Source organism: Aulonocara sp. 'chitande type north' Nkhata Bay, linkage group LG19 (genome assembly GCF_057382095.1).
Source record: "Aulonocara sp. 'chitande type north' Nkhata Bay isolate Kocher_YH1m ecotype deep benthic linkage group LG19, A_spYH_male_GT1.1, whole genome shotgun sequence".
NCBI lineage: Eukaryota > Metazoa > Chordata > Actinopteri > Cichliformes > Cichlidae > Aulonocara > Aulonocara sp. 'chitande type north' Nkhata Bay.
In genome coordinates, this window is record NC_141362.1 from 9,957,924 (window position 1) to 10,098,332 (window position 140,409).

Below are 140,409 nucleotides of genomic sequence, written 5' to 3' on the forward strand. Positions count from 1 at the left end.
AATTTATAGCAAAAATGTGTTTAGTTTTCATTGATGTGTGCGTGTCATACAATAGTCAAGGGTGAAAATGAAGTTTAGTTTCCAGGTTTTTTTTCTTGCCGTGTCTCATTATGCCAGCAGGTGGCAGTACGTTAGTCGAGTCGTCTGTGCTGCTCCGTCCACGCGCAGAATCGTGTCAGGAGAAAGCGCCAGAGTCCAATTTGGGATTACTTTGTGTATGACTGTGTTTTGGATAAAGCAAGTGTCTTGTAGTGGAAAGAGACAAATTATGAGGGACATTTCTAAAGGGAAAAAATCCCACAAACCTTAAAGTGCACTTGAAAAGCTCACACAAGAAGACTAACCTAGCTTACCTTGAGAAGGTAAGGGAGCACACTCAACCCTCATCCCCAGAAAACAGAAGCTAACCCCAGGCAAGGCAGCGTGATGCATCCCGAGACAACAGGACGGGGATATCTACATAACTGTGTGAGTCAATTGCCTTCAAAAAGTTTATCAATTCACTTGAACCAAAATTACGAACACGCGGTGCTGCAAGAGTTAATAGTCTCATTGGGGCCAAGATATACATTTTATAGTTGCCTGGTATCAATGGTTGTTCATCTGCCTTTATTTATTTATTTTTTATTTATTTATTTATTTAAAGAACCCATAGGTGGGAATGTGAGTTGTCTGTCTCTGCGTGTTAGCCCTGCGACAGACAGGCGACCTGTGCAGGGTGCAGGGTATGGTAGCTGGAATAGCAACATACCCAAGGATAAGCAGAAGAGAATGACTGATATGATGAAACTGGGATTTTGTTACACTTAATTATTGCAAACACAACTAAAACTATAACTGAAACTAATCAAAACTAAACTGAAACTAAGGATTTTCAAAAAAATAAAAACTAAACTAGCAAACAATTGGTAAAAACTAATTAAAACTGATATAAAATTGAAAATCTGAAGTCAACACTAAATCAAAATAAAAACTAATGAAAATTGCAAAACTATTAAAGCCCTGGTAATCGGATTACATTTCAGTCCCTGAATGTCATCTAACCACATTTTAAAGGTTCCGAGTCTGAGCCTCGACATGTTTGGATCTGCTTCAAGGAATCGCAGGCTCCGGAACAGATCCAAAATGGATTCGGATCACAGATTCAGACCGAATCCGGTTCCAGCTCATCCCGCGTGGCTCTATTTGGATCGTTTACAGCTTCTGCATCTCTGACTTCAACCTTCTCTGCTCAGCGTGCGGGCAGCTGAGTGAAAGCTGAGCCACATTTGTCTTTTATCGTTGGAAACTTTGGTGTTTTACTCAATGACTGTCAGACAGCCATCGTTGATCATGAAGTTGATATGAGATCAGATTATAATTGTTGACACAATTTAAGCATTTTTATCCTATAATGGCAGAATTAATGGAATTTGTTAGTGTTAGCAGAAACCGCAGCAGAAACAATTGAATAAAATCTGAGTAGAGGGCGGATCTGGCTGGAGGCTGTTGCTATGGGCAACTAATCTCACAGCTCCATCAGTAAACTGTGGCTGAATCATCGGATTTAAAGTGAAACGTAAAATTAAGATTAAGCTTCATCTGACCAGTCCTAGCTGCTACACGGTTTCCATCAGCCACGCTGCTCACCAAACTCGCTGGTGCTCCAGCTGTGAAACAGAGGAGTTTTTCTTCCTTCGGCTCCAAACTGAAACGCCTCCAGATCCTCTACTCCACGCTGTGATGTCATCAGACGAGCCATCTTCGTCACCACAGCAGCCTGACAGGAAACAAGAAATGATGTCACACAGTGTTAGAGGTCTTGACGCATGCTCGATGAGCCAGGTAAGCGAATCCCAAAAAGTTGATTCTGTCACTTGGAAGAGTGACGAAATGTTTCTCCCACTGAAAACGCCGCGTCCTCATGAACAGAATCAAACCTGATCAGCCTATCAGAGCAGAGCTCCTTCATCGGTCACATGATACGTGTAAAATGCTTGTCATATGAGCATGCTCAGAGGCTCCAGCAGAACACTGATAGCCTCCTTCCTGATTCCTGTTATTGATTATTATCTTGCTTGATTAGCTCTATCTGGGAGTTCAGGTTTAACTGATCCAGCTCACTCAGAGAAAGATGGGAAAAGGTGAACCTGATGATGGCATCACTTTAAATCAACAAACTGAGATTCAGTTTAACTTCGTAAAGCAGTTGTGCGCATCAGCCCAAGGAGGAGGAGCCTTAATCTGTGTCACATGCTCAGTCAAGATCAATACTGATCAGCTTTTGTTCAGTGGTCAATAAAAGCTGTTCTCACTTTCTTTTGAAAGGTCTGTGTGAGCTTTTACTCTCCGCACTCAGATTGTTGATCACTGATGGAGCTGCTCTGTGTGTGTGTGTGTGTGTGTGTGTGTGTGTGTGTGTGTGTGTGTGTGTGTGTGTGATTATTGATTGGATTCTGAACCAGTGTTTTGTTTTTGTCTCTGAAACTAAGTGTAAATAAAGTTTTTTGAAGCTTCACCATTTTGTCAACGATTTCCTGCAGTTTGAGACATTTGTCCTGCAGCTCGGAGGCTCCGCCCACGTGCTGTGATGAGGAAGAGGGTGGAGGCGATGAAGAGTTGTTGAGCAGCAGCTGATCGCTCTGAGCACTGAAAACAGATTTCAGATCGATCAATCACATGATCGATCAACACCTGGCATTCCTGAAATCATCAGTAAACTGACCGCCTCATGTTGATGATGCTCTCCACCGCCATGAAGCCATCCTCATTCAACCTGTCCCACCGCAGCATCATGTTGTGCCAGTCGGCAGCGTTGTCTTTGATCTTTCTCGCACTTCCTGTGATCGCAGCAGACTTCCTGTTTGCTGACGTCACTGAGATGTCACCTGAAAACAGAGTCACGTGATTTTGTTGTTGATGGTTTTAGTGACAGAGCGTGCAGGCGACACAAGACAATCCATAAAACCTGCGTAAACCTCGGTTCTCAACGTGCAGCTCGCCGCCTCACAGCGGCCTCTGTCACTTCCTGTGATCTCACAGCTCAGAACGTGACAACATTTCTAAACTTTTTGTAAAAAAAAAAAGTCATTTAAAAAAACAAAAACAAAAAAAAAAACATACAAATGTCAAAAATTTTAATAAAATGAAGTAAAGCAAATTAAAAACAAACAAATATGAGCGGCTCCTCGTCACTGACCAATCAAAGACATGATGCTACTTTAACATGTGCAGCCTTCAGGAAGTCACCTCATTGCATCATTCAGCTGTCAAAGGTCAACCGTAACTAACCCTAACCCACCATGAAGCCAGTCCAACATATCCAGGATTTCTTGCCTTGTCTGGCTTCACTGACCTCATCCACTGCAGCCAGAGGTCACTTCATCCAGCTAACTCAGGGTTTACCTGACTTTAGCTGGGTCAGGGGGTATTTCACCATGGTAACGCTGCCGGTCTGAAGCGATAATGATTCCTGCTGGTCAATAATCGATATCAAGCTGCCCACCTTTATGGTCCACGTGACTCCAGGCAAAGGTGAAATCCTACAGGGACCTCAGGTGTATACATATGACGTCACTCTTTGTTGTCGTTTTGGTCTCTAAGCTCTGACCCTGAGCGCGTGATCGCTGATTAATAACGGAAAGGCTTCCGCCAGTCAGCTGATACCTTTTGCTGCGCGTGCCATCGATCAGCTGGTTAGTCACGTGTGGATCGATTATCAATCACCCACCTTCCATCTGATCGATCAGCTCCGACCAGCTCCACCCGCTCAGCTTCTTCTTCGGCGGTTTTTCTTCCAGTCGTCTTCTTTGACCGCGGGTGTCTGGTTTCCGGTCTCGGCACTCCTCAGGTAAACTCACCTGTGCGCGAGAAGCAATGTTCTGACTTTAAACTGATTTTCTGCTCTTACACGTGACTGACGATGCAGCCTTTTCAATTCTCTGACATGCGCAATAACGTCTGAAACTTACTGGCCGTGACGTCAGCACTGGGACCGGATGTTGTAAGTAAGTGTCACTGCGCCTGCGCTAACACTGGGACTGCCGTACTTTTACTGACTCTCTTTTTCTGTGGAGATCTTTTAAAATCTGGCGATAATCAATAATATCACGCAGGCGCAGGCAGAGTAAGAAGAACTGTTGGAGCTGACCATAGACACGATCTCAGCTAATCAAAAAGGCGGTGTTGCGGCTGTGATGACGTTAGGGCCGCTGCTCAGGTAGCTCCGTGATCGATTATCGGAGGTGAGAGATGGCGCTGCAGCTTCCGGCCGAGTTGTGGCTGAAGGTGTTCAGCTTTCTGTCCTGGAGGGACAAACTGAGCATGCGCTGCACCTGCTCATACTTCAGACACCTGCTGGATAAGTCCCGCCCCTTGTGGAGGGGCTTCAGCGTGGTGCTGCAGAACCTCTCGCGCTATAACCGCTCGTTCTGGCGTAGCCTGGCTCAGAGGCACGTGGGCAACGTGCTGCTGCGCTCAGGTAAGAGGAAGCACCTGAAGCAGCTGCACGCCTGGCTACCGTCGCTCTGCGGCCTGCGACTGGACGACTGGAGAGAAGGGGGCGTGGATGATCTCAGACTGTTCCGCCAGCTTCAGCGACTGTCCGTCACTTCCTGTTCCATTCCGCTGAGGAACCTGGACTTCCTGTTTCCTCTGAGTCAGCAGCTGACGCAGCTCAGCCTCTGTAACGTGCAGCTCACCTGTTCTGCCTCTCACCTGTTGGCCACCGTTGGTCAGTTGACGTGTCTGACCTCGCTACTGCTGCACCACGACGGCAGCCTAAGGGTCCCGTCCCTCAGCGGTGTCCTCGCTCACCTGAGCGAGCTCACACACCTGTCCTGGACCATGATCACCTACAGGACACTTCCACACGACTTCTTCAGCCCCGCCCACCACACAGGTTGGCACACCTGGATCAGTCGCTCGCTGAGATATGTAATAGTTAGATTATTGATCTTGATGGTTAGGCACTGGTGTGTTCTGCCTTCCTGCTGACCTGCCTCACCTCTGAGATGGAACAGAGACAGGCGAGATCAGACGTCACATGGCTCAGGTGTGTTTTATCGTCCTGCAGGTGACGCCGCATTGCAGCTGCTGGACTTGCAGCTGCTGAATTATGACGCCGTGGTGACACAGGAAACGCTGCAGCCTTTGTCCCGCCTCCGTAGCCTGTCAGTGTTCCACCTGTACTCCGTACCTGGACCCACCTGTCACCTGCAGACGTGGCTGACGTCACTGCCACACCTAACCAACCTCAGCATCCACGGTGAGTGTCTGTTTCCCCCCTTCGTATTTGTCTATCTGAGCATCTCTCTTATGTCTGCATATTCAATAGGAGGCCACCCCCTGGCATCGTACGCTGACTTCCTGCCCACCTCGCTGCTCAGCCTGACGCTGTGTGTGGACCTGCAGCCCAACGACCTGCGGGTGGTCTCCGCCCGGGCACCGCAGCTTGAGCATCTTCACCTGGAGCCCTGGAGCTCGTCATCCGACCTCATCAGACTCCTCCCACAGCTGTTCCCTCATCTGAAAACGCTGCGGATAAGGTGAGCCCGACACGTCACACGCAGTGTCTCTGTTGTAAGTGTCATGATGATTTCCATGGTAACCTGCCGTCGCTGTTTCAGGCACCAGCACGTGTCTGACGATGACTTCCTGCAGCTGCAGCGACTGCGGCGCCTAGACACTCTGGAGGTTCTGGACTCGTACTACAGACCTGACCCGAGCGACCCAAGCCGGGTCATCTTTGAGCCGAGTCCTCGTTTGCTGCGGCTGACTTCTGACCTGCAGAGACTGACCAATCACAGAGTCAGAGTCATCACCAGCTCACATGGAGACCTGCTCAGCTGCCACTGTGTCTGACCAGTCCATGGCTGTGTCCCAATTCAGGGTCTGCACGCTTGAAGTACGCACACTACGCGTACTACGTACGGTGTGTACTATAAGTACGAGAAGTGTGGAAGTGAGAGGCTTGTGAAATGGGACGGTATACGCATAGTCGCGCTGTTCGGGTTGCCTAGCAACCATGAAACTAACCGTGAGAAACGGTACATACAGCTTTGTGTGACAGAAATGAAGGAGAAAAAATGTTTTGTTGGTCATTCATTTTTGTCATGACATCACTTTAGTTGAGTATCTGAGGCTGAGACCACGGGACTGTAAAACATGATTGTTGGGCTTCATTTCTGTGCTGAACAGTCATTTAAGATTAGTTAGTAAATAACAATTAGTTAATGTTGTTCATGAGACTAAAGTCAACTCACTGTGGTAATGTAAATATAATATGGCCAATATTATAGTATTGTCAGATTATTATGAGATATATATATATATATATATATATATATATGGCTTTACAACCAAGTTAACGCTGAAAGTACAGACATCACTAATGTCACTTTGCCGACATGTGGCCAACAGCAATGTTTTAATGTTCTTCATTATTAAACATTCGCACATAAATTCTTGACATCATATTCAGTACTTACTTTTGACAGTTCACTCTTCGGCCGCTCCCTTCTGCCATATTTCGCGGCAAAATTATCCACACCCACCGCCGCACTATGAATTGTGGGATATATGGGACCACGAAGCATGCACCGGGCCGCGCTTGATATTTGGGGAAATCGACGGCGCATTTGGAGTATGCATTTGAAGTACACTTCCAATTGGGACAGCCGTCGCGTGGCGGTGACGTAATCACACTTAAAATGCGTACTTCAAGCGTGCAGACCCTGAATTGGGACACAGCCAGTGAGAGTCTGCCCACCGCGATCAAGATGTAAAACAAAAGGTGGGCCATCGCATCACCTTCAGCTTACTATCCAATTGGCTTTCAGGATCAGCCACCTGGGCCCAACAGAACCATTCATTTATTCTTTCACCTGCGGCTTCCTCACAGATACGATACGAAAGAAAGGACGACATCATCGACATCATCATCACAGGGGGAGGGGACACGGCCGGTTCAAAGCTTCTGTGTAGTCATGGTTACACTCAATGATATGGTGAGGGTCCGGCCGCAGCTGCCGTTATCACTGCTGCATTCTGGGTAACGCTTTGGTAATCAATCACTTTATTGAACCTTTGATTTCAGACACTGAATGTGTTTCGGGACTTTGAATCGGTTGATAAATAAAAAGTTGTTTGTTTGTTTTTTATTTGATTTATTGCAGGGTTTGAACTTTAACCTTTTTCTGAGGTCACATGTCATATTTGAATCTTTTGAATAATGACACGTGTTTTCTTCAAATGTCAAAATAAAACTTCTTCCTGTTTTGATTTATTTTGTCTGGATTTTTTTTTCTGCTTCAAAATCCAAACAAATATTTGAAACAAAAAAAACAACACAAGACTGAAAAACATTAAAAACCAATAATTAACTACTTACAGATTTACTAATCAGACTTATTGATCTTCTGTCTATTAACCTAACCGGAGAGTTAGGGTCGATTCTTTGTTCAACTGGCTTGGCTGTAGCTCAGGTGGCAGAGCAGGTCAGCCACTAATCAGAAGGTTGGTGGTTCGATCCCAGGCTGCCTCCTGGCTGCATGCCAAATATCCTTGGGCAAGATACTAACCCCATGTTTGCCTACTGGTGGTGGTCAGAGGGCCCGGTGGCGCCAGTGTCCGGCAGCCTTGCCTCTGTCAGTGCGCCCCAGGGTGCCTGTGGCTACAACCATCACCAGTGTGTGAATAACTGAATGTAGTGTAAAGTGCTTTGGGGTCCTTAGAGACTTGAGTAAAGCTATACAAATGCAGGCCATTTACCATTCAACTACAAGCAAGCAATTTATTTATATAGCACTTTCAGATCAGCCCCAAGCTGAACACAAAGTGCTGTACACTTGACATGCCAGAAATGATACATTAAACATGTTAAAAAATAAGAAATAACAAAATAAGCTAATTATTAAAATGATATTTAAAATAATAAAATTAGCACAAATAGCAAAAACAATAATAAAATAGTATAAAAATGATGATGAGAATTACATTTAAAACAATAAAATCAGGGTCAGACTGTGTCATGAGCCAAAGAGTAAAAATGGGTTTTAAGACGTGTTGTAAAAGTGGACAGTGAAGGGGCCTCTCTAATGTGCTGGGGCAGAGAAGGCCCCGCCCCCTCTGAGCTTCCTCTTGGACCTGGGTACCTCCAGGAGCAGACCTGAGTTAACTTCAATAATTACTTCCTCCAAACCATCAACGTGTCTTTTAGACCCCATTCCTACAAAACTGCTCAAAGAAGTCCTGCCATTAATTAATTCTTCGATCTTAAATATGATCAACCTATCTCTAATAATCGGCTATGTACCACAGGCCTTCAAGCTGGCTGTAGTTAAACCTTTACTCAAAAAGCCATCTCTAGACCCAGCAGTCTTAGCTAATTATAGGCCAATCTCCAACCTTCCTTTCATATCAAAAATCCTTGAAAGAGTAGTTGTCAAACAGCTAACAGATCATCTGCAGAGGAATGGTTTATTTGAAGAGTTTCAGTCAGGTTTCAGAGCTCAGCACAGCACAGAAACAGCTTTAGTGAAGGTTACAAATGATCTTCTTATGGCCTCTGACAGTGGACTCATCTCTGTGCTTGTCCTGCTAGACCTCAGTGCAGCGTTCGATACTGTTGATCATAATATCCTATTAGAGCGATTAGAACATGCTGTAGGTATTACAAGTACTGCGCTGCAGTGGTTTGTATCATATCTATCTAATAGACTCCAATTCGTGCATGTAAATGGAGAGTCCTCTTCACACACTGAGGTTAATTATGGAGTTCCACAGGGTTCAGTGCTAGGACCAATTCTGTTTACATTATACATGCTTCCCTTAGGCAGTATCATTAGAAGACATAGCATACATTTTCACTGCTATGCAGATGACACCCAGCTCTATCTGTCCATGAAGCCAGATAACACACACCAATTAGTTAAACTGCAGGAATGTCTTAAAGACATAAAGACCTGGATGGCCGCTAACTTTCTGCTTCTTAATTCAGATAAAACTGAGGTTATTGTACTCGGCCCTGAAAAGTTTAGAAATATGGTATCTAATCAGATTCTTACTCTGGATGGCATTACCTTGGCCTCCAGTAACGCGGTGAGGAACCTTGGAGTCATTTTTGACCAGGACATGTCCTTCAACGCACATATTAAACAAATATGTAAGACTGCTTTCTTCCATTTGCGCAACATCTCTAAAATTAGAAATATCCTGTCTCAGAGTGACGCTGAAAAACTAGTTCATGCATTTATTACTTCCAGGCTGGACTACTGTAATTCATTATTATCAGGATGTCCAAAAAACTCACTGAAAAGCCTTCAGCTAATCCAAAATGCTGCAGCAAGAGTCCTGACAGGGACTAGAAAGAGAGAGCATATTTCTCCTGTTTTGGCTTCCCTTCATTGGCTTCCTGTTAAATCCAGAATTGAATTCAAAATCCTGCTCCTCACATACAAGGTCTTAAATAATCAGGCCCCATCTTATCTTAATGACCTTGTAGTACCATATCACCCTATTAGAGCGCTCCGCTCTCGCTCTGCAGGCCTACTTGTTGTTCCTAGAGTATTTAAAAGTAGAATGGGAGGGAGAGCCTTCAGTTTTCAGGCCCCTCTTCTGTGGAACCAGCTTCCAGTTTGGATTCGGGAGACAGACACTATCTCTACTTTTAAGATTAGGCTTAAAACTTTCCTTTTTTCTAAAGCATATAGTTAGGGCTGGACCAGGTGACCCTGAATCCTCCCTTTGTTATGCTGCAATAGATGTAGGCTGCCGGGGGATTCCCATGATGCATTGAGTTTTTCCTTTCCAGTCACCTTTCTCACTCACTATGTATTAATAGACCTCTCTGCATTGAATCATATCTGTTATTAACCTCTGTCTCTCTTCCACAGCATGTCTTTATCCTGTCTTCCTTCTCTCACCCCAACCGGTCGCAGCAGATGGCCGCCCCTCCCTGAGCCTGGTTCTGCCGGAGGTTTCTTCCTGTTAAAAGGGAGTTTTTCCTTCCCACTGTCGCCAAAGTGCTTGCTCATAGGGGGTCATATGATTGTTGGGTTTTTCTCTGTATCTATGAAGCGCCTTGAGGCGACTTTTGTTGTGATTTGGCGCTATATAAATAAAATTGAATTGAATTGAATTGAATTGGGTAAGGACAAAGAAGCTCAGAGAGGTAAGTTGGGGCAAGACCATTTAAACATTTAAAAACAAACATGAGAATTTTAAAATGAACTCTAAGATATACAGGCAGCCAATGGAGTGAAGCCAATACAGGAGAAATCTGCTCTCTCTTTCTAGTCCCTGTCAGGACTCTTGCTGCAGCATTTTGGATTAACTGAAGGCTTTTCAGGGAGTTTTTAGGACCTGATAATAATGAATTACAGTCGTCCAGCCTGGAAATAATAAATGCATGAACTAGTTTTTCAGCGTCACTCTGAGACAGGATATTTCTAACTTTAGAGATGTTGCGCAAATGGAAGAAAGCAGTCTTACATATTTGTTTAATATGTGCGTTGAAGGACATGTCCTGGTCAAAAATGACTCCAAGGTTCCTCACAGCATTACTGGAGGCCAAGGTAATGCCATCCAGAGTAAGAATCTGCTTAGATACTATATTTCTAAGATTTTCAGGGCCGAGTACAATAACCTCAGTTTGATCTGAATTAAGAAGCAGAAAGTTAGCGGCCATCCAGGTCTTTATGTCTTTAAGACATTCCTGCAGTTTAACTAATTGGTGTGTGTTATCTGGCTTCATGGACAGATAGAGCTGGGTGTCATCAGCATAGCAGTGTAAATGTATGCTATGTCTTCTAATGATGCTGCCTAAGGGAAGCATGTATAATGTAAACAGAATTGGTCCTAGCACTGAACCCTGTGGAACTCCATAATTAACTTTAGTGTGCATTTACATGAACAAATTGGAGTCTATTAGATAGATATGATTCAAACCACTGCAGTGCAGTACCTGAGCACCCACAGCGTGCTCTAATAGGATATTATGGGCGACAGTAGGGCCGGGTATCGTCAGTGATTTCTAGAATCGATTCAATCCACAATTCGATTCGGGGAAATTTTGCCTCAGACAGAAATATTACAATTCAGCTCATGCATCAGTACATTTCCATATTTTTATATCTATAAAAAGAACGCTGACAATTGTGAGACTTTATCACAGAAAAACATCTAGGTGATTTTCCTGGCCTGGGATTTTATAAAAATATTCTGCAGTAGATCAAAAACAAAAGAAAACCATGAATCAGCATCTGAACCAAGGGCATAGATTTGGCATGGACGGAAGGGACGTGTCCCCACCAGCGATCCAGCGATTACTGAATTGTCCCCACCAATAATTTGATCTCTTCGAGTAAAGAAAAACAACCCGATAGAAAGAAAAAACGATCTGTCAGCGTCTCATTCACCCAGCGGTGCAGAAAGAGTTAAATTACTTCTCTACTGGAGTCCTACGTCATGTGACAAATATGGCCAATGTGATTGGCTGAGCCTTTCAGGGAGCTCTGTTTAGTTTTAGCAGCGGCAAACCTGCGCTGCGAGGAGGACGGCGGCAAAAAGGAAGAATCTGGATTTAAGAAAGTGTTTTTCAAAGAAACCTGTAAGTCACTTAAAGCAAAGCTCACTCATAAAATGTGTCCGTCATAATAACGTTACAGGCTATGCTAGGTTTTGGCGCACATCAGTCTAAAATTGTATGTAACCATGAATAACGTGTTTTATAAACTAACTGCACAACATGCAGCACTATTAGTTCTCTCAGTCTCAGAGCAGCATTTCTAATTTTGATTGAAACTGTCAGAAAACAGCAGCCTCGAGCAGCCAGGATATAAGTTTACAGAGGCTGTTAAATAATTTCATCCTAATGGCACTGACATATTCATAGGAATAGTCACGATTTTGCAAATATTCCACCTTGTAGTGCAGTTTGCACAAATTGTTGTAAAAACGCACTCACCCTACAAACATTACTGATGAGTCAAGATCTGCACAAAGTGACAGAAACACTGAAGCAGCTCCACATTTTATTCTTATTGTCATGTATGTCCTATTTGTCAGGTGACAGAAGAACCAACACAAAGCTCAGAGAGTAATGGTGACACAAGATCACAGGTGAAATTGGATGATGACTTGTTGGTTCATGACTGTATTTGAAGCACATGTCTGACTGCATGTATGTGGAGTGTCTCACTGTTGTTTATCAGGTGACAGAGGCAGCTCTGCCATGTTGTAGCTCAGAGGTGAAGAGGCGAGGTCACAGGTGACTGGCTGATGATTTGGTGCTATAGATTAACTAGTATTTATTATCATGACAATTGTCAGGCTGCTTTTAGTCATCCCAGTATCCTCAGTTGAGGCTGAAAGAAGCTTCAGTGCTCTCAGAAAACATGGCTAAAGTCAACAATGACTCAAATGAGATTAAACAATGCTGCTGTATGTCCACCAGGAGAGACTGGACAGTATAGATGTAAAACCAATATGCCAGCAATTTATCTCTGTTAACGAGAGGAGAAGGCATATGTTTGGCTGCTTCACATAGTGGACATTGAGTTGTTGTGTGGGACACCAGTAGCATTAATGTCTGTTGCTGTAACAGTAGCTCATGCTTAGAATAGAAAATCCCAGCTCACTGATCTGATCGGGGCAATAATGTGGCTAAAATGTTGCATAATGTTGCTGAGAGATCTTTTACTTTGTGGCAATCTTAGATGGACATAAACCACCAGGTCATTCAGTGTTCCCTTAGTGCTAATGTATCAGAGATGTTGGTGTAATGTAACTGAAGTAATGTTGTTAAGTCCTTGAACTCATATTCGTTTATTGTCATGACTGTATTTCAGGGCTGGACTGGCCATCGGGCATACCGGGCATTTGCCCGGTGGGCCGCTAGTGATTTTTCGTTTTTATGGGCCAATGGGGTTTTCTTCCTTTTCTTTTTTTTTTTTAACGGTATAAATGAACAGTGGTGGATTGGCCAGTTGGTCATGATCAACTCTGGGCTGGACCAATTACAGCCGAGGAGGTCAAACTTTAAAGTCAATGTGAAAAGGAACGCGATTTGTCCCGTACTACTTCAGCTAGAAAGTTGCTAATTCAATCATGAAACTGATCAATGATCAGCTGATCGGCTTTTTTCTCTGCATCAGAAAGAGGAAACCAGCGGAGGTCGCATTAAACAATAGCAGCACGTTTAAGCTTGATCAGCTGTTGTTAGCATTTATTTAATATTAATTTCTAGTATCAGCTGATGTTTGCTGGAGCCACAGCTGTAAAGCTGCTGGTCATGATGTCAGTTTGGATATGTGGTGAGAGGGAAACATGAAGATGAAACCAGGAGATGTCCTTACTGAATCATCAGAGCTGAACAGGTGATGGAGAAACAGGTTTACCTTTTAGGTGACATGAATGAGTTGAAGTTATCAACTGTTTCTGAGAGACAAATAACACCAGGATCCTTTTCTATGTAGCTGACAGCTGGTAACTGTGTAGGGGCGGGTCTAGCAAAGTGTTGCCAGGGGGCTGCCACAAATGATTATTTTGGTAGTCGACTAGTCACCGATTATTTTTGCAATTAGTTGACTAATAAGATCATCATCCGTTGAACGTAAAACGTGCAGCTTATTGCACCAGCAGCATCTGCTCTTATATAGCTATCATTAGCTTACAGCTTTAAGTGTTTAAGGTCTGTGCTAACTAAAAATAAAGACAAGATGATAGTTTATTAAATTTTAATGACATTTGCAGATTGTTTCATTGGAGTTTAATAAACTCAGCCGTCTGCTCCTTGGTATCTAAAATATAACAGGACACCGGAGTAAACTCTCGACCGTCTCACACTTCTGATAATCAGTTGTCCGCTTGACATTTATTCAGCTGTGTAAAAACTATAACTTTAATCTCAGCCAAACCGATTTACTCAGGAACAAATAAAACAGTGAAAAAAGCCAAACAATAACATTTTTAAGTTATCTAAGTGACTTATATATCATGTTTAACCTGAGTAGCGAAAGACAGCGGTGGGTTTGAAGCCGGGAGTCCGGTGTTCTCACGGCTCTAGTGAGCCTAGCCCCCGGCTAGCTATCGAGCTAGTGGGTAACAGACGTCTCCGAAAATGTCGGAGAGCTTTTGAAAATATGTGGTATCTTGATAAACTGAGCAGATATTTGAGGTTTACACATTTTCCCTGAAAATATGTTAAACGTTTATTTTGTGACCCAGAAAGAATAATAAGAGTAATATTAAAACCAACTAGCTGCCACCATTGTTGGAAACTGAGCAGGGCCGCGCTATGAATTCTGGGACACAGCTGCTTCTTCTTCGGGGTTTAATGGCAGCTGGCATCCTTGTACATGCAGTGCTGCCATCTTCTGTTTCAGTCCGTTATTACACTCTTAAATCCTGCTACTTATTCCTGCGTCTTTTGGGATCTAGCTTCAAACGACGCGTCGACTATTAAATTAGTCGTCGACGATTTTGATAGTCGACGTAATCGTGACTAGTCGACTAATCGTGGCAGCCCTAGTTGCCAGGGGGGCAGGTAGGGCATTAACAGGGAGAGGAGGGGGGCACAAAGAAATACTTTTCTTTCTTGTTCTCATTTAAAATGTCTCACTTTTAACAAATAATTATCTGAATCTTTCAACCAACGTTTTCATCTGATGTCAAATGTATAGAAATCCATTATTGTATTCAGTAAATATCAAGTCTAGTTAGTATATACCCTAGTAGGTTATAGTTTTCTTTACTTTGTTAAGGTACCATCTGTGCAGTCTGCAATTCTGTTGAAGAAAGATGTTGAATCTATTTAATTACTGGAGAAAAATAATAGATTTATGTGCATTTGTTGTATACGTGCATTAAATTTAAATCGGTTTTGTTAGTTAAGCATCTTGAGGCAGAGGGTGGGGGAGTGGTTCCCTACTTTTTTTCTTTGCTGGGAGTTGGCAACCCTTTTAGTTATAGGTATATGTAATTATAAATTAGGTGTTACTGTTCAGAATACCAGAATATGGAAGGTGGTGTAGGTTTAAGCTTATTATAAAGGCTTTAAAGGATTTAGGACTTTTCCTATAATACCATGGTGGGCCGGTCACTAGTCAAAATGCCGATATTTTGTCCCAGTCCAGCCCTGTTATTTTCCCCTGTTATATTCCAGCGCCAAAACATCAGAATCAGCGAGCTGTCAGCTTTCAGCCCCAACCGTGTCGTCGGTGAGAAAGACTACATCTCACCGATTCTGATCCGTCGGCGCTTTGTGTTTACGTCTCTGTGCAGAAGCGTGTTACTGCTCTCATTTACTGTTTTAAATGTTTGGTGGTTGTTGAAATTCTGTGAGATTTAACCTGAGATTCTGGCGTTTCAGGAAAAATAAATTTAAAAATCGATTCAGGATTTTAATGAATCGATATCACATTATCCAAGCTAGAATAGATTTTAATCGATAAACAAAACCCACTGCTAGTCGACAGTATCGAATGCTGCACTAAGGTCTAGCAGGACAAGCACAGGGATGAGTCCACTGTCAGAGGCCATAAGAAGATCATTTGTAACCTTCACTAAAGCTGTTTCTGTGCTGTGATGAGCTCTGAAACCTGACTGAAACTCTTCAAATATTTTTTTTCTAAGGGTAAAAATTTTACTTTTGAAGAAAGTCATTATTAATTAAAGGACTGCTCAGCTTAACGGAGCACTGACCGTCAGGCACTGTAATTATTTATTTGGGACTAACACTAAATCAGATTAAAAAGGTCTGAGGAATTAAACTCTGACTAAGGGCCAGTTGGATGATAACAGGACTGGTTTCTGAGCTCAGGTGGAAAAAGCTCAGTCAGGCTTTCAAATGAATCTAAACATGTCTTGATTAATAAGCTAAAGTGGAAAGTTGCTGCCACACCCCCTCCTCTACCATAGTTGTTGCATTTCAGGAGGAAATGTAATGAGATTACAACCAGACCAGCTACAATTTTCTCAACTGTGTCCTGAAGTCACATAATGACATATACAAGTATATGATAAAGCTTTTATTTCTGGTCCGAGGTCAAATTTTCAAAAAACAAACCAAACAAACAAAAAGCTCAAGCTCAGTTTCAGAACAAAAAACATTTAATCTTAAAAGTACAAACAGGTATTTACAGTTTAAAAAAATATTTTTACAAAATAACGTTATGTTCTGCTTGCATGCAGAACTCCCACAACCATCTGCACTCAGGGTTGACGTGGGCCGGGTCTCGCCACCCGTTCACCTGAGACTCCTTACTCTGTGTCACCTTCCTTTTGTTTCTTCTTCTTCTTCTTTTTCTTTGCGCTCTCCACAACCTGCAGGAAGAAGCCATGATGAAAACACGAGTCACACGCACACTGTTGAAAAATGCAGACAAGCCTCTGTGCAGTCGTTTAAGAGTTTCTTCCTGCTGCACAGTTACGTCACAGACGCACTCACCTGTGCTTCTGGGCCCGTGTCCTCCGCCTCCGCCTCTGCCAGCTTCAGCCTCTTCTCCTTTTTCTTCTTTTTCTTCTCTTTCTTTGCCTCCTCTGCAGACGGTGTGCTGGGTGGCGTTTCACCTTCACTCTCCGTCACCTCCCGCTTCCTCTGCAGATCAGAGCTCAAAGGTCAGCATCAGCTCAGACTACACCTGATTTGAGTGATTACTGTTCGAGTTTACCTTTGTTGAAGCATCGCCCGACTCCCCGGTCGCCTGGGAGACACTGTTTAAAAACAAACAAACCAAAACCTTAAACACTTCCTGCTGAACTCAGAAGAGTGACAGCTGGGGTGGACATTGTCACATGACTGTTCTCAGGCGAGCTGCAGATCAGCAGGAAGCTGAGTGAAGGAGCCCAGACCCGAACATTGCTGTCGCAGACTGACTCCCTCGGAGAGCACGCCAGCTCGGCGAGGGATAACTGTCTGCTTCACCTGCCCGACTTTACCTCACGCTACAGAATCATCTTCAGGTGTTCTTACTGTGTCCGAATAAGAAACGTGCACCTGTCCTCCACTTGGACCCCACCCCTGCACGTACCTGTAGTCGACGTACTGGTCCTTCCAGTCGGCCGGCGTGCTGCCATTGGGCTTGCCGTGTTTGTCGAGCAGTCCCTTCTGAATCAGCATCTTCTTATGACTCGCCTGATTAACAAAAACTCGTTAAACACTCGATCGGGTTATTCGCTCACAGCTGATCAGTGTTGTCAGGCGCACCTTTGGTCCCAGGCCCCATTTGCGGGGATACGTGTCCCTCTCCATGATCACCCTCTTGATCTTTGCCACCACGCCATGGTCACATGTGGATATCACTGCTGTGGTCATCAGCGCCACCGCTGCACAAAAACAAACTGGTCAATGACCCCATCGCTAATTGATAACCTCGATCGAGCAGAGGCGGAGCCATCAGTTATGGGTGATAGATAGCAAGTCATCACGGCCCGAAAGCTGCTGCAGCTACTCAACTCATCACGTGGCTTCACCTGACCAGGACGTGACGGCATCACACACTAACTCACCTGTGCAGATGGCCTCGCCCTTTGTTGTTATGACAACGATATCCTGGTTCACCTCGATGCCGTCTTCATACCTGAGCACACCTGGCAGCATGATCTTGGCTCCGTAACAGATGGCGTTCACCTGCAGACAGATGTTTTCAGTGTCACCTGTGCAGGTAAAATTCAGCAGCTCATCAATGACTGTTAATCTCGCTGACAAACAGGTGAAATACGGCGAGCATCTGCCTGACTTTCACCAAACAGGTGACCTCCACTTTAACATTCACAGTTGTTTTCTAAACTGGGAGGATGGCAAGGAAGACTCACGGCGCTGTCCTTCATCACGAGGCGTTTGTGTGACACAAGCAGCTTCTCAAGCGGGAAGATGACTCGGCGCAGGTACGACTCGTCTTTGTTGTGGTCGAACTGCCACTGAGCGTCCAGCACGTCGTGCATCGTCACCAAATTGTCCTGAAACAGAGATCCGGTGAGTGATGTCATCATTAAGTGCTGCGATGTCATGTCGGCGATACTCGGGTTCGGGGTTTGGACACGCCATGTCCACCACCTCTCCATCGCCGTCTCTGTGTCAAAGTTCAATTGACAGACCTGCACTGAGCAGCGGGCCTGGACTCAACACTTTGAAACCACAGTGACATCACACAGGAAGTGACGCTCACCTTCTCTCCCAGGACCCCTGACCGGACCCTCCTCAGTTCCTGCATCTGGCCTCCAACGCCGAGCATCAGCCCCAGGTGGACGCACAGCGTGCGAATGTATGTCCCCGCCTCACAGCTCACCCAGAATATACCTGCAGGAAAGACGTGACCTGTGACATCACTGCGCCCCCACACAGGTGAAGCGATTAAACGCCAAATGATCGTCTCGCTCACCAAGCCTCCTCTCGGGGTCGTACTCAATGAGTTTGCTCTCGTAAATCGTTCGAACTCTCAGCTGACGTTTGACGGCGGCGATCAGTGGCGGCCGCTGGAACAGAGCGCCCGTCAGCGTCTCCAGCCCCTGCAGATATAATCCCAGTCAGTGGAGGTCACATGACTGGCAGCCAGCCAATAAGAGCTTCAGGAAAACTGTATTAGGATGTTTTTAATCAAAAAGGAGCTTTCTTATGATCGATAAGCACGCCAATCAATACTCGAGCAGATCGATGAGCGAGCGCTTGGCGGCAGGAAGTCTTACCCGGGCCAGAACGTGCTCGCTCTCGATGGCGTTGTGCAGCCGAACTATTCCCACGTACTCTTTACCTGCAATAAACACAGAGAGCAGTGAGGCGGCAGCAGTTTACTGGGCCCACGCCTTGGCGAGGGGCAAAGACGGCGAGCCGGACTACAGAGGTGAACCACTTCCTGTCAGCTGATCATAAACTGGTCACAGCAATTGATCGCTGCAAAGGTGTGACCTGCCACACGTGAACCAATCTTCTGTGTGGCATCACAATGATCACCTCCAACAGGAACAGGAAGTGGTAATCATTACCTGCACTTTGTTGGGACTTGACCAACCGGGTGGCTCGGTCGATGCAGACGATCAGGCAGCCTGTGACCTTCGGGTCAAGCGTGCCGCTGTGACCCGTCTTCTCGACTCGAAGGATCCGCCGGATCCACGCCACGACCTCGTGGGATGATGGGTTTGCTGGTTTGTCAAGGTTAATGAAGCCTGACCTGACAGGAAACAGCAAGTAGAATCAGAGGGGCGCTGGGATGGCGTATTGGTGAGGTGTGTCGGCGGGGCGGTACCTGACATAGTCGTGGATGTTCCTCTTCAGTGGGTTGCTGCCGCTCGGTAACGGCGTGTAGTGCGCCGTCCGGATATTCAGCTTATCAAAGTTCTGCAGATAAAAAACACACACAGAACGTCACTTCCTGTTTGAAGAGCAACACAGCACACTGTCAGGCTCTTGGATATGGGTTGCAGTGTCATATGATCAGAACAGGAAGTCGTCTTGGCAGCGGTCGAGTTGCACCGTTCTCTTGGCGAGGTTCTGTCTGTCGTCCGGCAGAACGCCGGGACGCTGCCAGGACCCCAACCGAGAGGCTCCGCCCCCAGAACAGGAGCAGAAGCACCGACTGCGACTCAAAGGCAGCACTCAGCGAATGGATAAACAGGCTCATCACATCACATGACCATCACTTGACAGGAAGTAGTATGGTGACAATAACAGGCAGACTCAGGTGACCTACCTTTAGCAGCAGTGGCCATTGCGACGTGTCCAATGAGGCGACTTTGGACTCTGGGCGGATGAAGAAGTCCCCGCTCTGCTGGACTTCCTGAACAACAAAAACAAGAAGTTTGTTCACACACTTCACAGTGCCAGGCGCTGAAATGGCGACCTCTGACCTTCTGACTCACCCCAAGATCTTCTTCACTGACTCTCTTCACTTTCTTCTTCTTCTTCACTGACGTTGCTGAAAAACCAACAAACCTGACATCAGGGTGACAATGAGCATGCTCAGTCTGCAGGCAGACTTCTGTCTTTGACCTGCTTTAAGATGATCTAACACAAAAGGTGGGAAAAAAAAATCTGGTGCCAAAATGGTGACACGAACTGTAATTATTTCACAGGTTAAATCGGCTCATTCTTCTCTCCCTCGTGCGCAGCTGCACAACCACGTGGCCTCCCTGCCACACGTGGTTGTTAGCATGAAGTGGCTAATACACAGAGCTAACAGGCCTTGCTCAATTGCTCAACTTATCAGTAATCAGGCGATTAATAATCAAGATGTTTAACGCGGCCGCAGATCGATGCAGTGAACTGGACCCGATCGTAATAATCAATTAGTGATCGATCCCAGCAGAGACTGACTGAAAGTGATTCAAACCCAGCTCAGTCGGCACCGAGACCTCCCAGCAGCTCAACCAAACCTGCAGATCGATTAAAATCCGCGGATTGATCCGATCCAGCTCACTGATCAGATCCTACCAACACACGATCCACCTGAACAGTTAAAGTCAGTTTGCGGTTGCACACGTGCTGCACACACGCGGCTTGCACACACGCAGACACACACTGTCACGTGTACCTGAGCTCGAACCGGTCCCCAGATCATCTTAACCTTAAACCCAACAAACAGACTCAGAACATTCACGATCAAAAGGCGTTTTTTTCTGGAAAACGTGTTTTCTGCTTTTTAAACGCAGTTCTGCTCAGTCGAAGAGGCTGCGCGTAGCGAGCGGATGTGCGCAGGCGCGGAGGTTCTGGTTCTGTCCAGTCTCTTACGTGAATTTGATTCTGATTAAAACTAAAAGCTGAAAGTTTGGAAGAGACGAGCCTCGTGCTCACCTTCTGTGTCCGCCATCTTCCGTCGACTGAGCGCGCACCGCGACCCCTTCCTCCTCTTCTCCCCCTGCTCCTCCTTCTTCTTTGGTGTTGGCAGAAGCGGAGGGGTTTACCGCCACCTCGTGGTGTGGAGATCACCAAACGTGTCTTTCATTCCTCGCTTCTTCCAGATTTCAGAAACAGGAGCGACCTGAAGGTCAAAGTTCAGACTGAGTGACTCCCACTGTGACTCCTCCTCAGTGTTACTACATGTCCTGATGGGAAAGTGGACATGTGAGTGAGGCTCCTCCTGTGTGACCAAACTAGGGGTGGGTTTAAAAAATCGATTTCCCGATTCAAATTGAATTTAGTTTGAATAACGCAATACCGATTCATTAAATCCTGAATCAACTTTTTAAAATATAAATGTACAGAGCGTGGATCGTTCACCCGATGACACGAACACGCTGTCGGTGCACTGCATCACTTCAGCAGCATCAGGTAATGTTCATATGTGGATCAGAGTTTTCTTCCGTTTTTGATCTACTTTTTATTAAGTTTTTCCTTTTTCTACATATAAACAAAAAGAGAAGAGAAGGATTACATTTGTTCTTCCTGACCTTTGGTGTCCAGGTGACTTCATCTGTGTTTAGGGCCAAAAAGAAGAGCAGAGGAAGAAGAGCAGGTAATCAATCAATCAATCAATCAATCAATCAATCTTTATTTATAAAGCACTTTTCATACAGCAATGTAGCACAAAATGAATTACATGGTTAAAAGCAGCCCACCCTACCGTGCCCTCCAACTCACTCCCCACACTCTCATTAACATAAACGATCATGGATACATACCCCCCCCCCCACGCACACACACACACGCACACTTAAAGAGTAAACTTGGGCTGGGCACACATGAGCCAGGTGAGGAAACAGTATCACAGGGAGCCATCTGCACCGGGAGCCGGTCACAGACCGCAGCCTCCAGGCCGGGCACACAGCAGGAGGGAGACAAAGAAGCCCCCCCAGCCAGGCTGAGAGGACCCCCAGAGCCCCAGCAGCCACGGTCGATCACAGCCCCGGTGCAGAGAGCGCCCTCCGAGGAAACACTGGAGCTATGACCCAATAAGAGTATATACAGAATAAAAAGATAAAATAAATAAGAATGGGGTTCAATATAAATATAAATAGAGTAAGAAGATAAAAAATGAATAAGAATAAAATCAATAAATATTAGGTAAAGCCTAAATTAATAAATAGAATAACAGGATAGAATAAATAAGCATAAAATAAATAAACGTTAGGTGAAAGCTAAATTAAAAAGGTGGTTTTGAGCCTGTTCTTAAAAACATGTACGTTCTCTGCGGCCCTGAGCTCCTCCGGCAGGCTGTTCCACAGACGAGGACCATACCACTGAAAAGCTGCCTCTCCGTGAGTATGTGTCCTGACTTTGGGAACAATCAAAAGGCCAGTACCAGAGGACCTCAGGGTCCGCGAGGGTTCGTATGGTAAAAGCAGATCTGAGAGATAAGAAGGCCCAAGACCATTAAGACATTTAAAAACCAATAAAAGAACTTTAAAATCGATCCTGAAACACACGGGGAGCCAGTGCAGCGATTCTAAAACCGGTGTAATGTGGGCCCGCCCTCTGGTCTTCGTCAGCACACGAGCTGCAGAGTTTTGTAAAAGTTGTAAAGGTGAAATATTATTTTTGGGGAGACCAGAGAGCAGGGCAGTAATCAATGCGACTGGTAATAAAAGCATGCATCAGCATCTCCGTGTTGGCCCGAGAGAGAATAGGGCGGACTCTGGCTATATTTTTAAAATGAAAAAATCCAATTTTGGTTACATGTTTAATATGTGGGATAAAACCAAGCTCAGAGTCAAAAATAACACCCAGGTTTTTCACTTGTAGCGAAGGACATAGTGAAAATGCCTGTAATTTAGACAAGAGTTTCTCTCTCTGAGCCTCAGGACCGATGATTAAAACTTCAGTTTTGTCCTGGTTAAGCTGTAAAACGTTTTCTGCCATCCAAGATCTTATATCTAGAATACAGTTAAAAAGAGCATCCATTGGTCTGGTGTCATCAGGAGACACGGAGATGTACAGCTGCGTGTCATCAGCGTAACTGTGGAAGTTCACTCCATGCCTCCTGATGACACTGCCGAGAGGGAGCATATACAAATTAAAAAGTACAGGGCCTAGAACCGACTCTTGAGGCACACCACATGTCATTCTATGGATCTTAGAGGAGCATGTATCCATACTCACCATAAAAGTTCTGTCTGAGAGACAGGAAGTGAACCAGTTGTGTACAGCACCAGAGAGGCCCACCATGTGTTTCAGTCTGTTTAAAAGAATAGCGTGGTCTACTGTATCAAAGGCTGCGCTTAGATCCAGTAGCACCAGGACTGAGAGCTTTTGGGCGTCCCAGTTACATCTAAGATCATTTAGAACCTTTAGGAGAGCCGTCTCTGTGCTGTGGTTCACCCTAAATCCAGACTGGAATATCTCCAGGATCTGTCTATCATTCAAAAAGTCATTAATCTGAGTCAAAACACGTTATTCTAAGATTTTACTTAAAAATGGTGAGTTGGATACAGGTCTGTATTAAAATCATTACAATCCAAATTGCTCTTCTTCAGAAGGGGCCTCACCACCGCCGTTTTAAAGGCAGCAGGGAAGACACCCAACTGAAGAGAGCAATTCATCATGTATAAAAGCTCAACCTCAAAAAATATAGTTTTTTTAAAAAAAGTAAAGTGTTTTAAAGAGTGAAGAAGGGATTGGATCTAAAAGACATGTGGTGGGTCTCACTGTGGAGAAAACTTTCTGAAGGTTCTCAGCATTAACCAGGACAAAGCTGTCCAGTGTCTCCTCAGGTACAATCGAGCCCTCAGATGTGTTTACAATCATATCGTGAGAAGATAAAATATCAGATCTGATGGTGCTGACTTTTCCCCTGAAGTGGTCTGCAAACTGCTCACAGAGCGAGTCTGTGGGGGTTCTTTGGGAGCTGTTAAAATCAGGGTTAAATAATTGATCTATGGTGGAAAAGAGGACCTTGGGATTATTTTTGTTATCACTGATTATTTTGGTGAAGTATGAATTTCTTGAAACTTAAACTTGCAGCCACTTCAGAGGTTAGATAGCGCCTCCTCACAGTTCGCACTGAGGTCTTCCGCTGAATAAAACCGGTGATGTTAAAAAACACACAGTAGTGGTCAGAGACAGCCAAGTCAACAACAGAGGACACCCTGGTGGACAGCCCATGGGTGATGACCAGGTCCAGAGTGTGTTGCTGCGTGACGTGTTGCTCCTCTGTTGTTGCTGCGTGACGTGCTGGGTAAAATCCAAACAGTGAAGAATGTTTTAGAATTCTTTTGATGCAGGGTCAGAAGGATTATCTATGTGCAGGTTAAAATCACCGGTTAGAATTATCATGTTATATTTTGAGTGTATGTTTGTTAAAAATTCAGAGAATTCCTTGATAAAAGCAGCGCTGTCTTTAGGTGGTCTGTAAACTGTGACAGATAAAACTGGAGGGCTGCTAAAAACAATAGCATGAAATTCAAAAGTGGTAAAATGATCAAATAAAATGTGTTTGGAGGTGAGTGTGTTGTTGGCTAAAGATGCAGTCCCACCACCTCTCTCACCACTTCTAATAGAAAAAGAGAAATTAAAATTTGGTGGGGAGGCCTCAGTGAGAACAGCTGGTGCATCCGAGCCCAGCCGTTTCAGTTAAAAATAAACAATCAAGTTTATTATCTAAACTTAAATCATTAATAATAAAAGACTTGTTCAACAGAGAGCGGACATTTAAAAGTGCCATACTGACTGAGACTGGTGGATTTTTGACAGTAGAGTTCAATGGATGTTGACATCTTTGAAGAGGCCGGAGGTTATTAATGTTTTTGGAGTTACTGGATTTATGATGATTCTGTTGCTCTCTGTTTGTGATTATGACGGGTATTGTGTTGACTGTGGGAGAGAGGTCCGAGTCCAGAGTTTTGTGTATTACTGTTAAAAGTGGAACAAATATAGGAGCTGGGACCAGAGGGACATCAGTCAGTGGCGGACAGATCAGCAGGTAATGTCGGTTTGGGGTAATGACAGGGCCGTGTGCGGGAGTGCTGTACGCCAAATGCCAAATTGGCGGACAGCAAACGGCGTCCCCAGGTGTTGAGGTGGAGCCCGTCTGCCCCCAAAAGCTGCCTCCTCTCCCAGGAACTCGTCTCAGAGCCTGTTACCTGGAGCTCTGATAGTGAGTTACCTCTGACATGCTGAAAACACACGTGCCGTAATGTGTGTGTGATGCACAGTGTTGGGTGTAAGATCAGATATTCCCATTTTTACAGCTGAGCTGCTGCAGTTTAACATCATTGCTAAGTTCATAGCTAAGTTAATGGTACTGCCTTTATGGAAGAGAGTCCTTGACTGTGTAAATCTGGAGTTTGGGCCCATTGCCATGTTATATGTATTATAAAAGTAATTCATATGTGGATAGGATCCGATTGGCTGTATGTGTCAGTGCGGTGTTCCCAGGCCAGCTGAGAGATTTCATCTCTCTAGCATATCCTGGATCTGCCCTGGGGCCTCATTTCGAAACACCTCCCAGGAGGCACCCAGGTGCAACCAACCTTCTCAACTGGCCACTTTCGATCCAGAGGAATAGCGGCCCAACCTATCTCCACAGAAGAGGCCAGCCACCCTTCAGAGAAAGCTGATTTCTGCTGCTTGTATCCGTAAACTCATTCTTTTGGGCACTACCTAGACCAGGGGTCGGCGAGCCGCATGCGGCTCTTTAGTCTTTATTTTGCAGCTCCGGGTGGTTTGGGAAAATAAATTAGAAGTATTTTGCTGAAGTGTATTTTATTTGTGTTTAGTTCTTTTTTTAACTTGTAGTTCTAAATTGGAAGATAATTGTTATATTGAAATATAAAAATAAAATTATATCTTTATTTTTTCATTGCTCAAAATAAGCGTCACACTCGTGGAAGCCGGTGTACCCGCCGAAACGCCGTGCATTTATCGAGACTTTCAACCCCAGGTAGGCCAGTTATGGATCTTCGGATCCACATTATGTCGGCAGCTGTTCTCCACCGTGAACTATGTTAAAAACAAACACCACTTACGCCTCACACGACAGTCCTACGTAAAGATGAAAGCCCCGATCTGCAGACGCTGTGCGCAGAGGTTCAGGGGCAGAAGTCCCATTGTAAACATACGACGGCAGACCCGACGATGTTTGCATGAACACGTTTTTCAGCATCTCTTTATTGACCACTTTTCACACGCGGTTGCTGTACGCATACAGCCGGCTGTAGCTCTTCAACAGCAGAGAGAGCACAGACTTTAAGGCGGCGAGGCGTGATTGCGGGTCCCGCTCAGGTGCGTCCGCTTCCCATGCAGCAGCACTGCAGACCACGCCCCGCCACACACATTAACCAGGTAATATACATATTTAGGCAGAATTTTGTAAATATCTATTTTTCATTTTTAGCAGCATAGAGCTTTTTTCCAATTACTTTTTAAAAGTCAGGTCAAGGCTCCAAAAGCCCAAAGGCGATACAAGGGTGGAGGCTCACAACAGTTTTTGTTTGCTGGATCATTTTAGTTCAGCGTCTTTCCTTTTGTTATATTTCTTTAAGAGTTCAAAATGTGTTAATTACATAAATGTACTTTTCTCTGTAGCACTTCATGGAGTTCATAAACAACACACCTTAGTTGCTCTGTGGATTCTTTTAAAAAGCAGTTCAAAACTTTTCTGTTCAAACAAGCCTTTTGTTGATCTACGCATTTTATAATCTTTACATTATTTACATTTGATCTTTTACATTGTGTATGTCTATTGTTTATTTTAATATTTGTGTACAGCGCTCTGTGACTGCCTGTCTGTGAAAAGCGCTTAATAAATAAACTTTACTTATTTTAGTTGTTCACACAAAGCATAAAGGTAAAAAAAAACAACGTATACAGTGTTATCTTCATTTTAGATTTAAAAAAGTATTTGCGGCTCCCAGTGTTTTCTTTTGCGTGGAAACCGGGTCCAAATGGCTCTTTGGGTGTTAAAGGTTGCAGACCCCTGACCTAGACTATAGGTGAGGGTAGGGACGTAGAATGACAGGTAAATCAAGAGTCACTCTTTATCTCTTGCTCTTCCTTCCCCTCACTCGTGAACAAGACCCTGAGGTACTTAAACTCCTCCACTTTAGGCAGCAACTTGTCCATGACCTGGACTGAGCGCTCCACCCTTTTCCAATGGAGGATGAAGTCCTCGGATTTGAGGGAGCAGCTCCTACTCAGTACTCAGTTTTTATGACTGTCACGATTTACAAAGGCAGATCATGTGGAGATGAAAATGAAGACCCAAATGCAGACACCTTTATTATGGTGGAACTGAAGAATAAACAAAAGCAAAGAGCGACTACACAGAGCTAACAAAACCTAAACTGGGAATGGTAAACTGTAAATGGCCTGTATTTATATAGCGCTTTACTAGTCCCTAAGGACCCCAAAGCACTTTACATATCCAGTCATCCACCCATTCACACACACATTCACACACTGGTGATGGCAAGCTACATTGTAGCCACAGCCACCCTGGGGCGCACTGACAGAGCCGAGGCTGCCGGACACTGGCGCCGCCGGGCCCTCTGACCACCACCAGTAGGCAACGGGTGAAGTGTCTTGCCCAAGGACACAACAACCAAGACTGTCCAAGCCGGGGCTCGAACCGGCAACCTTCCGGGGTGGCTGTAGCTCAGGTGGCAGGGCAGGTCAGCCACTAATCAGAAGATCGGTGGTTCGATCCCAGGCTGCCTCCTGGATGCCAAATATCCTTGGGCAAGATACTAACCCCATGTTTGCCTACTGGTGGTGGTCAGAGGGCCCGGTGGCGCCAGTGTCCGGCAGCCTTGCCTCTGTCAGTGCGCCCCAGGGCAGCTGTGGCTACAATGTAGCTTGCTATCACCAGTGTGTGAATGTGTGTGTGAATGGGTGGATGACTGAATGTAGTGTAAAGCGCTTTGGGGTCCTTAGGGACTAGAAAAGCGCTATACAAATGCAGGCCATTTACCATTACAGGACAAACTCCCAACTTTTGAGCCACGATCGCCCGGGAAGACTAAACACTACATGAAACTCGAAAACTTGGAACAAGTGGCATTGACGTTCTGTGTGTTTCTGTTTCTTCCGGTTTGCGTTCACACACAAGGAGCAGATCTTTTTGTGGACAACGTACAGTGGGGCAAAAAAGTATTTAGTCAGCCACCGATTGTGCAAGTTCCCCCACTTAAAATGATGACAGAGGTCAGTAATTTGCACCAGAGGTACACTTCAACTGTGAGAGACAGAATGTGAAAAAAAAATCCATGAATTCACATGGTAGGATTTGTAAAGAATTTATTCGTAAATCAGGGTGGAAAATAAGTATTTGGTCACCTCAAACAAGGAAAATCTCTGGCTCTCACAGACCTGTAACGTCTTCTGTAAGAAGCTTTTCTGTCCCCCACTCGTTACCTGTATGAATGGCACCTGTTTGAACTCATCATCTGTATAAAAGACACCTGTCCACAGCCTCAAACAGTCAGACTCCAAACTCCGCCATGGCCAAGACCAAAGAGCTTTCGAAGGACACCAGGAAAAGTATTGTAGACCTGCACCAGACTGGGAAGAGTGAATCTACAATAGGCAAGCAGCTTGGTGTGAAAAAATCAACTGTGGGAGCAATCATCAGAAAATGGAAGACATACAAGACCACTGATAATCTCCCTCGATCTGGGGCTCCACGCAAGATCTCATCCCGTGGGGTCAAAATGATCATGAGAACGGTGAGCAAAGATCCCAGAACCACATGGGGGGACCTGGTGAATGACCTGCAGAGAGCTGGGACCAAAGTAACAAAGGTCACCATCAGTAACACACTACAACGGCAGGGAATCAAATCCCGCAGTGCCAGACGTGTTCCGCTGCTGAAGCCAGTGCATGTCCAGGCCCGTCTGAAGTTTGCCAGAGAGCACATGGATGATACAGCAGAGGATTGGGAGAATGTCATGTGGTCAGATGAAACCAAAGTAGAACTTTTTGGTATAAACTCAACTCGTCGTGTTTGGAGGAAGAAGAATACTGAGTTGCATCCCAAGAACACCATACCTACTGTGAAGCATGGGGGTGGAAACATCATGCTATGGGGCTGTTTTTCTGCCAAGGGGACAGGACGACTGATCCGTGTTAAGGACAGAATGAATGGGGCCATGTATCGTGAGATTTTGAGCCAAAACCTCCTTCCATCAGTGAGAACTTTGAAGATGAAACGAGGCTGGGTCTTCCAACATGACAATGATCCAAAACACACCGCCCGAGCAACAAAGGAGTGGCTCCGTAAGAAGCATTTGAAAGTCCTGGAGTGGCCTAGCCAGTCTCCAGACCTCAACCCCATAGAAAATCTGTGGCGGGAGTTGAAAGTCCGTGTTGCTCGGCGACAGCCCCAAAACATCACTGCTCTCGAGAAGATCTGCATGGAGGAATGGGCCAAAATACCAGCTACTGTGTGTGCAAACCTGGTAAAGACCTATAGTAAACGTTTGACCTCTGTTATTGCCAACAAAGGTTATGTTACAAAGCATTGAGTTGTATTTTTGTTATTGACCAAATACTTATTTTCCACCCTGATTTACGAATAAATTCTTTACAAATCCTACCATGTGGATTCATGGATTTTTTTTTCACATTCTGTCTCTCACAGTTGAAGTGTACCTCTGGTGCAAATTACTGACCCCTGTCATCATTTTAGGTGGGGGAACTTGCACAATCCGTGGCTGACTAAATACTTTTTTGCCCCACTGTAGGTTTTTTTTAATAGTTCTTGTGCTTGGAGACTGTGAGCAGCCACGCTCCTGTTACTTACACCAGGGATGTGCCGTTCGGTCTCCGTAGCTCTGTGGTGCTGCATGTCAGTGAGTGGTCTGATGTTCCCTGTGAGCTGAGGAGGAAGAGTCGCAGATCCTGCGTCAGCAAACCGAAGGAGAAGGGACAGACCCGTCACTGAGCTGCTAGCTGTTAGAGTGAGGCCGTATTAAAAATTCAAATTCAAATTTTATTTGTCACGTACACAGTCATACACAGTACGATATGTAGTGAAATGCTTGGACAACTGCTCGTGACCTAAAGAAAACAAAAAAGGAAAAGGCTATGAATAAGATAGGAAATAAATATGAAAATTAAAAAGGGTAAATTTAACTAGGAAGGAATAAAATATAAATTAAGGTTAAAAATGAAATAACTGTACAACACAAATTAGAATGAAGGGTAAATTTAACTGGGAAGAATAAGATAAAGATAAATATATAAATTAAAGTTGAAAATAAAATAACTGTACAACAAAATACACAATATAGAACTATATAAGAATGTATGAAGGAATCTAAATATAAATAAATATATACACAATAACAGCAGCTGTACAAGTATTAACCGGAAATGAAGAATATAGTGACCAGTGTTGTGCAAAACCAAAGTCCAGAAAGTCCAGTGTGTGTGTAAGAACTGTATGTGTGGGTCAGTACTGTGTGGTGGTGTGATTGAGAGACCGTATCGCCTGCGGGAAGAAGCTCCTCCTCAGTCTCTCTGTGTTGGTCTTCAGGGAGCGGAATCGCTTTCCTGACCTCAACAGAGAGAACAGTCTGTTGTTGGGATGGCTGAGGTCCTTCACGATCTTCCTGGCCTTGGTCCAGCACCGCCTGCTGTAGATTGAGTGCAGGTCAGGGAGCTCGGAGCGGATGGTGCGCTCAGCTGACCGCACAACCCTCTGTAGAGCTCGTCTGTCCTGCATGGTGCTGTTCCCGAACCAGGTTAAGATGTTTCCCGCCAGGATGCTCTCTATGGTGCACGAGTAAAAGTTCCTGAGCACCTTGGAGGTGCTCAGGAACCACGTGCTACCACGTGCTGTTTGTATGTCCGACCCTCTGCTAAATGCAGCAACAGCTGCGATGTTATGTTACCAGCAGACTCCAAACACAGCATCCCCAGGCCTTTTCCAATCTGCCGATTTGAATTATATCTCTTAGTCCTGTACTCTGCTCACCTTCACCCAACACATTACCTACCACACCAGAGACTTTGGGGGGCTCAGATCACAGCCTGGTTCATCTCGAGCCTGTGGGTAAACCAGAGATGGTCTGAGGGACTGCTTCAGCTCCACTGTCTGGGGAGATCTCTGTGCTCGTCATGGGAGGACACTGACAGCATCACAAACAACATTAAGTTCTGTGTGGACAACACTGCGCCCTCTTGAAGGTATGGTGTTTCTCCAATAACAATCCCCGAATCAACCCTAAAATAAAGGAGAAGAAAGAACCATTACATCAAATAAGGTAGGAGCCGAGAGCTGAAGAAGGAAGATCAGGGATGGAGAAAACATCTGCAGGAAGAAGCGTGGCATCAGCTCCAGGCTCCTAAGGTGGTTGTGTTGTGTGGCATCATGGGATACATGTCTGGGGAAGGTGGGGAAAGTACCACGGTGCATCTACGGTGCACATAGAGTCGCAGGTTCTTCCTCCCAGCAGCTGTTTTAACCATGAACTATGTCAATGAGGGACAATAAAGGATATTTATAGTCTATTCTATTCAGTACTTCTCCACTGTGTGAGGCACAGCGACAGATCAGAGTATTCATATCATTTCCTTAAACGTCCTTCATTCCATTGATGTTAGTGCTGTGAAGAATCTCCTGCACGTTTCTGTTAGTTTGTGCATCAGCGAAACAATGCAAACTATTATCACTGAATCATTAAAAAAATAATTAAAAAGAATTTTGTAAAAAACAAACCTCATTAATTCATGTTTATTCACAACAGAACATAATATCGAGCGTTGTTCCGTTCTGTCCGAGGGATGATTCTAGCTGCTCTTTGGTGCAGTTCAGTTGGCGATGTTCTGGCTTTGTAGAGGTCTTTCTTATAAAGCAACAAACTATTTCTCCAGGCTAAATGATGATCCTCTAAATTTGTGACACGTCATTTCCTCTCCAGCTTACGAGTCATCTGCTTTAGGCTACGTGTTTGAGAATTATACCACGGAGTCAGGTACTTCTGATTAGAGACCTTAGTTTTCACAGGAGCTACAGTATCCAGAGTCGTACGTAGTGAGGAGGTAAAATTATTAACAAGATGATCGACCTCTGTTGGAGTAGTGTTCAGATAGCTGTTCTGCTCTGTGTTGGTACATGGCATTGAAGATGATAACAGTGGGTGGATTATATTCTTAAACTTCTCAATTGCCCCTCGGGGATAAATAAAGTCTTCGAATCTAAATTAGTTACAGCACTTTCAGAAAGACATCTACTGTGATGAAGTCTACTCCCCACTGCTGGGTAAATTATTGTAAATGTAAATTATCAGGAAATAATCACCTGTCCCATACAACACACTCTGATCTGGGCAACTAAGGGAACCAAACTGGAAAAATAAAGAACAGGAAGTTGGAAGCAGCACGGTGGCACGGTGGTTAGCACTGTTGCCGCACAGCAAGAAGGTCCTGAGTTCAATTCCACCATCAGGCCGGGGTCTTTCTGTGTGGAGTTTGCATGTTCTCCCCGTGTTTGCGTGGGTTCCCTCCGGGTACTCCGGCTTCCTCCCACCGTCCAAAGACATGCAGCTTGTGGGGATAGGTTGATTGGATAATCCAAATTGTCACTAGGTGTGAATGTGCGAATGAATGTGAGTGTGAATGGTTGTCTGTCCCTGTGTGTTGGCCCTGCGACAGACTGGCGACCTGTCCAGGGTGTACCCTGCCTCTCGCCCTATGACAGCTGGGATGGGCTCCAGCGCCCCCCGCGACCCTGAAAAGGATAAGCGGAAGCGAATGGATGGATGGGAAGTTTGAAATGTTTGAAGGTTGAAAGGGAAATGATTTTGTTTGAGTGCTAGAGCTCGAGGATTAACAGGAACACGTTTGCTTTTGACGAGATTAATCTTAAAGCCAGAGCAAAAAAACAAAAAAAAAAACGAACCTCTACAAAAGAGACACGATTGGTGGGATGCACATAGAAGAAGGTCATGTGCATAAAGAAACAGCTAAACCACTTCCCACAACCTCATTCAACACTGTTCAACACAACAAAGAGATAATTCCACTCAACACAATCAAATGCTTTCTCTGGTTTTAGCGAAACAACTAATTCAGACAGGACAGCAGTGTGTGAACACTGAAAACCAGATGAAGCCCTTTAATGAAGCAGTTTTGTTCCTGTGAGAGAAGTCCAGGAAGAACCATCTCAAAATGAGCTGCTAACACTTTAGCCACGATTATATATAGCAGGTACAGGAAGTAGGGTCTTTTTTCACAAGTAGTAGTAGCATATTTGTCTTTGTTCAAGTCGGTTCAATTGTATTTATATAGCATCAAATGACAACAACATTTGTCTCAAGGTGCTTTATGCTGTAAGGTAAAATCCCTACACTGTAACATCTAACTGGTTCCCAGAACATAGTAAACTAAGGTTGGACAGCTTGTTCATTGCAAGTGCATAGTACTACAAATAACATGAATTTTCTGAGAGATATATTAATTGTTTACCCACTGAAGAAACTCTTCAAGTTCTACTAAATTAAGAAAACAATTGGTGCCAACTTTTTAAAATTTTGTTTACACACAAATTAAATGTGACTAAATCACATGTTTTTTCTTATATTTCCAGTACAAGACCTACTATAAACCCTATAAGTATGATTCAAAAAGAATAATTAACAACACTTCCTGAAGTTAGAATCAGCCCAACTTCTATTTGAAATGCAAAGAAGTATATGAGCCAACATACCAGACACTGTTCTGCTGAACAACAAACTATTCCCACTATAGTAGATCGTTAAAATTAATTATATTAATTGTGTATTTGCTTGTTAAACAATTTTAAACTTTAATAATCTCACAATGAAACTTACTCGGGCGCAGACCAGCTGAATTCAGAAAGTCACGTTTGTTTACAATCACATTGGGTTCAAAGGTGAAAGTGTATGCAATGTATAGGGCTGGGATTTCCAGGGATGGAAGGGGAACGGCTCCAAAACACACTACACACATCCGCTCCTCACTCTCCACTTACAAGTCCTCTTTGACACCTCACTGCCAGACTCAGGAAACAGGAACGGGTCCAGGAGGACAAGGAAACGCAGTTAGAACAGACTAGTACTTCACACTGGACCCAGAGGCAAACCAGGCTGTACTGACAAGAGTTACTCAACAATCCAACCAAGAAGTCCACTGAACCACCATGTTAAATAGTGGCTCAGGCAATCAGGCAGATCTGTGGCAGGTGGATGATTAAACCAGGTGCGTGGGCCAAGGTTGTGGGTGGCTGACACTCTTCCTCGTTGCTTTCGTTTTAGTTAGTGATGGCCCGCTTGAAGCTGACGCTCCGGAGCGTGTGTCGAAAAAAACAACACACTGGTTCAGAAGCACTGTGTCGAGGCTTGCTTCGTTTGGCAAAAGTCACGTGACCAGTGACGTCCGAAGCTTCATTACGCACGTAACTGCTTCGGTACCTGATTCAAACAGATATAAGGAAGTGAATCATCCACGGGATTCGTGGAGTGTGTTGATGGTGACAGATAGCGACGAGGTGATCATTCCACTGACAGATATGGAGCCAGCGAGGAAGAGAGGACGTTCTGGCGTGTGGGAATATTTTGAGTTGATTTTGCTCAATTCATTTTATCTGCCGAAGTGAAAAACTTGAAATGTCCAAAATCATGTTTTCATAATGTAAATATCATTACAGCATATGACTTCAGGAACACTTCCATGTGAATTAAAGCTAATGAAGACTACAAAAATGTATTTGACACTATACGTACATTACATTGCTACACAGTTTAGAAAATCATTTTGTTTATTGTTTTTAGGTGATAGTCTGCAGGACCCAGGAATACCTGCATATCTACCAACTTGCAGTGTAGTTCCTGCACTCCACAGCCTCTTCTGTTCCATGCAAGTGGATTTTCTCCAGGGCAGGAGAAACTATTTCTAAGAAAAGAAACAGACTCAGCCAGCGCACAGTAACACTAATCCTCTTTTTAAATGTAAATAACAAAAGGGCTACCTTACATTGATCATGTTTTTACTTTGCAAGTTCTTGATTAGGGGTGGGTTTTGATTATCGCTTTTCTGATTACAATCCATGCTAAATTGAATAAAGTGATATTGATTCATTAAAATCCCGTGTCGATTTGTAAATTAACGTTATTATGCCTGAAACGCCAGCATCTCAGGTTAAACCTCACAACATGTCGTCAAACACCATGCAGCTAAAACAGTAACTGCGAGCAGGTTTACGGATTCTGCATACAAACGTGAACACAGAGCGCGGACCCGACGCGTCAGAGTCAGATTTTGGTGCGTCGTCGGGTCCGCGCTGTGTTTGCCTCTTTTTTTTCCGCTGGCTTCTGCAGCTGCAGGTTTCATAACTCTCTGTTTACATCTCTAATTAAGTCTCACATGTGTCAGCTTTCTTTTAATAGATACGAAATTATGGATATATACTGTTAAATGATCAGACTTGTAATATTTCTGACTGAGGCAAAACTTTCCAGATTCCAATCAAATTGAATCGGATCCTGTATCGAATCAAAAATGATTCTACAAATCAGTGACGATGCAGCCGTACTCAGCTTCCTAAGCATTTTCCCTTTCCAGTTCACAATCAATCCCACCCCTAGGTCAAAAATATGTATAGGACAATTGGCCTAATCTAATATTTTGTATGAACCTGTCCAGCTGTCCAGTGATTAAACGACAAGTAGATGGAGGCAGGACTTCACAGCAGGGGCATACTCCATAATGTGCTGTGCATTATCATATGTATATTATATATATTGCTCACTTATTGTATTTACCAACATCAAGGAGTTATGAGCAAAGAAAGGCCACACCATAGTGCATGTTTAAATAGGGAAAGTTTATTGATCAAAATGTATTACGCAAATACGCATTACATTTTTTTCAGCCCCCCAATCGAGAAAACAAAACCAATTACATGTTCAAAGCAACGGAACGGTGGCCCAATATCAGAGAGAACTCCACTCTTGAGTGAGCAGTGATAATTGAGCAGTCCGTTTTATTTTGCAGATTCAAGCTGCTCTTCAAAATTTTCACCACCAGATGTCACCGGAGAGGACTGTGTTGAAAAGCTTCGAGTAATGAACCGTTTTTCAATACAAGCTTCAGTGCTTCGGAAAGCTTCATTTGGCCATCACTAGTTTTAGTCACCCACTGCTGTGCTTGGCCCTGGAGTGTCCTCAGGGAGAGAGGAAATTAGGACAGGAGGCTTAATGGAATGCCTCTGTCCTATCACCTCATCCATGAGGGCAAGGGTTACCCTAACCCAGCAGTGGGCTTCCCACTGACCCCCTCTCCTGAGTCTGGATACTTGCAATCCTAAAGGCAGAGGAAATCAAAAATGACAGCAGGCAAGTAAAAACACCACAACAACTCTTAGTAATTGCACATTTATCAACCTGTGTTCTTATGAATTATCTTCTTGATAGCACACATACATACTTTGTTTGTTTGTTTGTTTTTAAGTTGTCCCATTACTTTCTGGCCTGCAAGGGGTTGACTTTCCCCTTCTCCAGAATTTTCCTGTCACACACAACAAATAAGATAAGAGTGGAAACCATGGCAACTATGTTAATCCCTAAATCCTATTTATTATAGAGCCGTTTAGGCTCTATAATAAATAGAGCTTTTCATTCTGATGATCTACAGAATAATTTGGGCAGCAAAGAAAATTTCACTGTCCAAAAACTTGCAGACTTCACTATAGACTGTGCAGTCAGTTTGTGGGATATTTGAATAAATGCAGAGCAAACTGTGGTTGTTTGTATTTACTTACACAAAATGAGATAAAAACAAAATAAAATGACCATTTCATCTGGTGCTATTGACATTTTCAGGCCATTTGTATGACCTCAGATGCCGTCTCTCAATCTAGTTCTTTGTTTTGTCTAAAAACAAAAACCAAATCAAAAATTTAGGAACTAGTTAATCATTTCGGTTATACTTATATCCACACCTGGGTGACTAATTTGTATGTTTTATATATAAAACTCCAAAAGTAACATAAAGAGAATCCAAACACTCGAGTAAAGCAGGCGACCTGTGAGTTGTAAGCTACCTAACCCTAAGTACAGTATAGGGTAAATGTACTTAGTTCAACCACGGAAAAGCAACATTTCCAGCTTACTACGTTTTTCCGATTTAAGACAAATCAAATAAATTGAGTTGAACAGCTTTTTGAATGAATAGTACTGGTAACTTACTTCAGTCTACTTAATATTTGTTAATTAAGCACAATATTAGATTTTACAGTGTACAATAATATTGAGAAAAACCCAACAATCATATGACCCCCTATGAGCAAGCACTTTGGTGACAGTGGGAAGGAAAAACTCCCTTTTAACAGGAAGAAACCTCCAACAGAACCAGGCTCAGGGAGGGGCGGGGCCATCTGCTGTGACCCAGCAGCGTACGTCTATTGCAGCATAACTAATGCTGGGCAGACACTGTGCGATTTTTTTTCAGTCGCGCGATTCAGCTCCTGCTCAAACTGTACGGTTGACTCGAAGGGGTTAGATGTTCATAGGTCACTTGTAGAATTTCTGTTATAACCTTCATTTTTATGGACGCACAGTGTGAGCACTCAGGTCGCATCAGAGCATCGGGTCGTATAGTGTGAGACCCTGCATCGTGACCTATGAACTTCTAACCCCTGTGAGTCAACCTACAGTTTGAGCAGGAGCTGAATCGCGCGACTGAAAAAATCGCACAGTGTCTGCCCAGCATAAGCCCAGCATTAGGGAGGATTCGGGGTCACCTGGTCCAGCCCTAACTATATGCTTTAGCAAAAAGGAAAGTTTGAAGCCTAATCTTAAAAGTAGAGATAGTGTCTGTCTCCTGATTCCAAACTGGAAGCTGGTTCCACAGAAGAGGGGCCTGGAGACGGGTTAATGTAGGAGGCAGGGAACCATGTTCCAGAGAGGAGGCAGTTATTATTAAATATTTAAAAAAAAAAAAAAAAAAATATATATATATATATATATATATATATATATATATATATATATATATATATATATATATAAACTCAATAGGAAACCCATCAGGGCCTGGAGCCTCATGACTTTGCATGGATTTAATTCAAAGGAAAATGTGCTCTAGACTGAGAGGTGCATCAAGCCTATGAAGGAATATGAAGATTTTGAAGGAAAGTCATTCTGACAATGATTTAGACTGATAAAGAGAAGAGTAAACATTTCTACAAATATTTTAATAGCTACTGGTTTAAAAACGAGATTGCCAGAGGAATCAATACTTTGAAGGTTTCAGTTGGTGTGCTAAAAGCCTGCTTGGTTTCTCACCATAATCACAATAATAAACAGCACAGGAAAGCAATATCAGACCATCGAGCAGCTCTGACTGAAGGTTTTATCGTTGTTTCATTGACCTCTCTGATGGCTTTTTGACATTTCTTGAATCAACATCGTGAATTTGAGTTTAAAATTAACTGAGTTTGTTTTTGTGTCACGATGAACCGAGAAAGAAAGGATTCCCACCTAGATAAACTTTGACAGATTCCCGTGATACTGAATAAGATACTGAACTGTTACGGATTAAAAAAAATCAATTGGATTAAAGCAGTGAAGGGATTAAATTGACGATCCGAAAGATCAAGTGGATTGAATCTCCGTGGTAACGAGTTTAATTATCCCACGGGATATTATTGATCAATCTGTGATTTGCTGTGAATGTTTAATTTAAACATCTGACTGATTGCAGGGTGCTTGCGGAAATCGACCGCGATCATTAAAAACTGATCAATACTGCCCAGAGTACTGCTCGGTGATCTTTCGGTTATGGGTCAGCTGTGCAGAATATTGATCAGTGATCAGGGCTGTTCCGGATGTCCTGTGATGGCAGCTCTCTCTCTCTCTCTTTCTCTCTCACTCACTCACACACACACACACACACCGAGCCGCCTGCACGCGCCTCTCTGATCGCTCTCGTTGGTTTGTATCAGCTGATCGGAGCGGGTTCGGCTCTGGGTCCGGCTCCGGGTCGGGATCCCTGTACGGTTCCGATCTAATCCGGCTTCGTCTGGTTTGGGCTCTTTGTTCCGGAACTTTTCGGACTCTTCGGTGAGCTGTTAGCCGTTAGCCTCTCCTAGCTGCAGCGGATCGATTCTTTCCTCGGAACCTTCCACAGCACAGTTCCTGTTTCAACCCGAACCGTTCCCCGGCTGCCCGGCCCGGACTCTCGCTCTGCTCCGGGCCGACAGGCGGCTCGGTTCGGTTAGTGGAGCGGCTGAGCTAACAAGCTAACAGTTATCCTGAGCTAGCTGCTAGTATGCCCGCGATGCTGGAGAGGAACCCAGAGGCTTCGGGCAAGAGGAGAGGCCGAGCCCCGGGAGGAGGGCCCGTCGGCGGAAAGAGTCTGTCCGGTAATGGACCCAGTACCAACAGCTGCTGGGAAGAAGGAAGTTCAGGCTCGAGCAGCGACGACGAGCATGGTGGGTAGCCTCGATCATCGCCGCCGCTGCTGAGACTAATCTGAGTACTGTACTGAGTACTGTGTGTGTGTGTGTGTGTGCGCGCAGGTGGAGGAGGGATGCGGGTCGGACCGCAGTACCAGGCCGTGGTTCCCGACTTTGACCCGGGTAAGATTGCGGCTGGCTCGGGAGCCTCGCAGCGGAGTAGTAGCCTCGAACAATACCAGCTGTAAAGTTCGCGGCGCTGGTTCCGGTCCCCGCGTGCCGGTTCCACCTCCACATGTGTGTCCGGCTCTGGTTCTGGGTTCGTTTGTGTTTCAGGAGCTTTTGTTTCCTTAGCAGAAGCAGCTCGATGCTCCTCCTCACAGTCAGAACATTCAACTTTAGTCACAAACTTCACACACCGACAATATTCAATAATCAGATAACAGTCATCAATAATCGCTGCAGAATCTGACCAGATTCCTGAAAACTGGTCACAGCAACAGCTCTGAGTTAAACTTCATGTTGATCCTCACAGTGATGCTGAGTCTGAACCCTTCTTCACACAACCACCTGAAAAGTCGTACAGGTGAGCAGCTCTGCCTGCACAGGTGTGGCTGGTGGCTCTGAAGGAGCTGCTCCATTTTCAAAGTTAGTTTATTGATAAACTTCTGATCAGCTCCAGCGTTCTACCAGCACCGTTACAGCATGAATCCCTCATCGAGTTATTGAATGTGATGTGAGAACCATTCTAATTAATTAATAATCTCATTAACGTGTGTGTGTGATTCCAGATGTAGCCCGGGCGGCTCATCTCCGGGAGAACCTGGGGATGTTGGTTTGGATCCCCAACAGCTGCCTGAATCAAACACAGTGTAAGAAATGGCTCATTGACCTGAGAACATGGTGCACTGATGAGAGTCTGATGGCGTTTTGTGGGTGTTTTTTTTTTTGTTTTTTTGTTTTTCTCTGTTGCAGTGGACGAGTACATCGCCATCGCCAAAGAGAAGCATGGCTACAACATGGAGCAGGTAATTGTTCACAACTTGGTCACTTTTTTTATTTTAATTCCTCTTGTGCCGCCATATTTAGACGTTGGTTCACGCTGCCATCCTCAGTCAGTAACAGGTGTACTTATGAACACAGTGTTATTTTGGAGGTTCAGTCGCTGCTAATCATGTGGTGCTGCCCCTTTCTCTCTCCTCTTTGGCTTCCTGCTCCTTCTCCACGTTGGACTGCAGTTGGTGAGGGGCTTGGAGAAAAAAACGTATAAATTACATCTTTAACAGGGCGCCTGCTTTAGCAGCGAACATGTGACTATCTGAGCATGTGCACAAACCGATGTCACACTCAGTGACCCGAGTGTCGGATCTGCTTTTCTTTGTTAATTCAAAGTGCTCTGCAGAACTTTGCTTCACTTTCAGGATGGTAAAATAAAGTTCAAGTTCTCTCAGGAATATCAGACAGGTGGACCTGAAGTTCCTGTGTTTTTAAACTCACTGCCTTCACGCCACTATCACATGTTCAGCTGTTAGAGGGCCTGAACACACAGGAAGTGCTCAGCGTTTGCAGGGACCGTATAGATCATCACACCAAATGTCCTTCAGTATTTACAATGTCCACATTTTACCTGTCTCACCTGTCACAGGCGCTGGGCATGCTCTTCTGGCACAAACACAACATCGAGAAGTCTCTAGCCGACCTGCCAAACTTCACTCCGTTCCCCGATGAGTGGACGGTGGAGGACCGCGTGTTGTTCGAGCAGGCCTTCAGCTTCCACGGGAAGAGCTTCCACCGCATTCAGCAGATGGTACCAGTGCTCCCAGTCCTAGTCTCTCTCTGCTCCCAGTGCTCCCAGTCATTTTCCCCCCTTTGACCAGTGCTCGCAGTCGTAGTCTCCCTCTGTGACCAGTGCTCGCAGTCGTAGTCTCCCTCTGTGACCAGTGCTCGCAGTCGTAGTCTCCCTCTGTGACCAGTGCTCTCAGTCGTAGTCTCCCTCTGTGACCAGTGCTCGCAGTCTTAGTCTCCCTCTGTGACCAGTGCTCGCAGTCGTAGTCTCCCTCTGTGACCAGTGCTCCCAGTTTGACCAGTAGCTCCTTGTTGTGTCTGTCTGTAGTTACCTGATAAGTCGATGCCCAGCCTGGTTCGGTTTTATTACTCTTGGAAGAAGAGTCGCAGTAAAACCAGCCTGATGGACCGCCAGACTCGGAAACACAAACGAGAGCGAGACGACAGGTGAGCAGATACCTGCGCAGGTGTGGGTGCTACCCGATTGGCCGATGAGTGTAAATATAAATGTCTGTTTCAGTGACGATGAAGTCGAGGACGGTAATGGAAATCCTCCGAGTGACTCTGAGTTGGACGTAAATAAAGAAGACAAGAAGGAGGTACAAAGTTCAGTGTTTACTTGTTTGTTTGTTTGCTTGTTTGTTTACCTGTTTGTTGCTGTTGTTTACCCGTGTGACTCTTTTCAGGTGAGCTCAGGTTCAGAGAGGTCAGAGGTGAAACCAGTTTCTGGTCTGAAGGTAAGAACACCTTAGCAACCCTCAGACCGTAGCCTGTATGTTCGTACCTGTCTGTTAGATGGGTGACGGCGGCTGCCTCTCTCTCTGTTCACCTGCAGACAGGTGGGAAGGCGTCCCAGCGGATGAAGAAGCGCCCCCCCAGAGGGATGTTTCTGAACCATCAGGACGTTGTTTCTCTGTCGTCCTCAACGCCTCAGGGACTCATCAGACAGCTCGACTCGCAGCTCGTCTCCATCAAGAGACAGGTGAGTCCATGGTCACAGAAACGCTAGAACGGGGAGGTGCAACCATCGCCAGAAATCTACAGAGGGACTGAAAATAGTCAGAGGGCTGGTCAGGTAATGGCGTTTATCGCCAATACAAACAAACCTAACCTAAACAAAAGGTCACCTGTACGAGCTGCAACAGGTAAACGGCTTCACGCCTGATCATCTGCACAGCGTGGATACCTGCACTCACCTTGATCACATTCCTGTTTCTGAGCCTCAGTCTCTGTTTCAGATTCAGACCATCAAACAGACCAACAGCGTGCTGAAGGAGAAACTCAGCTCGGGGCTGGACGAGTTCAGGCTGCCCGAGGTAACCGCGGCAACGCGATAACACAGCAACATGCCAGCGCAATACAGCAACATGGCAGCGCAATACAGCAACGCAGTACAGTAACACATAACCGCAATATAGAAATACACAAATGCAGTTCAAAAACACACAAATGCAGTACAGCACAGTGAGTGTATCCTCACTGATTTTTCTCTGTGATTTCGACGATCGATTCAGATCACTTTATTCAAACTAATAAAGTCACTGAGCGCGCTCACTGAGCATCGAAATCACAGAGAAAATCAGTGAGGATACACTCACAGCAACTGAAAGAGCGCGCTCTTTCAGTTGCTGGTGTTCCTGGATGCTAATGTTTCTTTATGTTTCAGGTGAACCAGAAGTTCAATAACCGTTGGACCACAGAGGAGCAGCTGCTCGCCGTCCAAGGTAACACCTGAAACAAGTCACCTGACAGATGTTCTCATCTTTTTAAAGCATCTGTTTATCAGCGTCAGGGTTGATTGATCAGACATGTAAAATCATAACTGGATAACCTATCAAGGTGCGGACATGTGAACTCGAGCCTTCTATGAAGGCTGCTGTCAGACTTCTCAGTCAGTGATTGGTCGATGACTGTCTCCCTCCCGTCCAATCCTACACAGCCATCAGGAAGTATGGGCGGGACTTCCAAGCCATCTCAGATGTGATTGGTAACAAGTCGGTGGTGCAGGTGAAGAACTTCCTAGTAAACTACAGACGCAGGTTTAACCTGGACGAGGTGCTGCAGGAGTGGGAGGCGGAGCACGGCATGGAGGTGGGGGCAGGAGCGAGCGAGGACGACAGGATGGAGGAGAAGATGGAGGTGTGTCCCACTGAGGAGGATGAGGTCACCGCCAAGCAGACCAAGGAGGTGAGGACACAAATCCCAGCATGCTTGGCAGCACACATACCTGTCTGGGTCATGTGACCTCCGTTTTTTACGGTTCCCGTGTCAGCTCATGCTACTCATGTGACTGATTTTGGTCTCAGTGGATGTGATGATTTTAGAGGCATTAAGGAAGTTGTACTAATGACACTGCATGACTCCAATTACATACACCTGGCCACATCTGCACTCACCTGCTCAGGTGGGACAGTCTCACTGTGTTTTTCTTCTCCTACAGGATTCGTCCCCTCCACTGAATGCCAACAAGCCTTTGGCCTCCTGAGACCTTCTGGCCCTTCCTCTTTAGATTCAGGGCTCTGCCCCTCCAGTTTCAGGCCCCGCCCCACAGGCTTTATAATGTAATTTTTTTTATTGTATAATGTTTTTCTCTTTAATTTTCTCCGTTTTTAGATCAGGTGTGGGGTTTGTTTTATTAACCTGTCATTTACTGCTCGCTCTGGACCAATCAGACCCGTCAGTCCAAATGGGCGGAGCTTTTGTTCCTTATTTTCTGCTTTTCATGCTTTTTTTGGGTTGTTTTTTGTTTTTATTACTTCCTGTTTGGTGTGTTGGGGATAGGGTGTCAGACTGAAGCAGCCATGTTGGATGACCTTGTTCAGGAAGGAGGTGTGTCCTAACCTGATGGCATCTTTTTTGGGTTTTTTTTTTTCTATTATTTTAGGACTTTTTAGAAAGACAATAAAACCAAAGTTGATCAGTAAAGTAATTTGTATGTTTTCTTCTTTGAGACCAAACTGAGTCCTCAGGTGATTTAAGAGAAGTGGCGCCCCCTGCTGTCTGTGTTTGTGTGCTACAGAGACAGACTGACCAGCTGTGTCTACTGATGGAAAATGAGCCAAATAGAAACGAGTCACCATAATAAGTCACAGCAGTCTCCTCAGACAGTGGAAACACTGAGGTTTCTTTTCATTATTATTGTAACAGCAGATCATAAAACATCTCAGGACGCAGAGTTAATTTTCATTAATCTGCAGCATCATAAATGAGTTTTCTAAAATAATCTCAGGATTTAAATCGGCGCGTGTGCCTGAGCCAGTCTGCTCTGCAGCTCAGTGGGGCAGACACAAACTCTATTTATCTGTAAATTAAATCAGAAACTACACTTTAATCATTTTCCTTTTCTTGGTTCAGGCTGCTGCTCTTAAAGCTCACATGGAAATTAAAATAAACACTGCAGCTTTTGTACTGCGTTGCTGTATTGCGGTTATGTGTTACTGTACTCACACTTTGCAAAACTCTGTGATGGGCCAGTTCTGGTCCCCGGGCCTTGTGTTCAATGTTCCCTCTAAGTGGCGCGTGTGCGCAATTGCGCACTGCTGGCACGGTCTCTGCGCACAGAAAATCTGTGTTGCGCACAAAAAAATAAATCTAACCTGAATTGAAATTAAAATTAATACGTTCACAATTCTGTTCTTCAGTGTGAGTCAGTGAGTGACTGGCTGCTCCCGTATGGGATCAGAACGATGCCACCTTATTCCATAGTCCAGCCAATGATGCGATTCACATTCGTATATACGCAGCTAATCAACGTGGTTGTCAGGCTATGACAGCGTCCTTATGTGCCGACACCGGTGTTTTAGCGAGCAAAGCGGCTGATGTGGAGTGAAGCCACGTTAATGACAACGTGTACAACCATTGGAGATGTGAGCAGGACAGACGGAACAATTGACAGAAAAGTGTGGACTTTATACCAGTTTTTAAATTGTGTTGATTGGCCACGTAAAACCAGAGTTATGATAAAAATATCTGCAATGTTTGGTTTTCTTCCAGAATACTGTCGTTGTTTATATTTACTGCGGGAGGAAACGGTAAAAATGGCGTTTTTATAAAAATTGCGACGTTTAGCACAAATCTTGTGTAGTTAGTGTGTAGTGTAGTCAGAACAATGAGGCGACTGCTGAATGTTACAGGTGTTACAGCAGTGATACATCTGCTGTTGTCAGGCCTGCAGGTATCAGGCTGTTGTTCTCCTTCATCCCATAGTGGACAGAAATTATTTTTTGGAGTGGCACAAATAATTTGTGTGGCATCAGATTTGATGCAGAACAGCTGATTGTTCTGTAAATCGTTTGAAATGTTTATTTTAAAAAGCGCCTTGGCTGCATTTTTAGGTAAACAGCTGCAAAAAACTTTGTTTGCATAACTTTTTTGAAGAAGTAACTACAGTGGCTTGCAAAAGTATTCGGCCCCCTTGAACTTTCCCACATTTTGTCACATTACAGCCAAAATCAATTTTATTGGAATTCCACGTGAAAGACCAACACAAAGTGGTGCACACGTGAGAAGTGGAACAAAAATCATACATGATTCCAAACATTTTTTACAAATAAATAACTGCAAAGTGGAGTGTGCGTAATTATTCAGCCCCCTGAGTCAATACTTTGTAGAACCACCTTTTGCTGCAGTTACAGCTGCCAGTCTTTTAGGGTCTGTCTCTACCAGCTTTGCACATCTAGAGACTGAAATCTTTGTTCATTCTTCTTTGCAAAAAAACTCCAGCTCAGTCAGATTAGATGGACAGCGTTTGTGAACAGCAGTTTTCAGATCTTGCCACAGATTTTCGATTGGATTTAGATCTGGACTTTGACTGGGCCAGTCTAACACATGGATATGTTTTGTTTTAAACCATTCCATTGTTGCCCTGGCTTTATGTTTAGGGTCGTTGTCCTGCTGGAAGGTGAGCTCTGTCCCAGTCTCAAGTCTTTTGCAGACTCCAAGAGGTTTTCTTCCAAGACTGCCCTGTATTTGGCTCCATCCATCTTCCCATCAACTCTGACCAACTTCCCTGTCCCTGCTGAAGAGAAGCACCCCCAGAGCATGATGCTGCCACCCCCATATCTGACAGTGGGGATGGTGTGTTCAGAGTCATGTGCAGTGTTAGTTTTCTGCCACACATAGCGTTTTGCATTATGGCCAAAAAGTTCCATTTTGGTCTCATCTGACCAGAGCACCTTCTTCCACATGTTTGCTGTGTCCCCCACATGGCTTGTGGCAAACTGCAAATGGGACTTCTTATGGTTTGCTGTTAACAGTAGGGCTGCCATGATTCGTCGACTAGTCATGATTACGTCGACTATCAAAATCGTCGACGACTGATTTAACAGTCGACGTGTCGTTTGAAGCTTTGTAAGATCCCAAAAGACGCAGGAATAAGCAGTAGGTTTTAAGAGTGTAATAACGGACTGAAACAGAAGATGGTAGCACTGCATGTACAAGGATGCCAGCTGCCATTAAACCCCGAAGAAGAAGCTGTGTCCCAGAATTCATAGCGCGGCCCTGCTCAGTTTCCAACAATGGCGGCAGCTAGTTAGTTTTAATGTTACTCTTATTATTCTTTCTGGGTCACAAAATAAACGTTTAACATATGTTCAGGCGAGAATGTAGCTGTGTAAACCTCAAATACCTGCTCAGTTTATCAAGACACCACATATTTTCAAAAGCGCTCCGACCTTTTCAGAGACGTCTGTTACCCACTAGCTTGATAGCGAGCCGGGGCAAGGCTCACTAGAGCCGTGAGAACACCGGACTCCCGGCTAATCGTTTTCAAACCCACCGCAGTCTTTCACTACTCAGGTTAAACATGATATATAAGATAAGATAAGATAAAACTTTATTAATCCCTCGGGTGGGTTCCTCTGGGAAATTCGGTTTCCAAAAGCACAGCACCGACAGAAGTTACAGAGTTACAGAATATTATATATATATATATATACACACACATATATAAATACAGAGACAAATATAAATAAAATATATGAAGGGGATAAATAGAATAAATAGGAATAAAAATAAAAATACAAGTGAATTGCACATTTCAAGTATTGAGGTCTATTGCACCATTGACTATTTACAAAAAGTATTGCACAAGGTATTGTACAGTGAGGTGAAGAGGCACTACAGCTTAGTTGTTCCCCCCTCCTTTGTCCTCCTGTTTCCCCTCCCTCTCCCCTCCAGAGAGGAGTTAAACAGTTTGATGGCGTGTGGGACAAAGGACTTTTTAAGTCTGTTAGTTCTTGTCTTGGGGAGAAGCAACCTGTCACTGAACAGACTCTTCTGGTTGTTAATGGCCGTGTGCAGAGGATGCCCAGCATTGTTCATAATGTCCAGCAGTTTTTTTAGTGTCCTTTTCTCTGCCACTGTCACCAGAGTGTCCAGCTTCATGCCGACCACAGAGCTAGCCCTCCTGATCAGTTTCTCCAGCCTGGATGAGTCCCTCTTTGCTGTGCTGCTCCCCCAGCACACCACAGCATAGAAAAGTACTCCAGCAACCACTGACTGGTAAAACATCCTCAGGAGCTTCCTGCAGATGTTAAAAGACCTCAGCCTCCTGAGAAAGTACAGTCGGCTTTGGGATTTTTTATACAGGTGCTCTGTGTTGCATGACCAGTCCAGTTTATTGTCCACCCACAGCCCGAGGTACTTGTACTTGTTGACCACCTCCACCTCCTCCCCCTCTATCTGAACCGGCAGTGGACCTTCTCTGGACCTCCCGAAGTCCACAACCAGTTCCTTAGTCTTTGAGGTGTTGAGTTGCAGGTGGTTTGTGTGACTCCATGCGACAAAGTCCCTCACCAGACTTCTGTACTCGTCTTCCTGATCATCCCAGATACACCCCATGATGGCTGTGTCATGTGCAAACTTCTGAATATGGCATAATTCAGAGTTGTAGCAGAAGTCAGAGGTGTACAGGGTGAAGAGAAGAGGGGACAGCACAGTTCCCTGTGGTGCTCCTGTGCTGCTGACCACAGTGTCCGACGTGATGTCCTTCAGCCTGACGTACTGTGGCCTGTCGGTGAGGTAGTCGGCGATCCAAGCCACCAGGCAGGGGTCCACCTCCATCCTGTTCAGTTTTTCCTGAAGCATACAGGGCCGGATGGTATTAAAGGCACTGGAAAAGTCAAGAAACAGTATCCTGACCGTGCCTTTTCCCCCATCCAGGTGTGAGTGGGCTCTGTGTAGGAGGTACAGGATGGCATCCTCCACTCCGACACCCGCCTTGTATGCAAACTGTAGTGGGTCCTGGGCATGTTGTACCTGTGGTCGGAGGAGGTTGAGGAAGAGCCGCTCTAGAGTCTTCATAAGATGTGACGTCAGTGCCACCGGTCGGAAGTCATTCAGCTCATTGGGCCGGTTCCTTTTGGGGACCGGGACGATGCAGGATGTCTTCCATAGGGCGGGCACTCTCTCCAGTCGCAGACTGAGGTTGAAGACTCGTTGTAGCGGCTCCCCAAGTTCAGCAGCACATGCCTTTAGCATCCTAGGACACACCTTGTCTGGGCCTGCTGCCTTTCTGGGGCGAAGCTTCCTCAGTTGTCTCCTGACCTGATCCACTGTGACACGGGGAGATGTTTGGGAGGAGGGGGGTGGAGAAGATGTCTTGCTGCTGAGAGAGGGATTGGAGGAGGGGGGTGTCTTAGTGTCAGGAAGGGGGGGAAGCGAGGGAGGTAGGAGAGTGGGGAGAGGACTCTGTAGTGAAGGTGAGGGTGGGGGGGTTGTGGGCTGGTCAAACCTGTTGAAGAAGTTGTTGAGTTCGTTTGCCTTCTCCACAGTCCCCCCCACTGTGCTTTTCTTGGTGTTGTGGCCTGTGATGGTTTTCACACCATTCCAGACCTCCCTCATATTGTTCCTCTCCAACTTCTGCTCCACCTTCCTCCTGTAGGTGTCCTTTGCTTCCCTCAGGCAGCGTTTCACCTCCTGCTGTGCTGCTTTCATCTCCTCCTTCACTTTGCTCCTGAAAGCCTTCTTCTTCATGTTGAGGACAGCTTTGACTTCCTGTGTTACCCACGGTTTGTTATTAGGATAACACCGTACCGTCTTAGCAGGGGCGACCGTGTCCACACAAAAGTTGAGGTAGTCTGTAAGACTATGTCTTCACCATGTGGGCTCAGAAGCACATCCCAGTCTGTGGTGTCATAGCAGTCTCTGAGAGCATCCTCCTTTTCTGGGGTCCATCTCCGGATGGAGCGCGTTGTGACAGGCTGCCTTTGGACGAGGGGTGTGTATTGTGGCTGTAGGTAAACCAGGTTGTGGTCTGACTTCCCTAGTGGGGGGTGGCTCTGTATGCATCTCTCACATTGGCATACAGTAGGTCAATTGTCCTGTTGCTCCTTGTGGGACAATTCACAAACTGGTGAAAAGCAGCCAGAGTAGAATCCAGTGTGGCATGATTAAAGTCTCCAGATATAATAATGAAAGCCTCGGGGTTTAAGTCACTTAGATAACTTAAAATGTTATTGTTTGTCTTTTTTCAGTGTTTTATTTGTTCCTGAGTAAATCGGTTTGGCTGAGGTTAAAGTTATAGCTTTTACACAGCTGAATAAACGTCAAGCAGACAGCTGATTATCAGAAGTGTGAGATGCTCCAGAATTTACTCCGGTGTCCTGTTATATTTTAGATAGCAAGGAGTTTATTAAACTTCACCAAAACAATCTGCATTTCATTAAAATTTAATAAACTATCATCTTGTCTTTATTTTTAGTTAGCACATACCTTAAACACTTAAAGCTGTAAGCTAATGATAGCTATATAAGAGCAGATGCTGCTGGTGCAATAAGCTGTAGTTTTACGTCCAATGGATGATGATCTGATTAGTCGACTAATCGCAAAAATAATCGGTGACTAGTCGACTATCAAAATAATCGTTTGTGGCAGCCCTAGTTAACAATGGCTTTCTTCTTGCCACTCTTCCATAAAGGCCAAATTTGTGCAGTGCACGACTAATAGTTGTCCTATGGACAGATTCCCCCACCTGAGCTGTAGATCTCTACAGCTCGTCCAGAGTCACCATGGGCCTCTTGGCTGCATTTCTGATCAGCGTTCTCCTTGTTCGGCCTGTGAGTTTAGGTGGACGGCCTTGTCTTGGTAGGTTTACAGTTGTGCCATACTCCTTCCATTTCTGAATGATGACGTGAACAGTGCTCCGTGGGATGTTCAAGGCTTGGGAAATCTTATTGTAGCCTAAGCATGCTTTAAATTTTTCAATAACTTTATCCCTGACCTGTCTGGTGTGTTCTTTGGACTTCATGGTGTTGTTCCTCCTAGAGCAGGGTGATATGACCAAAAATATTTATCACGATATATATTTGAAAATTTGCGATAACGATATAATTGACACTAGACAAAATACTTTACAACTCCACAACTTTATTAGTGCAAAAAACCCCATCAATGTATTTTCACTTAAACAAGCAGCTGTTTTTTATGTGCATTAAAGTTATATAAAAATGTAACAGTGCAAATTCCTTGCTGACAGTTTAACCAAAAGGCATTTCCAGTGGAAACTGGCCGACATATCCTCAGCATAACCATGTATACTGTGTGAATTTTCTGAAGAAACTGCAGTGTAAATTCTTGAATCTGAATGTATGCACTGAAATGAATTAATGACTGAATATTAAGCTAAAAATGTTGAATGAGCTGGAAAATACAGAGTACCTGGAAACAAAAGTGCAGAACTTTTGAAAGTTGATGTTCACAAAGAAGAAGTTGGAAAATAGCTGAAAATGTTTAAAATGTAAATTAGAAAAACCTAAGAAATGAGAAAAGGAAATTTATCTGAATGAATATTAAAATGTCATATTCTTTGAATCACTGAATGACTAAAATGTGGTCCCTCCACTTGGATCCACACAGTTTTATAGGTTTACATCTCTGAGCTTTGAAAGACACGGTGTTGGAAAGAGAACAACGATGGCAACGTTTTGAGGGTAAAATGATGGCTGTAGAGCAAACTCTGTGGACACAGCAGCAGTTGAAAGAGAAGTGTTTAAGATGAATCTTGGCAGAGTGAGAGAGAGCTCGTTAAGCAGGCAGGTGTGAGCCTAGTTGCTATAGTGACTGCACCCAATGGCTCCATACACACGCACACAGACATGCACCTCACTCTGCTGTTTAAAATGAACAGAAAACTCTGCCCAAAACAAATCGTTCCCAAATGAAAAGTACAAGTCGTATTGACAAAATTATTTCACGGTGTGCACCAGCAATGTCCAGTCTACCAAATTCTCAGTTTTCATGCTTGTGGAGTTCGGGGCGATCGTGGCTCAAGAGTTGGGAGTTTGCCTGGTAATCGGAAGGTTGCCGGTTCGAGCCCCAGCTCGGACAGTCTCGGTCGTTGTGTCCTTGGGCAAGACACTTCACCTACCACCTACTGGTGTGGGCCAGAAGGGCCGATGGCGCGATATGGCAGCCTCGCTTCTGTCAGTCTGCCCCAGGGCGGCTGTGGCTACAACTGTAGCTGCCTCCACCAGTGTGTGAATGGGTGGATGACTGGGTGTGTAAAGCGCCTTGGGGTCCCTAGGGGGGAAGAGTAAAAGCGCTATACAAATACAGGCCATTTACCATTTATTATATGGACGTGGTGACAGTGTAAAGACAGCCTGTGCTTCTGATTTTCAGACAAAGTTTCTGAGCCCTTTTAACATTAGAGTCTATGGAAGAGTTGGAGGGAGAAGGCTGTGCATTGGTGACATTTATGAAAGAACCATAACACCTATTACAATAATAAACACATTGGATGAAAGAAGACAGCGATGGCTACGTTTTGAGGGTAAAATCATACCTGTAGAGCAAACGCTGCGGACACAGCAGCAGTTTTAAGAAAAGATTTTACGATTAATTCCCCCCTCCTCTCATTCTAGCAGTTGAGCTGTCTCACTCTAGCCCCAACATTCCGTCCCATACACACCCATTATAAACTCTGAAACGGCTGAAAAAAAGCATGAAACTTAAACTGGAACTGAAGAAAAAGTATAATAGATATTGAAAAGATAAATACAAGTTGAATAGCAGTGTTGGGTAAGTTACTTTAAAATAGTAACTTAGTTACATTACTAGTTACTTCTCTCAAAAGTAACTCAGTTACTTCAAGTTACTCGTTACTTTCAAAGTAACTAGTTACTAGGGAAAGTAACTTTGGTTTTACTCAGAATTCTCTTGTTAATGTGTTTCTTCCATAACTTTGCCAGTCTTCTAGCTTGCTTACTTGCCACAAGTGCACTGTGCCACCTACCAATAGAAAGGATATGATAACGTGCATATTTCCACGAGAGAAATCCCACGCCTGGACCGTCATTGACTGCTGCCATGATTCTAGCCTACGTCACAGCGTCATGTGCGCCTTTTACATCCAACACAAAAACTGCAGTCGTGGTGCTTTCGATTGTACTCAGAACTCAGAAATTCTGCCTTCTGAATAGGAAGATGTAGGTAACACCAGACTGCAGATGAGCTGCATACAGAGCTGGACTGGGAAAGAAAATTGGCCCGGGCATTTTGACTAGAGACTGGCCCACCATTATAGGAAAAATCATAAAGCCTTTGAATGAAAACAAACACTGTTGTGACAGTGATGTACACTGTTTTGATGGTATATATGCATCAATCTATCAATCGTTTGTTGTAAGATTCAGATAATTATTTTTTAAAAGCTAGACATTTTAAATGAGAATAAGAAAGAAAAGTATTTCTTTGTGCCCCCCATTCCCTGTTAATGCCCTACCTGCCCCCCTGGCAACACTTTGCTAGACCCGCCCCTGCACAGTTACCAGCTGTCAGCTACTTAGAAAAGGATCCTGGGGTTATTTGTCTCTCAGAAACAGTTCATAACTTCAACTCATTCATGTCACCTAAAAGGTAAACCTGTTTCTCCATCACCTGTTCAGCTCTGATGATCCAGTAAGGACATCTCCTGGTTTCATCTTCATGTTTCCCTCTCACCAGATAACCAAACCATATCATGACCAGCAGCTTTTTTTACAGCTGTGGCTCCAGCAAACATCAGCTGATACTAGAAATTAATATTAAATAAATTCTAACAACAGCTGATCAAGCTTAAACGTGCTGCTGTTGTTTAGCGCAATATCCGCTGGTTTCCTCTTTCGGCGCAAAGTGGGCGATAAACAAACAAGAGAGAAAAGACGATCAGCTGATCACTGATCAGTTTCATGATTGAAGTAGAAACGGGAGAGGGAGGGGGGAGAATGAGAGAAGAAGAGGCAGCTGTGCAGCGTAAAGACACAGAGTAACTCCAGCTTTGTGCCTTTTTCATTGTAGCTGAATTACGGGACAAACTGTTCCTTTTCACCTCAATAAGAAACGCGTAATATTTTCTCTGAATACCAGACGGGACGGTTGGCAACTCTAATAACTTATGAACAAAATAAAGTTAAACATCATTAACTTCATAGCACCACCCAGCTGTATAGAAACTCCGTCATGCTAGCTAGCACGCAGTACGGAAAAAGTCAGAATAACGAAAATAAACTCCACCTAAACTTGGTTCATATCTGACCCAGAGAGACTGCAGGTCATAACTTCTTACCTGAAGTTCAGTTCACACTTGGACCGGCGGCCACCTCGGGTCTCTTTTCCTTCTGCGTCCCTTTTCCTTCATCCACCTGCTGCCTCCACCACTTGCTAATGTTACTGAATCTGTGGAAACTCCGCGATGCCACCACACGAAGTAACGAGTAACGACCCTATCTAAATCCCAGTAACGAGTAACGCGTTCCTGATTTTGGCATAATAACTAGTTACCGTGCTCGTTACCACAATAATAACGTAGTTACTGTAACGCGTTACTTAATAACGCGTTAGTCCCAACACTGTTGAATAGTCTTGGCTTCGTTTTAAAGTTTGAATGGAGGCCCTACGTCAATGTATGTGGAAGTAGATACAGTTTAAAGAGGAGTAAGTTGAATGAAAATTTAAAGGGTCTCTCCATTGAAATACATGGGAAATTTTTGTTGAAAAAAGTTGAATAACTTTAAAAATATAAATGAGAAAAATACAAGCACACATGTCCAAAAGAAGAGGAATCTAACGGTGTTTGAATGGTTTTTCTAAGTTGAACGGTTTTGAAGGAGATAGTCCAAAAAATGTACGGAATGTGAAAAAATAATAATAAAGAATAGAAGAACAATACTGTGAATGCTTTTCAAGCATTCACACTAAATAGCCACAAAACTTAAAGAGGTTACACACACACAATACGGTAATATTATGTTGAAGCACAGTACGTATCACTCCGCGAGGCTCCTGCCTACGATAGCCGTAATGCTCCGACAATCCATCAAGTGGTGCGGCTTCGTAGCTTAGCAAAGTCGTACTAAAGCATTTGACAGATTTTCGAGCGCCGTGTACATAAAATCGTTTCGAGGTCAGTAAACACAACCAGAGTTCATACATAAGGCACACGGGATTATAAGGGGCACTGTCGACTTTCAGAAAAATCAAAGGATTGATTTTAAGTTTGCCGTATTTTCCAAACAACACGGTAATAACGACGGCCCGCTAGCATGCTCTACCAAAAATAGTGCTTTGTTGTGTATCTGACGGACGAAAGCTAAACCAGTTCCACACCACTGAAGTTGCAGCACTTTTACAAACCAGGTGCACTCTATTTAGTCATTAGCACTCATCAGGCAATGTCTATGGGCAACTGACTGCACTCAGACCAAAGGGGGCTGAATAATTACGCACACCCCACTTTGCAGTTATTTATTAGTAAAAAATGTTTGGAATCATGTATGATTTTCATTCCACTTCTCACGTGTACACCACGTTGTGTTGGTCGTTCACGTGGAATTCCGATGAAATTGATTCATGTTTGTGGCTGTAATGTGACAAAATGTGGGAAAGTTCAAGGGGGCCGAATACTTTTGCAAGCCACTGTATGTAATTAATTGCTGTCCTACCATGGAAGCACAGCATGAGTAGAGGTCTCTTTTTTTCCTCTTGTACTTTCCCATTGTAGTGTACATTTCGGTAACGCTACCGCTCTCCGACTTGTATTCCCATGTAATGTCTGTGTTGTGTGTGTAAGGTCGGGGGGGGGGGGGGGGGGTCCCCATTTCACTGCAGGGCAACCTGCATGTGACGAATAAAGCTTTGATTGATTGATTGAATTGCCAGCAGTATTGGTCATTATTTACTGTATTTGGCAGACAGAGAGTTACAGACTCTCTCCCAGACCTCAGACTCATAATACAAGTCAGAGCTTTATAGAAGAAGAAAAAAGAAGAAAAAATAAAGTTGTGTTTTTAAAATTAGAGTTCAAGTTATTTTTACTTCCAATAGTGTTAACATGCTACAGGTCATGAACAAGATTTTTTTTTTAAAATTTTCATTGTAAGTGGGCTAAAGCAGTTAATTAAAAGTAGTGTAACATAAATATAAATGCTGTATTTTGATTATTTTTAAACCATGTAACTTGAATGGATTTGATGCTGGCGTGACCACAGTGCACATGTCTGCTGTTGCTCACAGTGGTCCAAGGGACGCTCAGGGAGTTTGTGTGCTCGCTCAGACACGTGAAACATTAGAGGAAACATTGCTTGTGTTTGACACCAAACCTCAGTTAATTATTTCACCATTGTTGAAGAAAACTGTCTGAGGCGGGATGGATCCATGCTTTCAAACTCTGACCTTACCATCTGAATGTCGCAGCAGAAATTGAGACTTGGGCATCTTTCTTTGCCTTTAGACAACAATTCTGATGGCAAAAGAGCCAAACGGGACAGGCCAAAAAAAAAAAAAAAGAAAAAAAAAAAAGAAATTGAGACTCATCAGACCAGAAAAGGTTTTTCCATCTTCTGAGCCAGCGTTGTAGTTTCTGTCAAACTGCAGAAGGACCAAAGAGCTTCAACACCAAAGCAGAAGAACTGATTTATGACAACCAACCAGATGAGGAAAATGACCATCAGACAGCAGGACAAGGCTCATCTTAGATATCCTTTAAAGACACCTTATAATAAAGATATATGGTATATGGTAAATGGTAAATGGCCAGAACTAAATCATCCATACGTTTGGAAACATGTTATTTTGGACTGGAAAATAAAAGCTTCTTGATTTAATTTGAAGCTTTATTTGAAATTTTACTTTTCTATTCGCACATTACTTTTGGTCTAAATACTATCACTTTAATTTATATCACCCGATATTTTATTTCATTTTATTCTGACAGTCCAAGTGAGTAATGTTAAAAATACATGAGAGTCTTTTCAAATTCATATGTCTCCTGGGTCATTATTTTAATTTGCTGTGGGGCGATATTCACAGGTGGGCAGACCTGAGCAGGAGAGGTCCTGGAGCCTAGAATAGGAGCTATGTCCACAGGAAGGACAGATGAGAGTTACTGACAGAATCGCTGAATAATCAACTAATCAAAGAAGGATTGGCAGATCAGTCGACCACCAAAATAATCTTTAGTTGCAGTCTCACTATAATTAGAATTAGTAGATGCAATCAATAAGTAGAATTCATAAAACAGAATCTGTAAATATAGCATGTAAAATACAAAATGTGAAATAGAATCGGTAAAATCAGTAAGACGTTTTGACTCTAATATTTTCCAGCACTGACTGCTGACAGTTCAACAGCTTAATAAGAGATCTTTTTTAAGCCATACAGCAGGAGCTGTGAAGAACAGACAAACTGTGGAGACGATTTTCTTTCAGTGGAAACAGTTTGAATGATTTTCCAAAACTGGCTTTACTCTAAAAACACACATTTGTACGCGTGTGTACAAATATGAAAAGTATTAACAGAAAAATATATAAATGAAATGAAATGGGGGGTGGGGCTGTGTTATCGGTGCATGTGTGAGTTCAGGGTGGTTGTGGCCTTTGTGAAGAAAATGTTCTTGAGTCTGTGGGTCTTTGTGCTGATGCACCTGCAGCGCTTCCCTGAGGGAAGCAGGCTGAACAGGTTAAAACCAGGGTGGGAGCTGTCCTTGATGATGTTTGTTGCTCTGCTGAGGCAGCAGGAGGAATAAATGTCCATCAGGGAGGGGAGAGGGCAGCCAATGATGTTCTGTGCTGACTTGACTACACTCTGAAGCCTCACTCTGTCTGCCTTAGTGCAGCTGCTGTCATACAGTATGTTAGCAGGCTCTCAATGGACGAGTGGTAGAAGGTCAGCAGCAGGTTGGAGTTCAGCTTGTACCTCCTGAGGACCCTCAGGAATCGTCTGACATTGTGCTCCATTACAGTGAGTTGAGTGGTGCAGGAACCAGGTGAGGATGAGGATGGGAGCAGGGCTGAAGCAGATGAGTGCTGCTGTTTTGGTGTTTCAAAGCAGGTGAAGAAGCCGTTTATTTCCTCTGCCAGCTGCACACTCAGGTTTTCTGCTTTCACAGTGTAGCCGCTGTGGTGTATTGTCTTGTATGCCCTGCCACACCTCCCGTGTGTTGTTGCTGGACAGCTGGGACTCGATGTTTATTTTGTGGTCTGTCTCGGCTTTTTAAATTCCCCTTTTCAGGTCAGCTCGAGCAGCCCTGTACAGAGCTCTGTCGCCTGACCTGAAGGTGGCGTCATGGACTTTGAGGAGTGATCGGACCTCGCTGGTCATCCAGGGTTTTGGGTTTGTGATATATATGTATTAATGTAATAATAAATAATGTTACCAAATGATAATACAAACTTTACTTCAGTTTCTATTTCTACTCTAATAAATGTACTCAACTTGAATCAGTCTTTGAACATGAGCAGAGAAAAAGAAGGAAAATAAAAATATGTTTCTATTTCCTGTTGCCGCCATTGTGGAGGGAGACTTTGCCTCTAAACAGCAAATGTGTACAGTCAGGGGTTAAAGTGGATTCAGCAGGTGGGGAACTTAAAATCAGCTGTTTTGTCTCAGTGTGGGGAAAATAATCAAACTCACAATCATTTCTATTCCAGCAGATTGTCTTAGTGTGCAGGCTGTGATCAGCTGACCTGCTGCTCTTTCTGGATGTACATACCTGGATTTAGCCAGATGTGAGCAGATGTTTCATCAGTTGGCCATCCTCTACACTGACAGTCTGCTGTTCATGCTGTCTTTGTATTAGACAGCCACTGTGCACCAGTCACACACTGTTCTTTACTTTAAACCATCACAGTACAAATTAACCTGTTTATCCTGCAGAGGATTTTCATGCAGCCTTTAAATAACTGTCTGCCTCAGTTTGATTAGCAGCAGGTTTCACAATGTGAAAAACATAATGTCACATGTATGGATTTAAAAACACGATGATTTACATGTCAGCTGGACCTTTAGCTGCAACACACTGCGAGACAAACTGCACACAAACAGTTTGTGTGTTTGCTGATGTTTATTGAGCTCATAGAAACACTGCATTTCAAATTACCTGACACTTAAAAACGTTACTCCCTTTATGCTCGCTCCTCTTCTGTAGAGCTAGCGAGATGCTGAAGTACCGGCACCTGCACTCACCTGCCCAGGTTATCTCTGAGTATAAACTATAGATGAACCTAAAATAATGAGTCTCTTTTCTGAAAATGTAAGAAGAACAAAGTACAAATATTTGTTTAAAAATGTAGGGAGTTAAAGTAAAAAGGGTTAGAAAAATAAATAGGCTGCTCAAGTAAAGTACAGATGCCTGAAAATTTTACAGGCATCTGTAATCAGAGCATCAGTAATGAGTGCTTACAGAGGAAACAAGTTTGGACTTTCTGGTAAATTAAATGATTATGTTGTTCATAATCGTAAAAATGCAAAGGTCAAAGCCCACATCAGTGGAAGCAAGAATGAGCTGAAAACACTAAACTGAAATTATTTGACTTAATGAACTAAAACATGCTCCTGCCCTGCCCTTTCGTACCTGTTAACATCTCAGCGCCACTGTGAGCTTCTCGTTCACCCCGACAGGCCTGATAAACAAATAAAGAAAACTGTACGTGGCGGAAGCAGCGCCCCCTGCGGCCCGCCGCCGCCCTGCAGGCTCCGGGCAGCTGGGGGATTTCCTGGGCGGAAGCAGCGGAGGGGGTTTCCAGCGTTCAGCCCGTCCTGCTGCTGGATCTCTGAACTGATCCCAGCATCGTCTGCTCACACAAACCACTCAGCCGGAGAACCTGAACCCGAAACCGGACCATGAGGAGTCCGTCCCAGGCCCGGAGGCTCCGACACAGCGGCAGGTTGACGGTTTGAATCCCGCAGAGAGTCCGCGGAGGAACCGCCGAGAAGGAGGTCCCGGGGAGTCCTGAGGAGCTGTGGCCTGCGGAGGAGATTCATGTGAGTCCGAGAGAGCAGAAACAGAATAAAGACACACAGTAGAGACATACCAGAGATGCGGTATTGACAGGAGACTCGGCGTGAGCAGCGGGAACATGTTAGCTGTGTTAGCGGGCTGGAGGAGATGCTACAGCTAGCTGTGTTTACATTAAAATCCCCGTTACCGATCACACCGAGCTAACAGGCTAACGTCGGCTAGCGTCGGCTTTCCGTCTGTTTACACCCGCGCCCACCGGATCAGTAACAAAATCAATAATTCGATCGGTAACTTGATTGATGCCCTGATCAGAGCAGCAGAGCTAAAAACAGTCAGACCTGAAGAATCGAGCACAGACAGGACGAGCCCAGTCTGTTGCTTCTATTGTTCTTATTGATCCGCGGATCAGTTCCTGGTATCGATTATGGCTTGTGTGTCGATAACATGTGATGGGAAGGTTAACAGGACAGGTGTGTGTGAGGTCACGTGAACTTGGAGTTACTGTTTACTATTTGTAAACACCAAAGTACTGTCAGAGTAAGCAGGATAGTAAGGCAGTAAAAGTACTAAGAGTACTCCTCAGACCACCTCCGATGTGGAGTTTCCAGGTGGTTTCTCATTTGAGGACACGCAGGTTATCAGGTTAGTTTCACCTTTAGCTCACCTGTGAGAGAGCAGCTGATCGTCAGCTGACAGAACAAACCATTATTCAGATGAAAACACCTGGACATGCAGGTGACGCTGATGGTCTGAGAAGATTGGGACACTGAGAGAATAAAACCCTGTGATGTTTAACATCTGAATCAAAGGTCTCACCTGTAACCTGACACTGAGCATACCCCGGGGCGGAGCGTGTTTTGTTAGGTGACCCAGGGTGAGCCTGCAGGAGCTCTCAGGTTGACCTCTGATCGTCACCCATAAGTGTCTTAACGGCGGCCTGACGGGATCCCGCTGAGGAAACACCTGGACGAGACAGATGTTAACACCATGTCATCATCATTATTTGGGCATCAGAAAAATCCAGAAAACACCCAGAGGGTCTGACTACATTACCCAGAACGCTCCAGTACAGGTCAGACAGACATGAGAAAAAGCTGCTCAGCAGGGCAGGTGCTGTGCAGCACTATACGTGTCAAAATTTAAGATCATGGGTGTTAGTGATGGTGTGTTTAGCTGAGCAGACGATGATAAGAATCCTCCCTTCACCCCAAGATGGCCGCCCCTCCCTGAGCCGCTTTCCGCTGAAAGTTTCGTCCTGTTAAAAGCTCGTTTTTCTTTCCCTCTGTCGCTAAGTGCTTGCTCACAAAGGGCCATTAAAGCACCTGACATGGCTGCTGTTGTGTTTTTGCTGCTATCTAAATAAATGGTACTGATAGTGGCGATGATGATGATGCTGGTTGTGGTGATAATGATGATGGTGGTGAGCACTGGGTAACTGGGACATGTGTGAAGGTCCTGTTAATGCTGAAGCACATCTGCAGGTTCAGAAACATCTGCTGTCATCCAGATGTTTCTGTTTCAGGGATGATGAATAAACCCAAGTGAGTCCACACCTGCCCCTCCACAGGCACCCCCTGCTGGGCGCAGACTGCTATCATCAGGTTACTGATCCTCCATCAGCTGCTCTGAGGAAAACCCCTGTGATGAAGTGAATTCTTCCAGTTTCTCTTTCTGAGAAGTGCTCAGTCACGACTGCAGTCACCTGCTTCATGTCGCAGCACCCGTTAACCACAGGCATGACATCACACACGTAGGTGTGATGTCACACATCTGGCAGATCCAGATTGCACATCAGTGACGAGCTTTCACTCTAACTCAAGCCTTAGAATGCCACTGACTCATTTGGGGCTTTTATTTTGAAAGGGATGGGTTTGTGTCTGTGTGTGTGTGTGTGTGTGTTGACGATGCAGTGAATGGAAAAGTCCCCAGCATCCCTGACAGGAAGTGTGTGTTTCTGTTTCTGTGTGTGTGTGTGTGTGTGTGTGTGTGTGTGTGTGTGTGTGTGTGTGTGTGGAGGTTAAAGGTCACAGCTGTGTGTGAGGTCATGAAAGCTCTCACTTCAGGTTTTCATGTGTCAGCTGACCCGATGCTTCTGAAATTACCCAGAATTCCTGTGTGAAGTGTGTGGATCCTCTTTCTGGATTTATTCAAATGTTCAAATCTTTCATTTTTTACCAGATTTCACTGTTTGTGTTTTGAAAATGCGTCGGCTCTTTGAATGTTCGTGAGTTGATAACATAACATAAGCTAGGTAAATACTTCTGATCAAAACCCCGCCAGCGCCACCGCCTCACTGAGGAGGCACATCTCATGTCACCTGACGAACTACCGTCTAGGTAGCTCGTCAGGTGTGTGAGGCTGCAGTGGGCGGGTTTCCCGTCAGAGCCGAACAGCAGGAAATGATGGTAAACCACGCGTGCACACCGAGGTTACTGTAACAAATGTCGGAAAGTCTGGTTGTTCCTCATCGTGCGTCCGATCCGTGACCGGGATTCTCGGTCTGCGTGTTTGGCCGTCTGTGCTGTCGGGGCAGCGGTCAAACGTCCAGATGAACAGAGGTGACTGTTGTTGTGATTTGGCACTGTATAAATAAAATAGAATAGAATACTGCAGTACTGTGATACAGCAATAGTGTAATACTGTGGTACTGAAGTACTTTTTTGCAGTGAGTATCAGAACACTGAGGTCATTTCCATTGTGGCTGTTTTTGAAACATCACATGTTTAAGGAAAAACCCCAAACTGCACGTCAGTCAGCTCAGAGCAGCTGACTGGAGTTAAAGCCGGTTATCCAACCGTCAACTTCATGAACTTAGAAAACAGAGTAACAGGTTCATTTTCTGAAATCCTCTTTATGTTTTTAACTGAGAGAGAAATGCATTCATTCCTCAGTTTAATGGTTCAGTATCTGAACCTTTTTCCTTTATTTAACATTTGGACTCACGTCCAGGGCTGCTCAAACATCATGGCGGACGTCTGCTGTGAGGGTTAAAGGTCAGTGTAATATTTAAATGTCTGATCACACTGTACACGAGGAGTTCCAACATGACCAAAATGTGATTCTTCAATCGCAAACGTCCACCTGGTCATCAGGTGACCCATCGAGGGTTCAGGTAGCATCGGCCCTTTTAAAGGATCCACGAAAACACGAAAGGAAAAACTGTGAATGCCGACCGGTCAGAGACGGGGTTCCCGTGACATTCAGCCAGAAGCTACAGGATTCACCCGAGGGTCCACCTGAAGGACCTACCTAAGTCTGAGATGTTCGGAGGAAGACCAACTGATCTTTGGACACTCACTCTGACATATCTGTGAAGGTTCTCAGGTACCAGGTCATGCTAATCTGAGGAGCTTGGAAAGAAAAGCGACTGGGCTTCATGACATCACGAGTGTCCGAGCTGAGGTCGCCGTTTCTCTCGTCATCAATGACCTGCCGCACCGCACCGCAGTACATGGTTAAACCTGACCTGTGACATCACAAAGACTGATGTGGAAGTTCTGAGACCTTCTGGAAAGATCTCAGGCTGGATCGTGAAATCATGTATGAAGGTTTTCAGATTGTTTACTGGTTTTACTGGTCTGAACCAGTGGAGCTGAAACTCCCATGTTTGAGCTCACTGCCTGTTCTCCTTCACCTGTTCTCACCTGTTTTCGCTGCACTTTCTAATTAAATTAACATGTGACCTGTCAACTTTCCTATTTATAGGCCACGCCCCTTCGCCCCTTGCTGGACTCCACTGAGCACGTGCAGACTGGACTCAGTTGTTGGGTTCTAATGTTTCTTTTAATGTTTCCTCAGGTCATGTCCGCGGGGAGGAGTGCTGACGGCAGGGAGGTGCAGATTCCCCTCCAGCAGGTGGCACCCTCCCTTATTTCGCCCCTCTCGGCAGCCCCGCCCTCTCACCGCCCAGCCAATCTGTGGCCTTCCAGTGAGCCCACCGCTCAGCAAGGTAACGAGTTTCAAAAAAAAATCTTTGTTAGGTAGGATTCACACACGGTGGCTGATCTGATTGGCTAAGGTTATTTAAGACCCAGTCAGGCCTTTGAAGCCAGGAGGGTGTGAATCCTCTTTGAGGACAGGTTCGGTAAGGTGTGTCTCTGACCTCAGGTGTGTGTTCAGGTGTGCCCGCAGGCTTCCTGCCTCTTCATGGCGGCTTCAGAGATCACTTTGTAGAAACTCCAGAAGCTAAATACTGCTGCGAGGCGTGCAGGCTGGTCCTGTGTCAGCCCCGCCAGACCGAGTGTGGACACCGTTTCTGTAACAGCTGCATCTGCGACATCCTCAGGTGAGACAGGCCACTCCCACTCAGGGGAAACACTGCGTCGATTTGAGTTCCTGCTCGACCCTGCAGGTGTCAGCGTTTAACTTTTGTGTCCTCTCTCCTGCAGTCGTCCAAACCCGGTGTGTCCGGCTGACATGGAGCCACTGTTCAGAGACAAGGTGGGCAGGAAGTGACATCACAGCAGAGATCACGTTGTTGACTGATCAGTAGGACTGTCAACGTTAACATTTGTTAATCTGTGTTTATGAATAAAGTTTTAACATGATGAAGCCATCTGGAGCGCAGAATGGACCAACTTTGTACAAACTGCCCCAAATACGCTGAGAGAGGCATTTCCGATGGGTTCATTTGGTTAAAATTTTAATCGCGTTAATCCTGGCGACGGATAACGCATGTTAATGTTGACAGCCCCACTGGTCTGTGATTGATTCCCGATCAGTTACTGAGCAATCTGTGATCACTCGTCGGGCTGTGTGATTGATCAGGCTGTGCTTTGTGTTTCAGATCTTCAAAGACGTTTGCTGCCACCGGGAGATCATGTCGCTAAAGGTTTACTGCCGCAGCGAGGCGAACGGCTGTCAGGAGCAGATGAGTCTGCAGCAGATACCTGTGAGCACACGTACCTGAAAATCCCGCTTTCTGATTGGCTGCTCTGCATACAGCAGAAATTCATTTACCTGCCTCACCTGTGTGTCTGCAGGACCACCTGAACGTGTGTCCGTTCTTCGAGGTTCCCTGCCCGCTGGGAAAGTGTAAGGAGAGGATGATGAGGAAGGAGATTCCCGACCACCTGAGCTGGAAATGCAAACACAGAGAAACCACCTGCGAGTTCTGCAGCACGAAGATGCCCCTGACAGACCTGCAGGTGAGTCGCGGGCAGCGTTTGGCTTCTTTTTCTTGCTTTTTGGTGATTTTTGTGAAAAATTAAGTTTTTAAAAACGTTTTTCAGAAACACAAAGATACGGTTTGTCCGGCGTTCCCCGTGATGTGTCCAAACCACTGCTCTTTCGCCTCCCTGCCCCGGAGCGAGGTGCTGACCCAGTTTTTCCCGGATCACTCGCACCCTTCAGCTTTCAGCTTTTCCGATCGCAGTGATCGATCGATCTATTGATTTATTGATGTTGTGCTGTTTCAGCTCTCGGGTCACCAGCATGACTGTCCCAAAGCTCAGGTCAGCTGTCAGTTCCACCGCTACGGCTGCACGTTCAAGGTAGTTTCATCATCATTCTCACTAAACGTGTGGCAGACCTGTGGCTCATGTACCACAGTACTGCAGTTATACACCTGTATTAATACTTCATAATGCATGTACTGCAATATTGCGTGTGCTGTGTTTCAGGGTTTGAACCAGGACATGAGGCAGCACGAGTCCACCTTCGCAGCCGAACACCTGAAGATGATGGCAAACAGGAACCTGTCGTTAGAGAACAAGGTAACCACGGTGGCACGTAAAACACTTCACATCTTCCTCAGAAAGTGCGGCGCGCGCTCACCTGAGCGCTCTCTGCTTCCAGGTGGAAGATGTGAAAGGTGAGCTGATGGAGCGGTACAAGGTGCTTCCTGCGCTCAGCAGCCGACTGTCGGAGCTGGAGAACCAGAACGAGGAGCTGAGGGAGAAGAACCGGCAGATGGAGCAGAAACTCGCCACCATGCAGGTACCGCCATTTCGCTGGTGGTTTTTTCTTGACAGCGTGGGCTCCTCCCACCGTCCACAGACACGCTCATCACGTTAATCTGTGCTCTCTCCACAGAAACTAATGAGCTCTCACTCAGAGAAGTTGCTGGAGGTGGAACTGGAGCTGCATTCTCTCCGTCTGCTCAGAGATGAGGTGGAGAGCCTGCGAGGAACGCTGGAGAGCGTACGGACGAGGCTCGCCGCTCTGGAGCAAGGTGGACGCGGCGGATCCGGATCCACGACACACACACTGGGTTAGAACGGCCTCTCTGTACCGCCGTTGGGGTCTGGGGACGGGCTGTAGTCTCAGACACCAGAGGTTTAGGGCACGCTACGGCTGTTTGTCGATTGATAATCAATAACTCCCGGTGCACGTCTTCTTCTCTGCAGCATCCCTGGAGACTCAGCTGAATCGCCATGACGACATGCTGAGCGTCCACGAGATCCGATTGGCTGACATGGACCTGCGTTTCCAGGTGCTGGAGACGGCGAGCTACAACGGGACTCTAATCTGGAAGATCCGCGACTACAAAAGGCGGAAACAGGACGCGGTGGCAGCGAAGACGCTGTCGCTGTACTCGCAGCCGTTTTACACCGGATACTTCGGTTACAAGATGTGTGCTCGAGTTTACCTGAACGGAGACGGCATGGGCAAGGGGACGCACCTGTCGCTGTTCTTTGTGGTGATGAGGGGCGAGTACGATGCCCTGCTGCCCTGGCCCTTCAAACAAAAGGTACACCTCACTTCCTGTGTGATTAACCGCAGAAGCGTGAACAGCGTGTTCTGATGCGGTCTGTGTCTGTCAGGTGACCCTGATGTTGATGGACCAGGGTCCCTCCAGGAAGCACCTGGGCGACGCCTTCAAACCGGACCCGAACAGCAGCAGTTTCCGCCGTCCGGTGGCCGAGATGAACATCGCGTCCGGCTGCCCGCTGTTCGTGTCGCAGACTGTCCTGGAGACGGGGACCTACATTAAAGATGACACCATCTTCATCAAGGTGAGGGGCGTGTCCTGCGGGTTACAGACCCCACCTATGTATTGATAAATTCAGCGATGAGTGAATTAACCTGTGGTGATTGGTTTGACCGGCAGGTTACCGTGGATACCTCTGACCTTCCTGACCTGTGACCGTGTGACCGGTGCGCACCTGGCAGAGCAAAGGATTATGGGAAGGATCAGAGATGGGAAGATGGAGAAGAAGAGACAGGAAGCAGCCAGTCAAAGTGAACTTTATTGACTGGTGGACTACAAAACTGTGTGTGTGTGTGTGTGTGTGTGTGTGTGTGTGCGTGTGTGCGCGTGTGTGTGTGTGTGCGCGCGGGGGTGGGGGGGTGAATGACTCAGTGTCACCGTGGTGACAGAACTCAGAGCCAACATGGCCGCCACTATGAGGACGTTGTTGCTGCTCGTTACTGATGCTGTGCATCGAGCTTTACTTCCTTTTATTACCCGTTTACAGAGGCATGCTAGGAAATCCACTACAGCCACAGAGGAGTCCGAAAACCTGATCAGACCGGATGAAACTACATAAAGAGCAGACTCCTGTAGAGCCCGGCGGTGCGGACTGGCTGCTCTGTGGCCTTGGTGGGTTTCCGAGCGTCGACAGAATTCGTGCGAGTCGTTCGGTTCATTTGCACACTTTAAAGTTTTGAATGTTTGTGTGAAAATAAAACTGACAGAAAACAAACTTGTTTTATTGTGAAGTTTTTCTGCGGAGACTTCCTGTTTTATCGTCACTGATGAGGTCATCAATAAAGGAACTCTCTGCCTGTGAAATAATAGCGTAGCCACATGATGTCACTTGGCGGTTTTGCTGCGTGTTGCTGCTGTCACTGATGTCTCGGGGTCCACAGTGGCGATTCGATCTTCGACACAGGTGTGGGTCACCAATGTGTGTGAAGACAAACCGAGGCAAAAAGAGGCTCCAGCATCTGTTTCAAGAAACTTTAATATCCTGAGGTAGAAGAAACTTGGTGTGAACAGTCTGTGTGCAAGTGACCTGAGTGATGAGGGTCACTCACACCATGGCTCAGATTGGTTGGTGGGCAGGGTGCAATGTGTGTCGGGGGGGATAACAGTCTGATAACAGTCTTCCCCCAGGGGAAGAAGCTGTTTGTCTGGAGGTGTGCGACCTGACTGAATTGAATTCAGAGGGTCCAACGGGCGGTGGGCAGTTCACTGGTTTACCTGAGACAGGAGGATCTGGCGATGCCATCCAGGGGTGTCAGATGGCAGTCAGTGCTTTTTTGGGTGGTGTTAATGACCCTCTCTGCTGCCTTCCTGTTCTTAGTCGTGGCCCCTGAGCACCAAACACCAGGCAGGAGAGCACGCTCTCCACTGAGGAGCAGCAGCAGGTCCTGGTCCAGGTCTTCATCTGGCTCTTGATGAAGGCGTTCCCACTTTCTCCCTCTTGCATGTGACAAATGAAGGCTTTCTTGAGGTTCTTCTTCCTCAGGACACCGAGGACGTGCTGCCACTGCTGGGCCTCCTTTACCACGGCGATGGTGTTGTAGGTTGGAGGTGAGATCAGGGGAGATGTGGGTGTCCAGAAACCTGAAGGTGGAAACAGATTCTACCCGTCCTCCGTTTATAATGAGGGGGGAAGTGGACCTGTCTGTGCCTCCTGAGGTCCATTATAAGTTCTTTGGTTTTGTTCAGCTTCAGGTTATTCTCTGGATCCCAGGATCAGGGAATCTGAAGGTGGTCCAGTTTGGTGTTGAGCATCTTCCTCTTCTCCAGATAGCTCAGCACTGTGTGAAGGGTGATGGCATCCTCCGTAGGGTCGAGGGAGGGGGTGGACAGTCTGTGATGTGTGAGACACTACCCACTCGAAGCACAAGATGAGTACTACAACTCCAACACACGGATAAATACAGATTGTAGGAGGATGACGAGATTATCCATTTAAATGTCTTCACTGGAAGTGATGCACAAAAACATTAAAAGGCCAGATAAACTGATTTTTTTAGAGGAGGAAAGGAGGACGGCAGGTGGCGCTGCTCACAGGAAACGGCGGCGGCTCGTTGATTTTTTTATTTATTTATTTTTTGAACCATAGAAGAAGAAGAGAGCGTTATCCGCAGAAAAAGAAGCGGCTAAGAGTTTGTGCTTCAGCTCCAGACTTCAGGCTCAAACCGAACCTGAAAGACTCGAAGGACCCCAGAACACCGGCCCGGACCCAGCGGGGCTGCGAGGCCCGACCCGGTAAGTGAAGCTCGGTTCTAGCTGTAGAACCGTAGAGCCCCGGGGAGCCAACAGGCTAACAGATAGCATTAAGGTTACCAGAAAACAGGCTCTTATTTTGAAAGGGCGACAAGAGATTGAGTTACTTTAGAAATGATTTCACGAAAAAAATAAAATAAAAATAAACACAAAAAGCGGCACGGTGTGTGATCTGTGTGTAAAAAAACAACAACAAAAAAAACCCCGTGTGTGTGTGTTTAAATATATAAGTAAAACAACAAAGTAAAAACAAAATACGAATAAATATGTTTAAAAGCTTACAGGAAGGAACAGGCTCTACCTGTCAGACAGGTGTAGCTGTCAGTGAGGCGTTTGTGTGACGCGCTGGCAGCTGATTGGTCTGTAATGCTGTGTGTGTGTGTGTGTGTGTGTGTGTGTGTGTGTGTGTGTGTGCAAACTAAAATAATGTGGAAAAACTTTATCATGAGCTGAGATGATGAAGCTGACGACTGCTGAGATTCTCAGGAAAGTGTTCTCATGCGGAGTTTCCATCTGAGTATCCTTTGTAATATTACTATTCAGAGTAATCTGAATATCCTGAGTATGCTGAGCAGTGCGAGTCAATTTACTTGAAAAAAAGTAACTAAATACTAGTTGCTGATTAATTCACCAGAAATAATCCAGTTAATTTACTGATTACTTATTTTCAAAAGTAATTAGTTACTTCATTACTTAGTTACTTTTTAAAACTTGATACACAACCTGAATACGTAATAACGTCATAGATCTTTCAGCCCAGTTCTATTTTTTCTGTATAATCCATCATATAAAATGTAATCAAATGAAAAAGTGTCTTTTTAAAATTGTTTTAATCGATTTAAACTTTTAACTTTATGCTTCAAGCACAAATTAAATTATTTCAACTGTCTTTGACGGGAAGAAATGTTTAACATTTAAAGCTATGTTCTGCATATTCCAGCGTATAAAATAAAATCACGTTTTGTGTTTGCACTCTTTCAAATAGATGCAAGTAAAACACAGCAGAAAATGAATAAAATCAAAGACTCAGCAGTTCTTAAATCTACTGTCAGCTGTTGAGCAGGAGTGGGGCGGGTGGAGGTTTGCCCACAGCGGTCATGTCAGTGGGAGGATCCAGGGGTTTCTCTGCGAATGTCACATTCCCGTGGCAGAGTGCTCGCTGCTCGCTCAGATTTGAAGTTTCATTTGTCGCTGTAGTTTTCTTCCCACGCAGAGTGAACAGCAGACGCTCATAGGGCTGCTCGATTATGGTAAAAATGATAATCAAGATTATTTTCACTGAAATTGAGATCACGATTATATGACGATATTTATTTAACCCTTTAAGACCTACCATAGAACCAAGTGCGCCAGAGCTTATATTATTGTTTTACATGTTGTAGTGCCATTTGTGGGAGCATTTCAAGTTGCTATACATCAATACAACTGTTATAGCCCATATTTTAATAATATGTATGTATTAAGTCCATAGTAACTACATTAATTGCAAACAAGTGCAATAAACTACAAAAAAATTGAAAATCGTTTTTGTTTTGTTTTTTACATATATTTCTTCTTGGAGAAATTTAAGAGGTTTATCCCTCAAAACTTTAAATACTTTTTAAAAAGTTGCAAAAAATAGTTTACAACAACAGGAAATTTATTTTGAGTGTCTTCATAGTTTTATTTTGGAGATACACCAATTTTTATATACTGCAGGAAAAACAAAAAAACAATCTTATGATGCAAATTTGCAAAGAAAACAGCATGTGCATCAAAATAAACTATTTCCAGCAGTGCAATTCGAGTTCTAAGCATCCCAGAAACTATTCAGAAAAGTCAAACATGGCTTATAAAAACACAAGTATAGGCTTTTGAAGCCTACAAGTAAAAAACTACATTTTCCGCGAAAATGACGTCACTTCCGGTTTTGGGCAGGAAACGCGATAGTTCGCGCTGACGTCTTTTTCACTGTGGGAAGTGTCACGAACAGCTGATCGGATCGGCAAAACGTGTGTCTGGAATATTGTTTTTGTTCCCGCAAGTGCTTTTTATGCAATTTTTGCAAAGCTATATGTGGAAGCAAACCGTGACCGAGGGCAAGCTGATGGCATAAGATGTAAGTACAACTCCTCTGGTTTCATATGCAAAAAAAATTATTGCGCTAGCTTACAGGTTCAGGTTCTACAGGGATTTAAAAATAGTTACACAAAACGGAGTGTGCTGCTCTGACCGGCTTTAAAGGGTTAACAATAACAATGTATTGAATAATGACTTTAAAAAATAATCTAAAACAGTGTGCAAATACTGATAACAGTGCAAATGTTTGCAATATAAGAAATAAATGAAAAATGTAAACATCTATGTTTAGTGAACTTTGCAGTGTTGCTCTGTGGTGCAGCTACTACACCATAGCAAAGTTTATAAACGCGAACCCATAATGTTTCCACACCACTGAAGTTTTTTTCTTTTTACCTCGCTTTTCAACCAACGGCAGTCACTCTCCTCTCCAAATAACTTCTGCTTAGCTTTCCAAGCTTCCCTCGGGTCCTCTTAATTGTTGTGATGCGTGTTCGAAATGCAGAGAGGTGCGCTCGATTTACCACACGGAGCAGCGCGAGAGTAAAGCACGAGGCAGGGAGGGGCTAATAATCGGCTCAGTCATTTTTAATGAACGTTGAAAGCCCAGATCGTAATCGTGATTAAAATTCGATTAATTGAGCAGCCCTAGACGCTCGTCTTTCTGTCACTTTTTACAGAATCCAACTCAAAGTAATGTGATTACTTCCACGCTTTAAACGCTGCATGGTTGTACTCTCTCCATCACGACATGTGATCCATTGTTGATCTGCACACGTCTGTTACCACGGACGCCGCACGCTCATACGTCACTCATGAGACACTCACAAACAAAATCACGGTTTAGTAACGCAGTAACACTGCGTGCTTATGGGAAAGTAACAGTAATCTAATTACTTTTTTGCAATAGCAATCCTTTAGTTTACTGGTTACTTTAAAAAAATATAATCGAATTACAGTAATGCCTTAATTGTAACTAGAGATGGACCGATCCGATATTACGTATCGGTATCGGTCCGATACTGACCTAAATTACTGGATCGGATATCGGAGAAAAATAAAAAATGTAATCCGATCCATTAAATATCACGAAAGCACCTCACAAAACTTGCAACACGCCGTAACTCGCCTCAGAACGTCGGAGCAGTATGCATCACGTGATAGAGCAGCTGTGGCATGCCGGACCTGTCGGTGGTCTGGATAGCATTTGGAGCTTTGCTAGCAACCTGGCATTTCATCTCCGACAAAGTTATCCCCGAGAGAAGTAAAGCAAGTGTGTAAGTCCATCTCTGAATGTTTGTAAAGCATTCCCACGTTAAGCTTAACGAGCGACTGCCTCTCGCTCTCCGGCTGCTACTTCAATCGTGAAACTGCTAATGATCAGCTGATCGGCTTTTCTGTCGTGAGTCTCTCTTGTTTGTTTTTGGTCCACTTTGCGCCAGAAAGAGCAAACCAGCGGCTGAACAACAGCAGCACGTTTAAGCTTGATAAGCTGTTGTTAGAATGTATTTAATATTACTTTCTACACCAGGATCTTTTTCTACGTAGCTGACGGCTGGTAACTGTGCAGGGGCGGATCTAGCAAAGTTTAGCCAGGGGGGCCGATAGGGCATGAACAGGGAAAAGGGGGCACAAAGACATACTTTTCTTTCTTATTCTCATTTAAAATGTCGAGCTTTTAATAAATAATTATCTGACACCCAAAGTTTTAATTTGATGTAAAATGAATAGAAGTCAATTACTGTATATAGTGACTATTAAGTCTAATATATATACCCTAGTAAGCTATAGTACATTTTCCTTTGGGAAGGTACCATCTGTGCAGTCTGCAATTTTGTTGAAGAAAGATGTTGAATCTATTTAATATTTCTTGAAAAATAATTGATTTCTGTGCATTTTTTTTCACACTGCATCAAATTAAGGTTGATTACGTTGATTAAGCATCATGAGGTGGAGCGTGAGGGGTGGTTCCCTATTTTTTATTTATCTATTTTTGTTGTTGCTGGGAGTTGGAACCCTATTAGTTAGGTTGCTTAATATTTACGCTAAGTACTCTTTAAAATACCAGAATAGGGAGGATGGTGTAGGTCTAAGTTTATTAGATTGATCAGTATTGCTGAACTATGAAATATTTTTTTTGTATACAGGTATAACAGAATAGCTTTAGTGTAGTTGTTGTTTTAAACTTGAGTATGAACTTGCAGACTTGCAAAATGCAGCAAGATATTTTAAAAAACAGTTTTGTTGATTAAAAAACACTATATCGGATTCATATCGGTATCGGCAGATATCCAAATTTATGATATCGGTATCGGTATCGGACATAAAAAAGTGGTATCGTGCCATCTCTAATTGTAACGTGTTACTGCCCATTTCTGATCCTGGGTGACCTGAGTAATCTGAGTATCTTCAGTAACTTCAGTAAACTGAGTAATAACCTGAGTAACCTCAGTAAACTGAGTAATAACCTGAGTAACCTCAGTAATCTGAGTAATAACCTGAGTAACCTCAGTAATCTGAGTAACCTCAGTAATCTGAGTAATAACCTGAGTAACCTCAGTAATCTGAGTAACCTCAGTAATCTGAGTAATAACCTGAGTAACCCCAGTACTCTGAGACTTGGCACTGATGTATCACTGAAATGATACAAAAGACTGGCGTGACTGTGCAGCTGTAAGCGGCGTCGTTCATGAAAATTGAGATGCAGCACGATTGGCTGAAATGATACCAAAGCGTGGAGGACAGTGGCGTGCACAAACGCGCTGCCTGCTGAACCTGTGATTGGTTTCTGTGAGGACGTGTTTGCTCTCTGAAGGCCCAGCTGCATGCAGGTCAGTAACTGTGTCTCTCTTGGTGTTCTCAGATGAAATGTTTGTGATGAAGAGTTTCTGTGGACCTGCAACCCTGCAGCTCCGACTGTTTTCCACTAGAACTTTACCCACTCTCACACTTTTCACCAAGGTAACGCCCACACCTGTTCGATACATTAACATCATAGTCTCAGGAGCTTGGAAAGAAAAGCGTCTGGACTTCTGGGTTTGTTCAAAATCACGACCCTTTCAGCTTGTTCGTGGCCAAAAGTGGCCACCAACAGATTAAGTCTGTAATTTTTATTATTTTTATGTTTTTTTTTTTCCAATTTTTTTCTGCATAAAGCTTTTAACTAACTTCAGTTCTTTTCATAAATATAAAATAATTATTACTTTTTAACCCTTTAAACACCAGTTTATTTGCCCACTGCACTAGCTGGAAGACAACCTCAAATCTCACAATTTTATATAATTGCATTGCTACTGAAATTTCTTGTATTATTAATAGTAGAGTCTGGGGCATGTAATTGATTCACATCAACACTGATTATAATGCATTGTTATTTTTGTGCAGGGAGAGCAAAAACATAAAAACTCCCTCTCAAACTGTTCGTGGCCAAAAATGGCCACGCCTTGTTTACATTTACAAAATGCTACAAAATTCATATATATTAAGAAAAAATTCCACTTTTTTTGACTTGAATTTTTTAGATTAGCATCAGTGCTGTTCATGATAATCTAAATTTTATTCAAATTCAGAATTTTAACCCTTTAAATACCAGTTAAATCACATAATTGTAATGAATTAAATAGGAATAAAATCCCCATTTTTTTCTAAATAATACATGCAAACTGATTTATTTTCTAACCATGGTGGAGGTTAGATGCGTAGCAATAATTAAACGTATCAATGAGTTTTATGCATCTTTGTTTTTTTTGTGCAGTGACAGAAAAACAACAAAACTCCCTCTCAGCTTGTTCGTGGCCAAAAATGTCCACCCCCTGTTTATGTTTACAAAATGCTATAAAATTCATATATATTAAAACATTTTTCTACTTTCATTGACTTGATTTTTTTAAAACCAAAATATAATTCAAATTCAGATATTATACCCTTTAAATACCAGTCAGATTATGTATTATTACTACGCTTTGGGGGGAAAATAGCAATAAAGTTCACATTTTTCTGCAGGATCCGTGTCCTCTGTGTGATGAAGCCAAAGAGCAGCTGCAGCCGTTCAGACACCGGGTGAGAAGCTTGTTATAAAACTGTTGTTAATAAAGTTTAAAGTTAATTGAACTGACGTTACTGATTGATCAGTGATGACTGAGAGGCTGATATATGATGTGTTATTGATAGACTGGGATGTGATTGATTGCCATGTTCACAATAGTATTGATAAGAAAGTCTGTATGTTTTCCACGTATTTTACCTGTGTGTGCGTGTGTGTGTGTGTGTGTGTGTGTGCGTGCGTGGGTGCGTGTGTGTGTGTGTGTGTCAGCTGGTCCTGCAGCAGGTGGACATCAGCCTCCCAGAGAACCGGCTGTGGTGGGACAGGTACAGGTGGGACATACCTGTGTTCCACCTGAATGGTCAGTTTGTGATGAAGCACCGTGTGGACACTGCCCTGCTGGACAAACTGCTGCAAGATGCCGAAGGCCAATAACTCACAAATAAGCAATAAACACAAGTGATTAAGAAATATGTGGCTTCACTGTGTCATCTTTACACAGCCAATCAGAGCAGGCCTCACTGTGACATCACTGTGAAACAGATCCTGTTTTTCTCGAGTCACCCGATCCCGTGACCTTATCAATATTTAACCTTCACATAACTGTCAGCCAATCACAGCTCAGCTCCTCCTCGATGTGTTACCTGGTTACAACGGAGACCTCAGGCATGCTCTCAGGCAGGTGAAGTTGTGGCGATGGCGTCGCATAGAGCGGCAGATGTTCAGTTTGCTCTGCAGAGGGCAAAGAGGAAGATCAATGAGCTGCAGCTCCAACTCAAGTAAGAACTGTCTGATCGGTGATCAATAATCTGTCAGACAGGCTGAACTGATCGATCAGTAATTGATAAGTGATAATCTAGTGATTAGGTCCAGAGTTGAACGCCTAACTGTAAAAGTTGAATTCAAGTTAAACCTGTATTGGATCAATAATTCCAGGGACTGGCGGTGCCGCCTTGAGGTTTGGATCATGAAGGAGCCATCTCATTGGCTGTTGGAGCTGCTGACAGGGAGAGAGGGGCTAGCTGTGCTCTGTGTATTGATAAGGGAAACGATTCACGTGGAGAGAATATTGATTACCACGGGAATCCACCGCAGGAATGACCAGTCAGGTTCTTTTACCTGATGGAGGTCACCTCGTTACCTCTGACATTGTTACCGTTAATCAGACTTTACTTCCTGTTTAAAGGTCAGAAAGCACGAGTCACTCTGAGCTGCTCTAAGAAATGAACCAATAACCAGTGTTGGGAAGGTTACTTTTAAAATGTATTCCATTACAGAATACAGAATACATGCCTCAAAATGTATTCAATAACGTATTCCGTTACGTTACTCAATGACAGTAACGTATTCTGAATACTTTGGATTACTTAATATATTATCATGCTTTTTACAACAACGTGAATGTACTATTGCTGTGTGATTTATTACTATTACTGAAGGTCCGCGACTCCGAGCTGTAGTAAAGGGACCTCTGACTAATACGGCGGGGTCCCTGTCGGCTCGTAGCCGAAAAATAGCTTTACTTTGTTGTGTGGGTCAAGTTTGCTTGCGAGAGACAGAGAGAGGCGTTGAAAGACTGCTCCAACGGAACTTATTGTTTTCGGAGGAAAACACGAACACGGTGTACAGTCGAGTCTTAATAGCTTACTTACAACTGGGCTCGTCAGGCACTCTTCTTGGCTGAAGTGGTTATTATTATATTTACATGCTTCCAGCTCCCGTTTTTCCTCGATGACAACTCGTACCTTTCCACTCCCGTTTTTCTCCCTCCTCGCGCTCACAGACCCATAACGTGTATGGCAGTCCATTCTCCCTGCAACACGGACTACACTGCCCATGATGCTACATTCTTTAGAGCTATGCTTGTAGCATTCTGCCTGTTAGCTTAGCACAACAACAAGGACAACAACAACGAAAAGGCGCTCTCTCACCCAGGAAACACACAGTCGCAGAGAGAGAGAGAGCGTCGCCCTGTAACCATGGCAACCGTAACGCTGCCGCCTGGAACAACAGCACGTAGCTGTCAAACAAAACCCAAACAGTCCTGACCCGCGACAAAATGAAACAGGAAAGTACCGCAGTGTAATCCATTTATTTCAACAAAGTAACTGTATTCTGAATACCACCTTTTAAAACGGTAACTGTAACGGAATACAGTTACTCATATTTTGTATTTTAAATACGTAACGGCGGTACATGTATTCCGTTACTCCCCAACACTGCCAATAACATCAATAAATCAGTAGAAAATCCATCAAACCTGTAAATCAGTTTTTATTGCTTCTGCAGGTCACAATATAAATGTTTGAGTTGGTGGACAGTCACCTGGCTTCAGGTGTGTTGGGCAGGTTTTTTTCTCCAGTGCTGAGGTGTGCTGTTCAAATGTGTCTCTATTGAAACAAAAACTAAAGGAAAAAGGGTTCCCTGTCACTCTGGTTCCCTGAGTGATGCTCCCTGTGGCTCTCTGTTTGGCTGCATTTAGCTCCATCCCCCAACCTCAGGCAACTATGACAGCGGTGATTGATAGTGTGTATTTGTGTTTCCAGGGAAACCAGATCACAAAGTCCAGAAGAGACCAGTCAGCCCACAACGACACCCAGCAAAGAGCTCCAGGACTCTCTGGTGGACATGTACACAGGTAATACTACTGTACATACTACAGATACTACACAGGTAATATCACCTATAATAAAAGATGAGTACTAACGTAATTCAATTACTTTACTCGTTACCTGAAAAAACTAAGGGATTACTATTGCAAAAAAGTAATTAGATTACTGTTACTTTCCCATGAGCACGCAGTGTTACTGCGTTACTAAACCGTGATTTTGTTTGTCAGTGTCTCGTGAGTGACGTACGAGCGTGCGGCGTCCGTGGTAACAGACGTGTGCAGATCAACAATGGATAACATGGAGTGATGGAGAAAGTACGACCATGCAGCGTTTAAAGCGTGGAAGTAATCACATTACTTTGAGTTGGATTCTGTAAAAAGTGACAGAAACATGAGCGTCCGCTGTTCACTCTGCGTGGGAAGAAAACTTCTACAGCGACAAATGAAACTTCAAATCTGAGCGAGCAGCGAGCACGCTGCCACGGGAACGTGACATTCACAGAGAAACCCCCGGATCGTCCATAATACTACTGATACTATATATGTACACAGGTAATGCTACTGTAAATACTAGAGATACTACACAGGTCATACTACTTGTAATACCACAGATATTATATGTGAACACAGGTAATATTACTGTAAATCCTACTACTAAGCAGGGTAACCAGTGGTTCAGAGTGTGGCTGGCGGGTCATTGGCGGCCCTCTGCTGCGTGCTGTGTGGTCCCTACCTACCTCTGTGATCAGTTCAGTGAGGCGTGCTCGTTGATCAGACCACGCCCCATCGCTTAGACAGGAAGTTGACGTCCTGTCTGCAACATCTCCTGAGCTTCGTGTTTCACATGCTGATGATTTTGAGTTTTGAATCAATGAGTTTGATGCAAATTTGCTGGTCCCATAAAATAAATCGGCCGAATTCTAGTGAAGCTCAACCCGTCTGAAACACCCGTCTGTCTTTTTAAAAGTGAAATAAAACCAGAAAATGTGCCGAAAAATGACACAAAGATCAATAAATCTGATGATCAATAAGCCTGATGGAAGCAGCCCAAGGTCCCGAGGTGATGTCAGCAAATGTCCACCAGGGGGAGCTGTTCTCCTTCACATCAGAGCCCTGCTGCCGCTCACAGGGACAGAGTCCTGTTCAAAATCAGCTGTCCTCCGAGCTCTGAGAGCGTCCTCCTCGTGGTTGCTGAGCACGCTCAGTAATCTGCTGTGTAAATGTGTCTCGAGGACATGTTATATTTGGACTTTGTGTTTGCGGTGAGACATCGGCTGAGAGGCTCGTGTTAACACAGAGGATGAAACCTGCTGGAGATCAGTGACAGCTGTGATCGCTGGTTACCAAGGCAACACTCATTTCATCTCCATGACTGACAGGAAGTGTTTGACGTGATCGCTTCTCACGTTTCAGCGGGCAGGTCGCTTCAGCAAAAAGAGGCATGTTTAGAGCGAGCGAGTGGGTGACATCACCATGGCAAAATCCAGACTTTCTTTACAGTCTGTGAGCGGCACACCGGGGTCGCTGGCCCTCCATCGGTTATTGATTGATTGATTTATTTATTTAAACCCAAATCGTCTTTGGGATTATCCTCATGCTTTAAAGCGCTGAGAGAGTGTGCTTGAATTATTGAAGGAGAAGAAAAAGAAAAGCTGCAGTTAGTTTTGTTTTTTTTACATCAACACCCCCACCCCCCGCCACCCCCACCCGTGGTGATAATCCGTCGTCTGTCGGCGTCCTCGCTCAGATCAAACTCTGCGTGTGAAACAGTTGTGCAGGAAACAAACACAGTATTCAGTCGCCCGGTGCCTCCATATGCGTCTCTGTTTACTTCTTCTTCTGTGGTGCCAGGAGCCTCACTCACACAGTGACGATGATGATGATGAACAGTCGGCGCTGCTGATTAATGAAAATGAGAAAAGATGTTGCTGAATCTTAGTGTTACTGTCGATCCCCGGACTCTCTGTCCTGGTCGTTGTGTCCTTGGGCAAGACACTTCACCTGCCGCCTACTGGTGTTGGCCAGATGGGCCGATGGCGCGATATGGCAGCCTCGCTTCTGCCCCAGGGCAGCTGTGGCTACAACCGTAGCTGCCTCCACCTGTGTGTGAATGTGAGAGTGAATGAATAGTGGAACTGTAAAGCGCTTTGGGTGCCTTGAAAAGCGGTATTAAATGCAATCCATTATTATTATTATCATTATTATTATTATTATTATTATTATTATTAATAATAATGTTATTGGTGTAACGATTGATGGTGAGGATGATGATGAAGCTGTATCATCAGGCAGGTTTTCTGCTTCTGAACGCGGTTCAGAAGCAGATGGGTTGAAGTCGAAATGTGGACTACATGTATGAATTTCTTTAATAGAGAATAAAAATGCTGTGATGATAAAGTCTGCGGCCGGTGCCTGTCGAGGCCAATAATGGATTTGGGAGCTGCGGGCAGATTTTAGGTTTTCACCAGTAACGTGAAGTTTGGTTGGTTTTTGTATTTTTCCGTCTTCTGATTGGGCAGATTTTAGAGGTATTGTGAAAACAAAGGGTCAGATTAACTTAAACCTTAGAGGTTTGGATTAAAATGAAGGAAGACTTCATTACCCAAGTGGGATTGTATTTTCTGTGATTTAGTAGAGAAAAGTGATGAAGGTCAGCTGCAGAAGAGGAGGAGGAGGCAGCCAGTAGGGAGCGGCAGTGAGCTGAACACAAGGGCGTGAGGGCAGCTTCTTCTTTTCCTTTTATTAAAACAGAGTCCAAACTGCTTCTTCATCCTCTCATCTGAACTTGCACACTGATGGACACCTCCTCTTCACCTCTGATCTTCATCACATTAGATTTCAGCTCCTTCAGCCTCTCACTGATCAATAATCTGACGCAAGCTGCTCACAGAGTTCTCTCGTGTTTAAGAGCTCCAGATGTTTAAAACAGCTGTGGAGGTGAAGCAGAAGCACAGAGGGAGCATCTGGTTCAAGTCAGGACATGTTTGAGTTCAAAGGTTACTGAGGACGTATGAAGGAGGCAGTGAAGGTGTTACTACTGTGAACCACACGTAGAGGTCACCTGGATCCTGCAGCTCAGGTCGCGTGAAGAACCTGAAGTTTAACACGTGATGACTTACCTGCACATGGTCAAAACGCTACGAATCCTGTAAATGTGAAAGGATGTCCAAACAAAGCTCTGAAAGTTCAAAACGTTTAAACATACCACCAAATTTAGACATTAAACAGGGAGTAGAGGTGTTACTTTATTCTGCTGGGAGACGCACCTTCCTCCATAAGACTAGAAAGTTGGAAATCTTTTGTGAAACACCCCCTCAACTCGGGTTTCCCGCTTGGGAAGTTGGAGCAGCCCCACAGGAAGTAGAGGTTAGAACTGGGAACCTGTACTTCCGCTGGTGTTTGAGACTCATTAAATAAGCCACAAGCGACTTCTTCAGTTCCTTTGATGAGGGATGCGACTGTTTTCCCCCTGAAAACACGACGTCCAGATGAGCAGAATCTCTTTTCTAGGATTGAATCCTTGAGTGTGCATCAAGCAAAAAAATGTAATTGTTTTTCTGGAACACGCTAACTCCTGAGTGATGTCACTTCGACATCCAAGTTCTGGAATGCGGGAAAGGGCGAAAGCAGATGACAACCGTCTGGTTGTTCAGAGGTTTCAGAAGATGAAGATGATTTTGAGGCCCGTTTCTGTTCCTGTGTGTGTGGTAGGAAGCCCTCCATCACATCATCAGCCTGGGGCTTCACACTGCGCTGGTGGCGTCTTACTTCCTGTGTCTTTGGCGTGTCAGGATGCGGCGATATCCTCTGTTTTGCGTTTGTTGCTTTACAAGCTCTTTGGTCTTTAGTTGGTCCCCTGAGCTGTATCAGTAACAGTAGTTTTCCATAAATCATTTGTCGATTAATTCAGCAGCTTGTAATGTGCAGCGCCACCTGCAGGTAGGAAGTGTTTTTACAGGTAAAGCTGCAACACACTGTCAAAATAAAAGCTCTGCTCAAAGTAGGAATCACAATTTAGATCTAAACAAGGCAAATGTTATAAAATGCCAGCGTGAGCACACACAGACACACAGATGCACGCACACACACAGAAACACACAAGCGCTCGTACACACACACACACACACACACACACACACAGACACTCCTGCACAGAGAGCAGCAGCTACTTCAGCCTGTTCAAACAAACCAGAGTCTGCAGCCCACCCATCTAACAACAATAAAACTGAGTGTGTGTGTGTGTGCGTGTGTGTGTGTCCGTGGACCACCCACTCTGCAGATTAAACACTGTTCACACGACTGTCTCCTCCCTCTTGCTCTTCATTCCCTCTCAGCCACACTCAGCCTTTGTCTTCCTCTTCTCTCAATAAATTAAATCTACTGACCATAGTGTGTGTGTGCGTGTGTGTGTCTGTCTGTGTGTGTCTGCGTGTGTGTATGTGTGTGTAAGCGTGTCTCTCTGTGTGTGTGTGTGTGTGTGTGTGTGTGTCTCTGTGTGTGCCGGGGTCAGCAGATCGTACAGCTGCACCTGGAGTCATCTTCAGGTGATGATAAATGTGTGTGAAGATAATTTCAGTTTGAGTCACATAAAAGTGGTTCATCGCTGTCAACTTAAATATGAAAACATTAAATATATTTAAATGACATCACTTCTTGAGTAGAAGTGGCCTTTTCAACCCTGTGTGCTATAATCAATAATCAATTACCAGCTTCTTGCTGCACTCGTAGTGTTGCAGCTTCCAAGATGAAGGACAGGAAACAGCCAATTGTGACGGAGCTGCAGGATGATTTAGATGACGTCCAGGATTTAATGCAAATAATGAGCATTTACTGATCAGCGCTTAGAGGCCGGAGACTAAAAATCAAAGACAAGAAAACCGGAAGTAAACGGGGGCTATGTAGCTCAAGCAAGAAATTGCTTGAATTAAAAGTGCAGAATAATTAAAATAGTGCGACTGGAGTGAAACATGGATTCTGTTTGTAGGAGAAGCAGATGTTACGCCTGCTGCGGTCAGAGGAAACGGACGCCTGGACCAGATTAACCAAATAAATCTGAGACATTTGCTCCGTTTCTTCCTGAACTGAGAACGAGTGACTGCTATCAGCTGTCCTGTAACAGGAAACAGATCAGGGCGCAGGTGTGCTACCTGCATGGTGTGGACTGTGATTTTACTCAGAACAAAAAGACCTTCAGTTTACTGTGAAAGGCAGTACCTGTTTTAAGAATAATTTTCATGAAAAACATGATCAGGTCACATGACCATGAGGTATTTTCTCTGGTTATTGATCAGTCGATTTCCTCTCTGATCGACAGGAGCGATTTTGTCTCACTTTTATTGATCGCTCGTTTGTTGAAGAGCAGCAGGTTTCCTGCTGATCGATTGATCTCGGAGTGTGTTTGGCTTCATGTTTACTCTGCACGCGTGTGCGTGAGCGTTCCCAGCTCGCCGTGTGTCTCCTCTGCTTAATGTCCGTATCTAAATTCATGTGCGGTGTGGCGGCGGTGTGGTGTCGGCGGGCCGGATCACAAGCGGATTGTGTTGGATTTGAGCTGAAGCCTCTTTAATCATCGTAACACCGTCATTAATATTCATGCAGTCAGCTGGAGCAGCCGACACTCAGCGCTCCAAACTTTCTGCACAAAATGTATTAAAAACAGCTTAAAAAATTAATGGACTTGAGTTTATATTACATGAAGAAAAAGGGGGGGAGGCGGGAGGAGGCGTGTCCCCCCTCTTCGCCTCATTGGTTAATGTAGATTGGCGCTCTGATTGGCTTTTGCTTTTTCCCTTTTTTCTGCAGATTTTCCATCTTTGACGAGACTTCAAAGCGAGCGCGAGGCATGAACGGTCATTTAGAAGGATTTAAGCACATTATCACATCTGTAATTGTACATGAATAATAAGGAGAGCCGGCGGCTCAATTAGCTCTGAGTCCACAAGGAGATCAGAGAGGGGGAGGATGGGGGAGGACGGCAGGAAATGAGAAAAGTTTCAAAGTGAACAAATTATTCAGAAATAACTGAAATTTAGCTGCTTCACACTCAGGAGCAGATAATCGTCCTCCTTACTGATCGGGCCACTCACAGATCTGCAGGAGCAAACATACAAAAGAAAAAAGTGTCAGAAAAATGTTTAAAAGGCAACTAAAAGCAGGCAAAACCAAGAAACTCTCCGGGAAAAGTTTCAGGCTCAAAGGAAGTAACCTGATGTCCTCGACCCCTGGAGAAGATTACAGTCCTCCACCCGAGAAGCTCACAGTGAGAGCTGTGCAGACAGTAGTGGTGTTGGTCAGAGGTCACGAAGGGCCTGATCAGCACCCATCAGAGGGGAAAGCTTCAGTCCTTTCTTGGTTCTGCTGTAAGTCTGATCAGTCTGCAGAGGCTCACAGAAAGAACATCCTGCCACCATCCTCCCGCACTGCTTCTTGCTTCTCCTTGTTCCCAGTACGGGGTCGTGGATGGGTCAGGTGGTCCGTGAGAGGTCTGTGGGCGAGAAAGAGAGGGCAAGGGACATGACAGAGAGAGAGGGTGAGGGACATGACAGACGGGGAGAGAGAGAAAGGGTGAGGGACATGACAGACGGAGAGAGAGGGTGAGGGACATGACAGACGGGGAGAGAGAGAAAGGGTGAGGGACATGACAGACGGAGAGAGAGGGTGAGGGACATGACAGACGGAGAGAGAGGGTGAGGGACATGACAGACGGGGAGAGAGAGAGGGTGAGGGACATGACAGGCGGGGAGAGAGAGAGGGTGAGGGACATGACAGGCGGGGAGAGAGAGAGGGTGAGGGACATGATGTTAATGTGTGTTTACAGCTCTGAGTAATTCATTAGACGGCGTTCGCACAGTCGGTTGTTCGCACAGTCGGTTGTTCGCACAGGTGGGTGTTCGCACAGTCGGTTGTTCGCACAGGTGGGTGTTCGCACAGGCGGTTGTTCGCACAGGTGGGTGTTCGCACAGGCGGTTGTTCGCACAGTCGGTTGTTCACACAGTCGGTTGTTCGCACAGTCAGTTGTTCGCACAGGTGGGTGTTCGCACAGGTGGGTGTTCGCACAGTCGGTTGTTCGCACAGGTGGGTGTTCGCACAGGTGGGTGTTCGCACAGTCGGTTGTTCGCACAGGCGGGTGTTCGCACAGGTGGGTGTTCGCACAGGTGGGTGTTCGCACAGTCGGTTGTTCGCACAGGCGGGTGTTCGCACAGTCGGTTGTTCGCACAGGTGGGTGTTCGCACAGGTGGGTGTTCGCACAGTCGGTTGTTCGCACAGGCGGTTGTTCGCACAGTCGGTTGTTCGCACAGGTGGGTGTTCGCACAGGTGGGTGTTCGCACAGTCGGTTGTTCGCACAGGCGGGTGTTCGCACAGGTGGGTGTTCGCACAGGTGGGTGTTCGCACAGTCGGTTGTTCGCACAGGTGGGTGTTCGCACAGGCGGGTGTTCGCACAGGTGGGTGTTCGCACAGGCGGGTGTTCGCACAGGCGGGTGTTCGCACAGGCGGGTCTTTGGTGTCTGTCTGCTTTAGCTGTCGCTTCCTTTTTGTCCAGCTAATCCCAGAGTGAACGTGGAGCTGCGACAGCGTCTTCCTGCACTTATCAGAACCCAGCTCATCAGCTCCAACGGGTGAGTGCAGTACCTGTCAGGCTATGGTTGAGGGTGGAGGTGATGTTGGAGGTTAGCTGCAGCTGAATGTTTAGTTTCACCAACAGCCGATTATCTACCTCCATCTCCTCCAATCCCAGCATCCTCCTCTGTCACTCCAGCCCTCTGGATGTCCTCCTCCAACATCCACGTTCCTCGTGAACCTCTGAGCTCTTCCTCTGCTTCTCCTGTCTGCAGCTCCACCTTCATCCTCCACATTAATCCTCCACCATCTCGGTCTCTCTGTCTTTGAGCTGTCCCTGTGATGACTCATTGATCATGTCCGTATCGCGCACGCTGCTGCTGTTTAGAGGTCAGCGAAAGTCACCTCATGTTGTTTCTGATGTTCACAGATCAGAGATCAGCCTGAGCCCCAACCTGAACTACGACCACCACACCTGGCCTCGAGGTAACATCCACCCCCATCATAGGTACAGTTTTACCTCAGATACGTTGTTTAGTGTTTGTTTTACACTTTTCATGCATTTTGAACTGGAGTGTGATGAATGTGGGCTTCACAGTGTGTTATTGATGGGAGAGTTAGAGCCAACATGAAGTCCCGTCATGCTCTGGGTTAATTCGTATTTGAAGACGTGAGACAGACGCTGCTGAATGTCGGACCAACAAACTGATCATGATCACTGGGCTCTTTGATTCCTGAACTCTTTGATCAGGAAATGTAAAATATTCACCTGCAAGTGACCTCTTACCTGTCTGTCAGTTCCACAGCACCTGCAGGAGCCGTCGACCTCCTGCTCCCCTCCACCTCCATCCTACAGAAGGTCCGCCTCTCCTTTGTCACCTCCGCCCTGCAGGAAGTCTGTGTCCCCGCTATCCTCCAGTCGCCTGGGAGGTGCAGAAGAGATGGAAGTGGACCTTTCGACCAGCAGAGGTCTTTCTCCTTGGGCAAAGAGCTGTGGAGATACTGCAGATGAAGGTGGCGCACCCGGAGATCCTGCTAGCCCCTCCCTCAGCAGACACCTGGTGACCGCTGTGGACAGGTGAGTGGGAGCAGTGCCGACGATGAGATGTTAGAGCGGGCCCTGCTCTGAAGAGAGTCTGGTGGAAAAGTTTCAGGTTTTTAGCGCTGGAGTTGTGAGAAGTTGTTCAGATGTATTCGAGCTATAGATTATTACACGTGTCAGTAATAACGTGGCCGATATTGGAGCCTCCATGCTGCCGTATTCTCGGTGCTTTTTGAACGGATTAATGTGATATGTTTAGAGCCCCCACACAGTGAGCTTTATTAAAAAGTTTATTGCTTTTCATTAAACTTCCTCTGCTTTCTTTAGATTCTGTCATTTTTCCTGCTTCTTTTGTCTTTTGATGCATTTTGAAATAAATTTGTGGAGCACTTTGAGTTGCATCACTGTTTGAAATGTGAGCTATTAAATTTAGATTTGATTTGATTAGTGGGAGCGAGACCAAAATAGAAAGATAGTAAAAGCAGCGGCTTGATTAGAAGCAGCTGATGTTATAAAGTCAGAAACAGTCAATTACAGAAGACACAGTGAGCCACACTCAGCGTCTTATTTACCCGCTTTATTACGAAGCCACGACGCAGCCTGACCTTTAAGGTAATATGAGAGAATTAGAGGCGAACATCAGCCGCTGCTTATTAAACCTGCTGCTGCTGCAGCGTGCAGCCTCACATCTGATAAAGTGAGGCCGCGACCTCCCGTTAAAACACCTGACCTCACTACACACAGGTGAAACACTAATGAAACGCTGAGCCCTGACCAACGAGAGCCTCGCAGAGTGGCGAGCAGCTGCTGAGGAACTTCCGACCATGAGATCGGTAAAAAACAGCCGCTCGGTTTAACGCGCTCCTCGGTGTCGGACAACCAAAAGTTTTGAGATAAACCAAAAGATCTCCAGGTGATGAGCCGATGGTGCACAGATGTACCTGCTCACATGCAGCCCACCAATCCATCGAGAGCAACGTCGAGTCAGCACTAAGCGCGCTTAAAGTGAGATGGCCTTCTAGACTGTGTGGTCTCTGTGGATGAATGTGACGGCTCAGGTGGAGCTCAGCATCCATCCGCAGGAGATCTGCTTTATTACAAACCTGAAGGAGGAGGACAGACGCATTATTTACCTGCCCGCTGTTACTGCACTCACCGTCACTGCGATGGACGTCCAGAGGAAGTGGGAACAGGAAACGAAGCAGATGTCTCCGCAGAGCGTCTCATCTTCTCTCTAATCGACACAGAGACGACCTGCTCATACGCTCCTGCCGCTGGCCTGGCCGCAGTGACGAAATCCACTCAATCTCACTGAACCAAAACTGCAGCGAGGTGCCGCCGCCGTCAGTTTTGGATGTACACCGCTGCGGGCGCAGCGAGGACATGCTGCCAATAAATGTGTAACACTTCTCTGTTTTTAGTTAACGTTCTCACAGTGTGGAAAATACTAGCTTACCTTCAGTGCAGCACATTTAAAACATGTTAACGAGTGCCGTTACAGATATTTTAATATGGTGTGAAACAGCAGGTACCTGAGAGTGATGTCTCAGAGCGCTGTGTGCGCCGCTGAGGCTTTCAGTCGTCCAACGCCACACGCTGAAGGGGACACCGTTAACACACAGTCAGGCACACAGAAACGTACGCTGAGATTAACAGCAGTACAGGAAGCTAAACTGTGTGTGTTTTGTGTGTAGATGAGTTTGGTAAACTCGTGTCTTTAAAGAGAAACAAACATCTCCGGGACCTACAGCTCTTTAATCTGTGATTGGTTGTCATTGATGACATCATCTCTGTGCTGCAGCTCTGCATCAGCCCGGCCTCCGAGCACCGACCGAGACAAAAACATCTCGCTGTTACTGAAGGAGCTCGACGCCCTAAGACAGGTCAACAACAAGGTACATACACACACAGGTGTTCCCAACCCCTTACATTATTACTGACTGGGTCTAAACCTCACTCACTGGAGGTTTTTTGCTAAAGTGCATGATGGGAGTTGTAGTCACCTCATATGTTTGGTATCCAGCAGCAGCAGAAGGTGTTTGTGTGTTTGTGTTTCAGCTGCAGCAGCAGCTGGTTCAGAAGGAGAAGGAGCTGCATAGGAGGGAGGTGGAGGAGGAGCTTAGGGAGAAACGGAGGGAGGCCCGAGACTGGGAGAGACCTGCAGGTGAGGAGGGAGAGTGTCACAGTTTACTCTCCTCTTAATCAGATCGGATCCAAACTCGACTTCTTAAATATTTGAATATTTTCCATGCACACTCTCTCACACACACGACTGCATGCGCTAATTAAAACAACAGCAGTGGTAATGAGATGTCAGTTAACGTGGCAGCTGTTAGTTTAACAGAACAGTGTGTGTTTGTGTGTGTTTAACCAGCAATCACACTCACGTGTGATGTTGATTTAACTGAGCTGAGTGTGTCATCTGGTAGGATCATCACAGTAACACAGTGCTCCCTCCACCAGATCACAATAGAAACTTTTTGTTTGGTCATTTTTTCATCAGCGCCCTCTCTGACCGTTAAGTGAAATCGTCACACACAGTCCGGCCGCCGGTCTGTTGTATGTTCTGTATGTCATGTATGTTTTCAGCAGCTGAAAGACCTGCGTGTGTGCTTCACACCTGAGTAACAGCTAACAGAGCAAAGCTCACCTGGAGGTTATGAAGCTCCCAGGGTCAGGCGCATGCAGTGTGGCAGATCTACAGCCGCTCTGGTGATGGTGTAGTCCCATCATTCCCAGTAAAGAGATGGAGTATAAAAATACAGAGAGAGAAGGATCAGGTGGGACCTGACCTGTCCAGAGTAAAAAGTTTCCCACCCAGAGAACTGGTGCACTTTAATAACCAGCAGAGTCTCCACTTTAATTTTCTGTGCACCGAGTCTCAGAAGTACTGTGGTCATCTCTGTGTTATTACCCCTGAACACACACATGGCGTGGTAATCATGAGCTCTGCTCTCATTGGTCCATCAATCTGGAGAGACACTGAAAAAAGATTCTGCTTTTACTGAAATTTATCCTCAAACTATCCTCCTCCTGTCTCCTCAGCGGTGTTGGAGGAGGTGCTGGCAGCTCAGAAGGACAGAGATCAGGCTGTGATGTCACGACTCCTGCTGGCCAATGAGGAGAGAGACGAGGCTTTGCTTCGTTTGCATCGACTACAGCAGGCGGCTGAGTAAGTTTCATCATTTCCTGTCAGTTGATTGAAGTTCGTTATCACCTGAGAAGAATTTAAAGCAGCTTTAAAGTTAAAGGGACAACAGTAGAACCCCGTGGACTAACAGTAGAACTCTAACTCTAATCTAATTCTGAGGTTCAACAGTTGAACACTGAGGCCCGACAATAAAACCTTAAAGGACTGACAGTAGAACTCTTAGGGCCAACAGTAGACCAATAGTAGAACCCTGTAGAACTACAGTACAACTCTTGAGAACTAAGAGCAGAACCCTGTTGACGGCCTGACACCCTGGCTGAAGCCACATGTGTGGATAAGAGGCCTCCACCTCGGGTGGTGCTGAAGCGGATATGTCGGGATGTTTGGGGCGCTGGAGGCAGACAGAGTTCTGGCTGTTCTGATCACAGCGATCAATAACGCGGGGGTTCTGTAATGATTAATAAGAGGAACCGTGGATGTTGCGAGGTTTGTGTCGGCTCTGTTTGTTGCATAAACAGAGCGGCTGTCGTCTCCTCTGAGGAGAATCTGTTTGTTCTTTTATTTACATGTGAAACATGTTTGCTGTGCTGACGGAGGAGCAACCTGCTGCTCCTCCTCCTCATTATGCACCTCCTCAGTCCTGTTAAGGGCTGTGAAATGAGCTCTCGTCGTCTTGGAGGAGCAGCCAAATAGAGCAGAAAATCTAATTAGAGATAATATCCCCCCTCATCCTGCTCCCCCGTCCTCCCTCGCCCCCCACCTCCTCCCCCCCAGGATGAGAGGGTAATTGATATTGGAGGCCACAATCCTTTTTATGAGGGACAGAATATGGAGGAGCATGTTCCATCTGTCAGGACTCAGGGTGTGTGTGTGTGTGTGTGTGTGTGTGCATGAATAATGTGATTATGGTGCAGTCAAACAGAAATGGGCTTCGGCTGAGGCCTCGGACGGCGCTCAGCGACCTGACCGCCGCCTGATCAATTTGACGTGAAACAGGCACGGTCCCTGAACCTGTGGATGAAGATGGACGCCGGGTCCTGACCCTCAGGTCCGAAGCAGGCCTCTCTCAGACGTCCGGGACGTTTCTCAGAAATATTCTGTGAAGTGATAAATTCTCTTTCTCATCTGATCCTACTAATGGCGGCGGCGGCGGGGTGTTTCTGTCGAGGCGAGCTGTGTGGGAGTGTTAATGACGGGGAGCGAGCCGAGCCGGGCTGAGCCGGGCTCGATGGGCTGTAAGCAGGGTGTTAGAGGAGCTTTATTGGAGGCGGCCGGTCTTTCATTACCTGCTGCTCCCCGCGGAACGAGCGGCTCGGCCACCTTATTACAGTTTATTACAGAAAACAGCAGCCGGCTAAATGAAAGAGCTTCCCAGGAGGAGAGCGCGGATCAGCTAGTTACCAGCTGCACGTCCACCGTCAGGCTGAGAGCGAGCACGAAGCTCCGCCCAACCCACGCCCTCGCAGCCTCACAACGAAGACAGCAGATTTCAGGTGGGCTTTGGGGAGCGAGGACCAAATTACTGCCCAGCTGCAGGAGCTCGGGTCATCTCACAGGCTGCGGCGGCTTTAATTTGGTCAGCGGCGGGAAAACACGGGGGCCGCCAGCCTTACAGGGCCCGATTACAGGCCGCTTCAGCCCCCTCAGCTGCTCCTCACACGCTGTTTTATTTAAGACTCACTGCACAGAAATGAACTCGGGACTACCTGAACACCGAAATCACATTTCATAAAGAGAGGCAGAGAAAAGGAAATATTGTGTTTCAGAGATGGAGGCAGAGCGCCCTGAAACCTTTCCGTGTTCAGAGAGCCAGAAACATCCAGCTTCAGGAGGCTTACATCCAGGGTCCGCTGAACTCTGACCCCGAGAACCCTGCAGGAGCATTGAGCTCTGCCGGTTCTCACCAGTCCGGCTGTCACAATAAGACTTTGGATCTTGTGGCTTCTCCACCAACGCTGCCCTGTCCTGCAGGGTCAGATTTCCAGTTTAGAGACCAAAAGCTAAAAACTAAACAGATGTAGAAGGCGATCATTAACTCATTAACCAAATAAGTAACCACGTGTTACATTAAAACTACTCGTTAAGGTTTAGGGTGGTGGCTTGGATGAACACACGCCCTCGAACCCTGATGAAGTTAGTCAGCTGAGCGACTCAGGTGGTCTTCTGAGGATGAACAAGTGTGTTCAGGATCATCTGCAGCTGTTTCCACATGTTCCGTGTTCTGGGACAGCGTTGTTGTCCTGCCGTCTCCTCCACTTTAGTCCAACCAGCCTTCCTGTGGTTCTGTCTCTCCACCCGTTACCTGAGAGGATGGGCACTCTTTGCTCCTCCTGCTCCACCCGTTAGTTTCACGGTTGCTGTATGATGGCGAGTTTAGAGACATATGAACTTTTCTCATCATGATAGAAATCAGCGAGCTCTGACTCGACTCTAATGGCAGCCAGAGAGACCAAAACACTGATGCTCAGTTTTTTTCTCTCAAACTAAAATTAAATCTGCTAAAAATGTTGGGCTGACCTGTTCATAGGAGCTCAGGGCTTCACCTGCCGCTGAGACTTAGCACCGCTTAGTCTAACATGTGTCCATCTGTGTGTTGTCAGGTCAGAGTGCTTCCACCTGGACGATGGCGATCAGGTAAACGCTGGCGGCGTGTTGATGACCGCAGGTTCTCGTGGTTGTCTGAGGTTCTGATCGGTTTCCTTCCGTGTGCGTTTTAGGATGTGGATGAGCTCCTGCGGCACATCTGTGACGCCGACTCCGTCCAGGAAATCGAGCAGTTCGGCTCAGTTCTGGTCCAGCGTCTTTGGTTGGCACGGCAACGGCGAAGTGACATCACAGCTCAGGAGATGAAGGCCGTGATGGAGGAGAGGGACAGCTCTACCGCCAAGGTGAGTCTGTTTACCTGTGTGCTCCGAGAGAGTGGGCGAACACCTGTGTTTGTCATCCGTTCACAAAAGAGGCGCACCGATCAGACTTATTGATCAGAGGTGAAGGTCTGGCAGCTCGCAGACGATTTCTCAGCATCGACTCCTCCGCTGTGAGTGGACACAAGCAGACGTAAAGTAAGACTCTGTTAGCGCAGGTGTGTTCTTACAGGTGTGTCACAGACCAGAGTGGAGTTACTTCCCTCTGCTCAATCCGAGCTGAATGTTTTATACGATTCGAGCTGCTGAAATAAACCACGTGACCACAACAGAGTCAGCCAACGCAGGATTTTAATGACTCGGGCCAGACTGGACCCAGTTCTGGTTTGGCAGGTCATCCAGACTGACGTGATGATCCTGAGTGCACCGTGAGGGTCTTCACGAGAAATTCCCGCTTATTAATAAGAACAGACTCTTAAGAGCAGTCATGTGACCCTGCAGGGTCTCCTCCCTGTGCCATAAATCTGGGTGGTCATGTGACAAACGCGAGCTGCAGGTTTCTCTACGTCATCGTGTTCTGACAGCAGCGTTGCTAAGCGGCGTGTTTAACCCGGTTGCCCGGGTTACGGTGCTCAGACCTCAAATATTTGAGTTTGAATGTGAACGAGAATATTTAGAATGCGGTGAAAACAGAGACACAAATATTGACAGCAGACTGAGACGAGCCGACACGCTGTTTGCTGAACACCTGCTGTTTACTCACCTGTGTGTGTGTTAGGGCTGCCACAAACGATTATTTTGATAGTCGACTAGTCACCGATTATTTTTGCGATTAGTCGACTAATCAGATCATCATCCATTAGACGTAAAACTACAGCTTATTGCACCAGCAGCATCTGCTCTCATATAACTATCATTAGCTTACAGCTTTAAGTGTTTAAGGTCTGTGCTAACTAAAAATAAAGACAAGATGATAGTTTATTAAATTTTAATGAAATTTGCAGATTGTTTCGGTGAAGTTTAATAAACTCCTTGCTATCTAAAATATAACAGGACACTGGAGTATATTCTGGAGCATCTCACACTTCTGATAATCAGCTGTCTGCTTGACGTTTATTCAGCTGTGTAAAAACTATAACTTTAATCTCAGACAAACTGATTTACTCAGGAACAAATAAAATACTAAAAAAAAAAGCCAAACAATAACATTTTAAGTTATCTAAGTGACTCATATATATTTAACCTGAGTAGCGAAAGACGGCGGTGGGTTTGAAAACGATTTGCGGGGAGTCCGGTGTTCTCACGGCGCTAGTGAGCCTAGCCCCCGGCTCGCTAACGAGCTAGTGGGTAACAGATGTCTCCGAAAACGTCGGAGCGCTTTTGAAAATATGTGGTGTCCTGATAAACTGAGCAGATATTTGAGGTTTACACAGCTACATTCTCGCCTGAAAATATGTTAAACGTTTATTTTGTGACCCAGAAAGAATAATAAGAGTAACATTAAAACTAACCAGCTGCCGCCATTGTTGGAAACTGCGCTGGGCCGCGCTATGAATTCTGGGACACAGCTGCTCCTTCTTCTTCTTCTTCGGGGTTTAGCGGTAGCTGACATCCTTGTACATGCAATGCTGCCATCTTTCAGTCCGTTATTACACTCTTAAATCCTGCCACTTATTCCTGCGTCTTTTGTGATCTTACAAAGCTTCAAACGACGCGTCGACTATTAAATCAGTCGTCGACGATTTTGATAGTCGACGTAATCGTGACTAGTCGACAAATCGTGGCAGCCCTAGTGTGTGTGTGTGTGTGTGTGTGTGTGTGTGTGTGTGTGTGTGTGTGGCTTACAGACCACCTCTGATGGACACACTGATATTAAAATGAGCCACACAGGTAGACTGCAGGTGTGTTCCCTCCCCACACTACACACTCCTGCTCACACCTGGGTGACATCTCCTCTTCTCCTGGTGTGGAGGTTAACATCAGGCAACAGCTGGACAGAGTCATACTCCCTGTCCCTTTGTGTATTTATATCCTTGTGGTCCCCTAAGGCAGCGGTCCCTAACCCCCGGGCCTCGGACCGGTACCGGTCCGTCAGTCGTTTGGTACCGGGCCGCGAGAGTTGAGGCTCAGGTGTGAAATGTATATTTTTCAGGGTTTTTATCGGTTTTCAGCGTTATTTTGTTATCGTTTTTATCGTTAACTCGGTTTTCCTGGGTCTTTTCACGTGTGTTATGAATAAATCTTCTTTTTTTCGGTACCGGTACTAGTTTTATTTTGTTGTATTTATCCGCGACACCTTAAAGGCCGGTCCGTGAAAATATTGTTGGGCATAAACCGGTCCGTGGCGCAAAAAAGGTTGGAGACTGCTGCCCCCAAGGTATGGTAATCTTCCAGTTTTTGGTCCCCACAAAGATGTTAATACCCGTACACACACACACACACTGCCTTACACACACATTCATCAACTAGTGATCATTTTTTGTCACGTTTCCTGATTGGCTGCTTCAGCCATCATTGTGTACAGTCTTCTGAAGTCATGGTGGCCAAATGGCGGGAACATTGTTTTACAGGCCATCTCTGCTGTTATTGACATTGACCAAGCAGTCCCAATGGGGGCGGGGTCTTTAAACGATCGTTCTCGTGATGTCAGAGCAAGCACAGAAACTCAGAGCATCTCTGTAAATGTTTGTATTTTCTCACTGTGACCTTTGAACCTGGCTTTGACGGTGAGCCACCTGTGCGTAGATGATGTTGTATCACATTCAGAGGCTTCCCTTCAGATTTGCCAGTTTGAGTCAGACTTGGTAAATAATCAATCAGAACAACTGATTGGGGGCTGATTACGGGCATCAGAGTTTGGACTTTTACTTTGAAAAGGTGTTCCTGCGGTCTCTGGCTGTGATTATTATCGGCGCTCAGTTCACAGAGTTTATTACAGGACCCACAGAGAATTATTACCCACAATGCACCCAGACTCATAAACCGGTCTCTGTGGGGGGGGAGAGAACGGGGCAATCCAAGGGGGGCTCGGAAAGCAGGATCGGCGCTGCCAGCATGCCGCGTGCGGGTGGCGGGCTCAGAAGCTCCACCCCCTCCTGATTTGCTCGCAGATCTGAAAAACCTTTATCTGTTCATCTGACAGACTGTGGTCACCATGGGAACAGGCCTGCAGCAGCACAGCTGAGCTCTAGTAACCATGGCAACTGCCGTCAGGAAAGCAGAGGAGTGATGAGACCTGATGAAGATGGAAGGAAGTGGCAAATTTTGGAGTAGAAGAAGGAAAGTGTCCGTACTAACAGGATCCAGAACTCTGCACCTGTTCAGGTGTGCAGCACTCAGCAACAATAGGAGCACAGCTTCACCTGACGGGGCAGTAACTTTTACAGTCTCCAGGTGTCACTTGTGTCACTGGCTCTGCTCATACTTGCTGTCAACACGACGGCATACTGAGTCACCTGACGTCTGATTGCTGATGTCAGCGCGGTGATGACACGTTAAATGCTCTTCTTTGAATCTTTTACACATGTGAACAGGCTGGGTCAGAGCACCTAGTGGACATTAGTGGAACTGCAGGTCCTGACGTCTCCCTGCACATCTCCATGTTTTCCTCTCCTGGCTGCTCTGCGCTCACAGTGTTTATGATCTCCTTCAAACCTTCACCTCTGCTGGCTCCGCCCCATGCGGCCTCGCATCTTAAGCCTCTCACACCTCCACTCTGCCTCCATTAACCCCCCCCCCCCCAAACTTGCCACCGTATCAGCATCACTTCAGCATCACCTGGGCTACTGCCGCTAACCCCCAACAATATCAGTGCTCCGCCATCTTTTAACACCCCGCCCCTCTGCGTTAACACCACCCCTCCACAGTAACACCATAATCCCGCCCTCATTCTGCTGCTGCGTCGCGGTGAAATATGTTTCAAATGCCGCTGTAATCCTTGCAGGAGAAGAAGAAGAGAGTGCACTCCACGCTGGAGGATCACCCCAACCCCCCCCCCCCCCCTTTCCCGCCACCGCTCCCTCTACTCATCTCTCAGGGATTATCTCCCCCTGCAGCCAAGGCTTCTGGGAAATATTAGAAAAGAGGGAGGGGAAGAGAGGAGAGAGTTGTCCCTGAGCGCGCTCAGTCAGTGTGTGCTCCTCTCCCTCTCAGAGGGAAGCTGCAGCTTCTTATTGAGCTAATATCAGGTAATTACAACATTATTAGAACATTATTACAGCATTATTAAAGCTCAGCCGGCGCTGCCATACACTGAGGCGGTGTGATTTCCACAGGCAGACCTTCGTTCCTCACTTACTGACAGAAACAGCTGGAGACAGCTGTGCCCGACGGATTACACCCAAATGCAACAAAATCTGAGTTTAACTGGCTGATTTTACTTCAATGTAATAGAAACAATGATGATGGTCATCCTGATGGTCATTGTGATGGTGATGATTGTGATGATAATGATGGTGATGATGATGTTGATGATGGTGGCTGTGATGGTGACGATTGTGATTGTCATGGTGGTTGTGATGGTGATGTGATGGTAGAGCTGGGCGATATGAGATTTTTTCATATCACGATATGTTTTTTTCATTTCAGGCGATAACGATATCTATCACGATATAAGCCAAATAACTATATTTGTAAGATTTAAATGTGCCGTTGCTCACAAGTAAAATGTGAAATAATCAGCAGCTTGTTTTTATTTAAATATTTATTTCCCATAATAAGTTCAACAGGGTAGATGTACTTAAGGAACATGAGACTTTTTCAGATAAATAAAGGCAAATATTGCAAACTACACAAAAGGCAGCCGCTAAAGCGTTTAAGTTTCAAAATAGAACAAACGAAACAGACTAAATTGTCAATTCCACTTAGAAACAAAATATTAATTCTAAAAATAAATCTTAGTTTGTTTTACAGAAGAACAGACAAAACTGACTAACTTTTGTCAATATCAAATAAACTGAGAACTAAAAGGAAATTCTCAATCTCTCCTTGTTGTATAGCTGAGCTTTTCAAACAGTTTTAACAGTTACTTTAGTCTGACAAAAGCCGAATGACGAATTAGCGCTTCCAGTCAGAGACTGAGGCTACGTCCACACGTACACGGGTATTTTTGAAAACGGAGATTTTCCGTTTTCGTTTTAAAAAATAATCCCGTCCACACATAAAGGCAGAAATGAAGGAAAACGCTGCTATGAACATGCCAAAGCAGCAGGTGGCGCTAGATTCCTAACCGTGCAGAAATACTGGCCAATCAGAAGTCTAGAAGCCTCGGTGGGAAAAAGTAAACAAAGCTGGGGCATAGAAGCAGAACTGAGTCGTATGTGTGGACGGACAGTAACTGTGTGTATATGTAAGCATTTAAACACTGCAGAGAGTAGAATTAACAGTATTGTAGAAATTCATTTCACCGAAACAATAACGTGGCGCACAGTGTGACGCATGCACCAGTTTATTGTATTTCCAGACTTGCTTTCGGCACAATTTACAGTGCACGCTACTCTGTTTTTTGTCAGACTTGAAATAGCCGAAATACCTTCACACTACGGAACTTATATGGCTCTTCCGTTCGACAATCTCTCCGGCATTGGAACCATCATCTGTTTTCTCTTCGGTCACGCTCGGTTGATTTTTTTTTAGTCGGCACACTCATTTCCTCCATTACGCACTGGCTGCTTCCCAAACAAACACACGTGTGGCTTGGCACTTGTGCTGTACGTAACAAGTCACGCGACGTGACGCTGCGGCTGTGATTGGTTCGGCTCTGCGCTACTTAATTTGGATTGGCTGACCTTTTTTTTTTTTTTTTTTTTTAAGAGGACAAGAGCGGCGAGGTCTATCGCGATAGCTTAATTTCTCTATCGAGTAAAAGTTATATCGCGATACATATCGTTATCATTCTATCGCCCAGCTCTATGTGATGGTGATGATTGTGATTGTTATGGTGATTGTGATGATAATGATGGTGATGGCGGTGATGATGGCGGTGATGGTGATGTGATTGTGATGATAATGATGGTGACTAGGGCTGCTCGATTATGGCAAAAATGATAATCACGATTATTTTCACTGAAATTGAGATCTCGATTATATGACGATATTTATTTAACCCTTTAAGACCTACCATAGAACCAAGTCCGCCAGAGCTTATATTATTTTTTTTACATGTTGTAGTGCCATTTGTGGGAGCATTTCAAGTTGCTATACAACTGTTATAGCCCATATTTTAATAATATGTATGCATTAAGTCCATAGTAACTACATTAATTGCAAAAAAGTGCAATAAACTACAAAAAAATTGAAAATCGTTTTTGTTTTTTTTACATATATTTCTTCTTGGAGAAATTTAAGAGGTTTATCCCTCAAAACTTTAAATACAAAAAAGTTGCAAAAAATAGTTTACAACAACAGGAAATTTATTTTGAGTGTCTTCATAGTTTTATTTTGGAGATACAGCAATTTTTATATACTGCAGGAAAAACGAAAAAACAATCCTATGATGCAAATTTGCAAAGAAAACAGCAGGTGCATCAAAATAAACTATTTCCAGCAGTGCAAACATCCCAGAAACTATTCAGAAAAGTCAAACATGACCAGTATCGGCTTTTAAGGCCTACAAGTAAAAAACTACATTTTCCGCGAAAATGACGTCACTTCTGGTTTCGGCCAGGAAATGGCGGACATGTGATAGTTCGAGCTGACGTCTGTTTCACTGTGGGAAGTGTTACGAACAGCTGATTGGATCGGCAAAGCTGTTTCTGTTTTTGTTCCTGCAAGCGCTTTTTATGCAATTTTTGCAAAGCTATATGTGGAAGGAAACCGTGACCGAGGACAAGCTGATGGCATCAGATGTAAGTACAACTCCTCCGGTTTCATATGCAAAACAAATTATTGCACTAGCTTACATGGTTCAGGTTCTACATGGATTTAAAAAGGTTACACAAAACGGAGCGTGCTGGTCTGACCGGCTTTAAAGGGTTAACAATGACTTTAAAAAATAATATAAAATAGTGTGCAACACCACTGAAGTTTTTTTTTTACCTCTCTTTTCAACCAACGGCAGTCACTCTCCTCTCCAAATAACTTCTGCTTAGCTTTCCGAGCTTCCCTCGGGTCCTCTCAGCAGTCTCCAACCTTTTTTGCGCCACGGACCGGTTTATGCCCGACAATATTTTCACGGACCGGCCTTCAAGGTGTCGCGGATAAATGAGGGAGGGGCTAATAATCGGCTCAGACATTTTTAATGATCGTTGAAAGCCCAGATCGTAATCGTGATTAAAATTCGATTAATTGAGCAGCCCTAATGGTGACGATTGTGATGATAATGATGGTGACGATTGTGATTGTGATGATAATGATGGTGATGATTTTGATGGTCATAGTGGTGATGATGATGGTGATGTGATTGTGATGGTGACGATTGTGATTGTCATGGTGGTTGTGATGGTGATGTGATTGTGATGATAATGATGGTGATGATTTTGATGGTCATAGTGGTGATGGTGATGGTGATGTGATTGTGATAATTGTGATGGTCATGGTGGTTGTGATGGTGATGTGATTGTGATGGTGACGATTGTGATTGTCATGGTGGTTTTGATGGCGATGTGATTGTGATGATTGTGATGGTCATGGTGGTTGTGATTGTGATGTGATTGTGATGGTGATGATTATGATGGTCGTGATGATGATGGTTGTGATGGTCATGATGGTGATGGCGGTGATGATTGTGATGGTGATGTGATGGTGATGATTATGATGGTCATGGTGGTGATGAAGATGGTGGTTGAGATGGTTGTTACGCCTTTAGTCTAGGCGTGTAGAGAAGCACATAAGGTTGAGAGAAGGAGGAGAGAGAAGCAAGCACCCGCCCTGGTTCCCAAACCAAACAGCCGAAACCAGCTATGGGTGAAAAAGGTGATTTTATTCAATGTCAGGAAGCGTAGCTCCAGGGTGAACCCAGGCCAAAATAATAAACAAAACCAACTAAGTCCCGCCAGAGAAGATAAGATAAGATAGAACTTTATTTTTATTTTTATTTTATTTTTTTAAGAGAAAACTAACTAAACCCTAAGAAAGAAACAAAACAAACAAATGACAATACTATCTAGGGCTGCACGATTTTGCATAAAATGAGAATCACGATTTTTTGGCTTAGAATTGAGATCACGATTCTCTCACGATTTTCTTTTCCAGTATAAATATTTATTGCACTTATTAACTGCACATCAACTTCGTAACAGTTGAGACCGAACATAAAAACAATAAATAAACATTAAAAACAACAAATGTCTCACGTTTTGTTGTCGCCGCTAAATGTTGTACTGCTTGAAATTCCGTCTCCACCGTTGCTCGACACTGCGTGTATAGAGCAGGTAGTGCAACAATAGAAAAATAGTTGTGGGACGGCACTGTGTAGCGTTTGTCTAGGGTGTTGACCATTTTCCTAAATCCCTCGTTTTGCACAGTGTTGATGGGAGCCATATCTTTGGTCAGGTGATAAGTGATAGCCTCCGTAATTTCTTTGAGTTCGACGTGTATAGGGAAGCGCTGTATAAGGTTCCCATTATTGATGTTTGGGTGGTTGACCGGGACGGATTTTCTCCTGTCACTCTCTCGTCATCCCTGACGTGCTCTCCATTGTTTTTTCCCTGCTAATTTTAGCATCACGCGGCACAGCTTCTGTATCACGTGGTATAAGGCTCTGCCCTTGTCATTTGTTGAGCAGGAAGAGTGAGCGCTTGTTTTCATGCAGAGTACGTCCCGGATCAAAATGCGGTACAGTCGTCGTCGTTTTTTGGTTTTTTTTTTGTTTTTTTTGTTTTTTTTTTTGTTTTTTTTAAATCGTTGTCATTTGGAAATGAGATCGCACATAAGTATGAATCGAGATCGCGATTTTCTAACGATTAATCGTGTAGCCCTAATACTATCCCTCGCTTCCTAGCCCAGAAATAGGAGAAAACATGTTAACTTGTTATTTTCTGTTATATCGCGAGAGTGCTGTTGCCCGTGAAGTGTTGTTGTTGTTTGTATGTAAAATGGCGGAACGAATAAAGCGCTGGGAATCGGAGTACGACGTTGTGTCTTTTGAGTTAACATTGGTAGCAGAGGATGGTTTCAAATTACAAAGTACCACCAAAGCTTGATGAAGCCAGGCCATACGAGTGCTGGAAGAATGAAGTCAATATCTGGAGACAAGTTACGGAGCTGGATAAAAAGAAACAGGCACTCGCGGTGGCGCTGGGGCTCGAGGGAAGAGCCAGAGAAACGGCCATGGAGATACACGCGGAAGATTTGGACAAAGATGACTTGCAAAACTTGACGCGGTGTTTCAGAGAGAAGAGAAAGATCGCGCTTATGAAGCCTACTCGTGTTTTGACTGCATTGCAAAGAACCACAGCGTGTCCATGGCAGACTACATTATAGACTTTGAACAGCGTTATAACCGGATGAAAAAGTACAACATGACGCTGCCTGATGCTGTGCTAGCATTTAAGCTTCTAGATACAGCTTGTCTTGATGAGGAAAGTCGACAGTGTGCACGGACTTAACGTTTGCGTCTATGAAGTCTGCACTGAAACGGATTTTCGGAGGGAAAGTAACCGGAGTTTTCAGCGGAATTCAACTGAACCAAGATGCAGTTTTCCTTACGGAACAAAGAGGTCCCAAATACAAACGAAACAACGGTACTTCGTCGCAGAGTGGACAGCGACAACCACTACAAGGTACCAACCCACTTGACAAGTTTGGCAAGCGAACAAGATGTGCTATTTGTCAGAGCACTTACCACTGGGCGAAAGACTGTCCTCATCATAATGGTGACCAAGTAAAGCTAACTGAAGATGGGAAAGTGGAGGAGTGTAACATTACTTTGTACTAGAGATGGCACGATACCACTTTTTTATGTCCGATACCGATACTGATATCATAAATTTGGATATCTGCCGATACCGATATGAATCCGATATAATGTGTTTTAATCAACAAAACTGTTTTTTTTAAATATCTTGCTGCATTTTGTATAAGTTCATACTCAAGTTTAAAACAACAACTACACTAAAGCTATTCTGTTATACCTGTATGCAAAAAAAAATATTTCATAGTTCAGCAATACTGATCAATCTAATAAACTCAAACCTACACCATCCTCCCTATTCTGGTATTTTAAAGAGTACTTAGCGTAAATATTAAGCAACCTAACTAATAGGGTTCCAACTCCCAGCAACAACAAAAATAAATAAATAAAAAATAGGGAACCACCCCTCACGCTCCACCTCATGATGCTTAATCGACGTAATCAACCTTAATTTGATGCAGTGTGAAAAAAAATGCACAGAAATCAATTATTTTTCAAGAAATATTAAATAGATTCAACATCTTTCTTCAACAAAATTGCAGACTGCACAGATGGTACCTTCCCAAAGGAAAAAGTACTATAGCTTACTAGGGTATATATATTAGACTTAATAGTCACTATATACAGTAATTGACTTCTATTCATTTTACATCAAATTAAAACTTTGGGTGTCAGATAATTATTTATTAAAAGCTAGACATTTTAAATGAGAATAAGAAAGAAAAGTATGTCTTTGTGCCCCCTTTTCCCTGTTCATGCCCTATCGGCCCCCCTGGCTAAACTTTGCTAGATCCGCCCCTGCACAGTTACCAGCGTCAGCTACGTAGAAAAAGATCCTGGTGTAGAAAGTAATATTAAATAAATTCTAACAACAGCTTATCAAGCTTAAATGTGCTGCTGTTGTTTATCCACTGGTTTCCTCTTTCTGGTGCAAAGTGGGCCAAAAACAAACAAGAGAGACGGACTCGCGACAGAAAAGCCGATCAGCTGATCATTAAGCAGTTTCATGATTGAAGTAGCAGCAAGAAGAGGCAGTCGCTCCATATATCGCTTGTTAAGCTTAACGCAGGAATGCTTTACAAACATTCAGAGATGGACTTACACACTTGCTTTACTTCTCTCGGGGATAACTTTGTCGGAGATGAAATGCCGGGTTGCTAGCGAAGCTCCAAATGCTATCCAGACCACCGACAGGTCCCGCATGCCACAGCCGCTCTATCACGTGATGCATACTGCTCCGACGTGCTAACGTTCTGAGGTGAGTTACGGCGTGTTGCAAGTTTTGTGAGGTGCTTTCGTGATATTTAATGGATCGGATTACATTTTTTATTTTTCTCCGATATCCGATCCAGTCATTTAGGTCGATACCGATACGTAATATCGGATCGGTCCATCTCTACTTTGTACACTAAAGCCAGACTCTGAAATCTTGCTGACTGAGGCACTGGGGTCAGCCATTATTGATACTGCATGTACACGTACAGTTTGTGGTCAGAAGTGGCTAGATAGTTACATGCGTGACCTGCCCGCGAAGTGTTGTTGTTGTTTGTATGTAAAATGGCGGAACGAATAAAGCGCTGGGAATGAGAGTACGACGTCGTGTCTTTTGAGTTAACAAAACAGTTCAAAAGAAAAGGCAGCTCACCCCTTCAGCAGCTCACCCCTTCAGCAGCTCACCCCTTCAGCCTATGCATAAGTATAAACTCAGTGCTTATGCATAAGCACTGAGTTTATACCCGCAGGTGGCGGCTCTCACAGAGCACGCTTACACAGATACAAAGTAACCCAAAAAGTTGGAGTCCAGGTCCGCGTCTGCTGTCAAAGCTGCTCGCTTGCTTCTCTCTCCCTCCTGGCAGCTGTCAGAGCGGGTTTTTGAACGCAGTCACCACGGTCCAATCAGCAGCTCTCTGCTCTTCATTAGGGGAAGGACCTGCAGAGAGACACAATCAAGAGAAACACAGCAGCTCACACAGACTTTTTATGGCCACAGGTCGTAACAATGATGATGATTGTGGTGGTCATCGTGGTTGTGATGGTGATGTGATTGTAACCGTGGTGATATCCTGTGGCTGTGACATCAGCGTGCAATGCATTTGAATGTTGTTGCAGTCCTGAGGGAATTTAAACACTTTGGTAAAGGCCTTATTTTCTCTCCATGAGCTCCACGCTCATTGAGTGGTAAAAGTCACAGGTGAAACCCGTCTGTGATTCTGTTTAACGCCTGCAACTGGAGGCGGAGTTTCAGGCGTCTGTCTCGCCTGCTTCCTCTCACCTGTTTCCTGATTTTCTGACACCAGAATCTTACATAACCGTGACGACCAATCAGAGCTGCTCTGACAGCTGCGGCCTAAGGTTGGCCTAAGTGCTGACCTCTGACCTCTGTGACCCCTAAGGCTTCTGTCCTAAAACGTCTGCAGGCAGCATTCAGGGCTGAAAAACTCCACCATCAGTCAGACAGAAGCTGAGGTGTTCAGCTCGAATGATCACGTGTTTTCAGCGTGTCAGTGGATCAATATATGAGGAAACTGTAAAAACATGATTCTACACTTCGGACTGCTGAAAGAGCCGAGTGCCCACAGCTCAGCTCATTGATTAGGATCAATTGCTGAATGACTGATTATAGATATGAGTTAAAATGTGCGTTTGCAGATTGGTCCGATCAGTAACTGCAGATTAACTCTGTCCCTGTCTGCGTGCAGTGGAAACGCCTGGAACAAGAGAGAGAGCAGCAGGCAAGCGAGGTAAACACACACACACACACACACACACACACACACACACACACACACACACACACCCCTGGTCAATATTTGGATGTTTGCCTACAATAACACTATTTTTAACACTTCAGTACCATTACCTCTTAAAGTATTCTTTCTTCTAGCTCCTTTCACACTAAAAGTGACAAAGTGTGAAGCAAGGAAAGACACATCATCAAAGTTTATCAGTCAGAATAAACTAGATCATTGATTTTTTTAAATTTAATCAAAGAAATTACATTTTTAAGTTGAGCAGTTATTGATTTTTTAGGAGGTCCTTTACAAACATGGAAACGTTGGGTTTTAGTTTCATTGATTAAAGTTTGTTGTTTGTTGATGCGAGGTTTCTGTTTCAGTCGAGTCTCGGTAGAATCTGTTTCTGCTGCTCTGCCTGCGTCTGTTTTGTTCTTCTGATTAAATTTTGTTATTAATGTAGCGCCATCGTTTTTCCTGCTGAAGCCTGTTAATTAGGCTGAGGGCTCTGTGGGGATTAGAGCCTGGAGAGCTTTTTAATTTCACACACAAACTCAGCAGCTGCCGGCAAATTAACGCCAGGCGGCCAGAGAGCCGCCGCAGCCGACACCAGAAACCAGACGTTACAACGCACGCAAAACGTTTCCACGCAGACGTACACGTTAACACAGCATTCACAGCCGTCCTCTGCACACTTGACCTCTGGGCTTCCATCCGTGAACCTGGATCGACTCAGCGGAGACCTTCGATAAATCCAGGCCGCTTTCCATCTCTCTGATTGATTATTGATTACTGATCTTTGACGGCTCCGTCTGTCAGGTCTGTGCAGTCAAAAAAGTAAAACCAATATCAGTGATCCTGAAGTACTTGAGTAAAGTACTCAGTTACTCCCACAGTCAGTACAGTTACAGTGTGGATGTTGAAGGTCAATGGAAGAGGAGGAGCGTTTCATTTACTCCTCGCCGCGCTCCTCCTTCTCATAATTAAAGTTTCCTCTCGTCCTCACCTCCACATCCTGAGCCCCCCCCCCCCTTCACACACACACACACACACACACACACACTCCTCATGTTAAAGGTCAAAGTAGTTCCTTTCATATACCCCCCTCCCCCCTCCTCCTCCTCACCCCGTGCCTCTGTCACCTCCACCTCCACCTCCTGTCCTGTTGCTCCTCCATGCTAATTAAAGACAGCTCCCCTCTTTGGTGGTAAAGGTTCGGGCGGGCTCCTTTTATTACCTCCTCCCCCGTCCTCCCTCTTCGGTTGACCTTAACTCGTCGTGTTAAAGGTCAGCGCGGCGTCGTTCCCGCCTGCTCCTCACATCATTTGGAAATTATTCTGATTAATAAGTCGGGCAGCTCTTTTGAAGCGTCTCCTCCGGCCCGGCTGGAGAAGACACATATTGACTCTCCGGGTTTGGTTCCTCTTTTGATGTCTCGCTTTAAACTCCCAGACCTCGAGGGCTTCGATTAGCATAGGGGAGTAGGTCGGGATCAGGCTGCGGCTGACTTCCACACAGTCTGACCAAAGACACAGCCCGACGCAAAAGCGCGATGCAGCGGCCCGCCGCCGGTGGCCCGCCGCGGTTGTCCACAAATTCAGTTCCCTGTGCAGAGTCGCAGAGGAGGAGGACAAGAGGGGAGGAAGATACAGGAGGAGTGGTCAGCTGTTTGAAAGGAATAAAATAACAAAAAGTAATAAACTTTATTTAAAACATGTTTGTAAAACAAAACGCTTCACACGGTCTTTATAGGGATTAAAATCAGAGTGCGAGCTCCGCCCCCTCCGAACTCCCATGAAGGAAATTCATTAATCATGATGTCGGCTCCTCTAAAGAAATACAACATTCACTCGTAAAATACAGAACAAGTACAACGAATAATAAATAAAAAGTACATCTCTCCATCCATTCTCTTCTCCTTATCCTTCTCACAGTGACGGGGGTGGAGCCTATCGCGGCTACCATAGGGCGCGGGGCAGGGCACACCTGGATTGGTCTCCAGTCTGTCACAGGGCCAGCACAGGGACAGAGACAACCATTCACTAACTGCACGTGTGTGGATTGTGGGAGGAAGCTGGCGAGAACATGCAGCATAAAAGGCCCCGCCCACACGGTGGATTCGGACCCAGGGCCTTCTGTGCCACCGTGCTGCCTTTTATATTCATTCATGCCCATTAAAAATGGCTCCACTCAGTCCAGCACATCCTTGCATCCTCTCAGCAGACTTGCTGACTTCACCACGATGGCATCACCCATGTCCTTCTGGCAGCTGCAGCGCTCCGGCGGCGTCTGCGTTCTGCTCACTGATGACTCGTCAGAAACTTCAACCTCGGTGGAAACCATGGTGACGTTAAGTACAGTTCACAAGGACTCTGGACTCTGTGACGGTGACATGTATAAACTACAACACCCAGAATATGGACTACAAAACACTGCTGCTGCTTTACTGCCGCCTGGCCTCACTGTGGGCTCAGCAGGTCATAAAAACAGGAAGTATGACATCATTACAAAGACAGGCAGAGCTTTTAAAATGAAAACAGCCTTTTCTTCTTCTGTGGTCCTGCTGCAGCGCAGCCCAGAGGAACTCCCCCCTCCTCGTTTAAGGTTTAATCCACGACCGTAACCTAAACTGGACGATACAGACTCTGAAACACGCTGTGATTGGTCATGATGTCACTTCCTGTGTTGTTGCCTTTGCCATGCAGATTAAAACGCGTCCTCTCTCTCTCTCGTTGCCTCGCCGGCGCCTTACTAACGCATCTAATCCTCATCATTACCGTTAATTTACGGTGCTCGACAAACGCAGAAATCCCCTCTGATTCCCACAATGCACCTGTAAACCCCTCCTCATTACGCGCAGTGTTGACACGCGTTAGAGTTAATTAGTCCATTAGTTAATTAATCCTTTATTTGAACAGGAAGTAGCGCTGAGAGCCATGGCTTGATCTCTTCGTGAGCACGAGCAGTTAAAACACAAACACATGGTTAGGTCGGCCAATCAGAGCGCGGCTCCCAGAAGCCTCGGGTGGATTGATGTAACGTGCCTCTCTGCTGCTGGTGTAGACTGAAATCAGCTGATTACCTGTAACTGACGCGTGTTTCATCCAATCAGGAGCTGCAGAAGGTGCAGATGGAGAGGGACGGTGCTCTGGAGGACCGGCGGCGGCTGGGAGCGGAGGTTCGGGCCCTACGAGCCAATCACAGGTCAGCACACACGAGTCTGAACTTAAAGATGTTCATCCACAGGAATGTGGAGAAATCTGTGGTTTCGGTCCAAACAAGGACCCAGGTCTCAGAGACACCAAATAGCTGATTTAAGGTGTCAGTTAAAATATGTCAGAGCTTTGATTTAAATCTGTGGTTTTATTGTGAAAGTCCCTTATCACTTCCTGCTGTGGATTTATCAGTGAGTAATATTAGGAGCGGCTGATTTCAGCTGGGTTATGTCCTTTCAGTTAGTGAAATCATAAAAAATAATAATATTTTCCATGATTTCATCATCTCTAATTAGTGGCAGGACTTCTGTGAGCAGTTTTGTAGGAATGGGATCTAAAAGACACGTTGATGGTTTGGAGGAAGTAATTATTGAAGTTAACTCAGAAAGATCGATTGGAGAAAAAGAGTCTAACTTAATAACATCAATGGTACTGAAAGTAGCTGTAGATAATATTACATCTGTGGGATGATTTTGAGTCATTTTTTCTCTAATTGTTAACATTTTACTTGTGAAGAAGTTCATGAAGTCATTACTAGTTTTCACCTGCAGCCCATCTCATCCCAAACCATCTCACCATCAATCACCACTGAGTTTAGGTAAGGTGACTGTGGAGCCCAGGCCACCTGGCACAGCACTCCATCATTCGGTCAAGCAGCCCTTACACAAGGTGTGTTTGGGGTCATTGTCCTGTTGGAAAATAAATGATGGGATGTAAGGTTGGGCGATTGGGCGAATATATCCACTGAGGCTGAGCCTTTCACCAATCAGTTTTACTAGAGAGATTTATTTATTTATTTATTTGTCCATGAGTACGTTTGCTGATAATGTTGGTTGAGGCTAAGAGAAGCAGTCAACGGAAAAATAATAGCACTGTTTTAATGGCACCCTCTTCCAGCGGCAAGCAAATGCACCCTCCTCAAAGTGCGCCCAAATGCAGCGATTCATTTACTCAAACTCATAACAGAAAGAAAGAAAGGCAGTAGCCTATGTTCAGAAAAATCCAAAAACCTTATTTAAAAAACCTACAATGGCGGGAGGGAAACAAAGAGAAACTGGCTTCTTTTTTCCACTATAACCGTGTTTATCTGTCTTACACAGTTGACCCAACAACAAATGCAAAATTAAACCAAAAGTAAGCTGAAAATCAAAGTCTCTTCCAGTGAGCATTAAAAAAGTTAAGTGTTTTGTGCAATTTGGCGCATCTCAAATAAATTAACAGATAAATAAATAATCCAAAAAGTAGCTATGTTATGAAACAAACAAGAAAAGTAGGTAAAATATTCCCTCCAAACAAAACTTATAAATTCTAAACGCACAAATCAGTCCATGCATGATTACATTGCTCCGCCCATCAAAAAGTCTGCTCCTGTGCGAATATATCACCTGTTGTTGGCGATTGGACTGATGGTTGTTGGTTGGAAAATTTCTACATATCACCCAACCTTAATGGGATGGCATGTCGCTGCAGGATGCTGTGGTAGCCATGCTGGTTCCGTGTGCCTTCAATTTTGAATGAATCCCCACCAGTGTCACCAGTAAAAGACCCCCACACCATCACACCTCCTCCTCCATGCTTCACAGTGGGAACCATGTAGAGACCGTCCATTCACCTTTTCTGTGTCGCACAAAGACATGGCAGGTGGAATCAAAGATCTCAAATTTGGACTGATCAGACCAAAGCACAGATGGTCTAACGTCCATTTCTTGTGTTTCTTGGCCCAAACAAATCTCTTCTTGTTGCTTTTCCTTAGTCGTGGTTTCTCAGCAGCTATTTGACCATAAAGGCCTGATTCACACAGTCTGCTCTGAACAGTTGATGTAGAGATGTGTCTGCTACTGGAGCTCTGTGTGGCATTTATCTGGACTCTGCTCCGAGGTGCTGTCAACTTGGGATTTCTGAGGTTGGTGACTCGGATGAATGTATCCTCAGCAGCAGAGGGGTCTCTTGGTCTTCCTTTCCTGGGGCATCCTCAGGTGAGCCAGTGTCATCGTAGCACCTGGTTTTGAGACTGCACTTGGGGACACATTCAAAGTTTTAGCATTTCCACGGACTGACTGACCTTCAGTTCTTAAAGTAATGATGGAGTGTCGTTTCTCTTTACTTAGGGGGAAATCCAGGTGAACACTCTTGTCTCTCTCCAAACAATCCAAACACGAATCCACTCGAACACTCGTCACTTAGGGAACACCGGGGAAAACAGTCCAGAGGGTCTGCACACAAAGAAACGCTCGTTAGATTCCAAACACACAACTACATGGAAAAACACTTGCTAGACGCTCAACTTTCACTGACGTGATTCTCACAACGATCCAGCGAAGAACAGCCGTTGCTTCCTGGCTTGAATGCCATCCACACTGATGAGGCACAGGTGTTTCCTCCTTCGAGGGCGTGAACCTATAATGAGAGAGAGAAACACCGGCTACATAGGACCCTACACCGCCGGGCAGAACATGTTCCCTCTAAGCCTGAAGGGAAAAAGAAGGAACACACATGTAAAGGAAGCACTCAAAATGTGTGGTTATCCTAATTGGGCTTTCATCAAATCAGCAAAGAGGCACAGAAAAGAAGATCAGACACCAGCGAGGGAGGATAAAAAGGACAGACGCGACAACATTGTCAGCCCCTATGTAGCCGGTGCACAACATGAACGAAACCCAACAGAAAGCATCAGAGAGGTCAGAGGGCGCGGTTTCAGGACCGGCCCTGAGGAAGAACACTCGGGCTGAGGCCCCACTCGGCAGTCACAGCGAAGCGCCGCAGTAGCCTGAGTCAGAATAAAGATGAGCAGCGAGGCGTCCACGCTGGCCAAACTGTGAGTCTCCATAAATCATCAGGATTGATGCTGGACGCCTGCTGAGATGTCGGGGGGGGGAATCAGGATTTTTGTTTGATTTCAGTTTTCTTGGTGGAAATAAAAACTAATTTCCTGTGATTTTACTTCATTAAACCCTGTGTGTGTGTGTGTGTGTGTGTGTGTGTGTGTGTGTGTGTGTGTGTGTGTGTGTGTGGGGTCTCAGGTATTACAGCCTCAAAGTGGGGACGTTTTGTTCCTCTCACGGGCTCGGAGCTGGTCTCAGTACTGGTCCTGAGCAGTCTGAAGGCTCACAGCTGGATTTCTGAGCCCGGCAGGCTGACAGATGTGTGTCAGATGGTTTTTCATCAGTGTGTTGGTCCACGGGATTAGCAGGACGTCAGAAGAAGATTGACCTTTGACGTGTTGGTCACATTCTGTGTTTGCTGTGTTACAGTTTCTGTTTATTCTCTATTATTGGTGGTTTTTCTCAGGGTCTCTGTGCTGATTTGATGCCCTCACAGGAGAGATATTTGGTTATTGTTCAGTTTGCAGCCAATCAAAAAGCTGCACTTCAACCTCTGAACCAGGCATGTTCAGTCTGACGTATTAGTACCTCTGAGGAGGTGCTATAGTGTAGAAGTAAAAAAAAGCAGCTGGATTTCTTTCATGTTGTGTTGCCTGTTGTTAGCGATCCTGTCAGATCACAGGAAATGCGTCCCAGCGTGAAGACTGATTTAAAATATCCAGACAGTGATTCCTTCTGATTTCCTCAGACTGAAACATAGTTATTTATGCTTCAAGTCTCTTAGTCCTGATCAGACGCCGCTAACCTCAGCAGTGCAGACCGGGTTAGATAAAACAGATCTCAGCAGGTCAAAGGTCAGGCCTGTGTTTGCGTACTTGGTTTCTTCGCTGATGGCCCAAACTGGAGGTGGGTTTAAAAACTCCTGAACCAATTTTAAATATAAATGCATTTTATCAGAAACGGCAGAGTGTCAGCTTAGAGCTCAAAAAACTATTTCTATTAACAAACAGCTGAAACAGTAAATGAGAGCAGGTAAACAGATTCTGCACAAAGATGTAAACGCCGAGCGGGGATTGTCACCTGACGGCACAGACGCGCTGTCCGGCTGGAAGCCGACAGCTCAGATTCAGAAGCTGCAGGTTTCATCTCTCTGACTGAACCAGCAGCAAAAGAAGATCAAACTGCGCTTCACGTTTGAGAAACATCGTCATGAATTCTTTGGCTGTTACTTCCTGCACAGCTCTCGGTCTCTGTGTCCTCAGAGACCAGTTTACCATCAGATCTGTTTTTCTTACCACACACCAGTCTGCTGTTGTGTTCAGTGCTGTCGGCCTCTGACATCTAAACTTTTACAAATGACTGCTCAGCTGTAATCACACCTCTGTAACTCTGCTTCACATGTTGATTCATGGTTTTATTTTAAGGTGCTATAAAAAGCCAGGCCAGGAAAATCTGCTTCATGTTTTTATCCTCAGTTACTTGGACACAAAGGCCTCTGCTGCGATGCTCACACCTCTGATCAAGTCTCACGGTGTCAGTACTGATAGATGATCAGAAGCTGAATCCAGGCGTTATAGGAATCAGCGAGGATACCCAGTAATGGTAAATGGTAAATGGACTAGTTCTTATATAGCGCTTTTCCACTCTTCTGAGCACTCAAAGCGCTTTACACAACTTGTGCATTCACCCATTCACACCCATTCGCACAAGCACAACTGACATTCACACACATTCATACTCCGATGAATGCATCGGAGAGCAATTTCGGGTTAGTATCTTGCCCAAGGATATTTGGCATGGGGACTAGGGGAAGCCGGGAATCGAACCACCAACCTTCCGATCAGTAGATGACCTGCTCTACCACCTGAGCTACAGCCACCCAGTAATAAGTGATATGTTGCTTGTGTGAGGTTGTACAGACTTATTTTTAAAACCTGCTGAGAAACCTAATTATTTTTTTATGTGTATAACAAAGTGAGACAGGGTGCGCTTTCTTCTGTTCCCGTCGGACGTGTTTTTGTGTTTGTGCCTTCGATGTAATATTGTGTGACGTCGGGTGTCTGCTTTGTCACCATGAAGTTGGAGAGATGTCTCTCGCTGATGTCGACGTCTGAGATTCAGGAATGGTTTCTGCAGACTCTCGGACAGGTGCAGCGGCGTCTGTGACGGCTCATCAGTGGTTGTCTTTGTGTGTTTACTCTTTAAATGTTTCAAACGGTGCTTATCACTAAGATATTCTCAGATATTAACACTGTGTGTATGCATTAGGGCTGGGCGATATGACCCAAAATTCATATCTCGATATTTTTTAGCTGGATGGCGATATAAGATATATATCTCGATTTTTTTTTTTTAAAGCCATAAGTTAAGAACAAAAAGAGAGTTCTTAGTCACACTGTGTCCCAGATGTCACACGGGCACTTTTATTTACATACAGCGTAGATGTACATGAAGAAATTACTCAAAAATAAATTATCAGCATTTATTAAATAATCATGGTCCATAAATAAAAGAAAACAATGTTGTTTTTGTGCATAACAAAAAGCTCATAATTGTGCAGTCAAAATGTAAACTAATAGACGCTGAGCGTAATAACAAAGAGACAGATTTCACAGCTGCACCACGTCTCTGAACAGGTGCCATTTGTGGTCCTTATACACACACAGTACGGTAATATTACGTTGAAGCACAGTACGCATCACTCCGCGAGGCTCCTCCTCGGTAGCCGCAATCCATCAAGCGGTGCAGCTCCGTAGCTTAGCAAAGTCATATTAAAACATTTTTGACAGATTGCTGAGCGCTGTGTACCACATAAAATCGGTTCGCGGTCAGTAAGCACAACCAGAATTCATACATAAGGCGCACTGTCGAGTTTTGAGAAAATGAAAGGATTTTAGGCCGTGCAGCCCCTCCAGGCTGCATGTCATTAGCGCGGTTAGCTCGCTAACACGTTGACGCCGTCCAGCCCCACGCACGGGGCGATCCGCGGTAACTCGCTAACGGAGATTTTCCGCTTTCATCTTGTCATTGCCTGCAGGTGAAGCTATGGGGGAGGCGGAGTTGTGTTCAGTGAAGGAGAGGCGAGGCCGAGTAACGTTGCGTAGAGACAAAAGTGGACGAAAGAGAGGCAAACCTGCGGCTCCACAAGTATAATTATAACGTAACATAGACTATATCGATATAAACGATATTGTCACATCTTATATCTCGTATGAAAATATATCGATATTTTTTAAAAAACTCGATATATCGCCCAGCCCTAGTATGCATTGTATTCCTGTTTTCCTTTCATTCAGTTTTATGGATTTATATGAGCTGTGCTGAACCACAAATTGAAGTTTTAGGACGTCCTGCTCCAACATGGAAAACGTTTCAGCAGAATTGAAGCGGTCGAGTGTGATGAAGTGAGAAAATATCAGATGCAGCATGAGGATCAGAAAACTGCTGAAGGTCCTGACGACGATGCTGTTGGTTCCTCTCTTCTGTTTTTAAAGTGTTCTGTTTCTAATTTGGTCTGAACTTTGACCTCTGACCAGTGATGGGGATAACAGCGTTACTTTTTTCAGTAACGAGTAATCTAATTACCATTCCTATCGTTACAACGCCGTTACCGTTACTAACAACAAAATGCGGTCGCGTTACTATTTTTCACCAAACAGACGGTTGAAGCTGTGTTCAGTTTATTGCAGCTTATATCAGCTGCAGGAAGTAGCTGTAAGTAATCTGGACGCTGCAGCTTTAAGCAGCTGCGCACTCCCGCGGACCGCGATCACGATCACTGTCTAGCACAACACCTGGAGCTCAGGAGGCAAAACAATCGCATGAGTGCTGCTGTTTGACTGAGGAAGAATAAAGTAGTTGTGGTAAAAAATCACATGACCAAGATGACAAAGCAACAAGGTGACGTATACCAGTTTATAAACGGTGTTGATGGGCCAGTAAAACCAGAGTCGTGATAAACAATTTATACGCCTGTTTTTCCTGAATAGCTTCACGTTTACTGTCTAAGGACAGCAGCGAGACCTCTCTGCTCAAACAAAACAAAAAAACAGCCCGTTCATGTTGGTGGAACAATGCACCATGTCAACCAATCAAAAAACGATATGGCAACATGACGTTTGTTGTTTAGGAACAGGAGGAAGATTTAGGAGTGACGGAGAGAGAGAGAGAGAGAGGAAAAAGAGAGAGCGAGATGTGAGAGATTTGTGACGTTTAGCGTGTTTGAAGTGGCACAAATAATTTGTCTTATTAAATGCAGAACAGCTGATTGTTCTGTAAACAGTTTAAGTGGTTAAAAAAAAAAGGGTAAAAGGTAAATGGCTGCAAATAACTTTGTTTGCAAAACTTGTGCATAGATTTTAAAACTGACAAATATTTGCATTTAAAGTTATGAAATATGATTCAATAAACATGTTTGTGGTTGTTACAGTAAAAAATAACTTTTTCTACTCAGATTTTATGTTTTTTGTCTGATTGTAGATCAATGTTGTTAATACAGTAGTCAGAATGAAAACATGACTGTAAATTCAGACACGTGAGGTTGTGCTGAAAAGGATGAGACCAAACACGGCAAATAAACAGTTTTTAAAGGTGAAATGTGGAGGAAACATCAAAGTGGTTAAAATGGCCAATTATACCCTGGACCTCAGAGGGTTAAACGTTTATTTTAAGTAACACAATAGTTACTTTTCAAGTAATTAAATACCTTTAGAATCTTGTAACTCAGTTACTTTTTTGAAGAAGAACCTAGTAACTATAATTAATTACTTTTTCAAAGTAACTTGGCCAACAGTGCCTCTGACCTGTCTGTTTACCTTTAAGTAACCTAGCACCTATCGATATCCCACCGATCGATTATTTATCAGCTGCTTCGCGCTGACAATCACAGCAGCTTTAAAGCCGTCTGAAGCTCAATAATCAATAATAATCAATAATACCTGTTGATGTGCTGCAGCTCACGTCACACTGCCGCCTCTGAATCATTTTTATTTAAGTGCTTTTTAAATAAACTGCTGGTCGACGTCTGTTTCCCTCAGTGTTTACAGTTGGATGTGTGAACGTGTGGAAGCTCACTGGTTCTTCATCACTTTTTTACCTGTTAGCCAGTTTGTTTTATTTATTTATTATAAAGAATCGTTTTCATATTTTTAAGTTTCTGAAAATATAAAATAAATATATAATAAACCCATTTTTTCCCAGCATGCACTCTGACTGTCAGTTTAACAGGAACGTCCTCCTCTTCCCCTCTCAGATCTCAGGACTTAGCCCCGCCCTCCCAGCCCTCGTTGCGAGCTGATAGCGTCTCTCCTGAGGCCCCACCCCTGATGGATAAGCTGCAGCAGCTGATGAAGGAGAAGCAGAGCGTGGAGGCGGAGCTTCAGCGCTGCCAGGAGGCAGAGCGAGAGGCCACTGAGCAAGTGTGCAGGTCAGAGCCTTCACTTCCTGTTTGTTGCGTTCTCTGTTCTGATTGGCTGCTGCTGCTGAAGCCATGTATAATATTTTTGTATGTTCTGCTGCAATCGCCATGACAACAGAAACACTCTGATGTCACGCTAAGTCATCAATCAGCTCAGAGTCTACAGGAGAACAGAAAACGGGAGAACCCCCCCACCCCCCCCACCCCACCCACCGTGTGTGACATGCCACCACGTTGGGGGGGCACACAACATTAGGTACGTGGTCCTAATGTTGTGGCGACTGGTGTTTCGGTTCTGCTCATGAAGCTGCCGCCGTGCCGCAGACGCAGCGCGTCGTTGTGTCTGTATCAGAGTGAATCTAACAGTTCTTCAAATTAATCGAATCTGATTTTTTAAGGTTTGGGAGACGTGAACATCAGTTTGACCCATTTGGTGCATAACAGTAGCTTAATGTTAGAGCACTCCTCCTCTTCATCGCACAGTAATCACACGCTGCTGCTCAGAAGAAGAACAAAAACAGAGGAATGAAACTCGAGAGAATCTGCAGCGTAGCTTCAGCCCAGTTTCAGGTCCAGAGGGCCGATTTTACTGCAGACTGAACCGAGCTTTAAAGACCTGCAACGGCTGAGAGTCTCTGCAGACTGTGGGAGAGGATTTTTATGATGACAGGAACCAAACTCGGACCTCTGCGGTTCGGCCCGGCAAGCCTGAAGAAGTTTTTCTGCATGAAGATGTCCCTCAGCTCTGACGATGGCGAGGTCTTCTCCTCGAGCGTTCAGAGCCGTGCCCGGCTTATTTCTCATGATTTTAGAAACCGTGTCTCTAAAATCATTCGAAATGACGGGTGGAGACTCCAGTGGTGGCGTTTCATGGTGAGCTGACGGTGTCAATCACGTTTGACGCAGAGGAAAGGTTTACCTAAAGAATGTCCATCAAACAAAATAAACTTTCTTTTGTTTGATGTCGTCACAGAGAACTGTGCGGACAGCCTGCCAGTGGTGAGCTCTGAAACATGGCTTTATGTATTATTAATAATGATTACTGAACTGCCTCGCAGCTGTCAGGAAACATCAGGTGAGCTGCTGTTTGTGGCCCACAGGTGTGACGGGCAGGTACTGAACCCTCAGAGCTTGCTGGGACAGGTCGGCAAGAATGATGACGCTTTCAGGCTCCCGGCGAGTCTCCTTGTTCACATCACAAATAAAAGTTCGTAGGACCCTGAAATCCGCTGCGGTTTAAATTAGCAGCAACATCTGAGTAGCTGTTCTTCAGCCTGAGGAGATTTTATCTCTGCGCTGCTCTTCATCAACGGCAGGAGCACGTGACTCTGAGCCGAGAGCCTGAAACAGGCTGACGATCCGAGCTGATCGATCGGGAAATAACTGTGCCTCAGGGTCAGAGGTCAGACGAGGTCCTAACTCAGCTGTGAGACTCCTAGAGAGAGCCAGATGTTTGATTTCTCCTGACAGATGTTATCCAGGTGCAAACCTTGTCACCTGTTCATTGGCTCACTGATCTCTTGTGCAGGTGATCAATAAGCTGGTTCTCTGGACAGTCCGGCGAGAGCACAGTGACCGATCGGTGAAGTTGCCTCGGAAAGTCTCACAGACTCCGGGAGGCGTTCAAAGACCGGTTAAGCATGTGGGACTAAGGAGATTTGGTGTGATGATTCATATTCAGCAGACGAGGGTGTGCGAGTGTCTGCGGCGAGCCGATGAGGAGAATTAATCCGTCAGATTCCTGCTCCTGCAGGATGGCGCTCCGAAGCCGGATAACGTGACTTCTTCTTCTGCTGCGGCGCGGCGGCTCATCAGTTGAAGATGAAGGGATGAGATTCATGATGAAAACAGCTTAAGTCGTCCGTCTGCGTCCCGCACTGTCCTCCTGGGCTCAAACCCGTGGCTTTCTGCTCTAATTTGGCTGCCAGCGGGGGGGCGCATGGCGCTGAAGAGCCTCCCAAGTTTCTGAACAGCGGAGAGGAATATTTGCTCTGGGTGGGGGTGGGGGGTATTACAGAGGGAAGTTTAATTTGATTTAGAGAGAGTGAGAGTGAGCGAGCATCGCCGACTGCTGGAAAGTCATTCAGGTCGCTCCCCCCCCACACACACATTTCATCTTCCTCTCACTTTCCTCATCATTTCCTCCCGTTAGTCAGAGAACTGAGGTCACAGCATCAGAGCAGTGGCCACAGAGGATCACCGCCATCATCATCACCGAGCTCTTACAAACCTCGTCAGAACATCAGAGTTCAGCGTCACTAACGGGAAATCTTTCTCCTCAGGTTGGAGCGTCTGGTCGAGGTGCTGAGGAAGAAAGTTGGAACAGGAAGTGTCCGCGCTGTCATCTGAGCGGCCGGATGTCCTGATCAGTGAAGACAGCAGCAGCTCAGTGACGATGATGATGTTTCCTTCTCGTCGTCTTAGCTTCGGCTCTAAAACCCAAAAAAGCTTCAAACTTTCCGGAATCATGAATGAAATTTTTCTCTCAATCAAACGTTTTTGTTGTTCTGACATTTTAAAATCAATCAAATGTTTTTTGTTGTTTAATAAAACAGTGATACCGTGACTTCTGTTTCCTGATGGTTTATTGGTCGATTGGTTGATTGTGGAGTTTCAGAGAGCCCCGCCCCTCCCCCAGGGTCTTTAATTGGAGATCAGTGTCTTTTAGTTCTTGTGTTGATTTAAGGTTCTTCTTAAATTCGCCTGTTTTAAACTGAATCTCTGCTCGGTTTCATTTCTGAGGATCACCGTGACAACCGCGATGAAGCCGCTCTGACTTCGTGTTCCCAAAACTTCTAATTAAAATTTAACTTTGACAAGTTTCCTGGCTCGGTCACATGGCGCCCTGAGCACGCTCTTCTTCTTCTGTCACGCCATCAAGGTTCAAGGTTCTTTTTTGCCCTTTGTGCATAAACCAGCAGTCAAGGGTGAGTGCAGAGAGCTCGGCCACAGTAAGCATGTAGACACCCGCTTTACAAGAGGGGCGGCGGTTTATACACAGGAGTAATTATATCACACTACTTCAGTATTCTGAGCTCTCCTGGCCGAGGAGGCGTCCTGCTCCGCCCCGCACCATCACCCCGCCTCCACCAAACCTGGCACAGTGCAGTCAGACCAGTACCGTTCCTGGCAACCACCAAACCCAGAGTTTGATCGGTCGTCCCAGAGAGCACTGCTCTAGAGTACAGTGGCGCCGTGCTTTGCTCCGCTGTGTGCCTTGTAGGGATGGGTATCGTTTAGGTTTTATCCGATACCGGTGCCAAATCGGTACTTTTGAAACTGTGCCGGTGCTTAAACGGTGCTCAAACCGGTGCTTAAAGAATGGAGAACACAAACTTTGTCCAAAAACCTCTCATGTTCAGCTGTTTATTTGTAAAAAGATAGCAATGTTAGCATTTTCTGCAGCTATAGGGGATTTATGGTATCACTCTTGGCTGGAAGCAGTGCTTAATCAATGGAAAAAACACAAACTTTGTCCTAAACCTCTCATGTTTAACTGTTTTCCACTTTTTCTTTGGTCATTTTAGCCTTTTGGGCCAGGGTGAAGGGAGCATCTGCCATCAAACAAGAAGACAGCCGCATGTAGCTATGATGATGTTTGCTAGTTCACCTTACATGCATTAATGTAATAACGTGGTTAGCCTACTCAATGTAAATTACACATGAACAACATTAAGCTACTCACACAGAGAAGAACGGCTGCTGCTGCATCATCATCCGTCATCATTTCTGCTACACTGGCAGGGCTAGGGGCCAGGACTCTCCTCTTCGTGTTTTTGGGGGATGTTGCTAACTCCGGGTCCGATAACAGGCACCACACCCGCAGTAGATGCGCTCGGTGTGAGGTCTCGCAGCAAGCTATCAAATACGGCGCATTTCTGGGCTTTTAAAAAAACCGCTATGCGTCGCCAGGTGTTTCATCGGATTCAAGGTGTTACCTCCTTTGACAGTATCACAGTATCAGCTTAAAGCACTTGTTGCAGGCTGCTGAGTTTGCATATTTTGCTGTGAAGTACAGCCAGACTTTGACCGCTTCGCTTTGGGCATTTTTAATCTGTAGCTCTGCTCTAAAAGAAAGTACATACCTGGGCCCGCCTACTATCCTCGGAAACGTAAAATGATTGGCTAGAAGTGTATCACAGCTCAGGAAAAAAAAAGCACCGAAATAAAGCACCGAAATGTGCGCTGCTTTTCGGTCTGGTTACTACTGTTTATGTCAGAACCGGTGCCATCATGGCACCGGACACCGGTACCCATCCCTAGTGCCTTGCGTTGATGTGAGGCTTGGCTGCAGCTGGTCGCCGTGGAAACCCATTCCGTGAAACTCTGCACGCTGTTTTTGAGCTAATCTGAAGGCCACGTGAAGTTTGGAGGACTGTAGCGATTAACTCTCTAGAAAGTCAAGACCTCTGAGCACCGTGATCCTCAGCCTCTGCTGACCTGCTGATTTCACGTGGCCGAGCTTGTCGTGCCTGAGCTGCTGTCGTTCCCAGTCACTTTCACTAACTGTGAAATATTTAGCAGTGAGGAGATTTCACGACGGGACTCGCTGCACAGGAGATAGTGTTCCGATACGATCCACCAGTGTAAACTCTGATTGACAGACGTGTGCAGGGATTTGTGTGCACGTGTGCGTGCTCCGATCCACACACAAACACGTGAGCAGTCTGAGCTCATGTCAAACGATTTTACAAACGTGTACGTGCAAACATGAACAAATACTGAGTTCAGGTTCATGCGTTGGATCGTTTTCACGTTCAAACACTTTCTTGTACGCACCTCACCCGGGAGGCCCTCAGGAGGCATCCTTGTCAGATGCCCGAACCACCTCAGCTGGCTCTTTTGTATGTGGAGGAGCAGCGGCTCTACTCTGAGCCCCTCCTGGGTGGATGAACTCCTCACCCCATCTCTAAGGCTACGTTCACTCTGCAGGTCTTAATGCTCAATTCCGATTTTTTGATCAAATCCGATTTTTTTTGTCTGCTCGTTCACACTACAAATAAAATGCGACAGCAAACGCGCTCTAGTTCAATTCAATTCAATTCAATTTTATTTATATAGCGCCAAATCACAACATAAGTCGCCTCAAGGCGCTTCATAGATATAAAGAAAAACCCAAGAATCATATGACCCCCTATGAGCAAGCACTTTGGCGACAGTGGGAAGGAAAAACTCCCTTTTAACAGGAAGAAACCTCCGGCAGAACCAGGCTCAGGGAGGGGCGGCCATCTGCTACGACCGGTTGGGGTGAGAGAAGGAAGACAGGATAAAATACATGCTGTGGAAGAGAGACAGAGGTTAATAACAGATATGATTCAATGCAGAGAGGTCTGTTAATACATAGTGAGTGAGAAAGGTGACTGGAAAGGAAAAACTCAATGCATCATGGGAATCCCCCGGCAACCTACGTCTATTGCAGCATAACTAAGGGAGGATTCAGGGTCACCTGGTCCAGCCCTAACTATATGCTTTAGCAAAAAGGAAAGTTTTAAGCCTAATCTTAAAAGTAGAGATAGTGTCTGTCTCCTGAATCCAAACTGGAAGCTGGTTCCACAGAAGAGGGGCCTGAAAACTGAAGGCTCTCCCTCCCATTCTACTTTTAAATACTCTAGGAACAACAAGTAGGCCTGCAGAGCAAGAGCGAAGTGCTCTAATAGGGTGATATGGTACTACAAGGTCATTAAGCTAAGATGGGCCCTGATTATTTAAGACCTTGTATGTGAGGAGCAGGATTTTGAATTCAATTCTGGATTTAACAGGAAGCCAATGAAGGGAAGCCAAAACAGGAGAAATCTGCTCTCTCTTTCTAGTCCCTGTCAGGACTCTTGCTGCAGCATTTTGGATTAGCTGAAGGCTTTTCAGGGAGTTTTTTGGACATCCTGATAATAATGAATTACAGTAGTCCAGCCTGGAAGTAATAAATGCATGAACTAGTTTTTCAGCGTCACTCTGAGACAGGATATTTCTAATTTTAGAGATGTTGCGCAAATGGAAGAACGCAGTCTTACATATTTGTTTAATATGTGCGTTGAAGGACATGTCCTGGTCAAAAATGACTCCAAGGTTCCTCACAGCGTTACTGGAGGCCAAGGTAATGCCATCCAGAGTAAGAATCTGGTTAGATACCATATTTCTAAGATTTTCAGGGCCGAGTACAATAACCTCAGTTTTATCTGAATTAAGAAGCAGAAAGTTAGCGGCCATCCAGGTCTTTGTCTTTAAGACATTCCTGCAGTTTAACTAATTGGTGTGTGTTATCTGGCTTCATGGACAGATAGAGCTGGGTGTCATCTGCATAGCAGTGAAAATGTATGCTATGTCTTCTAATGATGCTGCCTAAGGGAAGCACGTATAATGTAAACAGAATTGGTCCTAGCACTGAACCCTGTGGAACTCCATAATTAACCTCAGTGTGTGAAGAGGACTCTCCATTTACATGCACAAATTGGAGTCTATTAGATAGATATGATACAAACCACTGCAGTGCAGTACCTGTAATACCTACAGCATGTTCTAATCGCTCTAATAGGATATTATGGTCAACAGTATCGAATGCTGCACTAAGGTCTAGCAGGACAAGCACAGAGATGAGTCCACTGTCAGAGGCCATAAGAAGATCATTTGTAACCTTCACTAAAGCTGTTTCTGTGCTCTAGTGTGAACGCTCAAAGCGGCCGCATGCGCAAAAGAAGACGTCACACACAGCGCGCTCTGTTTAGACCCAGAGCAAACAATATTGTTTGACTGATGGCCCTTAATATAAAGACTTCGGACTTTACATTTCCCAATTTTTGCTTTAAGTTATTTTGTTATTTACATAATAATGTAAATAACCTAATAATGATCCTTAATTCTGTTTTAGAGCAACGGTGCTTCAAAGGATAGTTGCAGATTTCTGTCAGAATCTGCAGATTATGCAGTACAAATAAAATGTTCACGTTTCTCCAACGTTGTCTTCCCAACAGTTGTACTGGACGGACAGGAAGCGTTCGTGATGTCTTCTTCGGTGCTGATAATTGGCGTCTGTCATGTGTCAGTGACGTAAAAGACAGATTTAATGCGACATGACCATCAAACAGCAGTCACTTTCTAAAACATCGGATATGTATCGGATTCAGTAACACACACGAAAGTGACCCAGATCGGATTTGTGCCGTTCACACTGTCACTGTCACGGCTGGCGGAGGGAGCCGTGTGGTGTGGAGGAAAAGGAGGACCCAAGATGCAGCGAACTGATGACAGAGTGATGTTTATTTACAAGGTGGTGGTGGTGGCAAAAACAGGCAACTCAACATGAGCAATTACAAACCTAAACTGGGAGAAACTAAAGACAAACCTGAGACCATACAAAAGGGGTGCGGGGCAGAGAGACGCAGAGACAGGAACGAAACACCATAGAATGCAGAGCTACACGGAGGAACGCAGTGATACATGGATGAACGCAGACGAGCCGACGAGGAGCACAGGCAGACACCAACTATAAATACACACACCAGGTAATGAGGAAATGGCACACAGGAGGGGACACAGCTGGAACTTAATGGGCATAACGAGACACAGACCTACAAAGTAAAACAGGAAATCTAGAACCCGAACCGGACACAAGGGGGGAGGACACAGAATAACTAGAACAGAGGGAAATAGTCACAAAACACAAAACGCTGGGTCAACGACCCAGGACCATGACAGTACCCCCCCTCCAAGGGCTGGCTCCAGACAGCCCAAAACAAAAACAGACGACCAACCCAGGGCGGGCGGCGGGGGCCCAGGACGGAGGGACCAACACCGAACAAAACAAGCTCCAGCGGACCGAGGGAATTGTCCAAAACAAAAACACACATGCTGGAGTACTAGGACAAAACACAGTTCAGGAGGCCAGCCCAGAGGCTCACAGCTCAGAAGTCCAGGACAGTTTATCTTCTGAGGCCGGCCACGTCGGCGACACAGCTCCGAAAGCCGACCGAGTGGAAGGCAGCGGTGGCGGAGCGGAGGCAGTTCAGGGGGCCGACCGTGCACACGGCAGCGGCGGCGACGAGGAAACCGTTCAGGCGGCCGACCGTGCGGACAGCAACGGCGGTGACGAGGAAACAGTTCAGGCGGCCGACCGTGCGGACAGCAACGGCGGCGTCTAGGAGGTCGTCCATAGTGACGATGACGCTCCACCAGCGGCCTGGCAGATGACCGCCGATGTCGAAGCGGCAGTTTGGGACCCGAAGGTGGCGTGGCCGTCGCAGCACCAGACGAGACCGAAGCAGAGGCTGGACCAGACGAGGCAGCTGATGAGGATGCTGAAGCAGAGGCCAGACCAGGCGAAGCTGAAGCAGAAGCCGGACCAGGCGATGCTGACGAGGATGCTGGAGCCGGGCCAGGCGATGCTGAAGACACGAAGGCTGGAGCCGGACCAGGCGAGGATGAAGCAGAAGCAGAGGCTGGACCAGACGAGACTGAAGCAGAAGCAGAGGCTGGGCCAGGCGTGGGTGAAGACACAGAGGCCGCAGCTGGCGAGGATGGAGACACAGAGGCTGCAGCTGGTGGCGATGATGGGTCTTGGGGCTGGACGGGCTCCTCGGGCCCCCCAGCTGACGAGACAGGAGGCTGGACGGGCTCCTCGGGCCCCCCAGCAGGCGAAGCAGGAGGCTGGACGGGCTCCTCGGGCCCCCCAGCGAAAACAGTCTCTGGACCAGTGGGCACCGGGGCCCCTGGAACACACAGGTCAGAACCAGTAGGCGCACGGGCCTCTGGCAGGCACAGTTCAGAACCAGCAGGCGCACGGGCCTCTGGCAGGCACAGTTCAGAACCAGTAGGCACACGGGCCTCTGGCAGGCACGGGTCAGAACCAGCAGGCACACGGGCCTCTGGCAAACACAAGGCAGACTGCAGCTGCACAGAGCATTGACCCAGCTCGGGCAGCGACAGCCGGATACAGTCCTCAGCTGGCTTCTTAATCTCCAGGGGTCCAGAGTCGGCCGGGGGCTGGGACCCAGCCTCTGGGGAGGCCCTGGAGTGCGTCACAGTCTCTGGGCTGGCCAGCTGTTGCGGACTGACAACTGCGTTATGTGGTGTGTCTCTTTGCTTGACATGAACAGGTGAAATACAGTGCTTTTCCGGTTGGATGGACTCGACTTGTAATACAGGCGGAGCTGGTGAAGATGGTGGCTGAATAGGTGGCTGAGCTGATAATAAAGCTGATGAGTCCTCTTGCCAACAGAGCTATTGACTGAGCTATGGATTGTAACCAAGTGTCTAATAGGTCTGGCTGTGACTGTAATGGAGGTGGCGATTGAGTGGCTAACAGAGCTAGTGGCTGCTGGGCGGCTAACTGAGCTACCTGCTGGGCAGCTGGCTCAACAAACACAGCCCCGGAATAAACAGTCATTCGAGCTGGCGAAACAGACGGAGTGTCTTTTCCACTCACCACAGCCGGCAGTTCCGAAGTCCTACTCTCCGGCTGTGGGGCGACGCACCGACGGCGCGATCGTCGCTTCCTCCCGGGCGAAACCTCCGGCGGGCCGGGCAAAACCTCCGGCGGGCCGGGCAAAACCTCCGGCGGGCCGGGCAAAACCTCCAGCGGGCCGGGCAAAATCTTCACCGCCGGGCTGGGTTGGGAAGCGGTAGCGGCTGGAGGGCGAAGGTACAGCTCATGAAGGAGGAAGTCCCGTGCCAGCAGGTGAAGTGAGTCTAGCAGCCAGGAGTGTGCAGAGAGTAGCTGCTGTAGCCTGGCTTCTACAGCGCGGTGGAACTCTTCTTCCTCCTGCTCGAGCCACAGGTTTACCAACCTTGCGACCGTGTCGGTTACCTCCTCCCGAAACTCCTGGGTAGGTGCGAATGCTGCTGGGTCCATGTTGGTCGGCTCGTACTGTCACGGCTGGCGGAGGGAGCCGTGTGGTGTGGAGGAAAAGGAGGACCCAAGATGCAGCGAACTGATGACAGAGTGATGTTTATTTACAAGGTGGTGGTGGTGGCAAAAACAGGCAACTCAACATGAGCAATTACAAACCTAAACTGGGAGAAACTAAAGACAAACCTGAGACCATACAAAAGGGGTGCGGGGCAGAGAGACGCAGAGACAGGAACGAAACACCATAGAATGCAGAGCTACACGGAGGAACGCAGTGATACATGGATGAACGCAGACGAGCCGACGAGGAGCACAGGCAGACACCAACTATAAATACACACACCAGGTAATGAGGAAATGGCACACAGGAGGGGACACAGCTGGAACTTAATGGGCATAACGAGACACAGACCTACAAAGTAAAACAGGAAATCTAGAACCCGAACCGGACACAAGGGGGGAGGACACAGAATAACTAGAACAGAGGGAAATAGTCACAAAACACAAAACGCTGGGTCAACGACCCAGGACCATGACAGTCACACCATGATCGGATATGGGTCGCAGAGGGTCACAAAAGTCGGATTGGATGCGCTTTTGCCTGCAGTGTGAACGTAGCCTAAGGGAGAGGCCAGCCACCCTTCGGAGGAAGGCCCCATCGTACCTTGTAGTACCATGTCACCCTATTAGAGCACTTCACTCTCACACTGCAGGCCTACTTGTTGTTCCTAGAGTATTTAAATGTAGAATGGGAGGGAGAGCCTTCAGTTTTCAGGCCCCTCTTCTGTGGAACCAGCTTCCAGTTTGGATTCAGGAGACAGACACTATCTCTACTTTTAAGATTAGGCTTAAAACTTTCCTTTTTGCTAAAGCATATAGTTAGGGCTGGACCAGGTGACCCTGAATCCTCCCTTAGTTATGCTGCAATAGACGTAGGCTGCTGGGGATTCCCATGATGCACTGGGTGTTTCTGCTTCACTCACTATGTGTTAATAGACCTCTCTGCTGAATCATATCTGTTGTTAGCCTCTGTCTCTCTTCCACAGCATGTCTTTATCCTGTCTTCCTTCTCTCACCCCAACCGGTCGCAGCATATGGCCCCGCCCCTCCCTGAGCCTGGTTCTGCCGGAGGTTTCTTCCTGTTAAAAGGGAGTTTTTCCTTCCCACTGTCGCCAAAGTGCTTGCTCATAGGGGGTCATATGATTCTTGGGTTTTTCTCTGTATGTATTATTATACGATCTACTGTACAATATAAAGCGCCTTGTGGCGACTGCTGTTGTGATTTGGCGCCATATAAATAACATTGAACTGAGTGCAGTTTTTCTCTTACTGTGCTCATGTTTTCTTTTATTGAGCTACGGTGCATGAAGCTGTTTGTCAGTCAGACTGGTTCTGTAACTGCAGAGTCGAGCTGACGACCAATCATACATGTGGGAGCGTTTAATAAAAAAGGAGGTTCTGATTTGGACTCAGGACTGAACAGCTGTGGGAGACGAGGCTCTTAGGTGGTCTGCAGACCTGCAGATGAAATCTGACAGCAGGCAATGAAGAACGAGGTAATGAAAAGCTGCTTCCATCAGACCCGCGGCGCTCGTCTTCTGATTGTGATCTTCTGTGTCCGAAGACTTAGAATAGAATAGAATAGAATAGAATAGAATAATCCTTTAATTGTCCCACAAGGGGAAATTTGGTTGTAACAGCAGCAAGAAAAACACATACAAACAAACAGGACACAGAACAGAAACATACACAATTTTTTAAACATATTTACATCAAGGACAATAGTTACCAAAAACAGAGTACTGTACAGTTATTAAATTAATAAGCCGCCCGACCGGAGATATCGCTAGCCCTGGGACGTCAGGCTAGCGATTTTGCGAGCCCTGCTGTGTGTTTGTTCCAGATTCTGCTATAATAACAGTAACAATAATCATCATCATCATTTACCTTATTTTACATTTACACTCATGAGTTAATACTTAGTTAACCAAACACACCAAATTTAAACTCATGGTTTAGTTACAGGGGAATGTGCCTGACCCACATGGAGTCCATGCAACTTTGGCTGAGAAGCCCCACACATGCAACATTGTCACTAGTGGTGTCCCATTGATTAATGCCCCACAACAACAGTGACATGTGGAACCTTGCTGTTAAAAAAAAAAATCAGTTTAAATAATAAATAAATTCATTGTTCACTGCAACTCACTCAATACAGTAAACTTCAGCTCCAATAAGAGTGGGTTATCCCACAGCGCTCATCAGAGAGTTGGGGGACAAACTGGTTTCAGTAAACATTGCTCTGTAGCGCCTCCTGAAGGCAGCAGTGAGAGCAGCAGTGTGCCTGGGGCTAATCCACCCCGGGCCGGTTTCCTGCAGGAAAACTTTCTGCAGAACTCATCAAAACTTTAGGGTTAGGGTAAGAAGGGGGGGGGGGGGGGGCTCCTGTAAACGGTGGAAACAGAAAAAGTGAACGTACAGCAAACGCCCCCCCCCCACACACACACACAGTTGTTTTCATATCTTAGTGAGGACATCGAATGGACATACCCTAACCATCAAAAACAAATTCATAACCATAACCTAACCCAGTGGTTCCCAACTTTTTTCGCTGGGCCCCCCTTTGTTTTACAGAAAAATGTTCGCGCCCCCCCCCCCCGCGCGCGCGCACGCACGCACGCACTAACACATCCTCCAACCACATACACCCATATTTATTTTATTTATTTCACACCTCAAACATTTAGTAAACAATTAAGCAAATACAAGTAATCTGCAGGTAGCAAGAAAATAAACTACTAACTCGCTGCGTCCACACCTACACGGGTAGTTTTGAACACGCAGCTGTGTCGTCCACACGTAAACGGCGTTTCGAATCACCGAAAACGGAGATTTTTTTAAACTCATTTTTTGCGTTTCCGTGTGGACCAGGAATACAGAGTTCATTACCCAATGTCAAGTGCCTTTTTTCACGTCAGCTGTGCACCACGTTATTGCTTACATGAGAGGAATTGCAGAATAGCAGATAAACAGTATTTTGTCTCTGTCTGCAGGTTTTACAAATGTATTAAGGTTTTACATGTATTAAATGTATTAAGCCATTTACAAAGGCAGAGGCGTCACGCTGTGATTATTTTACTGTAGTTGTTTTTTTTATGTGTAATAATATTCAACATTGCATCAATACATTTTTCAAAAAATGCCTCTCTGTGCAAAATGGGTTTAAAAACATAAACAGCTGTGGGATCCTGTTTGTCTGTGATTTAGACAGAGGGAACAAATCGTGGCAGGATCAGCCTGATGTTATTTGTAACCTGCTGTAACTTTACTGTATAAAGAGCTAAATGTCAGGAGTAGTTAGTCATTACAACAAGTGTTTGTGAACTAAAAATCAAGAATGTGGGATCCTGTTTGTCCGTGATTTGAACAGCCCAGCGCTGCTCCTGACCAATGTTGGTCAAGTTACTTGAAAAAAGTAATCAGTAACTAATTACTGATTACTTCCCCAAAAATGTAATCCCGTTACTTTACTGATGACTTATTTTTAAAAGTAATTAATTACTTAGTTACTTAGTTACTTTTTAAAAACACGATTTACAACCTGAATAGGTGATAAAGCGATAGATCTTTCAGCCCAATTCTACTTTTTCTGCATAATCCATCATACACAATGTAATCAAATGGAAAAGTCTCTTTTTAAAACTTGTGTTATTAGTTTTAATCTTTTAACTTTATGCATCAAGCAAAAATTAAATTATATGCAACATTCTCTGACTGGAAGAAATTTGTTTAACATTTAAACCTAATTTCTGCACATTCCAGCACATAATTTTGTGTGTGTGTGTGTTTACACTCAGTCTTTCAAATAAATGCAAGTAAAACACAGCAGAAAATAAATAAAATCAAAGACTAGCGGTCCTGTTGCTCTATTTTCACCTGTAAAGCAGGAGTTGGGTAGGCGGAGGTTTACCCTGGTGCAGGTGTGCCGCGGCGGTCAGTGGAAGAATCCGCGAGTTTCTCTGTGAGTTTCCCATTACGTCGTTGCGCACTCGGTGCCTGCTTGGAAGTTTAGGGGTTTTTTTTCGCTGTAAAAAGAAGTTTTCTTCCCACGCACGATGGACGCTAATGTTTTTGTCACTTTTTATGGAATCAAACTCAAAGTAAGGTCAGTACTTCCACGCTTTAAACGCTGCACACTCATACTCTCTCCCGCACTCGATATGTGATCCATTGTTGATCTGCACACAGCTGTTGTCACGCACTCGCTTACGTCACTGTCATGAGACATTCTCGCAAAAAAATCATGGTTTTAGTAACGCAGTAACGCAGCGTTCCTACGGGAAAGTAACGGTAATCTAATTACCGTTTTTGCAATAGTAATCCCTTACTTTACTCGTTACTTGAAAAAAGTAATCAGATTACAGGAACGCGTTACTGCCCATCTCTGCTCCTGACGCAGGGAAAACCAATAATGCAGGGAGACCTACCTCAGCACTTGTGCAGGTGAAGCCAAAGGGAAGATTTGCTTCACCATATTTTCTAGTCTTTGTCTTAGAATGAAGTTGGTTTGGAAACATATTCAACGATGCTTCATCTCCTGCTTTGCGTTTGTGTGGGCGTCCCGTGCTAGCAGTGTCCAAGCGTTGTTTTTTTTCCCCTTTTCATGCCGTGCCCCCCCCCCCCCTCCTCCCCCCTACAATGGCTCTGCGCCCCCCTACGGGGCGGGCCCCACACTTTGGGAAGGTCTGACCTAACTGACTGTAACCCTGACACTGAACCTACATTTTGAGCTTCAAACTCGTGGGGACGAGCATTTTGTCCCCATAGGTGCTGATGGTCCCCACAAGTATAGTATAATTTTAAGTTTTGGTCCTCACAAAGATATGTAAACGTGGTACACACAAATGTGAGTCTGTAAGTCTTACAGACTGACATTACTCTGCCTGTGTCAGGGCACCTGATCCTTAGGGTGGACAACTGTTTAGGGTTTAAAAGCCACAGAGACGCGGTGTTTAGAGGAAAAAGTGTTTCTGCTGGCACGTACGGGATCACTGAGGGTTTTCACTCAGGCAGCACTTGTCCTTCTCTCCTGGATAAACACATTTACTCAGGGCCTTCTGGATGTGATGTTCTCCTGCTTCCCTGGCCGCTGTCTCTGTGGGGGCTGTGATCTGCTGGATGTTTAGTGTATGAGGTGTCAGACAAACCTGCCGTCTGAGGGACCCGTGAAGGACCAGTCTGTAATTTTATTCACACAAATCCAACTGATCCTTTTGTAAATAAAGTTTAAAGAGACAAATGTTCTTTTCTGTAAACGAGGAAACTACTTTGATGCAGCGGTTTCCAGTCAGTGGGTCATGACCCTCAGAGGGTTGCTGGATGAATCCAAGGGGCCAGGGAAGAAGAGAGGATCATTCATGATATTTACCTTAACGTGTGTGATTAAAATCAAGTTTCATGGACGAAAAGTGGAAATAATTTGGGACAAATTTAAAAAAGGAGCTTTAAACTTTGGCAAAAAGATCCATGACCCCAATCTGACCTAGGAGATGATGACAAAATAGAAATAACAGAAATAATTGTTGATTTTAAATCGTAAGACATGTTCAGACTGAAGTGAGTCAGACAAACTATAATACAGACATGGAGATACGGGGTTCCCACCTGACAGCAGTGTGTGGGGTGGAGGCCCCCCTCCCACCACTGCCTGGTTACCACAGTGACAGGAGACCACTCGTGGTCGTCTTGGGTGGTTTTAATCCGTCGGCCGTTAATCTGCTTGTTCTGAAGAAAGACTCAGTTTGTTGGAGCTCCAACTTCTGACGCCACCCGGGAGAGAGAGAGAGAGGGTGTGGGTGTGCATGTGTGTGAAAAAATTTAATTTTACTACTTTACTACTTGTGGGGAACAACAGTCCCATCCCCACAAGTTTGAAGGGATTATTAAAATGTAGTTTTAGTGTCAGGTTTACAGTTAGGTTAAGGTTGGGTTATGGTTATGTTTAGGCAGGGTTAGGCATTCAGTTTTGATGGTTAGGGGAAGCAGCTCGGGAAAGGGTTATGTCAATTTCCTATGTCCTCACTAAGACATGAAACGTGTGTGTGTGGTCTCGATCGCTCTCATCTCGTGTTAACTCAGTTCTCTGAGGTCCACCTCCCACAGAGAATCCTGCTCTCTGATTGGCTGTTGGCTCTCTAAACTCCCTTCCTGTTTGTGCGGCAAGTAGAAGTTGGGCGTGTGCTGCAGTTGAACTCGTCAGTAAAGTTTTGATTAGAAGCCTAGTCATCTCTGTGCTGATGCAGAGACTCTGGGTGGATGTGACTGATCAAAGTGTTTGTAGGTGAGGGTGTGGTTACAGCAGGGTGGAAGCACTCCACAGCACTCTAGCTCAAGGACTGCAGTTCACATACCGTTAGCCAAACGCCACACAGAGACCCTCTCACTCGGAGAAACCAATCGCAGAGCTCCAGGTGAAGCCATCACAGGTGTGCAGCAGAGAAGCACCAAATCTGCAGTTCCTCCTCCGTCCAGCAGAGGCTTCACTACTGAGTCGGTCTAGAGCAGGGGTGTCCAACTTCAGGCCTCAAGGGCCGGTGTCCTGCAGGTTTTAGATGTGTCCTTGATCCAACACAGCTGATTTAAATGGCTAAATGACCTCCTCAACATGTCTTGCAGTTCTCCAGAGGCCTGGCAATGAACGAATCATGTGATTCAGGTGTGTTGACCCTGGGTGATATCTAAAACCTGCAGGACACCGGCCCTCGAGGCCTGAAGTTGCCCACCCCTGGTCTAGAGGGTGAAGCGCAGACATTGTGACGTTATGTCTGCATCGCACACACACCTGCTGATCTGGAGGATCCAATCAAAATCCTTGATTTCAGCCCCTAAACCTGGAGCAGAGACTGGTTGGATGTTTGGGAACGGTAACCTCAGAGCAGCCATGCTATTGGTCAAATAAATGAAAACGCTCCAGCAGCACAAAGCCACAGCCACCTGGAAGTCTAAAAAGCCACGCCCCAACTGCAGATTTAAGGTTCGACTTTCCACCCTGCAGTTTTCTGATTGGTGGGTACTGTTTTAGGAAGATTTCTGTCAGCCAGTCAGGAACAAGCACAAAATGTCTGTGACTTCCTGCATCAACATGCGCCTCTGAAGCGGCCTGCAGCTCTGCTGCAGCAACATGGTGATGCAACGATGAGCTGATGCACCTCTTCTTTCAGAATAAAAGCAGACGAGCCCGTTGCCACAGGTGCTTCTGTCTGTGATTGGCTCTGAGCTGGACCCCCACCGCACACCTCTGCAACCGCCTTACATCCAACTGTGCTGGTTGCAGCAACTTGTGATCAGCCAGTTTCCGTGTGGTGAGACTGTGGACGCCGTCTCTGCATCAGTCGTGTCACTGATCAAATTTATTGATCTAATATAACTGTCCAATCACTGAAATCATCAGTTCACCACTGATCGATCAATAACCAATCAATAGTTGGTTGCTGCTGGCCTGATGATCCACAACCATGTTCATGTTGTTATGTTTAGTTTATGGCGGTTGGGCCTCGGCCCCCTCTCACTGACTCGCGAGCAGTTTGAAGTTTTTACACGATCAATAACAGCTCGATCAGCTGAGTGTTTGAATATTCCAATCAGTGATAGAGATTACTGTTGATTGATCAGAGGAAGCTGATCTCATGTTTCAGCAGCTGAAACTTTGCTGCTCAGTGATCCGGTTTGAGCTGAACGACCATGAAATCTCTGCCAATTACCCCGTGCCTCCTCCCCCTCCCTCCATCATCTGTAACCCCCCCGCAGGACCACCAACCTCCCGGCTGATCCATATTAGGCCCTCAAAGCTCTAATAAACTTCCTCCGTATCGTTTTAATGGAGAGGCAGCTGCTCTCTCTCTCCCCGCTTTGATCGCCCTCGCCTCCTTTCTTCTTCTATGGTTTTGGAGGGGATTTCTTTGCTCTTTTCGTGGCCCGGCACAATTGTGTTATTGGAGATAATTAATTCTAATCCCCATCAAAAGGCATTAGTGGCCCCGGGGCCCCTGTTCGCGCTTTTCTAGCGGGCGAATGAAAGGCAAGGGGAAGAAAAGGGCCGAAGGCCGCCGCATTGTGGCCGCCATCTCCCTCCATAAGGCGTGAGTGGAGAGAAAAGGAGCGAGAGCTTTAGAGAAATGAGGCCGGGGGCCTCAGGGCCGGGCCCGCCGCCGCCGCCGGAGGGCCCCCCTCCACCCTGCCGAGAACATATGGCCCGTATTACAGCGAGGATTCCGCTCCATCAGGAGACGCGACGGCCTCAGTCTTCACCTCCATCATCACCTCCTCCCACAGTCCTCAGCCAGAGTCGCATCAGCGGACAGTCCGAGGATCAGCCCGAGAAAATAAAAGCCCCGACATCTGACCTCTGAAAAATAAACTTTTACTGTGAAATACCTGCAGAAGACCCACTAGTATTTCATTTCATTTCATTTAATGTAATTTTACTGCTTATTTTGCATCATCATGATTATTATTATAAATCTTTGTTTAGTGTTTTTATTGTGTTTGATTCTCGGGGATGAATACCGATGTTCAGTCTGAATGTTTGCTGTGTCGCCTCAGAGACGACACTCGCCGTTTTCATGTTTGAAATCAAGAGTTTTCAACGTGTTGTTTAAACTCACACATGCTTGGAACATGTTTAAAATCATTAATATTCACGTCACAGTCAGAGGACAGCTGCTCGCGTTTGTTTAAAGATTTATTGCCGATAATCGTTCAGTTTGAAACGATCAGCAGGACGACTTTTGCTCATAATTTTTGATTTATGCCACAAACACGGAAAAAACAAACAAACGTTCACACGACGTTTACACATCATCCTGCTGAGGATGTTCAACACGATCGATAATCAATAATCACGTGTTATAAACTGATGGTGCACGTTTGATTGATCAAATTAATTTTATTAAGTCCAGAAAAAAGGATTCGAGATAATTGTTATTGATTATTTTGGCCTAAAGAATTCATGATCAATGATTTTTGAATCAAAGGTCTTTGATTTATTTATTTCTGAATAAATCAGATTCTGAGCTCATCCATCAGGTAACTGATCAATAATTAATATTTGATGTGTGACCGCCAGCTTTTAATCTTAAAAAGGTTTCACTTTTAATGTTTCATCACATAAAAATGAACTCGTTTTTAATTTATCTTTTCAAACTCTTATGTTTGATCCCCACGCAGCATGCGTGTTTTATTCCAGGTAACACACGTTAATTTAAACGGTTTGTGTTTCTGTCTCATCTCTCTTCATTCTCTCACCGCCTTTGTTTCCTTTCTTGTTTCTGTAAATCACTGTGTTAACACAACAGCTCCTGTCCACTGCACGACAGGGACCTGACACAAGGACCGGTCCTTGTTTTAGGTCAGGTCTCTGCATGCAGGTGTGTGTGTGTGTGTGTGTTAACGAACATATAAACTGGTCTACAGTCAGCTCTGATCCTCCACAATAAAAGTCTCTGTGTTAAATCATGACACATGAAGGTCAGTGTTTGAAAAACGGCAGCAAATGAAATGCCCCCCCCCCAACCCCCCCCCCCCCCCCCCCCCCCACACACACACACACACACACACAGAGCGCTGTTCTTCATATCAGAAGTCAGACTTTTCTGATGCTCAAAAACAAAGAAACAATCAAAGAGCTCCTCTGTAAACAAGCTCAAATCATTTAATTGCTTTGATTTGTTTGTGGATTAAAAATAAAAACTGAATAAAAATAAGATAAATTCTCTGTCACCATTTTGAATTTTGATTTACCTTCAACATAAATGTTTTTCATTATTTTTAGAAGTTTTATTTTGAAAGACGTGCGTCCTCCTCTCTGTGTTTTTATTTCTTGTTTTTATTTATTCCTACTTTTCATTTCTAATTTCTTACGTTTATTGTTTCGTCGTTTGTTTGTTTGTGCCTTCCGAAGCGGCCTTCGGCTCCTCTCGGCCCAGCTCGACTGTCCGGGCTCTGTGCGCGTCTCCGCTGCGGGTTCATGTCTGCGGATAATTGGCGGGTAATTCCGGGATCACTGGAGACATTTTGCGGCAAAAAGGGGAAAAAGCTTGAGATCAAAGTGAAATCTGTCGGCTCGTGTTCAGGTTCACGGCCCGCAAACAGCCGCGAAATCCGCACCGCGAGACCGCGGGAGGCGGACCGAGGCCGGCCTGAGCCCCGAGACACGAGCCGAGCGGAGCCGAAACACCGGGGACACAACAATAATAACACATAAAGAAACTAAAACAAAGCGGTGAAAATAAACCGGGAATAAAACCAAAATTAAAAAATAAATAAAGGAGAATTAAATAAAAATAATTAAAGAAACACAAACACGGCGACAGAAAGACGTGAAGATAAAATCAACAAACAAATAAACAATAAAAAACATTAAAACTGTAAATGAAACAAAAACAGGACAAAATAAAAGAGACGAAATATAAAAACGGAAAAAATAATAAATCAGCTGTTTCCGGTGTTTACACTAAAAACAAACAAACAAACAAAAACGCGGTCACAGAGAAGCCTGGAGATACGAGCTTTCTGTCCACCAGAACTAACAAAAAAATAAAATAAAACAAATACACATTTTATTTTAATCGTTTATTTTATGTATCTATTTATTTGATTGTACTTTTTCAGTGAGTCTTGAAGGATCACAGCGAGTGACGGACGAGTTTTCGAGTCACTCGTGCTCTTTGTTTTTGCTGAAATTGACGATTATTGGAAACAATTTTCTCGATTAAATGAAATCAAAGAGACAAAATTAAAACCAGTAAAAATCAGATCGTTCTTCTCAATGTTTTTATTGAAAATGTTCTTTTGTCCTCAGCTTATCGAAGATAAATGAATTTACTGATACTTGATCGATCAGTTCTGATTATTCTGCTGTTATCAGCTGACTGCTGCATGTGATTGATTAGTCATAAGTGATCAGTAATTTTGTTCTCCTGATAAATAAATTAGTTCTCTGAGCGAGATACGTGGTTTTCACAGGGCAGCAGAGACATTTATTGATCGGTTATCAGCTGATTCCAACATCGGTCTGTTTGTTTTGTAATCAGTAACGTAAATGGTCGATAAATGAAACACGTCTGAATCGATCAACAATCAATAACCCGATCAGCCTGCAGCGTTCCATGTTTTTATTTGAAAATGACAGAATAAGTTAAAACATGCATCAAAACCAACGAAGGACACACTCACGACGAGGACGCGACAGAAGGAGAAGAAGAAGACCTCCCACTTCATTCATGCACATGGTAATAATCAATAATTAATAATTGTGATGGGTTAAATACACAGACAGGAAGTGATGTTGCTTCTACACACAGAGTCACCGATCAGATCATCGATCGACTGATGGGAGGATGAACCCAACGCTCGATCCGTTGTTGATTATTGAGTCTCTCTGCTTCCTGTTTATGTGTCAGAGGTCATGTGAAGTCATGCTCTGCTGCAGGTGCCGTCAAGTGGTTAAACTCGCGAGCAGGAAGTGACCGGCACACCTCAGCGACAGAACGCCACGCCCTTCATCCCAGGCTGTGATGTTACAACTGCTCTCCTCACAGTCTGGCATGGAGGGCACCGTTGGCAGACTTCCTGCGGCCTCGTGTCTCCGGTCACGTCGGGGGGAGCGCTAAAACACAGGTCAGGCCAAGAAAGAGCTACAGAGCATGCTCAGAAGCAGGAAGTGCTCCAACACTCCACGCTCCTATTTTGAAGCTTCTTGCAATGAACTAATTTTGAAAGTTTAACTCCAGTTTGAAACTAAGTGACAGACGATGAACTGGCAATGAATTCAAATTTAATAAAGGTTATTCCACCCCAAACACACCTTTAAATAACAATAATGATGAGTTATGATGTAATTCAGGTTTATGTGGTTAGTTTGTAATTGGATAAAATGGATCAGGTGCTTTTCTGCCAGTCACGTGACTCAGGTGCTTTAACCCTGTGAGAAGAAGTTTACTGTCATTAACGATTCTTTTTTGTCTCGATTTTTTTCATTCAGCTCGAACTCGTTTGATTTTATAACTGAAAATCATAACCGGTTTGAGTTACACTGAATACTAACAGTAATCAGAGTAAAAATACTCTCTAATTATTGATATATATCATTGGGTTTGTTTCTTGTTTCTGTCGAGCTTGTTTTAAAGTGCTGCTGTTGTTTGGTTTTTAAAATAGTTCCTCAAACGTAAAAAGAAAAGCAGCAAATATTTTTCAGTGAAAAACATAAATCATCAAATCACTGATCGATCGTCTCAGCTGCGCGTCTATAAATTGTTAGATCAATAAAAAAAAAGTTCCAGTGACAAACTGCAGCAGCATATAAACGTCTGAAGTTTGTCAAGTAAAAGTACTCAGAATGAAGTTACTTGAGTAAAAGTACTGAAACCCTGAAAGCAGCTTCAGCCTCACCTGTGTGTGAATGCTGAGTGAACGTCATGTGGGTTTTGTGTGAATGCTGAGTGTTGTGTCAATGTTGTGTGACCCTCAATCTGGTTCTGCGATCTCGAAGTTTCAGCTTCACAGGAAGTCAAATGAACTTGTTTGCATTCGATTTGAAAATCAGACATGTCCTCGTGCTGTTCCTGCTCCGTGACCCTGTTAAGATGAATGCTTCTTTTAAAACAGAAGCTGCTGTATCAGGACATTTATTTATCTTTATAAACTTTTAATGACTACAAATATTTTAATTTTCTCTGTTAGTAACAGCTACGTCAGAGTACTTTAACTTCAATATTCTGAACACTTTTCCTGACTGAGTGCTTCCTCCAGCCCAAACGGCGGCGAGGAACGTGTGGTGAGAATGGCAGAGCGGGACTGTTTTTGGGGTGAAATGATCCTTTAAATGAAAAGCCTTTCATCTGAGCGGCAGGTTCTCAGGCTAGGCCGCGCGACCCTGCCAGAGGTCAGCAGAGGAGGAGACAAGGTCGTGGGAGAAATAAATCCTGATCAGAAAGACGAGTCCTGATCATCAATGTGTTTGTAAATATCTGCAGTGTGACCTTTGACCTTGCTCTAAGCAGGACTCCAAACCACTGTGGCTCAACCTGCGGCTCGTGGCCCTCTGAGGGACACCAACAGTTTCACAGATGCCTGAGCCGAAAGAGCCATGCTCGGTCACACTTGAGGGTGAAAGGTCAATGTTAATGTGTGCTGCTGGACAGGATCTCAGAGACAGCAGAGAGTTCTGACCGAGTCCTTAAAGAACCGAGTCTCTGACCTGGATCAGAGAAACCTAAAGGTCTTCACACTTTAAACTTACAGAACTGTTTGGTGTTTTATAAGTTAGCTAATGCAGCTTTATCTGCAACAGCCACTGATTCAAACCACACGTCTGTGTGTTAAATTCACTGATATTTGAATGGAGTTTGGTCACAACTCATGCTACATGCAGACTAATGTTAAACTAGCCGCAGTACCCACACTAACTGCGGATATTCATGCTTACATACAGAGCTTGTCTTGGATTTGCCTACATGAAAACTAACATTAAATTACTTAAAACTTGAATGAAGTTTGGTATGGCTTTGCCTACATGCAGACTGACATTGCTGAAGGGAGTCTGGTTACACCGGTGGGAACTGAGTATTGAACGGGTCCGATGACACTGGTTTTGCAGTACTGGGTTTCTCTGTGTCCCCAACCAAAGCAGGATCAGACTCAGAACCAGGACTCCCAGGCTCCACCTCCTAGCAGAACCCTGCGGTTTACCTTCCAGGGTTCTTCAGGTGGATCACAATCTGGACTCTGGTTCAAGTCTGACCCGGTTGTTGTTTTTGTACCTCAGATCATTTGTGACTCGTGTGTAAAAGCAGCTCACAGACCTGGGGTCAGTCTCATCATGTCTGTTGGCGTCCCGGTTCGGTCACAGTGCAGGAGTTCAGAAGTCCGTCTCAGTCCAACAGGATGTCTATGACAGCTGCATGCAGAGAGTCCAGCAGGAGGTGCAGCAGCTACTATGAGGTGTTGAGGAGTGGTCTGGGGTAGACCCCTTGGTAGTAGGAAGCCTCCAGCGGCTCCATGGTCCTCCCCCCGAGGCCGGACCCCACCCCGGTGTTGTAGGAGGAATACTGCAGGGCCTCGTAGGCCTTCAGGTCCAGTTTGTGCTGCTGCTCCGAGGACGACATCAGGTTGTTGATGGAGAACGGGTGGTTGAAGGAGTAGTGCGGGTCTCCTTTGATATGGAGCTGCGACTCGTGAGCCATGGAGTGGGGGGGCAGTGACAGCGAGGAAAGGAGCTGGGCACTGGACACCTTCAGGTCGGATGGCCCGCCCACGCCTCCCCGCAGGTCCAGCCCGGGGGGCGAAGCAGCCTGGCTGGAGGAGGGCAGCGAGGAGTCTAGGAGTCCCGGAGTTTTGAGAGCATCCCCTGCGGGAGACGCAGCCCCGCCTCCGCTGCTGCCCACCTGCTCTTTCCTGCCGTCTGACTTGGTCGACATCTTCTTCTCGCACTTGAACCTCTTCTGGCGACGTAGGTAGCAGCCGTTCTCAAACATGTTCCCGGAGTCCGGGTGCAGGGTCCAGTACGAGCCCTTCCCCGGTTTGTCCGGCGAGCGTGACACCTTCACGAAGCAGTCGTTGAAGGACAGCGAGTGGCGGATGGAGTTCTGCCAACGCTGCTGGTTCTGTCGGTAGTATGGGAACAGGTCCATGATCCACTGGTAGATTTCGCTTAGCGTCAGCATCTTACTGGGCGCCTGCTGGATCGCCATGGTGATGAGGGAGATGTAGGA

The 140,409-nt window shown here is 45.3% G+C and overlaps 8 protein-coding genes, 1 long non-coding RNA gene and 1 other non-coding gene across 21 annotated transcripts in view; 5 read left to right on the top strand and 5 right to left on the bottom strand.

Annotated features, from left to right (window-relative positions):
• cinp (cyclin dependent kinase 2 interacting protein) overlaps window positions 1-4,208 on the bottom strand; it is a 5,705-nt gene extending 1,497 nt beyond the window's left edge. Inside the window, exons 1-5 of one of the 5 annotated variants that reach the window (XM_086275217.1) lie at window positions 3,951-4,208; window positions 3,646-3,839; window positions 2,705-2,867; window positions 2,499-2,628; window positions 1,630-1,759 (exon numbers count right to left, since the gene is read on the bottom strand). In XM_086275217.1, coding sequence (XP_086131343.1) covers window positions 1,630-1,759; window positions 2,499-2,628; window positions 2,705-2,867; window positions 3,646-3,664 — 442 coding nt within the window. In that variant the 5' untranslated portion in view covers window positions 3,665-3,839; window positions 3,951-4,208. The other 4 variants (XM_086275219.1, XM_086275216.1, XM_086275220.1 and 1 more) reach the window with 4 other exon arrangements.
• LOC147306500 (uncharacterized) lies at window positions 2,663-7,264 on the top strand. Of its 3 annotated transcripts, none has more exons than XR_015126427.1 (4): window positions 2,663-4,879; window positions 5,054-5,525; window positions 5,607-6,772; window positions 6,881-7,264. XR_015126427.1 is itself a non-coding variant. In XM_086275214.1 (4 exons), the coding sequence occupies exons 1-4, from the start codon at window positions 4,231-4,233 to the stop codon at window positions 5,839-5,841; spliced, it is 1,287 nt and encodes a 428-aa protein (XP_086131340.1). In that variant the 5' UTR covers window positions 2,668-4,230; the 3' UTR covers window positions 5,842-7,264. The 3 variants fall into 3 exon arrangements, 2 of the variants coding, with proteins under 2 accessions (XP_086131338.1, XP_086131340.1); XM_086275214.1 differs by having other exon boundaries at window positions 2,668-4,879; window positions 5,054-5,245; window positions 5,315-5,525; window positions 5,607-7,264; XM_086275212.1 differs by having other exon boundaries at window positions 5,607-7,264.
• An 8,803-nt stretch (window positions 7,265-16,067) lies between these two features.
• Window positions 16,068-20,864, bottom strand: dkc1 (dyskeratosis congenita 1, dyskerin). Its single transcript, XM_086275395.1, has 15 exons — window positions 20,765-20,864; window positions 19,834-19,889; window positions 19,665-19,751; window positions 19,221-19,312; window positions 18,961-19,145; window positions 18,664-18,728; window positions 18,360-18,486; window positions 18,147-18,277; window positions 17,794-17,937; window positions 17,488-17,608; window positions 17,186-17,304; window positions 17,010-17,113; window positions 16,650-16,692; window positions 16,427-16,576; window positions 16,068-16,302 (listed from the first exon to the last, which is right to left on the bottom strand). Exons 1-15 carry the CDS (start codon window positions 20,778-20,780, stop codon window positions 16,240-16,242), a joined length of 1,503 nt encoding a protein of 500 aa, XP_086131521.1. The 5' UTR covers window positions 20,781-20,864; the 3' UTR covers window positions 16,068-16,239.
• LOC147306502 (small nucleolar RNA SNORD83) lies at window positions 17,370-17,446 on the bottom strand. Its single transcript, XR_015126531.1, has one exon. It is a non-coding gene; the product is annotated as a small nucleolar RNA SNORD83 (small nucleolar RNA).
• A 17,855-nt stretch (window positions 20,865-38,719) lies between the features above and the next one.
• On the top strand, window positions 38,720-43,973 carry rcor1 (REST corepressor 1). 2 transcript variants are annotated; one of them, XM_086275287.1, is made up of 14 exons: window positions 38,720-39,299; window positions 39,387-39,446; window positions 39,799-39,849; window positions 40,055-40,135; window positions 40,239-40,291; window positions 40,909-41,070; window positions 41,377-41,495; window positions 41,569-41,647; window positions 41,735-41,785; window positions 41,884-42,030; window positions 42,287-42,364; window positions 42,715-42,772; window positions 42,988-43,235; window positions 43,489-43,973. In XM_086275287.1, the coding sequence occupies exons 1-14, from the start codon at window positions 39,137-39,139 to the stop codon at window positions 43,531-43,533; spliced, it is 1,395 nt and encodes a 464-aa protein (XP_086131413.1). In that variant the 5' UTR covers window positions 38,720-39,136; the 3' UTR covers window positions 43,534-43,973. The 2 variants fall into 2 exon arrangements, with proteins under 2 accessions (XP_086131413.1, XP_086131412.1); XM_086275286.1 differs by lacking the exon at window positions 39,799-39,849 and having other exon boundaries at window positions 38,721-39,299.
• Window positions 43,974-57,910: 13,937 nt separating this feature from the next.
• Window positions 57,911-78,436, bottom strand: LOC147306504 (uncharacterized). 4 transcript variants are annotated; one of them, XR_015126501.1, is made up of 5 exons: window positions 76,196-76,484; window positions 75,188-75,275; window positions 60,079-60,225; window positions 58,876-59,268; window positions 57,911-58,546 (listed from the first exon to the last, which is right to left on the bottom strand). It is a non-coding gene; the product is annotated as an uncharacterized LOC147306504 (long non-coding RNA). The 4 variants fall into 4 exon arrangements; XR_015126502.1 differs by lacking the exon at window positions 76,196-76,484 and adding an exon at window positions 77,892-78,436 and having other exon boundaries at window positions 57,911-59,268; XR_015126500.1 differs by lacking the exon at window positions 76,196-76,484 and adding an exon at window positions 76,869-77,121 and having other exon boundaries at window positions 57,911-59,268.
• Window positions 58,985-66,908, top strand: traf3 (TNF receptor-associated factor 3). The gene is made up of 14 exons (XM_086275766.1): window positions 58,985-59,285; window positions 63,061-63,211; window positions 63,382-63,547; window positions 63,651-63,702; window positions 64,049-64,153; window positions 64,245-64,409; window positions 64,494-64,574; window positions 64,680-64,754; window positions 64,884-64,976; window positions 65,059-65,199; window positions 65,296-65,473; window positions 65,610-65,953; window positions 66,027-66,218; window positions 66,314-66,908. The coding sequence occupies exons 2-14, from the start codon at window positions 63,064-63,066 to the stop codon at window positions 66,347-66,349; spliced, it is 1,776 nt and encodes a 591-aa protein (XP_086131892.1). The 5' UTR covers window positions 58,985-59,285; window positions 63,061-63,063; the 3' UTR covers window positions 66,350-66,908.
• Window positions 68,292-74,978, top strand: lg19h5orf63 (linkage group 19 C5orf63 homolog). The gene is made up of 4 exons (XM_086275769.1): window positions 68,292-68,425; window positions 73,365-73,462; window positions 74,504-74,560; window positions 74,814-74,978. Exons 2-4 carry the CDS (start codon window positions 73,370-73,372, stop codon window positions 74,976-74,978), a joined length of 315 nt encoding a protein of 104 aa, XP_086131895.1. The 5' UTR covers window positions 68,292-68,425; window positions 73,365-73,369.
• mipol1 (mirror-image polydactyly 1) lies at window positions 68,384-118,369 on the top strand. 2 transcript variants are annotated; one of them, XM_086275768.1, is made up of 14 exons: window positions 68,384-68,425; window positions 77,090-77,181; window positions 84,695-84,770; window positions 85,142-85,197; window positions 85,510-85,789; window positions 87,555-87,648; window positions 87,812-87,917; window positions 88,799-88,925; window positions 91,505-91,538; window positions 91,622-91,792; window positions 104,318-104,359; window positions 107,463-107,554; window positions 115,639-115,812; window positions 118,086-118,369. In XM_086275768.1, exons 2-14 carry the CDS (start codon window positions 77,172-77,174, stop codon window positions 118,150-118,152), a joined length of 1,329 nt encoding a protein of 442 aa, XP_086131894.1. In that variant the 5' UTR covers window positions 68,384-68,425; window positions 77,090-77,171; the 3' UTR covers window positions 118,153-118,369. The 2 variants fall into 2 exon arrangements, with proteins under 2 accessions (XP_086131894.1, XP_086131893.1); XM_086275767.1 differs by lacking the exon at window positions 68,384-68,425 and adding an exon at window positions 74,941-75,002.
• Window positions 118,370-136,366: 17,997 nt separating this feature from the next.
• Window positions 136,367-140,409, bottom strand: part of foxa1 (forkhead box A1) — a 6,454-nt gene continuing 2,411 nt past the window's right edge. The window contains exon 2 of the mRNA XM_086275611.1: window positions 136,367-140,409. This exon is cut by the window's right edge and continues 390 nt beyond it. Within this exon, the coding sequence (XP_086131737.1) occupies window positions 139,633-140,409 (777 nt within the window). The 3' untranslated portion in view covers window positions 136,367-139,632.

What these genes read in the sequence shown, in the direction of transcription:
- LOC147306500 (XM_086275212.1), top strand. Translation starts at nt 4,231, where the DNA reads ATGGCGCTGCAGCTTCCGGCCGAGTTGTGGCTGAAGGTGTTCAGCTTT. An exon ending in CAGCCCCGCCCACCACACAG is followed by an intron (nt 4,880 to 5,053) that starts GTTGGCACACCT and finishes ATCGTCCTGCAG; the next exon opens with GTGACGCCGCATTGCAGCTG. An exon ending in CTGAAAACGCTGCGGATAAG is followed by an intron (nt 5,526 to 5,606) that starts GTGAGCCCGACA and finishes TCGCTGTTTCAG; the next exon opens with GCACCAGCACGTGTCTGACG.
- dkc1 (XM_086275395.1), bottom strand. An exon ending in CAAGTCCCAACAAAGTGCAG is followed by an intron (nt 18,729 to 18,960) that starts GTAATGATTACC and finishes TGTTTATTGCAG; the next exon opens with GTAAAGAGTACGTGGGAATA. An exon ending in AATGGGGCCTGGGACCAAAG is followed by an intron (nt 17,114 to 17,185) that starts GTGCGCCTGACA and finishes TTTGTTAATCAG; the next exon opens with GCGAGTCATAAGAAGATGCT.
- rcor1 (XM_086275287.1), top strand. Translation starts at nt 39,137, where the DNA reads ATGCCCGCGATGCTGGAGAGGAACCCAGAGGCTTCGGGCAAGAGGAGA. An exon ending in AAACGAGAGCGAGACGACAG is followed by an intron (nt 41,496 to 41,568) that starts GTGAGCAGATAC and finishes TGTCTGTTTCAG; the next exon opens with TGACGATGAAGTCGAGGACG. An exon ending in GCAGCTGCTCGCCGTCCAAG is followed by an intron (nt 42,773 to 42,987) that starts GTAACACCTGAA and finishes AATCCTACACAG; the next exon opens with CCATCAGGAAGTATGGGCGG.
- traf3 (XM_086275766.1), top strand. Translation starts at nt 63,064, where the DNA reads ATGTCCGCGGGGAGGAGTGCTGACGGCAGGGAGGTGCAGATTCCCCTC. An exon ending in TGAGTCTGCAGCAGATACCT is followed by an intron (nt 64,154 to 64,244) that starts GTGAGCACACGT and finishes GTGTGTCTGCAG; the next exon opens with GACCACCTGAACGTGTGTCC. An exon ending in TGCCCCTGACAGACCTGCAG is followed by an intron (nt 64,410 to 64,493) that starts GTGAGTCGCGGG and finishes AACGTTTTTCAG; the next exon opens with AAACACAAAGATACGGTTTG.
- lg19h5orf63 (XM_086275769.1), top strand. Translation starts at nt 73,370, where the DNA reads ATGTTTGTGATGAAGAGTTTCTGTGGACCTGCAACCCTGCAGCTCCGA. An exon ending in CTCTCACACTTTTCACCAAG is followed by an intron (nt 73,463 to 74,503) that starts GTAACGCCCACA and finishes ATTTTTCTGCAG; the next exon opens with GATCCGTGTCCTCTGTGTGA. An exon ending in TGCAGCCGTTCAGACACCGG is followed by an intron (nt 74,561 to 74,813) that starts GTGAGAAGCTTG and finishes TGTGTGTGTCAG; the next exon opens with CTGGTCCTGCAGCAGGTGGA.
- mipol1 (XM_086275767.1), top strand. Translation starts at nt 74,962, where the DNA reads ATGCCGAAGGCCAATAACTCACAAATAAGCAATAAACACAA. An exon ending in TCTGGTGGACATGTACACAG is followed by an intron (nt 77,182 to 84,694) that starts GTAATACTACTG and finishes CTTTTTGTCCAG; the next exon opens with CTAATCCCAGAGTGAACGTG. An exon ending in GGGACAGCTCTACCGCCAAG is followed by an intron (nt 91,793 to 104,317) that starts GTGAGTCTGTTT and finishes GTCTGCGTGCAG; the next exon opens with TGGAAACGCCTGGAACAAGA.